The sequence below is a fragment of the Callospermophilus lateralis genome, chromosome 13 (genome assembly GCF_048772815.1).
Source record: "Callospermophilus lateralis isolate mCalLat2 chromosome 13, mCalLat2.hap1, whole genome shotgun sequence".
Taxonomy (NCBI): Eukaryota; Metazoa; Chordata; class Mammalia; order Rodentia; family Sciuridae; genus Callospermophilus; species Callospermophilus lateralis.
The window spans coordinates 23,571,192-23,693,016 of NC_135317.1; the positions used below are offsets into that span (position 1 = coordinate 23,571,192).

At 40.4% G+C, this 121,825-nt stretch overlaps 3 protein-coding genes and 1 non-coding gene across 15 annotated transcripts; 1 reads left to right on the forward strand and 3 right to left on the reverse strand.

The window, feature by feature from the left end:
- Positions 1 to 782: 782 nt before the first annotated feature.
- On the reverse strand, positions 783 to 12,614 carry Ankrd16 (ankyrin repeat domain 16). Of its 6 annotated transcripts, none has more exons than XM_076831823.1 (8): positions 11,496 to 12,614; positions 10,267 to 10,487; positions 9,912 to 10,007; positions 8,218 to 8,260; positions 5,684 to 5,792; positions 3,676 to 3,837; positions 2,386 to 2,464; positions 783 to 981 (listed from the first exon to the last, which is right to left on the reverse strand). In XM_076831823.1, the coding sequence occupies exons 1-8, from the start codon at positions 11,807 to 11,809 to the stop codon at positions 824 to 826; spliced, it is 1,182 nt and encodes a 393-aa protein (XP_076687938.1). In that variant the 5' UTR covers positions 11,810 to 12,614; the 3' UTR covers positions 783 to 823. The 6 variants fall into 6 exon arrangements, with proteins under 6 accessions (XP_076687938.1, XP_076687942.1, XP_076687939.1 ...); XM_076831827.1 differs by having other exon boundaries at positions 10,267 to 10,653; positions 11,496 to 11,583; XM_076831824.1 differs by lacking the exon at positions 9,912 to 10,007.
- Positions 12,615 to 12,835: 221 nt separating this feature from the next.
- Positions 12,836 to 62,503, forward strand: Fbh1 (F-box DNA helicase 1). 5 transcript variants are annotated; one of them, XM_076872810.1, is made up of 23 exons: positions 12,836 to 12,967; positions 21,866 to 21,910; positions 23,001 to 23,123; positions 25,253 to 25,408; positions 27,440 to 28,038; positions 31,874 to 32,004; positions 32,110 to 32,245; positions 33,567 to 33,757; positions 36,246 to 36,338; positions 36,633 to 36,724; positions 38,579 to 38,747; positions 39,401 to 39,623; positions 40,426 to 40,513; positions 40,595 to 40,681; positions 41,538 to 41,674; positions 45,795 to 45,894; positions 45,985 to 46,106; positions 47,846 to 47,921; positions 48,510 to 48,707; positions 49,225 to 49,350; positions 50,938 to 51,044; positions 61,251 to 61,382; positions 61,996 to 62,503. In XM_076872810.1, exons 3-23 carry the CDS (start codon positions 23,102 to 23,104, stop codon positions 62,164 to 62,166), a joined length of 3,156 nt encoding a protein of 1,051 aa, XP_076728925.1. In that variant the 5' UTR covers positions 12,836 to 12,967; positions 21,866 to 21,910; positions 23,001 to 23,101; the 3' UTR covers positions 62,167 to 62,503. The 5 variants fall into 5 exon arrangements, with proteins under 5 accessions (XP_076728925.1, XP_076728928.1, XP_076728926.1 ...); XM_076872813.1 differs by lacking the exon at positions 33,567 to 33,757 and having other exon boundaries at positions 36,283 to 36,338; XM_076872811.1 differs by lacking the exon at positions 21,866 to 21,910.
- Positions 53,393 to 53,468, reverse strand: Trnav-cac (transfer RNA valine (anticodon CAC)). Its single transcript has one exon. It is a non-coding gene; the product is annotated as a tRNA-Val (tRNA).
- Positions 62,504 to 72,543: 10,040 nt separating the features above from the next.
- On the reverse strand, positions 72,544 to 106,005 carry Il15ra (interleukin 15 receptor subunit alpha). 3 transcript variants are annotated; one of them, XM_076831460.1, is made up of 7 exons: positions 105,942 to 106,005; positions 84,649 to 84,843; positions 82,577 to 82,675; positions 80,413 to 80,610; positions 79,856 to 79,888; positions 75,668 to 75,740; positions 72,544 to 73,270 (listed from the first exon to the last, which is right to left on the reverse strand). In XM_076831460.1, exons 2-7 carry the CDS (start codon positions 84,821 to 84,823, stop codon positions 73,033 to 73,035), a joined length of 816 nt encoding a protein of 271 aa, XP_076687575.1. In that variant the 5' UTR covers positions 84,824 to 84,843; positions 105,942 to 106,005; the 3' UTR covers positions 72,544 to 73,032. The 3 variants fall into 3 exon arrangements, with proteins under 3 accessions (XP_076687575.1, XP_076687576.1, XP_076687577.1); XM_076831461.1 differs by lacking the exon at positions 82,577 to 82,675; XM_076831462.1 differs by lacking the exon at positions 80,413 to 80,610.
- Between the last annotated feature and the right edge of the window lie 15,820 nt (positions 106,006 to 121,825).

Consider the following 121,825-nt stretch of genomic DNA (forward strand, 5'->3'; position numbering starts at 1 on the left):
AGCTACAATATTTTTTAAAGTGATACGAGCATATCACTCTTCAACAATCAGAGACTTCACTGGGCTTATGAAAGGGGACACAAAAACCTATATGTTTTAAGAATAAAACCTCATTCTTCAACTCAGGTTAATGGAAATTTTTGGAAACATCTTACTTGTATTTTCTAGGTATATTTATTACTTGAAGGGGACCACGAATTTGTCTATTAAAACAAACAGAAAGTTATAAAAAATGTTATACAGATTAAAACTTTATAACCTAACTAGCAATATTTAGAATATAGATAAGTTTTCATTAATTCTTTGTGTCTGTGTAAACAGATAATAAGCATTTCCTTCCTAAGAAACCAAAGTCGGATCATTGTAATGGCCAAGTAAAAGTTTATGAAGGAAGAAGTTGAATAGGCCAATTATGTTTTATGGTTCAAGCTAATAGCAATTGGTGTTATCATTGCCTTACCATATAGTATTTATCATAATACACTTCATAACAGTGTATATGTTACATTCATGCATGTTATATGCTTCTCTAAGCCTTTCAGAGACTGACTTCATAGACATTAGCAACTTCTACCTTAAGGATAGAAAAACAAGAAATGTGGACTATGGAAAGGTTGTAACTGTGCTGGGGATTGCACAACATGTCAGTCATGGAGTCAGGAACGCAGACTCCTGGCCATCCAGGAAGTCTTCAGCAGGAGAGGAACATGCCGAGGGAAGGCAGGAAGAGAAGAAAACATAGCTACTGAACACTTTCAATGAGTCTGTTAAGATACAGGATATCAATTATCACATACTTTATTGTCTCCTTTTAGAAACATCCTTATGCCATCTCACTGTAGTCAAAGCCCTGAAGGACCCCTGCTGTCTTCATGAGCTGCTGGGCCAGGGTTCCCGTTATGTCGGCAGAATCCTTCAGCCCTGACTGCAAGAGAAACTCCGCACAAACCAAGTGCTGACCCGCACAGGCCAGATGCAGGGCTGAGGGGAGATAAAATAACATGGATTTAGAACTTGACCTCCTATAGCATTGCTGACCTCATAAGTCAACTGTACCCAACAACAATTTTGGTTCATTCAATGATTTGTATTTTATACTTTTTCATCCATCCTCATGACTTTACCTATATTGGACTTGTGGTATTTTTTTTTTAACCTGATTGGGTTAAGAGATATTTTTTTGGAGGCAGAGGGTACCATGGGTTGAACTCAGAGGCACTCAATCACTGTGCCACATCCCAGCCCTTTTTTGAATTTTATTTAGAAACAGGGTCTCACTGAGTTGCTTAGCACCTCGCAATTGATGAGGCTGGCTTTTAACTCCTGATCCTCCTGCCTCAACCTCCCAAGGTGCTGGTATTACAGACATGCGCCACTGTGCCCAGCCAAAAGATTTTTTAAAGATAACAAACCAGTTAGAGAGGATTTAAAGAACCTTTTCTAAAGCAATGGAAAAAAATTAATGAGAAATAGGAGACTGATCTTCCTCATCCTCACTCCTGTGTGCCATTCAAAGGCAGTTTCAGTGGTATGGAAATTTTTCTCAAAGTTTTATTGAATTCTTTTTCTAAGTAAAAATCACCATGAATAAGTACCACATGACAAAAAGAAAACATGTTGACCAATATTCCCTTCTAGATGTGCTGAGAGTCTAAGAGCTTCACTGCTTCTGTGCCTGATCTTGAGGAGCTAGCCTGCATAGCCCTGGAGCCAGAATCTATCATCTGAAAGTCTTTGAAGCATAAAGATCTCAGTAAACCCTTACAGGATGGCCTTTGGCTCAATGGATACTACTTAGAGGGTTTAATTCTAAAGTCCAAGCTTAAACTTAAAGCTCTGAGTGAGGTTGGGGATGTAGCTCATGGTACCCACCATGCACCTCAGCAAGTACCTAGCACATAGAGGACCAATTCCCAGCACCAAAAATAAAAAAGAGAATTAACTTTGAGAATATATTTCTGAGACCTTACTCTTGTCCACCTCAACAGCAGGTGTCCTCATGAATTAGATACAAAGTGCTTTGATGGCACATATATTGCTGTGGTTTAAAATAACAGTAAAAAGGGCAGTGGTAATGAGCAGTGGTCATCATCATTGTCATGACAATAGCAATAGGTTTATAATTTTGCAAACAAAGGAAAATTTAATTTGAGGAAAAGTTGCTGAGCTACTGGAAGAAAAATATTAAAACCAGTGTGTGTGTGTGTGTGTGTGTGTGTGTTGTCTTTTTTTTTTTTTTTTGTATTACCTATGTGGTTATGGGGATCAAACCCAGGGCCTGTATATGTTAGGCAATGTTTTACCACTGAGCTATACTCACACCACCTCCAAACCTCAAACTAATGCTTTTAATATAAAAGTAGGTGGACTGTTTACATTGAATACCTGATCGATTTCTTTCATCTTTAGAGTTGATGTCAGCACCCAAGACCAAGAGAGTCTGAATCGTGCTTGTATGTCCTTCCTGAGTGTTGAAACAAATTCATTACCACTGTGATGAGAACAAAAGAAAACCTTTACACACAAACTCTAGTGCATATTTGGCTCTTTTTAATAGTCAACTCCTAAAAACAAATTTTCATACTTAAGGAAAGAATCAGTATATCACTCTCAATTAATAAAACAAAAAATAAGTATCTTGGCAATATTTAATTATTAGGATCTAGATGATCAAGTTTGTAGGCTAAATTATTGACCTAATACAGTTGGGTTTCTGAAAATGTAAGAATTATAAATCTTATGATTTACATAGAATTCACAATTTCAAAATTTCCCAAGCAAATATATGCTTTGCTATAATCTTTAGGGTAGAGATAAATTAAAAAGATTATAACCTCTTAGAAAAGAGAATTCTATTATGGCTAGTATTATCATTTATAAATTTTTTTTTTTTTTTTTGTACTGGGGATTGAATCTAGGGGTACTTTACCACTGAGTTATATTTCCAGCCCTCCAGCCCTTTTTTACTTTGCTTCAGGGTCTCCCTAAGTCACTCAGGCTGGCCTCAAACTTGTGATCCTCTTGCCTCATCCTCCAGAGTCTCTGGGATTATAGGTGTGTACTATCATGCCCATCCATTTTTAATTTATACATTCTTTGTCTAGCTGATGAGTCTGTTAGTATGTGGAGAGACCAAAATCAAGGATTCAGCTACTATCTTTCTATGGAGGAAACTAGCTTTCTTCCTTTGGTGGTGACCACACAGGAGAGTGTAGTTGATCAGGGGGGGAAAAAAATCCTACTTTTAGAAAAACAAATCAAGGCAGGCAGCCACTGAATAATGTGTATGTAACACACAGAACTCAAGAACACTTAGAACAGCTCCCTTTCTAGTGAAGAAATTTTGCTTATCTTTAGTACTTTATACATTGGAGAGAGAGCAGTAAATATAACTACTTTGCTTTAATTAAAGATCTTAACTTCTGAATTCCAGTGTAAGACTAGGGAGCTATAAACTGTATACAATGAATCTTTATCACATTAACATTATTCCTGAAAACAAAAAAGTTGGAAGGGAGGCATAAAGTCAGTTTTGTATTTAAAAAGATAAAGGATTTGGGAATCAGGTGGGCAATTTCTTTCATAGAGATGGAGCCAAACAAACCAGGACCAATGGAATAAATGGAATAAAGCAAGCCTACACAGGCAGAGACAACATCACGAGAACAAACCTACCTTAGCTGCAAAATGAAGTGCTGTGAGGTGGGTTGTTGTTGCTCTTGTATCTACATCAACACCAAGATCAGACACCAGGAATCGGATGGCTTCGTCTTGTCCAGTGACTGCTGCCCTGTGCAGAGCCTGGGCCCCCAGGCTATCCTCAGCTGAAAAGCAAGCCTAGGAGACAGGAGGGAAGAGCAAAGGTAAGCAGCAGAGAAACCTGGGTCCATATACCTGATAACATCTGGCAGTACTTATTTACTTAGTTGTCTATGTTTCTCTGGGCAGAGGATACAGAGCTTTTGTCTGATTCTCAAAGGACTCATATTAGACAAAGGCACCATAAATATACATTGGAGAAAAAAATAGCCTGTTCAACAAATGTGTGCCGGGAAAACTGGAATCCATATGTAGCAGAATCAAATTGAACCGTATCTCTCACCCTGCACAAAACTCAATTTAAAGTGGATCAAAGACCTAGTTGTTAGACCAGAGAGCTTCACCTATTAGAAGAAAAAGTAGGCTCAATTCTCCACCATATCAGCTCAGGAACTGACTTCCTCAGTGAGACTCCTAAAGATCATGAAGTAAAATCAAGAAATCAATAAATGGGATGGTATCAAACTAAAAACCTTCTTCACAGCAAAGGAAACAAGAATGTGAAGAGAGAGCCCATAGAATGGGAGAAAATCTTTGCCACCTGCATCTCAGGTAGAGCATTAATCTCTAGGATGTATAAAGAAGTAAAAAAAAACTCAACACCCCAAACCCAAATAATCCAATCAATAAATGGACAAAGAAATAGAACAGGTACTTCACAGAAGGAGAAACATGAATGGTCAAAAAAAAATATGAAAAAATGTTTAACATCTCCAGCAATTAGAAAAATGTAAATTAAAACTATACCAAGATTCCATCTCACTCACTCCAATCAGAATGGCAATTATCAAGAATACAATAAATGTTGCAATGAATATTGGTGAGGATGTGGGGGAAAAGGTTCACTTACACATTGATGATAAAATTACAAATTGATGCAACCAGTATGGAAAGCAGTACAGAGTTCCCTTAGAAAACTTAGAATGGAACAATCATTTGACCTAGTTATCCCACTCCTTGGTACTCAAAGGACTTAAAATCTGTATTTTAAATGCAGCCACATCAATGTTTATAGCAGTTCAATTCAAAATAGCCAAGTTATGAAACCAACCTAGGTGCCCTACAACAGATGAATGGATAAGAAAAATGTGGTATATATACACAATGGAATATTACTCAGCCATAAAGAAGAATGAAATTATGGTATTTGCCAGTAAATGGAAGGAACTGGAAAATATCATGCTAAGTGAAGTAAGTTAGTCCCAAAAAAATAAAGGCCAAATGTTCTCTCTGATATGTGGATATGTGGATGCTAACACACAGTAAGGGGGATGAGGGAATAATAGAAGTTCATTGGATTAGACAAAGAGGAATGAAGGAAAGGGAGTGGGGATGGGAATAGGAAAGATAGTAGGATAATAGGACATAACTTTCCTCTGTTCATATCTGAATACATAACAAGTGAAACTCCACATCCCATATGACCACAAGAATGGGGTTTTAATTAGAATACGTTATACTCTGTGTGGGTAAAATGTGTCAAAATATACTCTACACTCATGTATATCTTTTTTAAAAAAAAGCCTACGTTCCATGCTATAGTGTCAAAAGCACTGTAAGAGTCAGTTTGTTACTATTATTACTATCAAAGACCTACTATTTATTGAATACTTAACTTGCTAACTGCTCAGTGTACATGATATTATTTCATCCCTGAAGGAACCTCCTGAATAAATGGAATTTGTTCCCATATTATAGATGGGAACATGATATATTGATGCTTAAAGAGGCCAAGGGGTACCATGAGGGGAACTTGCCAGAGCTGGGATTTGAACCCAGAATCTGAATAATGATTCAGATTCTCATCCTATAATCTAAAATTTGTAGGAAGAACCACAGGAATAAAACAAACCCATTTTTATACCTCATGCTTTTTGAGGAGCAGTCTGGCTATGTCGATGTGTCCACACTGAATTGCATCCATAAAGGGGGTGACACCACAGCTGTCTTTGCAGTCTGGTTCATACTGACACCTAGAGCCAAAACCCCAAATGACAGAGCTGAGAATAGTCACCACTTCAAACACAATGGGCAGTTGGTACTTGATCACCTGCAGGTATGCTATGTGCTTTACAACAACCTGTGATGACCTGGTGTGTTCTCATTCTTCTCCCCATCTCAGTATCTCAACTGAGCTCTGGACCTCCAGGAGCACATGTTGGTCTTCCCCAGAAAACACGCTCATGTCCTAGCCTTCTCTGACCAATTCCATGGCACCATCTCCTCTCTAGTTTGAAGCCTGCATCTTTACTACTGCCTTTCCACTACTGCCATCCTTGTGGCTCCTTATCTCTTGTACCCAGTTACCCACATCTCTTAGTTCTGAAGTCAAACTACTTTAAAAAATCTGTACCCTTCCCTCTGTCTCTGCTTTTACTCCTTAAGACTAAGTCAGTTGGCAAGAGCCTCCCAATGTTCTTGGCACCTTGACACCTGCCTTGCTCTGCCATTCTCCATAGTAACCGTGGTCCTCCCTCCACAATGCAATGGACAAAGTCACTCCTGCTTAAACCATTCAACTGGTGCCTACTGCATAAAAGACAAGATCTCAAACCTCACAGGAACTCCAAGGGCCAGAAGCATGTGGCACCTGCTCATGCTTCCAGCTTCCCCCAACCCTGGGCTTGCCATGCTCCCTTCTGTTTCCTGGTCATCACGTTGTGGAGCCCTCTCCTGCCTCAGCATCCACTGGGCCTTCTGCCTGGAACATTATAGCTCCACTCCTCCCTTGGTCAACTCAAACTCTTCCTTCGAGTCTCATGTGAATGGAACTTCGCCAGAGGCCTTTCTTTACCACCCCCTAATCTACCCAAAGACTTGGGTTCTCTCCTAGTGTCCCATACTTTTCCTTTGGAATATTACACTTTGTAATTCTATGACAATTATTTGTGGGATTATTCATTTATACTTGCTTCCATATTAGCCTACAGGTTCCACTAGAGGAAGGACAGTTTATCATTCAGAACCTAATACATGAAGATGCTTGAAAACATTTCTTAAATGAATAGAAGTAATACTTATAATCTGCAGATAACCAAGTATGTTCCCGTTAGGCAACCCCCCACCTCACCCACCTTTCTGGCAATGTAGGGCCCAGCGTTAAGTGCATTTTAAGTGCTTTTCTCTAATGATATGCTACCTCAGGTCATCTCTTTCACTCTGGCCTCAATTATCATTTCTATATCTAGGAGTCCCACATTTCTATCTCTGCCCTTCTGTTTCTCTACCTCCTGCTTGAAATTTTTGCTTGGATACTCTCAACATGTCTACAGGTGAAATTATCTTTTACCCAAACCCACTTCTCTGGTGTTCAATGTCTAAGAAAGTGGCACATGTACCACTACCCTGAAAGTCATCTAGACTTCCCATGGACACCTGAAAATCATCCTTAAAGCCTCTCCTTCTCCTTCATTCATGTATTTATTGTGGTGCTAGGGATTGGATCCAGGACCTTGCACCTGCTAGGCAAGCAGGTAGTAGGCACTAAGCTAAGTCCCCAAGCCCTCCTTCATCCCCTTTGTTTTTCACCTAAACCTATGTAGTCTATTTCTTAGACATCTCCAGATGTTTTTCTTCATCCCTCATCATCTCCCCAGCCCAGCTACTATCATTTCTTTCTCATTTCACCGCACCAGTCTCCCAAATGGAAAGTGCTTTGGAAAGCACCTTCCTGCCACCCCTTACCCCATTTTGTAAACAGAGGATTGAGGATCTTTGAAAATAGTTAATATCTTATTATCCCTTGACTCCAAACACTTCCATATTATCTCATGTGCTTTGAACAAAATCTAAACTTTCTAACATGGTCCACAGTAAGTATGCTCCCTTTACTGTTTAGGCTTCAGCACATCAGTTTCTCAAATGTCCTACAGTTTTTCCTGGCTCAGAGTATCCACAGATGCTGATACCTCCATCTGGATGTTTCCTTGCCTCCAAGTGGCAGCCAATGTCTATTCCTCCTTCAGGTGAGAAATTCAGTATTTCTGGGTGCTGAGATCCCTACTTCTAGGCAAGTGAGCCTTCCTGTTATTTGCTCCCTTAGGGATCCTGCAACTTCTTGCAATGCTAATCAAACTTACAGAGATTGTCAGTCTGTCTTCTTGCCAGTCTCTGATTCCATGAAGGCAGAATTGTACCTGCCTTATATCTGTTGTAGCCCCTCTATTGATACAGAGCATACTTTATATTGGACACTAAGTGAATATATGTATATTTGTTGAATAGAGAAATAGATGATTTTTCTCTCATCTGTTTGATAGCTATTTTGGTTTTACAGTCTAAGAGTTATCTACTATGTCCTGTGTTCATTTTTTGCAAGCTTAGTTTGTTTCTTAATCTGCTTGAACTTCTTATGTAGAACTAACAAATATTTTCCTCCAATTTACTGTTTGCTCTTACCTCTCAAGAAGCACCTTTACTGCTTCTAAACAGCCATGCATTGCTGGGAGAAGACAGTTGAGAATTAGAGCTTTTTAGTGCATACATAAAATGCTTCTTGACTGGGGATGTAGCTCAGGGGTAGAGCCTTTGCCTAGCATACATGAGGCCCTGGGTTTGATCCCAAGCACTGCAAAATAAATAAATAAATAAATAAATAAATAAATAGAAAGAAATAAATTTCCCCTTCTGGCTCTCCTCTTTGCCCCATTCTTTTTTTTTTTTTGTGTGTGTGTGTGTGTGTGTGTGTTTATGGGGATTGAACCCAGAGCCCTGTGCATGAAAGGAAAGCACTCTACCAACTAAGCTATATCCCCAGCCCTCTGCCTCCATTCTTATCATTATGACTTATAGGAAGGAGCACCTAAATTGATTGTTATTGTCCTAGAAAAATAAAACCAACAGGAAAACCAGTATTTAAGTCAGCTTTTTCACATCTGTGATCAAAAGACCTGACAAGAACTATTTTAGAGGAGGATTAGTTTATCTGATGCTCACACTTGGCTCTGTGGTAGAGCACTTTCCTAGCAGGTAGTAGGCATTGATTCCATCCTCAGTCCACAGATAGTCAACTCTATTGCTCTGTGCCCGAGGTAAGATAGAACATCATAGTGGAAGGGAGTGACTGCAGAATGCAGTCCAGGACATGATAATCAGGAAGCAGAATTCCACTCACCAGGGACAAAACACAAACCACTAAAGTCATGCACTCAATGACCCATCTCCTCCAACCATACCTATCTGCCTATAGTTACCACACAGTTAATCCCCATTAAGGAATTAATGCACTGATTAGGTTAAGGCTCTCATAACCAATCATTTTATCACTGAACTTTCTGGTCTCACACATGAGTTTCTAGTGGACACCTCATATCTAGACCATAACATGAAGTAAAGAAAAATGTTTTCATATTACAGGTATATAACCAACACTTGATTATCATGTCACAGGTATTGATTTTAAAGAAACTAAAAGGTCTATATCCTAATTCAATATATTCTCTGGAAAGCTAAAGGTTATCTTTCAAATTTCTTGTTTTAGACTCTTGAGTCCTTTACTTTTTTTTAAAGACAGAGTCTTGCTAAATTGCTTAGTTGTCACTAAGCTGAGGCTGATCTTGAACTTGCGATCATCCTGCCTCAGCCTCTTGAGACAGTGGGATTAGAGGTGTATGCCACTGTGCCTGGTCCCTTAATATCCTTTTATGTCACAGTAATTTTGCTTTTTCCTAACATTATGGTGTTACTAAGGATCTGAAGACAGTCTTTTTTCCACCTGTCTTAGTAACAATATGAAATGATAAAAGAAAAAATAGCAGCAGCTAGTTATTCTGTGCTCATTACATGTAGAGGATTATACTAAAGGATTTACATAATCATGCTCTTAAACCCTACAACCCTGATACATAGACATAATTAGCATCATTATTTTGCTGATGACGAAACTTGTCCAAAAGACAGACTAAGGTCTCTGCCCTAGGTCAAAGACTCTGTAAGAAACAGAACCAGCTTACTTACCTTACTTACCATCTAACTAACTAGGGAGCATAAGATAGATACACAAGGTAAAGCGAATTAACACAAGAAGGGCTTGCTAGTCAAGTTATATTAGCTTTAGAACCTTTACCCACATCTGGGGGAGTGGTGGCACATACCTGTAATCCCAACAACTTGAGAGGTTGAGGCAGGAGGATCGCAAGTTAAAGGCCACGTTCTGTAACTTAGTGGGCTCCTAAGCAACTTAGTGAGACCTTACCTCAAAAATAAAAAAATAAATAAAAATAAAGTGGGCTGGGGGGATATACGTCCGTTATAAAGTGCCTCTGGGTTCAATCCCCAGTACCAAAACAGAAAGGAAAAACAGAACAAAACTATAATGTTCACATCCTTGACCTCTATTTTCTCAAATCGTCCATTCCTCTGTGGGTGACTTGCACAAGATGTTGGGCAGTGCTGGCTGAAACAGACTGCACACGTGGGCCTGCATGCCTACAGAGCTGTAGACTGTACCTGCAGTGTGCAGAGGAGTTCTTCTAATTTTGCTCTCTGTCTTCCATGCATCCGGGCAAACAGTGAGCAGATACTGAAGGATCAGAGGGTCACCTTCTCTACTGGCAATATGAAAACTGTTCCAACCATCTTTATTCTTCAGGAGTGGATTGGCTCCGTGTTCTACAAGGTCCTGGATCACCTCAAGATTCTTCCTTGTGCAAGCCATCATCAGAGGAGTCCTAAGGCCAACCAGGATAAGCTGTCAAATGAAGGCAGCTGAGACATTAGCAGTAAGGGACCAGGTCTTTGGGAAGGGCACATCCTTGGCACAGATGGAAAACTTTCTTACAGAATTCAGGGGACTGGAAAATAGTTTTGACTGGCAACTTGCCTGCTGTGAGAAGCCTGGGAGAAATAACAAAAGGGAAAAGATGGTGATTAATGGAAACCTACAGCAGGGAGGTACCTGAGAGGCCAAACTGTTTATGAGCCAGGATAGAATCAATTATAACAGAGCTAATAAAAGCCATAGATGATCCTCAAAACATAACTAGGTCTTCTTTTTCACTACAGTGGGGAACACGTAGTTAACTATATGGTTCTCTTCCTGCGGCAGCAGTGGTGGTTTTGCAGTGCTGGGGATGGAATCAGTGCCTACTACCTGCTAGAAAACTGCTCTGCCATAGAGCCACACCCCTAACCCTCTTTTATTTATTTAAATCAGATCAGGAATCACTTGAAGGTAGGAACTTCATCGTGTTGTAAGCCTTAAGTTCTTTGAGTTGAAAAAAATCTGATGCAGCAAGCACTAAAAATAATGTCAAACAAAATGGGATTTATTTATGTGATGGTAGTGTACCTTGACAGTGGTGGTTATACAAAGCTAGACTTGGTAACATCACTGACTATAATGATTGTAATAACGTCAAAACAATGTAACTGGGGTAGTAATCTAGCTAGAGGAAGTGCTAGAACTTCATACCTGGAGCTAGGAGCACTGCACATAATTCACTGTTTGATTATATTTCATACTGTCTCACAAAGAGAAGTTATTGTCCTGCTCTGTTAACCCCAGGAGGGCAGGAAGGTTGTGGCAGGACGACCATGCTGCTGAGCAGGTCTCTAGGATGAGAACTAGCAGCTGAGAAAAGCTATCTTGTCAAGGGGACAGACTTAATAAGTACCCGAAAACCTGATTCTGCCGTAAGTGATAAGGCGAAATGGTTTTCTGGATCCTGGCCACCTACCAGTCGGCTTTCTTCAGGCTATCCACAGCTGCCCCTCGGGCCAGCAGGTAGCGCACGCAGTCCCGGTGGCCCATGGAGGCAGCCTCGTGTAGAGGCCTCTTGTAGTCTCGGTTCGCGGCCTCAATGTCCATGCCCCAGGCTTCGGCCAAATAGGCTAGGATGTCCAGGCGCCCGTGACGGGCTGCACAGTGGAGGAGGGTGTCCCCGGCCGGTCCATGGTAGCCACTAGCCTCCTGAAGCTCCGCCTGCAGGGCAAGCAGCTGGCCCTCTTGCACCAGCCTGCAGAGTCGCCGCGGATCCCCGGGCCCGGCCATCACCGTTGGCCCGGGACGAGTGGGAGGAACCCCGAGCACCAGTCCTCCTCAACTGGGGCCCCACTACCGTAGGCTGGGCGAAACTGAGAAGTGACAAGAGATTCCACTTTCTGATCATAACCTTCCTCCGCGACGATATGCCGGTGCCGAGGCCCAACCCGATTGGGCAACGAGAGAGCAGCCGCCCCCAACACCCTCAAGCCACTAGTTCTGGATGTGGGGAGGAGCGGCGATTTCCAGTATAGGGTGGTGACTCCTCAAGGGGACAGGACTGTCGGCGGTGAGCATGCTTGTGGGCCACTCTACTTGGCGCGTTCCAGACGCGCGCAGTAGTCTAGGCGGAGCCCTTGGCAACAACAACCCAAGCAGCTCTCGGTACGAGGGTGCATCTGTTGTTCTGGAGCGTCCCCTTGCACGGAAGTGATTGCAGGCCGAAAAGGTCAGGGTGTTGGGTGTGGTGCTCTACCGCCTAGCCGTGAAGCGCGACAGAGAATTACGAGCGGCCTGACCCCGACCCTGCACTCTGTCGAGACAGGGGTAGCTCCGGAGGAAGTCGGGCCGGACCGTGACCTGCTTTCACAGGCCGAGCCCATTCGGCTCTTTTTCCCGCAGGCTGTCTGGCTCACGTCTGCTGTAGGGATGACTGCGGGGCTGCGGTGCGCTGGGCCTCCCACTGCCGAGCTCTGACACCTACGGGTGGTGTTCCTGTACTCTGCCCACTCCTCACCCAATCAGCAGCGGTACTTGGCTACCTCCCCGCCGCTACAGCTGTAGCTCCCGCGGGAACCCAGGCAGCTCGAAGGAACTCTGGGAAAGTTTCCTCTAGCCTCTCCGCGCAAGCGGAAGCACGGACAGGGCGTGGCTCGCTGGCTGAGGCCGCGTCCTTTACATTCGTGAGTATCTATTGGTCACTGGGGCCATCCGTCAGCCTGTTCCTCCGGTTGCGAGTCTCTATTGGTTCTTGGGGCAGTCCGTCAGCTCCGGCGGCGGGTGCTTCCCTGGGCTGAGGCGGGGCGGAGCTCGCGGAGGAAGTCGGCGGCCGTCTCAGCTTGCTGTCTGGGACGGAGGAGGAGCTTGCTGCGGGGGACGCTGGGCTGGGCGGCCAGCGGCGCGGGCCCGGAGGCAACATTAGCGAGGGCCCGGGTCCGGAGTGCCATAGTGCGTGAGACCATAGACATGGCAGGGATTCTAGGCGGGGATCCGTCGGGTGGAAACTTAACCTATGGGGCTTTGCCCGGGGGTCCCAGCCTCGGGGGTGGGGCCCTAAGTCAGAGGGCGGCGCGGGGCGGGGTTGGCGGAGGGTAGGTAGGGGCTCCCGACAGGTGCGGGCGTGGAGATGTGCGCACGGGGGAGGCCCGGGCGCCCGGTGAGCTCGGGGCCAGGTCCCCGCCCCCACGCTGCTCCCTGAGGCCCAGGAAGGGGCAGCTCGTCGTTTCTCTGGGGCTGGTGGAGGAGGTACGGGGACGTGGCCTCCGTGCTGGCTCATCTACTCTGATGTTTTGACCTTGGGCAAGTCATTTTCTGCTACTCTGTTGCTTCTCTTTCCCTCCCCCTTACCTGGATATAAGAAGATTAAGGTGATGTGGGCAGGCCTTGGGCTTTGGAAGGATTCGTTGAGATTTGAGTCATCTGTACAAGGGGTGATGGAAGAGCTTAGGTTAGATATGTGTTCCTTACCTGACCTTAGGAAAAACTAGTCATTTAACCTCCTGGTGTTTTCAGTTTCTTTAGGGGGAAAAAAGGGGGTCGCTATTAGGTGTTAGATTTAAGAACAGTTACTCTTTCCGTTTTGGTATTGCACTCTGATTTATAAAAACCTGACATTAGTTTTCTAACCCACGAACATCATTCTGGTTTCACAGGTGGGGAAATTGAGGCCTAATGAAATTAGTGATTTTAACAAGGTATGAATGATAAAGTCTTCTAGAAGGAAGAATAGCACCAACTGTTGCGTGTGCAAGTGCCAGATACTGCTAAAATAAGTGGGAGATAAAATGAAAACTCAACTGTGTGATCATGACAATAACCTCCCTACTAATAAGTGTATTCAACTTGGTCTATTTCCTGAATGGTATGGTTGCTGGAGACAGAACGGGGTCAAGTTTGTCAAAGTTTATTGACGCTTATCCCTTCTCCAAAGTTGGATGGGATTACAAGATGATCATATACCAGTGCTTTTAAGTGCAAAAAGTTTTAAAACATGCCACGAGATGTGTTTACTGTAGCTGTTAGAGTCAGTGCAGATTTGAAGTTGAGGTGTCTGGTAAATTTTTGCTGCTAGTGCTTCTCTCCACCCCATTCTCCTATCCTAATTACAGATAACCCCACCTTCTCTTGCCTTTTGTCTCCAGTTTCCCTGTTTTTCTTCTTCTTTTTTTTTTTTTGAAACAGGGTCTAGCCATGTTGCCCAAGGCTCAAGTGATCTCGCTTCACCCTCCTGAGGAGCCGGGACTACTGATGTGTGCTGTCATGTCTGACTCAGTTTCCCTATTTTTAAATTGAGGCACATGGTTCACAATAAGGTGGAATATTTGAATCCAGGATAATTATTTTTTTTGATACTGGGGATTGAACTCAGGGACATGCAACCACTGAGTCACATCCCCAGCACTTTTTGTATTTATTAGATATAGGATCTCACTGAGTTGCTTAGCACCTCACTTTTACTGAGTCTGCCTTTGAACTTGTGATTCTCCTATGTCAGCTTTCTGAGCTGCTGGCATTACAGGTGTGTGCCACTGGCCTGGCAATAATTAATTATTTAATTGGTATTCCAAATTTGATTCTGTCTATCCTGTCTGCTTTATGAACTTAGCTTTGGTCTCTTGACTCCCTTTGAGTAACTAGATGATGAAGTATGTGAATCTGTGCCATAGTGTGTGATTTTTCTGGAGCAAAAGCCTGATCTGGAGGGTGTGTATGTTTGTGAGGTCTATGCAGTAAACTTTTAAACCCAGTTATTTTCTGGGTTCTAGCTGATTTTTTTTTTTTTTCTTATTAGGTTGCCCATTTCTTTTGTGCAGACTTGGAGTTGGTGGTATGCCCTTTACTGTCTCACTTATGTAATTGTCATTGGGGTTGTGATTAGCTACTTGACTGTTTTTCCTTTTTCTTGTGCTAGTATTGCTTGGATATATAGCACTCAACTGTGGTCACTGGAGTACTGATGATTTGATATGTTGCTGATTTGTAAGTACACCAAACTGTTAGACTTCAAATTCTAATTTCAAGTTTGTTTCATTATCTTTTTTTTTTTTTTCTGCTTATCATTTCTCTCCTTTCTAGGCTGAATTTTATTTGGGAACTGAATATGAATTCTGTCTTTGCTCTTCTGGCAGTGAAGTTACCTAACTCCTGGAAAATTAGCTATCATAACATCACAAGTCTTTTATCTTCATTGACTGTTCACATGCTTTTGAGGACCAGTCTCAGTCAAAGTATCTTTTGGAGCTTAACCTGTATTCTACAGATACTGTTTTTGTTTTTTTTTTTTGTACCAGGGATTGAACCCAGGGGCACTTAACCTCTGAGCAGTATCCCAGCGCTTTTTTTTGTATTTAATTTAGAGTCAGGGCTGAGTTCCTTAGGGTCTTGCTAATAAGTTGCTTGAGGCTGACTTTGAACTTGCCATTCTCCTGCCTCAGCCTCCCAAGCCACTGGGATTATAGGCTTGTGCCATTGCACCCAGCCCACAGATACTTTAAAATAAAACAAAAAAATTATTTGCGAAACTGGAGCTTTAGATCTCCCTTCACTACAGGAAAACACAAAACATAAACCTATTTCTCCTTTTATTCTTTAATATGGTTAATGAATCATTTTTCTTAATGTTCTCTCTCTCTTTTTTTTTTTTAGAAAGAGGGAAAGAGGCAGAGAGAGAGAGAATTTTAATATTTATTTTTTAGTTTTTTTTTTGGCGGACACAACATCTTTGTTTGTATGTAGTGCTGAGGATCGAACCCGGGCCGCATGCATGCCAGGCGAGCACGCTACCGCTTGAGACACATCCCCAGCCCCTTAATGTTCTCTTCATCTTGTTAAAAAAAACCCTTATTGATATTCATCTGTCCTCAGCTTAATTTCTGTTGCTCTTAGGCTTTGCCAACTCTCACATTGGTTGGTTGAGTGACTTTCTGACTAGTTTTCCTGACAGTCTTCATGTCTGTCTAAATTTGATTGTGTAATGATCCTGCTTTAAAATAGCATGACACCCTGAATTGCCTCCATGATAAAGGATAGTTTCTTTAGCAGGGTGTTAACAGACCTTCATAGTCTGGCTCCAGATGCATTTTCCAGTCTTATTTCCCATTAGTGAACCTCTTGTTCTGACAAAACCCACCTTTTCTGTCACAACAGTGCTTTACTGTGCCTCTGTGTTCTTGCATTTTTTTTTTTTTTTTTTTTTGGTGGTGCTGGGGATTGAACCCAGGGCCTTGTGCATGTGAGGTTGAGCTACATCCCTAGCCTGCACATATTATTTCTTCAGCCTAACTGAATCCCATTCATCTTTAAGGCTCAACTCTTTGTAAAACCTTTCCCAACTTTTCTAATTCTGTTTACTACGATAACACTTGTTTATGTAACATATTGCTTTATGTTTAGTAATTTGTGTTTTGGTAGTTGCCTTATGGTCTGACTTATTCATTTTTATATAATTAATGTCTGAAATAACATTTAACATCAAGGGTACCATAAGGAAAGTCTTCATGGAGTTTATAGTGAAACTGGGACATAGTAGATACGTAAAAGTAGTTGAAGAATAAATTGATAGTAGAAAAGGACTTTCAAACATATAAAGATATATTTTAGACAGTAAATAGAGATCTTCTTGTTTTTCCTTTCTTTTGTCATTCCATTCCTTGTGAGGAATGTAGACAGAGAACAACCCAACCCATCCTATTTCAAGGGAGCAGGAAGTATTTCAGAGTGTGAGATGATTCAGGGAAGAGTGAGCCTACTGACTTGGGCCTTTGAGTGTTAAAAGAAGCAGGATGTAGTAGCTGGAAGAGACCTGGCTTTGTGTCAAGAGGAATGTATCAGGCAGTGGAGCTAGGGCTGTATGTTCTCTTTCTGTGTTTGTTTCTTTTAGAACTAGGGGGAGATATTTTGAAGCTTTTCCATTTGAGTATACAGTAGAAGTGATATTTTTCTTGCATAGTGTTTTCTGCATATCTATTTGTTATTAAATTTCTTTGGGACATTTCACAATGATTAAAAGAGTGATATAGAAATTAAATATGAGTGTTTTGAAGCTGCTTTAAAGCTTTCTGGACACAGAAGGGTGAACATTACAGTAGGAGGCACACTATCCTGGAGAGCCACAAGACCTAAGTTCTTGATGATAATCTTCTCTCAGCCCCAGTATAACTGTGGCCCAATCATGGAATTCCTGTGGAGATAAAATAAGAATATAGGAATAATTTGCAGTAGCTATAAGAATATAGGAATAATCTGCAGTAGCTATAGATTATTCCTATAAATAAGAATATAGGAATAATCTGCAGTAGTACTTAAGTAATCTTAGTTACTTAAGATCATTTAAGATTCAAAATCCAGGGAAGACAAACTCAACTTTAAAAGGAAACCCTATAGTTTTGTAGTTGTCCATTTAGACAGCAGTTATTTATGAAAACAGTATGTATTGGGCACTGGTAATGAGTAAGTTCCTTGCTGTTTATGTTAGAACATAGAGCTCTTAGCCTATGAGTAGAAGACATATTAAATATTTTCCTAGATAAGTAATTGCTATTAATATAATAATAATACCATCAATGCAATGAAGATATATTAAAATTATAATTTGTATAAGGCACACATTAAATACTTATGACAAGAATTGTTACAAATGTCTTAGAAGGACAGGGAGGTTTTATTACTGCCAAGTGCTTCTTGGCTTCAGTGAGTACTTTAATTACAGTGCTGGAAATAAGGATAACACACATTTACTTGTGTTTAAGTTTGGTTCATAGTTTTACAGTCTGCACTCAGACCTGTTAAGCACCAGAATCTTACCATTATAATAATGGGCTATGTCGCAGGGCACCTCTTTTATCTCCATAGGAGACACCAGACCAGGTATTGATTTACTCATCTTTGCACACATGTCCATCAGAAGGAAAGGGAGAAACTAGCATGATAAGGTTAGGTTACTTTAAATTATCACTAATTAGCATAAGTAGGTATGGAATTATGAGCAATTTTTCCAGTAAGGGACATTGTAGAAGTTAACTTGATTCTCCCCCCATCCCCCCCCCAACACACTTAGAGTAGTTATTTAATGATTATCAGTCCCTCTAGGAATTCTGGGCAGTTACATCTTGTCCATTTAGGTTTGTAACCTATAAGTTCAAGAGGACTTTTTGGTATGAATTCTAATGAATAAAGGTAGGGAAAGAAAGGAAATTATGATCCTGTAATGATTAGGGTAAGCATTGCTGCAATAACAAATATATCCAAACATGAAATGATCTCACAATAGAAGTTTATTTCTCAATCCCATAATAATCTAAGAAGGTTCTAGATGGTGGGGGTTGTTGGAAGTTTTTTTTCTCTCTCTCTCTCTCTGTGTAGGTGTTTTGGTGGAGAGGAGATTTTTTTAAAGCAGTAATCTAAGGTCTCAGGCTGCTAGAGGCACTTCCATCTTGAACATGTAAGGGTAGCCTGAGGAATCAGCTGCCCAGTTAATTGGCATAGTACAGAGGACAGGTCTGGAAAAGGCACACACTGCTTTTATTCATACTGCATTGGCTAGCACTCAGTCTTAAAATGCCTCCAGTTGTACACAGAACTGGAAAGTGTAGATGGTTTGTGCTAAGGAAGAAGAGGAACAGACGTCTGCCACAAACCCAGAATACTCAGTTTCACTTTCTGCGACTTGTTTTGTAGGTTGTTTTTCAATAAAGCAGATTAAAATAATGAAACCAGGCAAAAGAAAGCATAATTGAGTAATTAAACAGCATGTTTTTCGTTCAGCAAGTATTTAAATATTATCTGCAGTGCTGTGCTAAGCCCTTTGAGGGAAAAGTGCTGGTGAACGTGGCCCTTACTTTTAGTGCAAGTAGTAGAGTGTGAGTAATGAGTATAGTTCAAGGGAGACTGCCGAGAGCTTGATCTGCTCCATCAGGGATACCTAGGGAATGATACAGGGTGGAGCAGGCTAGGATGAAATAGACTGTAATCAAAGTGAAGAGTTTGATATTTGGAAAAGAGCCAAACCTCAGGTAATAACTGCCTTGAAGTCAGCAAAGACCAGGAAGGCAGAGGTGCCAGTGGTCCACTGAGCTGGAGCTGAAAGCTAAGGGTATTAATAGAGGAATATCAGGTTATTAGAAAGGGGGACCCTAGATTAGGGGTCAGAGAAGTCACTCTAAGAGGGCCATCCCATAAAAAGCAATATGAGAATGGGCTTATTTGGGTCTGGGCAGAATTGATTTTGTTTTGTTTTTATTTTGGTACTGGGGTGCTAACCCTGGGGCAGGGTTGAACTACACCCTCATTGAACTACACCCTCAGTCTTTTTTACTTTTTATTTTGAGATAGGGTCTCCTTAAATTGCTTGCTTGGGGCTTCCCTAATTTGCCCAGGCTGGCCTTGAATTTTTTATCCTACTGTCTTCACCTATTACAGGCATGGCCACCTCACCTGTCTGGGCATAGTTGTTTGACAAAATGGTTTTCATACATTGTCAGTTTTTTTTTTTTTTTTTTCTTTTTCTGGTCCTAACACCTGAAGGTTATGACATTAATTTAAGTTTGGTTGGGATACAGGGGTACAGATCCTTTGGTATGGAGAGAACTAATTTGAGCATTTTTGGGGGTCTCACATGGTTTGGAAAGCCTCATGAACAATTCTAGCCCTTTCCATGCACAGGAAACCTGGTTTAGACATGGTTTCCCTTTATCTGTGTATATTTATCATGTAGCATTCTTTAACTTCACTTCTTAGAGTCACAAACAGCTTATAACAGCCCTGTAAAAGAGGTGTTAAGTACATTCACTGTCTAGGAGGGAGGAATAAAATTAGGTTTGTGTGACTCAGGGAAGAAAATTATATGGAAGAGTCAGCATTTGAGAATTTTTATTTTGATAAAGCTGTATTTGAAATGCTTTTTTAAAAGGCATATTAATAAAAATAAAAGAATGATTGAAATTTTAGTGAAGGTTTTAAAAAATAATTTAGCAAGAACACTAATGCTATCAAAATATAACTCATGTACCTTTTAGGAGACACTCAGATTGGTATGGTAGTCACGTAATTCTAAGAGTTTCCTTGCTAGGTTTTGACACAGGTGTAGAGGTAGGTTTTGTTACCCTCACTGTGGGTGTCACAGTGCTCACGTATTATAATAGGGTTTTTTGGATTGTGACAGGTTATTATACTTCTTATTTTCATAAATTTTAGTAATGCATTCACCTGCCTGCAGGAGGTGGTCTTCTAACAGACTACCTGGCCTCTGGGTTGAGGCTTTAAGGAGGTATTAGAGGACTTAACTTCAGAACAGGTAGATTCAGGGCTCATAACTCCCACTTCAGTGTATGACAGCACTTATCTCCAAGGGACCTGAGATGCAGTTTAGTTTTCCTGTTTTTCATATATAAATCTGATGAAAGTGCCAGCTCTACATCCCTGGCAAGTCATGACTCGGGTAGCACCATTTCCAGTGGATAATAGAGGCAATTTGTTAGTACACAGAAGCCATGTCTCCCAGCTGAGGTGCCCTCCTCCTCCAGTTGTTAACCTTAGCTCCTTTTACAATGGCTTCATGTCAGAAGTTCAGTGGAATGTACCAGAACTCTCTGAAAACAAAACGCTGTGTTCTAACGTTCCCATTAGCTCTCTTATTCTTGTGCTTTTATTATATTTCTACAAACATATCACCTTCTCAATAAGCGTTTTGAATTAAAATGTATTTTATGATGTAATACATAAATAAAAATATACCTGTACATATACCTGCATAGACCTCACAAAAATATACCTATTTTCTCCCCAGTTTCTTTTAGGAATGAACACTTTGGATATTCTCTTATCTGTCTGGTGTACCTTTAAGGAGGTCTCCCTGTGGGTCTGCCCTTGCCAAATTCCATTTTAAAAGTCTTGACCCCTTTTACCTGTCCTTCTGGGCCATCTTTCACTCTTTATTTATTTTTATTGTTTAAAAATATTTTTAGTTGTAGATAGACACAATACTTTTGTTTAAATACTTTTGTTTATTTAATTTTATGTGGTGGTGAAGATCGAACCACATGCCCCACACATATGAGGCAAGTGTATTCTACCACTGAGCCACAACACCAGCTCTCATTATTTATTGAACATGTGTTCTTAATCCATTCAGACTGCTATAGTAAAATTTCTGTTATAAACTGGCTAGCTTATAAACAAAATAAGTGTATTCTCACAATACTGGAAACAGGGAAATCCAAGAACAAAGCACTTGCAGATTTGGTATCTTACGAGGGCTCACTTCTTGGTTTGTGGGTAGTATCTTTTCACTGTGTCCTCACATAGCTGAAGGGGCAAGGGAGCTCTGTGGAGTTTGTTTTATAAGCACACCAGTCCAATTCACGAGGGCTTAAGACCTAAGCACCTCTTGTAGGGTCCCAGCTCTTAATATTATCAGGTTGGGAGTTAGGATTTTAACATGAGTTTGTGGGGACCTAAACATTCAGTCCATAGCGGGCATAGTGTGTCTGGCACTGCTGTGTGCTGATGGTATGGCAGTGAAAAAGGCAGACTAGTTCTTATCTTGGAGCAAACTAACTGTATTTTTGACTCTAAAGCACATGATTGAGACATGTCAGTTTGATGATTAGTATACATGCCTGTTTTTCTTACTAGGGCCCATTTGTTGTAGTTTAGATGGCTGGGGAAAGCTGGGATGAGGCCATTCTTCCATACTTTACAGAAAAGGTTCCAAGGTTCATCCTGTATGCATACAGATCTATATTTTCAGTCTCTCTTTTGTATAACAACAGTATATCTTTTTTTAGAGTTTGTTGTTGTTGTTGTTGTTGTTGTTGATGAACCTTTATTTTATTTATTTGTGGTGCTGAGAATCAAACCTAGTGCCTCACACATGCCGTGCCCCACACATGCCAGGTAAGTGCTATACCACTGAGCCACAACTCCAGCCCCTAAATACAGTATTTCTAAAAGTCACATTTAGGAGTGTATCATGGATTTGGACACGCATCAGAATTCTTAATTGAGCCTAATATTGTTATTGGTTATCTGTCTCTTTATTGATTTTCAGAACCCTTTTTATCTGACTTGTATTACCCTACACACACAAGCAGGCCTATGACTGGCCCCATATTTTGATGGTTTTATCTGTGAAAGCTTTTCCTCTTTAGGCCAGTTTGGCAATAGATATTCTTCTGTTTTCATGAGATATCTTCTGTCTATTCGTAACAGTTCTCTAATATCTCCAATTCTAATTGTAGACTATGCTTGTCAGCTCTGAAGCATCTGGAAATATTGAAGAGACCAGAGATCATTTTGATAGATAGCTGGGATCTAAGGGGTTTGATGCATGGAAGCCTGCAGCTGCTCCTCTGGGAGAGCCAAGTTGGAGCACCTCATCTAGGGCCCAGATAGGTCTACTCTGGAAGGCACCTCACAGCTTTTCCTTATTTTTTTTTTTTTCTATTCTGACCATAGAGCCTCTTTCAGATAAAAATAATAATTGGGTTTTATTTTTGATATGAAAGGTTTTAAACAGAGGTGGTAAAATTTCAAGTCTTATTTTAAAAGGGATCAGGCTTTGTTTTTTCTCCCAATGTAGAGAAGTTTAAACGTATCCTTTTCAATATAGAAAACTTTCTTTTTTTTGCTTTTATATGGGTGAATAAGACTTGTTTAGAGAAATTGTTGAAAATCAACAAAAAATTTACAAAATCATTAAAGCAATGAAAATATTTGATTTTTTGTTAATAATGAGTAATTGAGACATTGCATGCTATTTTATAAAGGTATTTCCAACACAGAATTGGCTGTAATTGGGCTGGCTGCTGCTGTACTTCCTGTCGTCCCATTAGGTGGAGTCATCTTAATATTTTAAAGATATTTCCATGTTTTAAGAAAGTTAATCAGATAGGCCTTGTTAAATAGAGGAAGCAGATAGATACATTTGCATAGGGTTTTATATTTGACAAACAATTTTGGGTATATTTTCTCATTTAATCCTAAGTCTCTAAGACTTAGAGAAGCAAAGTGATCTGAAGTCATATAGCAAGCAAGTGGTCAGATGGGCTCAAACCCAGTTCTTTTGTCGGGGCCACCATCTATGCTATGCAGTGCTGCTTTCATCAGAGTAAGTATTTTGTAATTGCTGTTGCGGTGGCAGTACTGCATGTTCTAAATTCAGTGGTTCTATGGTCTTCAGCATCCTTTTAGAGTGGCTCACAGAACTATTTTTGTGTGTATAATTTATTTTTGAGAAGTCTTACAATTCATGAAATTTTTTAAAACTTAATATTATACCTTGAAAGAATTACTGAATTTCTAAAAAAAAAAAAAAATTTATTTTTTTAGTTGTAGTTGGACACAATACCTTTATTTTATTTATATGTGGTGCTGAGGATCGAACTCAGGGCCTTGCATGTGCTAAGTGAGTGCTCTACCGCTAAGCCACAACCCCGGCCTGAATTACTGAAAATTTTAAGGGTGATTTTCTGAAGAGGCTGGTTACTGGGAAGGAATATTGATTTAAAAATATTAATGATACTAGTTATACTTATTAGTGTTTTGATTTTATATGTTTTAAAGTATAAAGGAAATGGCTAGTGAGATTTTGGCATTTGATACCACAATTCACTTTATTTTTAGGACTTGTGAAAATAAAGTACTGGTAGGAACTGCTTTTATCATCTTGACCATCTCCTACAAAAAGTAACTTTAATTCTATATATCTGTACTACTGTTTTTTTTTTAATTTTTTTTTTTTTTTTTTTTTTTGGTACCGAGTATTGAACTCAGGGGCACTTGAACCCTGAGCCACATCCCCAGTCCTATTTTGTATTTCATTTAGAGACAGGGTCTCTTTGAACTTGTGATCCTCCTGCCTCAGACTCCCGAGCCTCTGGGATTACAGGCGTGTGTCACCACATCAGCCTCTGAACTTATCTTAAAACAACAACAAAAAACTATTCTACTTAAAATGTTAATGCCATGAGGAAGGAGAGGTATTTAGATCTTACCTGCAGAAACAGAGAAGCATGAAGAATCTTGGCTAAATATGAAAAAGCATTGCCTGACAGAAAATGAGTAATATAACACTAAGTATTTTGGTACTCTTTTTTTTTTTTTTTTTGCTGGGGATAAAACCCATGGCCTCACACACATACCAAAGCATTATAACACTAAGCCATACCTCCAGCCCCTTTATTTTGGTACTATTGAAACAGAATTTTTGGCTCAGTTGTTGCTGTGATATATTGCTGAGAGAAGATAGGAACTTTCCTCCTCTGAAGGTCCTGAAAAGTGGATTCTCCTTTTGGAGCCTTTCTCTTGTCCTAAGTCTATTCTCCGTACTGAGATGCTCTTGGGCCTGAGAGCTCTCTGCATTATGAGCATTCTCTTGAGTAGTTTACAGTAGTTTTATTATGATTGCTTGCTTCTGAGACTTATAGATACTGGTATATATATGTATATGCTTCTCTGTGTGTGTGTGTGTGTGTGTGTGTGTGTGTGTGTGTATGTGTATGTATGTGTGTTATATATATGGGATGGTAAATTTGTTTTTTAAAAAATCATAGCCAACTCTTTTAAGTTTTTATATATATATATATATATATATATATATATATATATATATATTTAATCACAATTGAAAAAAATAGTGGACAAAGAATAAATTATAAAAGTTCTTAATATTTTTTAAAAAGCTGTAGTTAACTCTTAAATTTATTTGGGTTAATGTAGGAACATATGTGGCCTAGATAGGCAAGGAAAAGCTGCCAAATATCACTTATTCCTTAGTGGCAACTTCGTTTTGAATGTTTTCATGATCAAGCTCTCTAGAAAGTTTAAGTAACAAATACTAAAGAAAAATCATTTTTAGGGTCTTATAATGTCATTGGAAATTCTTAAATTTTAAGAAGAAATGCTGAGACATTGTGAAATGACTAAAAGATGGTTGGCATATAGGGAAGACAGAAGGACTGATTGGGTAATCAACAAAATCACTCATCACAGGCTGGGGTTGTGGCTCAGTGGTGAAGTGCTTGCCTAGAACGTGTGAGGCCCTTGTTTCCATCCTCAGCTCCACATATAAATAAATAAAGGTATTGTGTCCACCTACAACTAAAAAAATAGTTTTTTAAAAAAATCACTCATTAGTCACTATGTTCCTAAAAAATTGAGTATAATTTGCTGACTGCCTTGTAGAATTGGTGATAACTAATGAATATCCCATTTCTTTTGCCTGTTGGTACAAAACAGTGAGACGGTTTAAGCGGAAGCATCTTACAGCCATCGACTGCCAACATTTGGCTCAGAGTCATTTGACTGTGACCCAGCCCTTCAGTCAGAGATGGACAAACAGAGATCCGAATCATGGTCTCTATCCTAGACCCAGAACAAAAAGAGGGAGTAGGGGTATGTCTTCAAGAAAATATCTTACTTTTCAGAATCTGTAATCTGTATGGCCTTTGGATAGCTCCTAGTATGAAAGTAGTTATAAATATTGCTGCTGTGATTTTGTAATCCTGTTGTAATAGTTTGACAATGGTTTCATTATTTTTGAATTTTCTATGAAAATTCTGTCTTCTTAAAATGTTGATTAAAAACCCCAGGGAACCTGTTCATTTGTGTAATTATACCCTGATAAAAGAGATGAACCAATATCACCAGTTTGCCAGTCCAGAAACATTTGTAATTACTTGAGTATTAATCATCTTTGTCCAAACTGTCACTAGGTCCACTATGTTATTATATTTCCTCATTCAATGCTTTCATGGCACACTGTGCCCTATGTCATCTACTATTTGGACAAATCACTGCAGTAACCTTTCTCCTTGACTTTGGGTTTTTTTGAAATCAAGTGGAATATGTGATCATTAATATTCTTGAATGTTGTTATTTTCTATGATGTTACAGCCATTCTTAAGAACTTAATATGTTTTCTTGTTAATATAATGGAATCAAACTTTTGCTTTCATTACCTAATTTTAATTTTTAAAATTGACATATTTGTTGTCATTGACATATTGTACTCATTTGTAGGGTACATATGATAATTTGATGTGTGTTTACAATGTGTAATGATCAGATCTGGATAGTAACATTTCCATCTCCTCATTTTGGTATTAATTGATAAACATGTTGAAGTTCCACTTCTGGGAGTTTGGTTCTCTTATTACTCTTCTCTGTACCAGATGAATTCCTACTTTTGTTCATACCTGTTAGTATAATCTAGATTACCTTAGTTCTCTTTGGTATGTCTAATTTCAGAATCCAATTTAAATATAATCTAGTCATCTTTAAGTATTATAATATGTATCAGTTTTGGGAACTACTGTAACCAATTTTAAGCTACATATTGTCTGATATTTAGTTTTTTTGTGTGTGTACAAGTGAACTTCTCATCTATGTTGTGAGTTCTGTAGCATTTGGAATATGGCACTAAGCATGTATTAGGATCCTAACTATTAGTGTGACTGAATCTGACAATTAGAAAATAGCAGGATTTAACCAGGCCTTATTGTCTTTAAAATTCAGGGTATCTATCAGAGGCAGTTATAATTGTTTTTTCCCCTAATGTGGAGGAAATATTAATTTCATTTCCATAAATTTAATTAAAGGTCAAGACTTCTTTCAGTTTATTCTCTTACTCTCCAAAGTAAGGATTTTGGCCATAGCCATTTAGAAAGGAATGTATATAGTTGTGTATTTAGTTGTATATTTATAAGGTGCTTACTTCATTGGCTTTTAAAAGTAATTTTTTTGAAGTCTGAAAATAGCGTGGGGATATGGGAAATCCCCATTTAGGCTTCATTACATGCCTGAAATGTCTGTGAGATCATGGACTGTCACTTTATATTTGTCTCAGAATTATGAGTACTTAGTAAATGGTGTTTAAATAAAGTATAGAAGAGATTAAATACCACTCTATATGAAAATAATTCTGATTTATTTTTTTAAAAAAATAATGCATCAGCTTCACAGGAGGAAATAAAAAGGGCTTCAGATGAGAAGAGTAGGACTTTCCAAACTTGATAACCTAAAGCATGTTCCTTTTTACTTACATAAAAGTAGACTTGCTGTAGTAGGAGAAAGCCAGGTCATGCCTCATGTGAGCAGATGTGTGAATGGGAGCAGTCGTTTCCTTTCTGTCCATTCAGGTGTCCCTTGTGCAATGTGTGACTTATTGCTTGTGTATATGTTAGCTATAAAGTTGGCCATCACACCACTAGAAGAGTGGTCTCCATCTATTTCCAAATATGTGTTTAGTACTCCTTTGAATTAGCTATTTATATACACGTCTGACCCATAAACATATCCTGGTCTCTTTCCTCTGTTTACATCAATAATGAACATTGTTGTTCAGTTAGGTTGTCTTGTTTGGATCAACTGCAGGTCAGCAGCCATGGATCATTTTTGTCCATTCTGTTTGCATTTTCTCTACAGGTCAAGGATGTCAGAGATACAGTCCTGAGTTCTTCCTAGCTGATCAGCGGCGGTGCACCAATGACATGGCCAAAAGCAGTTCTGTTGGCCAGGACAACTGTCAGGACTTGGAGGGTGACATGATATTTGCTGCAGAGAGCAGTGGTACCCTGCCTCAGGAAGGTGATGGAGAAGAGAGATTGGGTTCGTCAGGGTCTGCTCTGCCCCCCAGAAAGCGCTCTTGGTCCTTTGAGGAAGAGAGTAATAATGCCACAGGGACCAGCCACAGGGATGGAGTTGCTAAGAAAACCCCACGACATTTGTCATCATTATGCACAAGGCCTAGGGAGGTCAGGCAAGAGACAGAGGACTGTTTGTCACAGCGCTTTGCAGAGTTGGGAGAAACTGGCCAAGACATTGAGGACATTGGTCCTGACCCCATTCCTGACTCATATTATGGGCTACTTGGGACTTTGCCCTGCCAAGAAGTGCCAAGCCACATCTGTAGCCTGCCTAGTGAAGTCCTGAGGCACATCTTTGCCTTCCTCCCTGTGGAAGACCTCTATTGTAATCTGAGCTTGGTGTGCCACCTTTGGAAGGAGATAATTAGTGACCCACTGGTAAGTAAAGTACTGAGTTGAGTGAAAGTCCCTCTAAAAGCTTTCATATTAGCTTTATTTAATGATCTCTTCAGAAATGGTGGTTTTTCATTTCCTTTCAGAATAATGTCCATATTCCAAAGGGCATTTAATCTATTTTTGTCCCATCATTCCAGATGTGGAGCATGTTTTAAAAAAAAAAATAAGCTGGGCATGGTGGTACATGCTTATAATGCTAGTATCTTGGGAGATTGAGGCAAGAGGATTGATTACAAGCTTGAGGCCAGCCTCAGCAACTTAGTGAGACCCTGTCTGTAAATTTTAAAAGGGCTGGGTATGTAGTTCAGTGGTAAAGAGCCTATGGGGTAAATCCCCAGTAACATATACACACATACACACAGTAAATAAATAAAAATTAAATTATAATTAATTATAATTGCATAATATGTACTAAAATAATAATACTAATACAATCTCTAGGTTATGATCTCTGTCCCATTTTAATGTACCTGTATCAAATTTGATGAAATATTCACAAAATTGAAAGCTTGGGACTTTCTAGGTTCAGGCCTTCCGGCTTGTCCCCTATGTCATTCTAGTCTCCTTGTTCTGTTCATCTCAGCTCATCTCTCTGTTCTGTCTCAATTGTAAACTGCATGTTCCTGGCCCACCATGCCATGCTCTAAACTCCCCACCCCACTTGAAGGGTCCATTATATCTCTGTTCAAGGCTTAACTCTGTATTCACCATTGTTTCTCATTTCATCCTGTTGAGGTTAATCATTGTCTCCTCTTTGTGTTACTATAGCAATTTATACTTCAGTTAACATAATTTATCACATACTGTATTATAGTTTTAGACAGCTTTCTTCCCTACTTAAGCTTATTTTCTCACTCTTAGAAGCTGATGATTTAAGTTGGTTATTCCATTTGTTGAAAGCTGATTGTCTATTCATTTCTGCATTCTCCATTGTGTCCTACCATTTATATAGAGAGAACAGGTGATCATTGAGTGTTGCATTGGAATCACCTTTGAGTACCTGTTGAGATTGGTAGTGGGAACTTCTACTCTTAGAAAAAATTTCTTGATGCTACAGTTGGTCATATTATTGCTTTGGCTCTCTGTCCTATGTTCATTATCCCCCTTTCTAGTCCAGGTTTGGGTTCTTAGGTAAACCTGAAGACTAGAGAATGTTTTGCTAGCTTACCTATCCCTTAGACTACCTATCAGGGACAAGTCAGAAATACAGAGATTAAATCTCCCTTCAACATACTGATGTTTAAACATTTAGGGATGGAGTGCATATGATATATCAAGATAGAGAAAATTTTTCTTCTGAACAAAAGATTTTGGAGGAAATTTCAGCATCACTCCAGCTTCATTCTTTGCTCATGATCCTAGCTCCTACTTTCTTGAGAGAAATATCTTTCTGCTTTCATATGTGAATTCTGTTTATGTCATTGTATTTCTGTCTACTAGTTGAGCACTTTGGTGTGAACTCAGAAGTTGTAGGTGGAATAAGGGAGAGTTTTTTTTTTTTTTTTTCCATTCTGCTTGAGAAGATTCTTGGAGCAGTGTCCCAGTTTGTATTTACCTATTGAAATGGTAGATAAGGCTGATTTTATCATTATTAACAATGACATGATGTATTTATTTTCAGCAATCTGTCATAGTTCTCAGGCTCTGTTCTTTTAGTGTCTCTGTCTGGCTTTAATATCATGGTAATGCTTGCCTCATAGAATGAGTTTGAAAATGTTCCCTCGATTTGATTTTTGGGAAGAATATGAGGAACATTAATGTTGATTATTCTTTAAATGTTTGGTAGAATTCTCCATTAAAGCCATCTGGTCACAGGCTTTTCTTTGAGAGTTTTTAAATTACTAATCCATTTTTACTCATTGATCTGTTCAGTTTTTCTATTTCTTTATGAATTAGTCTTAATAGGTTGTGTTTCTAGGAATTTGTTTTCTTCTATTACTCAATTTATTGGTATATCATTGTTCATAGTACTCTTTTATAATCCTTTCGTGTAGCATCAGTTTTAATGTCCCTTATTTTATCTCGTATTTTAGTTATTTGAATGGTCTCTTTTAGTCTAGTTAAAGGCTTATTAAAGTTTTTTTGTTGTTGTTGTGGTGCTGGGGATTGAACCCAGGGCCTTGTGCATTCGAGGCAAGTACTCTACCAACTGAGCTATATCTCTAGCCCCCAATTTAATTTTTTAATTTTTCTTGCCTAAAAAAACCAGCACTTTGTGTTTTGTTAAATTTTTTTGTTTTGTTCTTCTACATTTATTTCTGTTTTGATGTTTTTTACACACCTCTCCCCTTCCCCCCAGTGCTGGGATCAAATCTAGGGCATTATACATGCTAGGCATGTCCTCTGCCACCATGCCACACCTCCTCTGATCTTTTTAATTTCCTTTCTTTGGCTAACTTTGGGCTTCTTCTTTTTCTAGTGCCTTGAGTATAGGTACAGTGTTCATTTCAGATCTTTCTTTTTTTTTTTTTTCCCAAGTGTAATTATAACTACAAACTTTCCTATCTAAGTGCTTTCATTGCATACCTCTGTGTTGTGCTTTCATTTTCATTTGTCTCATATATTTTCTAATTTTCTTTGTGACTTATTCTTTGACCCTTTGGTTGTTTTAAGCATGTGTTATTTAAATTCTATATAAAAATACTTATATATTTTCCAGATACGTTAATTTTTAGTTTCATCCCGTTGTTGAGAAGCTATCTTGTATAACTTCAATCATTTAAAAATTTTTTTGGGGGGGCTGGGGATGTGGCTCAGCGGTAGAGTGCTCGCCTTGCAGGTGAGAGACCCTGGGTTCCATCCTCAGCACCACATAAAAATAAATGAGTGAAATAAAGGTATTGTGTCCAACTAAAAAATAAATATTAAAAAAAAAACTTTTTTTAACCCTTTTTTAAAAAAATATTTATTTCCTAGGTGTAGATGGTCATAACACAATGCCTTTATTTTTATGTGGTTCTGAGGATTGAACCCAGGTCCTGCCTGTGCTAGGCGAGCGCTCTGCCGCTGAGCCACAATCCCAGCCCTTTTTTTTTTTTTTTTTTTTTAAGAGATACTTCATAATTCATTATTTTAAACTTTATTTTATTTTATTTTTATGTGGTGCTGAGGATCGAATCCAGGGCCTTGGACGAGCGAGGCGAGTGCTCTACCACTGAGCCACAACCCCAGTCCCATTTAAAACTTTTCAACACTAGTTTTATGTTGGGAACCATATATATTCTGCTGTTGTTGGGTGGAGCATTCTGAATATCTGTTAGATTTATGAGTCTGTAGTGTTGTTTCAGTACTGTTTCCTTATTCATCCTCTGTCTGGTTTCATCCTTTGAAATTAGGTGTTATTTCTTCCTTCAGTTCTGTCAGTATTTGCTTCATTTGTTTGTTTAAGAGCTCTGGTGTTTGATACATATCTATAATTGTATCTTCTTGGTAAATTGACCTTTTTTTTCATTATATAACATCCTTTAAAGTCTCATGTAACAATTTTTGACGTAAAATCTGCTTTGTCTCATATTAGTATAGCAACAGTTGTCATATTATTTTATCCTCATTGAAACTCTATTAGTGACTTGATGTTCCAGATATAGAAACTGAAACACTAGGTTTTCCCAGACTATAACTAGTTAGTGTTAGAAACAAGACCCAGTTCTAGTTTCTAACCAAACTTTGTATAATATTTCTACATGATCTGTTCAGCTTATAATTTGTGCCCTATAACTGCTTTTCAACTGGTAGAAGATTGTGTGGGTTTATGTAATCTACTTTGTACTAATCATTGCCTGCATGTTATTTTTGTTTTTGTATTTTAACTATATAGTTCATTCCTTGGAAAAAGCTGTATCATCGATACCTGATGAATGAAGAGCAGGCGGTTGGCAAGGTGGATGGCATCCTGCTGAGCTGTGGCATAGAGAAGGAGTCAGACCTGTGTGTGCTGAACCTCATACGGTGAGCTTCCTTCTTCTTATGAGGGAAATGGTTTTCCAAGTCCTTCCTCACACATCATTGCTTATGATCATCTTTCTTGTGGACTCTTCTCTGAATGTTTTACAGATACACAGCCACCACTAAGTGCTCCCCAAGCGTAGACCCTGAGAGGGTGCTGTGGAGTCTGAGGGACCATCCCCTTCTTCCTGAGGCAGAGGCGTGCGTGCGTCAGTACCTGCCTGATCTCTTCATGGCTGCTGGGGTGTGTTAAGAGGATCTGGGGGACAGGGGGGGATGGTGGCATCTTTTTTCCACTGGAAGAAAGTACATTGGTGATCAGGTTCAGTTGAAAATTATATTCATTTTCAAAACTTTTATGTATCCCTGAATGCTTGGAAGCATTAATCTTGTCATTGGTCACCTTAGAGAAAAAAGAGGCCATAAAATTGTAGATTCTTGAATTTGGAAGGGATTTTGCAGGAACATTTTCCCAGTCTGTTGAGGAATTCTCTGTGAAATATTCCTAAAAGGGGGTCATCTAACCTCTAAACACTCTCGGTAATAGAATTTCTTTACAAAACAGCTCATTCCATTGTCAGCTTTGGTTATTTGAAAGGGCAAAGAAATTTAAGGAAGGGTCTTGCTACCAACACAGTGAGGTAAGGAGAAACTGGAACTTCTCCTGAATCTCAGTCTGATTGCTTCTCACCCAGCTCAGGGGTTCTCATGCTTTGTCTTGGAAGGTACCTGCACCTTTTCCAGCATTCTGCCAGCCACATAGGACTAGAAGTCCTGGCATCTTTATCCCATTTCTTTCCTGAGTAAAATGATTGCAGATGGTGGTGCAGCACATTTTCTTTCCCAGGATTGTTGTAGCGAGAGGAAGATAGGACTTCTATTTCTTGGAATGCATTCTTTAACAAGGAGATGTTTGGTAATGTCAGAATGATAAAGATGTGTCCATTATTGATTATTCCTGCATTATTGAGCGGTTACTTAGATATTACTAAATGGAGCATTACTGTCTTCATAAATCCATTTTAAGTAATTTATTTACTGTTTAATGTTTAACAATTGTAAAATAATAACAAAAGTAAATTAACATCACAACTCTAGGAAGTTGTCAGTCTTGATGTCCTCCCTAAAGACTACAGTCTTCTTTTATATTTCTAACTTTTGTTCAGTACGGGTAGGAACTCGTTAGCCAATTACCCATTTTGATTCTGCTGAGTACTTGTGTACCTGAGGACTTACACTTACCTGGAGAGATGGGGAGATGAGAGGGAACTTGTGTTTTTAGAGTGTCATCTCTATGCAAGATTCTTTTAGATACGTTATATATGTTATTTAATTAAAGACAACAAAGATCTCAAATCCAAAAGCGAGGAAAAGAAGGAATTCAGGGCAGGAAAAAGTTCTCTTGTTTCCCATAGGTGATTTGAGAAGTACGGGCTCAGTTCTGATGAAGTAGGTAGCACGTGAACCCTAGACTTGGCTTTCCTCACTAGTTCTCTGGTGTGGTTCTTCCTGATTGTGGCCTGTGTCTGGGCCTCTCCTCCTATCTCTTGCACCTTGCCTTGCAGGGTGTTAATGTCTGGGCTTTGGTGGCAGCCATGGTGCTCCTCTCCAGCAGTGTGAATGACATCCAGCAGCTGCTCTTTTGCCTCAGGAGACCTAGCTCTACAGTGACCATGCCAGATATCACCGAGACCTTATACTGCATAGCCGTGCTCCTCTACGCCATGAGGGAAAAGGGGATTAACATCAGCAATAGGTAATGCCCTGGAAGGGATGAGACACTATGATAAGTGAGAAAGTCTCAGACTTGGTAATAGCCCCCATCCTGCCACTCACCAACATTAGTATCCAGCAACCATTAAAACTGGTTAGCTTCATTTTTTTTTTCCTCTGTAGATGAAGAGACTGGGAAGTTTCAGTGTGGAGATGCAGTAAGCATGCTTTATGAATATAAATTGTTACATTACTGTAGAATATCACTGAGGCAGATTTTATGTTCATGGGTATTGAAGCCTTAGGTGAAGTCCACTCATTAACAAGGGCTGTCTTTGTTCACACCTGACTTGTGTTTTCCATTTCTCACTCTTGTGCTGGATGTTACAAATTGTGGAAAAGTCTTATATACTTTATCACTTAGTGTAAGCAGGGTACTAGTATATGGGTTACTAATTCAGAGTGACTTCTGTGGTTTCTCTAGCAGAGTGCTGAAGTGTGCACAGGTCAAGGTTCAGAGGGATATGTGCATCCAGCAAATATTGAGCATTTGCCGCCTATCAGATAGTCATGCAGGCACTAGCAATTCACTGAAAAATATAAGATTCTTGTTCTAGTGATGGAAGACAAGTACATAAGTAAATGTGGAGCATTTTAGTGATAAGTAGTGTAGGGAAGATAGAAGAGAGCAACATGAGAGAGAGGTGGCAACCCTGTTTTATATTGCATGAAAAAAGCATTTCTCTGAGAAATAACATCTGAATGTCAAGGAGAAGCCATCGTTTTGAAGTTTGTAGTAGGAGCCTTTAAGAAAGGAATAGATCATTTAAGGGTCCAAAGGACAGAAATGAATTTGCAACATATAAGGAAGAAAAAAGCCTAGTGTGGCAAAGTGCAGGGAATAAGAGAGAGGCTCATGTAAGATAATGAGAGATGGGTGGGGAGTAGGCAAGGGAAGATCTTGTAGGCCACAGTTAGAATGAAACCCAGAGTGGATTGGCCTGTTCCTCTGTGGTGAAGCCAGGCGGCTCAGTAATGCAGCCGATCCAGAAGAAGCAGGAGAGCTCGCAGAAGATTGCTCTTCTCTGGGGAAGGATAGTGAATCCTGGAATGAGCCCCAAAAGAAACGTGACTGGCTATACCAGATGAACCGGTCATCCTTGGTCATGTATAAGGAGGGAACATTATTTGCCAGAAATGTCCACGTATTTGCTGTTTTTCTGATTTGAGTTTCATTTTGTTAACTGGTTTCTCCATGGCATCAAGGCAAGGGGCAAGAAACTTTATGATAGGACTCAGGTGGACAAATGTTGAATAATGTTCTTATATGCAAGTCTAGACACATGAATCATCTGCCTGTTTACATGGATATAGAAGAGGAGCAGGAGATATGTCTTAGCTCAGGCTGCCATAATGAAGTACCACAGAATAGGTGACTTAATCAATAGACATTTATTTTATGTTCTTGGCTGGAAGTCTAAGAATAAGGTGGCGGTATAGTCCATTCCTGATGAGGAACCAGCTTTCTGGCTTGCAGATAGTCACCTCCTCTCTGTGTCTTAACATGCAAGGAGTTAGAGCCTGGTGAAATCTCCTCTTATAAAGACAATAATCCTTTTGGATGAGGGCCCCAACCTTATAACCTCATTAACCCTGATTGCTTCTTTACACCAAACAGTCACATTTGGGGTTTGAGTTTCAATTTACAAGTTTCAGAGGGACATACAGTTTAGTCTGTAGTAATATGATAGTTGATTTTTGTTTCATTCATGTATGTCTTCCTGCTTTTCTGAAATAATGTGTTTCTTAAAGTATCTGTTGCATTAAAAAGAGTTGATGCCTGGACACTAGCTCCTCTCACTCTGGGTCAGCACAGTGTGCTTGGTTGTGGGAATTGGTGATGCAGGGAGTTTGGGCGTGTACATGTATAGATTTTGGATTAGCTTATGGTAGACTTAGTTTGACTTCTGTTGATTTAGCTTTGTCATCTTGGTGACTTGGAGGCTGCTTTGATTTCTTGTGTCTGTAATCATATTAGTCACAATAGCACCTTTCCTTTAGAAGCTTAAACGCTTCCAAACCAGCATTACTGTACAAAACATGGGCAGCAATGGAACTGTTTAGAAAGATGAGGACATTAGGTTTATCAACAAGGTTGTATAATGAGAAAGGGACTCTCATTGCTGGGAGCAGAGTTTATAGTTGTTTTCCCCTGGTTCTTACTGCTTCTTTGATTGTCTCTTAAGGTCACAGCTAGTGCTCTTGTTGCCTAAAGGGCATGTCCTGGTCTCACTCTCCTTTTGATGTTACACATAGAAGCAACGCACCTTTTTTAGAACTGTGTTTCCCTGAGAGTATGTTTGTCAGCTATAGAGATGATCTAAATTATTTTCTTTCCATCTTTGTCTCAAACGGTAATAGGTATTTTCTTTTTAGAAATGATAAAGAGTTTAAATACATCTGAGAAAAAATAAGATACAAATTATGACTTAAATTTGAAAGTCTCTAAATCTGATTTTGTTCCCCATTAGGATTCATTACAACATTTTCTATTGCCTGTATCTTCAGGAGAATTCCTGTACTCAGGCCACCAAAGTTCAAGAGGAACCATCTGTGTGGCCAGGGTATGTTTATATTATGAATGTTTGTGTGTGGTTTTTCTTCTGTTTGTGACTCTTTCTCATACACACATAAGGAAAGTTGTTTTGCTTTAATAGCTTTATTGAGGCATAATTTACATTATGTAAATTTCTGCCTTTGTAAGAGTGTATTTAGTGATTTTAAAGATTTACTGAGTTGTTTAACCAGCCTCACAATCTAGGGTATTTTTATCCCTCTAAGAGGAGGCCTGAGTCAACTTTCATTTATGCAGTTTGCCTATTTTAGGTTGTCTGATTTCTGTTCTTTAATGATTATAGAAAGAAGACCATCCAGCTTACACATGAGCAACAACTGATTCTAAACCATAAGATGGAGCCTCTACAGGTGGTAAAAATTATGGCATTTGCAGGTAAGGAGCTCATCTTAGTTTCTGGAATAGAGCATCAGGTTCACAATGTCATTGTTTCCTGCCTGTTACCACTACATCTCTATTGCTACCTGCCAGAACATCTGTACCTTGATTTTTTTTTTTTTTTTTTTTTTGGTGGTACTGAGCAAGGAACCCAGGGCCTCATGCTAGGGAAGCCCCCTAGCACTCAGCCACATTCCCAGCTCTGTACCTTTATCTTTTATCAAATTACCTTGATCAGATAATCTCAAAAATGATTGTCCAAGGACTCCTTGTTTTCTCTTATTACTCCAGGGAACATCCACACTGGAATTCCTATTTGGACAAGTAGCACATAGGAATTCGTTTTTGGGGTCTATCACTGGGATTGATTGAGCCAGCCATTTATCATTGCACATGTACAGTCACCATTTGCTTTTGGCAGAGGCAGGACATGTTAATCTGCTCAAAGGGTTTCAGTAGCTCCCTGATTTTGCAGGGTATTGTCTAAAGGGCCCTCCCTCCATGTGGTTCTAGCTATTTTCCTAAATATGTTGTCACTGTGGGTCCCTCAGATCAGCTGAGCTGATCTCCTTACAGTCTCTCAGGTACTTGGTTAGTCTTTTGTTTGAAACTTTGTGCTGTTTTCTTTATCTGTAATCCCTTCCTTCTACTATTCTTCTTGACTGTTCTGTTGACAACAATTTATTAAATGCCTTTAGTGTGCCTGCAGATTGCTTGTCCTAGCAACATTCTAAAAGGTTGTTAGTTATTCTTACTTTATGGATAAAGTAATTAAAGCTCATATTTGCTCCAGGTCAAATAAGCAAGTCAATGATAGAGCCAGAATGCAAAGCTTTAGAGAAGCTTCTCTTTGGAGAAAGATATGTCTTCTTCCCTTTCCTCTCTCGTCCCTGCTTTTTCTCCCCTTCCTCCCTTGCCCCCCACTTCACTTTTCTCCATCTTCTTTGCCATGCTCTGTTAATTTGCACCATCTGTTTCTTCTTGATTAAGCCTTCTTCAAGAGTTTGAGCTCTAAATATACATTTGCTGAACTCTAACTAATCTTCTTTTAATTACTTGGTCCCTGAATATTGAATAGTAACAATAGCCAACTCAGGTGTGTTTATCAGTATTCCACATGACTTCATCAATCTTCAGAACAGTCCTGTTAAGTAGAGTAAGAAGTACCATTTTTGTTCTTTGACAGGTGAGTTTTTTTGTTGTTTCTAACCCATATTCTTTTTCAATATACTGTGTTATCAATATCCTCTGATTTTGTTGTCACTTATTTCACCTTGTATTGGTATGTTATTCCCAACTAGATTGTAGCATATGTTTTTTAATATCTCATATTGCTTAGCATGCAGCTAAATATAGAGTAGACGCTCAATAAATACTTATTAAATTAAAGGTAGATGAAATAACTGAATAATTGAAAGAATCATGGAGAGGTGAAATAGACAAGAGAGTTCAGAATAGATCAGAAGAATCCTTGAGTCCCATTTACATATTCTTCTTTAGAGGTTTAAATGGCAGTTAGGTTGGCCATAGCTGCCCTTTACTGAGTTCCTGCTGCTGGGTAGTTGATGATTAATTTTGCCCTTATAAATGTCACAGTTCAGTGTCCCCACATATTGCTAAGGAGCAAACTGAAGCTCCAGCAAGATCTGCTGGAGACAAAATCCCAGCCCACCTTAATCTGACTTAAAATTTGCTGCTCTCTTCGTGGCACCACTTTTATCAGTATTGAAAACTTGTCCCTGTCTTGGTCTCAAGCCTGAGGTGGGATAAGTCTGAACAAGACCTTATGGGCATCCTTTGGCATGTTTTCCCTGGTCAGAGGGTCACATCCTCTCCTCTTGGCTTCCACAGGCACTGGGAAGACCTCTACCCTGGTCAAGTACGCTGAGAAGTGGTCTGAGAGCAGGTTTCTGTATGTAACGTTCAACAAGAGCATCGCAAAGCAGGCTGAGCTCGTTTTTCCCAGCAATGTCATCTGTAAAACCTTTCATTCCATGGCCTATGGACACGTTGGGCGGAAGTGAGCATTGCCAGGGATGGTGTCATTGTCAGTTCTTTTGCTCTTTTCGCATGATGATTATTGATCACATATGAACTTGCCCCATAACTCTAAGAAAATGTAATGCTGTTATCTCTGTTTGCAGGGAGGAGATAGATAGCTCTACTGATATGTACTTTTATCCTGTAAAATAATTTACATATAGCAGTACCTTATTGAGGGTGCATTCATTTTTCTGAAACTGAAGCATAGGAAGTCAAAATGTCTTGTTTAAAATTCAGGCTATCCTATATCCTGATTAGTTTTTGACTTTCCTTGAAAAGGTGGGTGGAGAGAAGGCTCAGCTGAGGTTTCATGGACATGAAGGTTTCAAGAAGCTTTGAGTCCTTTTGGGAGTCACTTAAGAGTATAGACCATACCTTGTGATGATGGTATCTCTGTGAACTGATCCTCTTCTAGGTTGTGGTATGTGATTTCCTTAAAGCCTGGTGTAAGCCCTTTCAAATCAGACATGGATCTTGCAGAACTCCTATAGCTTTTAAACATTGTGTCTCACCTGTATATAACACCTGGAGTGACTTTGTGGTGTCTCTGGAAATAATGGGGGAGACAGGGAGACACTCAGCACATTTGCAATAAAGCCAATTGCTAATCATTTGGGATGTGCATTACAGGTACCAGCTGAAGAAGAAGTTGAATCTCTTTAAGTTAACACCCTTTATGGTTAATTCCGTCCTTGCTGAAGGGAAAGGTGGATTCATAAGGGCCAAGCTAGTGTGTAAGACTTTAGAAAACTTCTTTGCTTCGGCTGATGAAGAGCTGACAATTGATCATGTGCCTATTTGGTGTAAAAACAGCCAAGGACAGAGAGTCATGGTTGAACAGAGTGAGAAGCTGGTAAGTATCTAAATGTCTTAAACATTAGCAGTCTGGTATGGTTTCTGTTTTTTCACTTCTTTAGAACTGCTCATAGGAAGTTGAAGATAAGCAGGTAAGTCTGTGGGCCTTTCCTGACACCTGTGAATTGTATGGTATTCATAGACATCTCACTTAATCCTTGTAGTAGTCCTCCCTTTTAACAGATGAGAACAGGTATTGTGTGACCTCCCACAGTTTATAAGAGCTGGTTGTGAGATGTTCTGGACCCAGAATCTGATCTTATATATAGATTTACTAGTGGAAAATCTATATCTTCTATGACGCTATCTTGTCTTTTCAATTGTTCGTCATTTAAAAAAAATTTTATTAATTTTTTGGTACTGGGAATTGAACCCAGGGCACTTTATCACTAAGCTGCATCCCTAGACCTTTTTATTTTTTATTTTGAGATAGGGTCTAAATTGCTGAGGTTGGCCTCTTACTGGGCTTATAAGTGTGGACCACTGTGCCCAGCCTTTGCATTCTTTTTTGAATTAAAGTATCAGTCATAAATTTAGAAAAACATTTGGACTATTTTGTTGTGTCAGCTGTTGTGATCTCTAATCTTTTCTCTGCCATGCCTGGATGGCTTTAACTTACCACTCATTTCTGTCCTCTAGACCCTTCCTGAAGTTCAGACATTACTGTGGGATCCTAGGAGTTTAAGGAGGTGCCTCCCCTCTCTGTTTTGTGATGATGCCTTTGCTCCTCTAAGTGAAAATGTAATTTTAGTCTTTTCTGGGCCCTTAAACTTTGGTTTACTATATCACATGCTTTCTAGAATGGTGTCCTTGAAGCAAGCCGACTCTGGGACAACATGCGGAAGCTAGGGGAATGCAAAGAAGAGGCTTACCAAATGACTCATGATGGTAGGCAAGTTTCCAGACATTGGTGTCTTATAAATACAACTGCTTCCCTTGTGAGTTATAACTCTTGCTCCCTTCTTTCAGGCTATTTGAAACTCTGGCAGCTGAGCAAGCCTTTGCTTGCCTCTTTTGACGCCATCTTTGTGGATGAGGCCCAGGACTGTACCCCAGGTGATAAACTATTCAGGACATCAGTAGTCTCAAATACGTAGAAACAGCATCATGATTATGTAAGAGGACATATGTGTGGAATAAGTTGATTATTCTTATATGTGATAAAGAAGAGGAACAAATACTAGTCATTCAGAAATTCCTTTTATTTGACTTAGGAGTTGTCTTGTTTCCCTTACCCAGAGCAGGTTTATCTTTCTCCCTATGTTTTGCTGAAATTGTTCTTAAAATGTTAACTGAGTAGGGCATCAGATGATATGATAGGGACTTAAATTTATGCTAAGTAGGAAAAGGTGGGCAATTTAGAGTGAAATTTGTTTTGTGTTGTATATTTCTCTTTTTTATGTTTTTTTTTAATTGTAGTTGGACACAATGTCTTTGTTTTTATTTATTTATTTTTTTATATGATGCTGAGGATCCAACCCAGGGCCTTGCATGCACTAGGTGAGCACTCTACCGCTGAGCCCCAGCCCCTTGTGTTGTAGATTTCTAAAGTGGCTACCAGAGAATAGACAGTATTATGAACATGATTTTTAGGTAATTTTGGGGTGTTATTAAAGACTGAGGACAATTTATCTCATTTTTTATTTCCCTCTTATATTTCTTAGACTCTATAGTTCACTTAGGACTAAAAGTAATCTGCATTCCAAGGACCAGGAAATATTCTTTTTTCCATTACAGAATTATTTTTTTGATTGAATGCCTGTTCTGCAGGAAAAGACAACTTTGTTGTCCATTGTTGGCTGGCTTAGTTTTGTGAAAGCATTTTTATGCTTTTCTTTCTTACATACAGTTTCTTTTTGCTATGTATGTTGAACTCCTTAAGATTTCTCACTATTTGCTTTATTGGTTTCAGCTATCATGAATATAGTTCTATCTCAGCCATGTGGGAAGATCTTTGTAGGGGACCCACACCAACAGATCTATACCTTCCGTGGTGCAGTCAATGCTCTGTTCACAGTTCCCCACACACACGTCTTCTATCTCACACAGGTAAGAGCTCTGTCTGCTTCTGAGTCCCCAGGAGCATATAAGCAAGCATTGTATTTATCCTCCTAGTTTTTTATGTGCCAGGGACTGTGCAGGTAATATGCTAGGTTCACAGTACATAGCCTGTCCTTACTGCTAAGCAGTAGTTCTCAAAGCGATGTTCTCGGGAGGTCAGCAGAGTCAAAACTTTTCATAATAGTTATTTGCCTTTTCTGCTTTGTTGACACTTTGTGCTAATGAATCAAGGCCTTGGCACCAAACTGGACTAGCAGTTACATTCTTTCAATACATTCAGAGTTAAAGAATATAAAAAAACATTTCACTTAAGAATGACCTTCGTGATGAAGCAAGCCATAATGATTAAATTTCATGACCTGATGACCCTTGAGTACATCTCCTTAATATTCTGTGTGCCAACGTGAGAAGTACATATAAAGCATTTCCACTAAAGATTGAAGCCCATTGGTGTCCTAGGAAAAATACTGTTTTAGTTGAGTTGTGGGCTAATCTTTTTTTCTTGTATGGTTTTTTACTTGAAAGAATAACTGACAGACCATCTGTGGTTATTTGGAATTGAGTGTTGGCATTTTCTCAAAGATGAGTGAGATGAGCAGTGACTTCAGGAAACTAGATAAGTGTGTGTTGCCAAAGATAAAATGCTTACTTTCAAGTAAAATTAAAATTGAGCAAACCATGCATCTGCCACAGTGAATATGACATACTCACAGTGTCTGCAATTATGCAAAAAGGTGATGAAATATTCTTACCTTTCCTATTAAACATTTGTGTGAGGCTGAATTTGCTTCATAAACTTCAGCCAAGATAATGTATCACAACTGACTGAATGCAGATGTAAGTATGAAATGCTGGGTGTTGAAGATTTGTTAAAAAAAAATGCTACTGTGCCCTCTTGTTAATTTTTTTTTGAAAAATATACTTATGATTTTAAAAAGTATTCTTTACACTATCACTCAATGCGTTTTTATGATTTTTAAATGGATTCAAGTGTCTGCTGTGGTATAGCTCACATAAATAAGTTCTTTGGAGGTCTAAGTATTTTGTGAAAATGTGAAGGGTCCTGAGACTAGCTGTTGAGAATCATTGCTTTTAATAAACTCTCTATCCCTAGAGGAGATGTGTGTCGTTTGTATTAAAGTGTAAACTCCACTGTTTTGTTATGTTATTGAGAGGTCTGTGGACTTCTCTGTGACTATTCTGTTGAGTTCCTATCTGCTGTAGTGATTTAGGGTGGCATTAGTTCAGAATAGTTTTGTTTTTAATTGACATTATTTTTTTTGGAACAATTTCAGATTTACAAACAACTTGAGGTGATAGTACAGAAGGTTTTCATATACCCTGTCCTCAATTTCCCCTACTTTTTTAAAAAATATTTTTTTTTAGTTTTAGGTGGACACAATATCTTTATTTTTTTATTTTTATTTTTTATGTGGTGCTGAGGATCAAACTCAGTGCTTCATGTGTGCTAGGCGAGCACTCTACCACTTGAACCACAATTCCAGCCCCTCCCCCTCCCCTACATTTTTTTTAAATTGATTTATTAAATATACGACAGTGGAATGCATTTCAATTCTTATTATGCACACATATCACAATTTTTCATATCTCTGTTGTATATAAATTATGTAGACACCCAATTCGTGTCTTCATACATGTACTTTGGATAATGATGTCCATCACATTCCACCATCCTTGCTAATCCCCTGCCCACTCCCTTTCCCTCCCTCCCCTCTTCCCTATCTAGAGTTAATCTATTCCTCCCATGCTCCCCCTCCCTACCCCACTATGAATCAGCCTCCTTATATCAGAGAAAACATTCGGCATTTTTTTTTTGGGATTGGCTAACTTCACTTAGCATTATCTTCTCCAACGCCATCAGTTTACCTGCAATGCCATGATTTTATTCTCTTTTATTGCTGAGTAAAATTCTATTGTATATATATGCCACATTTTTTTTTTATCCATTCATCCACCTCCCCTACAAATAATGAACATGTATTGATACATCATTACAAAACTAAAGTCCATAGTTTATTCAGATTGTTAGTTTTTGAGTAGTGTCTTTGGCTGGTCCAGGATCCCATCTAGGGTAACACATTACATGTAATCATGTTTTATTTGGCTTTTCTTGGAAAAGACTGTGATAGTTTTTCAGACTTTCTTTGTTTTTGATGACCTTAATAATTTTGAGAAGTACTGGGCAGATATTTTTAACGTGCTCTGTACTGGAATTTGTTTTTAAATTTTTTGTTTTAATTAGTTATACATGACAGTAGAATACATTTATGCACTTTGATATATCATACATAGATAGGATATAATTTCTTATTTTTCTGAGTGTACATGTTGTAGAATCATATTGGTCATGTAGTCACATATATACATAAAGTAATAATGTCTGTTTGGTTTTCTCTCTTATCCCCACATCCCCTCCCCTCCTCTCCCATCACTTCCCTCTATCTAATCGAAGGTAACACTAGTCTTCTCTAGTGCCCCCGCCACCTTATTGTGAATTAGCATCCACATATTAGAGAAAACATTAGGCCTTTGATTTTTTTTGGATTGGCTTATTTCGCTTATTCTCCAACTCCATCTGTTTACTGGCAAATGCCATAATTTTATTATTCTTTAAAGCTGAGAAATATTCCATTGAATATATATGTACCACATTTTCTTTCTTCGTTCTTCTACTGAAGGACACCTAGATTGGTTCCATAGTTTAGCTGTTGTGAATTGAGCTACTATAAACATTGAAGTAGCTGCATTACTGTCGTATGCTAATTTTAAGTCCTTTGGGTATAAACTGAGGCGCGGGACAGGTGGGTCAAATGGTGGTTCCATTTCAGGTTTTCTGAGGAATCTCCATACTGCTTTCCATAGTGGTTGTATCAATTTGCAGTCCCACCAGCAACGTATGAGTGTACCTTTTTCCCCACATTCTTGCCAACATTTATTGTTGCCTGTATTCTCAATGATTGCCATTCTGGCAGGGGTGAGATGAAATCTTAGTTTTGATTTGCATTTCTCTGATTGCTAGAGATGTTGAACACTTTTTCATATATTTGTTGATCGATTGTATTTCTTTTTCTGTGAAGTGTCTGTTCACTTCCTTAGCCCATTTATTGATTGGGTTATTTGTTTTTTGATGTTAAGTGTTTTGAGTTCTTCAGATATCCTAGAGATGAATGCTTTATTGGAGGTGCATGTGGTAAAGATTTTCTTCTGATCCATTGGCTCTTCCTCACATTATTGATTGTTTCCTTTGCTAAGAAGTTTTAAAATTTGAATCCATTTCATTTTTGATTCTTGATTTTATTTCTTGTACTAGAATTTTTGAGGATTTTTTTTTCCTCATGGTTACACTAGGGTTCTAGTTTAGGGAGGAAGGCCACAGAGGTAAAAGTGACATTTTTATCACATGGTATCAAAGGTTCACATTATCATTATGGGGTAGGACTGGATATTGACCTTGATCGTCTGGCCAGGGTTGTGTTTGTCAGGTTTCTCCACTGTAAAGCTGTTCTTCTCCCTGCTGCATGCTGGGGAAGGAAGTCCCTATACTGAACCCACACTTGAGAACCAAGTATTGGAATATCTTTATAAACTATTTGGAATTGTGAAAGTACATCTTTGTTCCACATATATATTGTTATTCTCTTCTGGTAGCAAGGAAATGGTAAAATAAAAGTGTTTGGAAAAGATTAATCTAGCAGAGGGGGAGAGAATCATTTGTCAGGGAGGAGATTGGAGGTAAGAGGCCAAATAGGTGAGACGTGAAGTATGTTAGTCCAGCAAAGCTAGTGGCAGGAATAAGAAAAGATAATATAGATAGGGTGATAAAGCATTGTCAAAATTTGGTTATGGGGGTAAGTGAAGAGAGAAATAGGTCATTTCAGGGTTTCAAGATAGAAAGTGCTATCATTAACACTTAGATAAAAAGTTAGTGATTTTTTGATTGCCAGGCTCCTGTTTGGGTACAGATAGTTTTATTTATTGGGAATTTCCACACCCACTTCCTATGTAGAATGAGTCAGGCCTTGGCAGTGATAGAAGTGAGCCCACATGCATTGAGGTGGGTTGCTAATTCCTTTTATTTTTCCAACAGAGTTTTAGATTTGGTGTGGAAATAGCTTATGTGGGAGCTACTATCTTGGATGTCTGCAAGAGAGTGAGGAAAAAGACTTTGGTTGGAGGAAACCATCAGAGTAAGGTTTTCAGTAGCTCTTCTTTTGTTAACAAAATTAGATATCCTTTTTGTTTTGATTTGTCATTGAGTTTGTGCTCTTTCTTCAAAGGTGGCATTAGGGGTGATGCAAAGGGACAAGTGGCTCTGTTGTCTCGGACCAATGCTAATGTGTTTGATGAAGCTGTACGGGTGACTGAAGGAGAAGTACCTTCAAGGATACATTTGATTGGGGTAAGAGTAAATCTGTGTTGACTGTTTCATTCACAGAAACATTACAGAGAAACATAGCCAATGAAAATGTTCAACCTCATTAGACTGATAATGCAGGAAAGCATTTGGGTTTTTGACTCTTCACCAGGCTGCACTGAGACTCAAGTCTTTACTTCTGGCCACTCTAATTATGCTAGTAAAATATTCCTAATAACTGAAACCCCATAAAGACTGAGGATCTTTTCCTCTACTCTTTGAAAAATGAAGTTCTTCTTTAAATTTGACTGTGCAGTCAGGCTGCTGGCCACCTGTGGTTTTTCTGATTGTGTGTTGTCAATTAGTATGAGAACAGCTGAGCTGACAGCACCAGTTACTCTGCAACACATGGGGTTCAACACCTGGGTTCTAGCTCTGGCTCTGTCACTGACCTGTGTGGCTTGGGGCAAGTCACAACTTCTGTGTGCCTCATTCTCTCCATCTCTAAGGTAAAAACAGTTCCTTTCCTTTACCTGTTTCACAAGGAAGTTAGGATTAAATGACATGTTTACAGCACTCTTAACTCTGAAGCAGAACTATGATTATAAGTTACTTATTTATGAAAAAAAATATTTTTCAGGGCCTACTATGTGCTAGACACTCAGTAAATAGTGAATGAAAATCAAATAGTGTTTTAATTTTTCTTTCTTTTTTAAATAAAAATGATATAATCATGTTATAGAAACTTTGGGACTAAAAGTAAGAATCATAAAATCCAAGTATTTTATATAATAATTATGATTTTTGCGAATTATTATTGTCTTTGTCCTTAATGTGTGTTTTTGCATAAATGGTGTGCGTAAAAATGCATACGATTTTTCACTCAACACATAGACTTATTTTCTTTCATTGCTGTTGTGATGGCTTTATAATATCCTGTAGAAGACACAGTGTAATCTAGCCACTTTCATTATTGTAAGAGAATAATATTTTTTGGAATCTCTATGCCAGGCATGATATAAAGTAAGTTGTTTTCATTCCCTCTCTTACCTCTATTCATTGCCTGTCTCATGTGTTATTGATCACATCTCTAGTTGTGAGGTATAATATACATAATTTTATTTTAGTGTCCTTTTTATGTCAGTGTTTTACATGTCTCTCCTCAAAATATGAAAAGCCCTCGGAATGAGGAGCCCTTGTCTTACGCCTCCTGTGCCAGGCATGGTGTGCCACAAGTGATGGAGCCAGGCCAGTGCTCAGCAGGTCCTCCTCAGGTAGAACAGTGTTAAGCCATGGCATAAGCAGGCCCTTCCTCTAAGAGCCAGCTTTTAGAATCATAGAATTATCTGGACCTTTAGGTATTTTCTGGTTCTTTCTCAAAACAAACAGTGGTGGTAAGAACTCAACCCTTTGGATTCAGTTATCATTTGTATTCTTCCTTGCAACCATTTCACATTCCTGGAGAATAGACTTAAATTGCCCTTTTATTGATGAGGAAACAACGTGCAGCTATATTTTACCTTTGTTAAAAACACATGAAGAATTTGAGGTAGAAGGTACAACTTAAAATTTGATAATTCTGAGTTTCCAGGCCACATTATATCCCAATGCTTTGCAGTTATGAAGTTCCCCACTCACTGTGATGCTTTGGGTGCAATTTGAGATACATTTCCAAGAAACCACCTCATTTCAAAATCCCACACCCACATTTGCTTTATTTTGTTTTGTTAAGAAAACAAAACAAAACAAAATAAAACAAAAATCCCACCAAAAAACTTTTTCAGGGGATTAAATCATTTGGATTGGACAGAATCATTGATATTTGGATCCTTCTTCAGCCAGAGGAAGAACGGAAGAAACGTGAGTACCTACCTGGCTTTGGAGCAATGGAAGGCAGCTTTGGAGAGACAGGGATGGGGAAGGCACAGGTCAGTCTTGGACAGTGTTCTTGTCCTTCCTGAGAAGGGCAGCTAATGTTACTCTTTTCCCTTGAAGAGGGGGATGCTTGAAGCCTCCGGTTTTTAGAGGTACTGACAAACTTTTCCAGGACCACCTCTTGGTGGTCTCATTACTTGCCAGCATTAGTCCCAGAGGCTGTCTTCCCCGACATCGTTCTGTATGCCTGGGCAGCTTTACACATTAATGTTCTGTGTGGGCCCCAGATGATATGTTCTGGTATTTCTATGGTGCTTTCCTTTCCCTTTTCATGACGCTATCCCAGATCCCTGTGAAGTAGGTGAGGATCTAGAGTATAGGGCTCTGGATCCTCAGTTGGAGACGGAGAGGCTGCTGCACTGACTTGCCCAGGGACACACAGTGAGGTAGTGATGCAGTCAGGACTGGAACCTGGGTCTTCCACATCTCAGAGCACCCACTGTTGTGTTGGTTAGGAATGTGCAGCTAGAGTCAGGGGAGCCTGCACCTGCTGACTATGTGTGTTCTCCTCAGAAAACCTCATCATTAAAGACAGATTCATCCGAAGGTGGGTACACAAAGAAGGCTTCAGTGGCTTCAAGAGGTACGTGACTGCTGCTGAGGACAAGGAGCTTGAAGCAAAGATCGCGGTGGTTGAAAAGTATAGCACCAGAATCCCAGAACTGGTGGAAAGGATAGGAAAGTGCCATATAGAAGACTGGGACTTTGCAGGTGAGGAAAGCACTTGGTTCTTGCCTCCCTTCAAGAGGAGGTGGGATGTTCTTCTTACCTGCATGAAATAGCTATGATCTTGGATGGCTGTTTATGAGAAAAGGGACAAGGCCCCAGGTTCAATTCCCATCTCCACATAAAATAAATAAGTACTAAATAAGTAGAAAGGAGAGCCATAGGGCTCTTTATTGCTGTTCCGCTTCCAAGTCAGTAGAATGGGATTTTCTAGTCCTAGCTCCTCCATCTGTGATGTTAGGCAAACCAAGCAGCCTCTTCTGGGCCTCTGCCCTACCTGTGTAACACGCAGGGGTAGGACAGTCACTCTATGCTACAGATGTGATTCCTGAGGTACTTCTGGGACTCATTTTCTACTTTTCTTCTCAATCCCCTCCCCTCCTACTTTTTGGGCCCTAGTTTCCTCCTCCTCTTCCCACAGAGCTGCATGCAGAAAACAAACTTTTCTCTGTTCTTTTCCTTCAAAGTCCCCATCTAACTGAGCACTGTATTTTTGTTCTAGAGTACATTTTGGGCACTGTGCACAAAGCCAAAGGCTTGGAGTTCGATACCGTGCACGTTTTGGATGATTTTGTGAAAGTGCCTTGTGCCAGGCATAATCTTGCCCAGCTTCCTCACTTCAGAGTTGGTAAGGACATTGGTTGCTCTTGGGATACCCTTAGTACTAGTAGTTAGGAGGTGACTGGATGGCTCCTTGTAACTGCCTTGGTTTTGATCAGGTGGTTGTGGCCTCCTGGTAGATTTCTTTTATGAGAAGAGAAACACCTCCTAGTTCTAAACTTTTGACTCTTAACACTATGGTTCTTAGAAAAATCAAACTGTAAACTGTCACAGGGCCTCCCCTCTCAGGGTTATGCTCACAGTGGCCCTGCAACACACATCTCTTCACCTTCACGTTGTCATCAGCAGCTATTAGGTGCCCCCGCTTCAGAAAAGCTTTTAAAGCTTTCCATTCATGTGCTTTCCAAGGTGTTTTTTCTTTCGTTAATTCCCTTTCCTTTTATTTAAAAAAATCATAAAATCATAAGAAGTTGAGCTAGCACTCTATCATTTGTCTACTTTTTAATAAATTTATACTCAAGGCTAGTTGTTAAACTCTAAACATTGGTACTTTGTTTGAATTTGAATCTTAGAATAAAAACATTTGAAGTGATGAAAATAAAAAACTGACATTCCTTCTCTCTAGCGACTAGCCATAAGAGTGGAGAGACAACCATAAATCAGAACATAAATCAGAGTGGAAGAAGGGAGTAGGTACTGTTGAGAGAGATCATCTGGTTTTGCGGGGATGAGGGGGCAGATATTTATTTTGCTGCTACTATTTCTCCCCCTTCTGGTTTATATTTACATACTTTTTTTCTTTCTTTTTTTTTTTTTTTTGTATCAGGAATTGAACTCAAAGGCATTCAACCCCAGAGCCACATCCCCAGCCCTATTTTGTATTTTATTTAGAGACAAGGTCTCACTGAGTTGCCTAGCACTTCACTTTTGCTGAGGCTGACTTCGAACTTGTGAGCCTGCTGTCTCACCCTTCTGAGCCCTTGGGATTACAGGCATGTGCCACCGTGCCTGGCCATACTTTTTTTTTGATGACTGCTTTTTTGAGATACAATCTCCATGCCACATAGTCCACCCATTTAAATTGTACAGTTCAGTGGCTTTCACTCTGTTTAAAGACCAGCTGCTCTGTTGTGCTCGGTATTGAGACTGAGATGAGAGGGATAAGCAGACTTACAAATGTGGTTTTTCTTTCCTGGTTGTCCTGTGCCAATGTAAGTTGTTTCCAGATTGGGCTGTCAGTACAGAGACAGCAAAAGGAAATGGAAAGAGCCCCGGCATTGGAGACTGTAGACTTGAATCTAGTTCTTTTATCACTTAACACCTGTAAAATGCAATTTCTCCATTCGCCTCTCAGGTGTTGTGAGCAGAACTGGAATCAGTATCCATCTGGTTCATTGCAGATATTGAGTAATCAATCAGCATATTCCCAGCATTTACTGTAGCAGGGCTCAAAAAACCAGTATTTTGTACCACTAGTGTGCAAAGTTTCTGTTTGCTTTTGCAATTAATATTTATAGGAAAATTCTGTAGCTGTATATAACAAATCTTGAGTGAATTGACTGGGTGGGTTGTGACTGAGGGGTTGAAAACTCTTAGATGGGAATACAAGTTTTCCTAAGCAAGCTTTTGAGTTGACTTTCCCCCCTTTCTTTAGAGTCATTTTCTGAGGATGAATGGAATTTACTCTATGTTGCAGTAACTCGTGCCAAGAAACGTCTCATAATGACCAAATCACTGGAAAACATTTTGACTTTGGCTGGGGTAAGAGGAATGAGAAACTTTTGGACTTTATTTGGTTTGAATGAGAGTTCCACCTGTAGGCCTTTGCAGGGCTTTGGATCAGGATGTCAGACGAGAAGGAAAGGTTTCTTCAGTGTACAAAGGCCAGTCATTAGAGCAAGAGGTGTTCAAATCATTAACAAAAGTATGTTTCCTTTCCAGATTCTTTCCCAGTTCAATTTTAAAAGGTCCATTTAAAATGTCAACTGTTTTCATGTGTTTCTTAATTTAGTTTTTTGCTCAGTTAGTCGTCAACACTGTTAGGAGAAAAATCAGCAAGAATGTTTTCTGCATCTAAACTTCTGCCTCCCATTCCCTGTTCCTTTTGAAATATCAGCTGCTGCTGCCACCTGTAGAGTTTTCCAGAAGGGATTAGTCCTTCCAGGAGGAATTAAGCATGCAGGTACCTGACCTAAGTCACAGGCTGAGATGCAGAAAATCACACACACACCTCTCTTTACTCCCCATAAACAACTCTGTCCCTACTCTCCTTTCTTGTTTCTATCATTCCTGCCTTTTGCAGTCAGGAGTATAAATGATTGCATCTTTTCAACCTTGTTGGAATAGTCAACAAATCTGAGCTAACGGTAATTACTTAGTCCATCTTTCCCTGAACCAAAGATACTCAAGCCTGAAATCCAAACTTTAGCCACAAAACTTAGTAGAAATACTGTTTTTTTCTTTTTAGTGGTCTTTGTAACATAAGATTTTGTACAACAGGATGCTTTATTCAAAGAGCTATATTGTGCTTTCTCAAGGAGGTGAGACAGGTGGAGCTGTAGTGTCTAAACATTGCTACTAATGACTGGATTATACAGTAAACAGTATAGTGAGTGATGTTCAAAGTCTCAAGAGTTGTCAGTGGTGGTAAAACAACTTTGATAGTCATACTTTGAATATTTTTACTAACATTTCCCTTATTTTATTGGTATGTTATTATTGTGCATAATGGTGGGATCTTGTTACATATATTCATACATGCACGCATTATAACAATATCATCTAGCCAATATCAGCCAATATTCTTTCTCAATATTTCCCCTTTCATTTCTCTCCTCCCTCCCCTGACCCCTTCCCTTTTCTCTACTGATCTCTCTTTGATTTTCATGAGATCCACCCCCAGCTTTCTTCTCCTTTTTCCTGTTAGCTTCCACATATGAGAGAAAACTTTTAGGATCCTTGATCTTTTGAGTCACTTAACAAGATTCTCAGGTTCCATCCATTTTCCTTCAAATAACATTTATTTCATTCAAATAACATTATTTCATTCTTTATGGCAGAATAAAACTCCATTGTGTATATATACCACATTTTATTTATCTATTCTTCCATTGACAGAAACCTAGACTTTTCTATAGTTTGGCTATTATGTGTGTATTCCTGTAGTATGATGACTTTAATTCTTCAGGGTAAATATGAGAAATGGGATAGCTGGGTCATATAGTGGTTCCATACCTAGTCTTTTGAGAAAAATTCATACTGATTTTCTTAGTGGTTGTACTAATTTACAATCCCACCAACAGTGTAAACATGTTTTTTTCTCCACATTCTCTCCAGCATTTATTATTTGTATTCTTGTTGTCCGCCATTCTGAATGTAGTTTTGAGTTGCATTTCCCCAGTTGCTGATGATGTTGAACATCTTTTCATATATTTTTGGATCATTTGTATTTCTTCTTTTGAGAAGTGTCTGTTTAATTCATTTACTTATCCATTGGGTCATTTGTACTTTTGGTGGGTTTTTTTTGAGTTCATTAGATGTTATGAATATAAATCCTCTATCAGAGATAACAGAGCTGAAGAGAACATATTATATCATATTATATTACAGAGTTATAGTAACAAAAACTGCATGGCTAGCAAGGATTTTTTCCCATTTTTTAGGTTCTTTTTTCACATTCTTGTTTCCTTTGTTGTGCAGAAGCTTATTAGTTTGATGCCATCCTAATTATTAACTCTTGGCATTATTTCCTGAGTTTTATAAGGGAATCCTATAGAGAAAGTTGTGACCTGGGCCTATATGTTGGAGTGTTGACCCTATATTTTCTTCTATGAGTTACATAGTTTCTGGTCTAATTCTTAGGTCTTTGATCCATTTTGAGTTGACTTTTGTGCAGGTTGAGAGAAGGATCTAGTCCCATTCTTCTACATATGGATAATCAATTTTTCTAGCACTGTTTGTTAAAAGGCTTTCTTTTTTCCAGTGTATGGTTTTGGCACCCTTGTCAAGGATCCAGTGACTATTTGTGTGGGTTTGTGTCTGTGTCTTCTGTACTCTACCATTGGTTTCTGTTTTTATGCCAGTACCATGTAATTTTTTTTTTTTTTTTTTGGTGGTGCTGGGGACTGAACCCAGGGCCTTCTGCATGTGAGGCAGGTACTCTACCAACTGAGCTACATCCCCACCATGCAGTTTTTGTTACTATAGTTTCTTGTGTTATCTCCAGCATTACTTTTTTAGCTTAGAATTGCTTTGATTATTCTGGGTACTTTTATTCTTCCAAATGAATTTTAGGACTGTTTTTCTAGAGCTGGGGCATGGTAGCTCACTCCAGTAATCCTAGTGGTTCTGGAGTCTGAGGCAGCAGGATCTCAAGTTCATAGCCAGCCTCAGCAACTTAGCCAGACCCTTGCTGTCATAAATCCTGTGTCTACTTTAAGAGATAGAGGACAAATATATACGTAAATAGGCATTCTCTTCACATTTTTGAGGAGGATAGTATCAGTTTGAAAGGGAAAAGTATGCTTAAATGATAAGTCTTTTGCACAGCAAAAGATTAAGCCAGGCATGTGTGTGCCTGTAGCCCCAGCTATTGAGGAGGCTGAGGCAGGAGTATCGCCTGAGCCAGTAGTTTGAAACCAGCCCAGGGAACATAGCAATACCCCATCTCAAAAAAACATCAAATTTATGGTTGCATTTTTATCACTTTTATGTTTCATGACTTCTTTGTCAATTTTCCTTTAAACCTCTATGAGATAGATGTATTTGGTGGTAAGAATGTTTTTGGAATTTGAACTCGGATACATCTTTCTTTAGGTACATTTCCACTTGGGCCTACCCTGACAACCCAAGCATCAGAACTTAGAACTGAAGCCCTTTTGCTTAGTTTGCATCTTTAGAGGCATCTGAGTCACCTGCATACTTTTTCCGAAAAAGGCTAGGAAGTAAATATTTTAGTCTTTGCCACTCATATGGTCTCTATCACAGCTTTTCTGCTCTCCTGTTGTACCTCAAGGACAGCTATGGACATAAGCTACTGAATGAGTGTGTCTGTTCCAATAAAACTTTATTTGTAGAATAATATATAATATATAGTTTGGCCTATTTGTAGTTTGCTGGTTTTAGTTTAGATCCAAGTCTGACTTTTCTTAATCTCTAAACCAGTACCCTAAGGGATTAAGTGGAATAATAATCTTTATGTACAAATAATCTTGCCGATTATAGTCAATATTTATTATATTTTTACAAACTGTTGTACAGTTTTCTCCTAGAATTACTGGTTAGCCGTTTAACAAAACTAAATTGTCTTATTGGTGGGTATTATAGAACAATAGTATCATTTCATAGCATGGGTAAAGTTGAATTTTTTTTAACTTATAAATAATGCTAAAAAGTTGAGAAAACAATACATTAAGCAACCATATACAAGTCACCCTTATAAATATTTAGAGTACTCATTTCTAAAAAACAGACTTTTTTCTCCATAACTACAGTGCCATTTTCACATTTTATGAAATTCATAATGATGTGTGGCTTGTACATGCCAATCTATAGTCATATTTTTATGATTATATAAAAAATGCCATTTTTACAATGGTTGTTCAAATCAGGATCCAAATAAACATTTGGTTGTTAGTCTCTTGCTTGATTCAGAGGAGTCTATCCCCATCCCCCCTTCTAATGCCCCTCTCTTATTGAAGAAACTGGGTCAGTTGTTCTTTGGAATGGTCCATATTCTAGATTTGTTTCTTGTGTGGTTGTGTAACTTGAAAGAATGATCAAGGCTTGCCGTTGGAGAAAATGCCCCTTTATTGAGGAACAGCTCTGCATATTTATAGAGCCGGGGCGGTTTGACAGTTATGACGGTTTAATGGTTGAACGGTTTGATAATTGGCTAGGGTGCTTTCTAATTGGTGGGTAAGGATCATGTGAGCCAGCAGGGCTAGTCTGATTAGTGGGTAAGGATCATGTGAACCAGCAGGACTTACCATTGGACGGCAGAATCATGTGAGCCAGCAGGGCTCACCATTGGACAGCAGGATCATGTGAGCCAGCAGGGCTCACCACTGGATGGCTCTTCTTGGGGGATGGGGAAGTTAGTCTTCGGAGTTCGGTCGACTCCCAACATAACTTGTTCTACCATTGCCTAACCTGGATTTCCTGTAACTGGAGGTTAGCCACAGAAGTTTCCCTAGATTCAGGCTTAACTTTTTTTTTGGCAGGAATGCTCCATGATAGGGATTATATACTGTGTCTCCTCACATCCAGAGGCACATGGTATCAGGGTATCCTTTGCCCTTTCAGTGATGCCGAGATGTCTCTTATATGAAATTTACCACCAATCCATAATCATACTTTTATAGTTGTGTGAAAAATACCTTTTGTTTTTTTAAAAGTAGTTTGTTCAAATCATGATCCAAATAAATATTTGGATAAAATGTTAAAATAAACCTTTATTATTACAGAGCTAATGAATCTTCATTTTTGAAAAGAAAAATATTGTTCATATTGACAGCTCCAATCCCAAATTTTAATTTAAACTTTTTGATGTTAAATACAAGTATGTAAAATAGCATAAATGTTTTAAATAATGTAACTGTTTTAAATGATGCAGTTAAATGATGCAGCTAATGTTTCTAGAGCAGGAGATCTACCACCCATTCCAGATGCCCTTCCAGTCATAGCACCCTTCCTCCCTCCTGAAAGTAACCATAGCCCCAGACCTTACAAAGCTACAGGCTTTGTAGTTGTTCTTTGACCAAGTGTGTACCACCACCCAGCCCTCTGATGGTGATTTCAACACACACTTCTAAGTGGCAAAATGAGGCACACAAAAATAGCATATAGAGAAGGCACATTTTGTGCAAAAGGAGAATATGAAAATATATGGATTTACTAAAATTTACAAAGCGTACTGAAAGATAAATCAATAACTTATTTTTTCCAAGTATCTACTAATGGGAGGGAGAGAGAATAACCTGGGGTAAAATGAGACTTGTTACAAAGTTTGACTTTGAAAACAGCATTCACACATTCGAAAAAGATAATTAAGTCAAAAAGAAACAAAATAGCTCAGTGGTAGAATGTTTGCCTAGCATTCACTAGACCCTGAGTTCAATTCCCAGTATTGAAAAAAAAAAAAAAGAAAAAAGGAAATCACCATTAGTTCATAAAGCTTGCACAGCTGAGCAGTGGTCTGTGTCACTGTACCATGACTTATGCTCTTTGCCTTAGACAAAGGGTTGCTTCCAGTCATTTGCTTTTATGATGACACAATGCATAATCTTATCTATGAGTCATAATTCTGTTTTTGCCAGTATACCTCGAAGGTACATTTGTAATGAAATCTACCAAACTGTTGTATGTTCATGTATTAATATACCATAGTGAATCCCATGTGTATATATATAATTATAATGCACTAATTAAAATAATAATATTAATAATAGAAAAGAGGTCAGTGGAGGATATATTTCTGAAACTGGAGCTGCTGGGTAAAGACAAACCCAAGTGTGACTTTTCCACCTATTGTGAAATTCCTCTGGAGATTGCATCATTTAGAAGCTCACCAGTAATGTGTAAGAATTAAAAAGGATTTTTTTTTTAAAGAGAAAGAGAGAGAGAGGGAGAATTTTTATTTTTTAGTTTTCGGCGGACACATCTTTGTTTGTATGTGGTGCTAAGGATCGAACCCGGGCCGCACGCATGCCAGGCGAGCGCGCTACCGCTTGAGCCACTTCCCCAGCCCTAAAAAGGATTTTTAAAGCTAATTGGAAACTGGTCAGTTAGCTGCTGCATACATATTATGAAGAAAGTGAGTTTTTCCCATAGAAGAAAATAATACAGAACCTAGAAAAATGGTTCCCCCTTATGAGACTGGGTGGGAAAACATATGTCTGCCCACAGAGTTGCTCTCAGGAAGCCCTGGGAAGCTGCCTGTTTGGGTGAACAGATGTTTAAGTCTGAAAGATCTTGCATGAGGTCAAATACTTCTGCTTTTTCTTTATTGCAATCTGTGAGTAAATGTGGGGACATCCTGTTGCAGAAGTGGCTGAGTCCAGCCTGTGGTAAGAAAGGCAGGCCATAGAGGATATTGAAGACTCTGGGATGAGGGTGAGGGAACTAATTGAGAGACTTAAAAAGCCTGTGGAGAATGGTGGAGCCATGGGTGTGACATTTTAGAGACATAAAGACATAAAGTCTGCTACCTGAACTGATAAGCCATTTTGATCTCTTCTATAACCAAAAACAGGTAAGGCAGCCTCCTTGTTCTTGACTCCTGTATTAGTCTACTCTGTGTTGCTACAACAAAATACCTGAGGCAGAGTACTTTAAAAAATTAAGAAGTTTATTTGGCTTGATTTCAATGACTGGAAGAGCCAAATAGCATGTTTGCAGAATCCTGGCCAGGGCCTCCTGGCTGCATCACAACATGGTGGAGGTACAGAAAGGAAACTGGCGATATATAGAAGGGGGCGACTTCACTTTATAATGACCCATTCTCATGAGAATTCACTGGCTACTGGAGGTCAACATGGATCCCCTCTGAGGCAGTGCCCCCATGACCTAACTACCTTGCAGTAGGCCCCATCTCTTAAAGGTACCACCGTCTCAGCACTGCCGCCCCAGGGATCAAAATTCCAACACATGAATCTTTGGGGGACACACCATATTTAAACCATAGCATCCCCTTAGAAAATATAGCTAATGTAATCATAAGTTTTTGTTGTTGTTGTTGTAGTTCATTTGTTTCTTTTTAAGTTTTGAGCAAGTGGTCTTGGGAATATACTTTAGCGATAGAGTGCTTGCCTAGCATGCTCAAGGCCCTGGGTTCAGTCCCTAATACCCTAAAATAAATAAAATAAAAAGGTTTTGAGGAAGTGAAGCAAATCATGAAATCATTACATTTTTGAGGGTATAAAGTGATGTGTGGTTAGGCTAGTTGCACAGAAGACAAATTCTCAGTTGTCAAGATCTTAGATTCTTAACCCAAATTTCATAAGTATATCCTCAGGGCAGTGCCTCGCACATAGTTGGTGCTTAGCAAGTGCTAGTTGAATGAATGAAAGGGAGTACCCTTCCCTTCTGTGGGTTCTTTACCTTCATGGTAAAGTGAAGGTCTGGTTCACATCCCAGTTCTTCCACTCACACCTTTGCAACCAAGGGCACGTTACTTAACCACTTTGCCTCAGTTTCATTATCTGTAAAAATACATTAATAGCAATAACTGTACCTCAAAGGATGTTTTTAACAGGTTAAGGGAACGTTAGCTATGATTTTGTCATATTGAAGTGTATTATTTTTTAGTTGTAATTGGACACATATCTTTATTTCACTTATTTATTTTTATGTGGTGCTGAGGATCGAACCCAGGGTCCTGCAGGTGCAAGGGGAATGCTCTACTGCTGAGCCACAACCCCAGCCCCGACATGTATTATATTTTTAAAAAATTTTTTTAGTTGTACATAATACCTTTATTTTATTTATTTACTTTTTATGTGGTGCTAAGGATCAAACCCAGCGCCTTGCATGTGCTGGGTGAATACTCTACTGCTGAGCCACAACCCCAGCCCTAGTATATTACATTTTGATGCAGATTTACTTCCTGGATTCTACAAAGTCAAACTGGGTTCTTAGTTTATATTGTGTATGTAACACACACTGTTTACAGTATGTGTTATGTTTATATGACACGGATATACTGTTCACAGTACATATACCATGTGTGCAATATGTACTGTGTTTCTTTACATGTATGTTATATATGTAATGCACAGTTAGTAGCACATATTACACATGTAACACTGTTATAATCCATATTGAACATATAACAGTGTTTGCAGATGTTAGGGTGTTATTTGTGCTTTTCACTCTGATGCTTTCATAAGTGGAGTCTCCAGAGGCTACCTGACATGTGATGGCAACACAGATTGATTGCAGAAGCAGAGATGAGAATCCAGTTGCCTTTTATCAAACCTAGGTATTAAAGCAGATTTGTAGAAATGTAAAATAATGCTACTCTTCAAAGTTTATTTATTTATTTTTTAATATGGTTGTTTAAAACCATGATTTTTATATATTTTTATATATATATAAATTTTTTTTTTTTTTTTTTTTTTTTTTGGTACTAGGGATTGAATTCAGGGGCACACGATCCCTGAGCCACATCCCCAGCCCTGTTTTGTATTTTATTTAGAGACGGGGTCTCACTGAGTTGCTTTGTGCCTCGCTTTTGCTGAGGTTGGCTTTGGACTCTCAATCTTCCTGCCTCAGCCTCCCAAGCTAGTGGGATTACAGGTGTGGTGTACACCATTGTGCCCAGTGACTATTGTTATTTTTAAAGAGGATATTTCAAAATTTTTTTAGTTTAAACCTCTAACATGGCAAATATTAACAACTCATATATACATAATCTCCTTGGAGTCCTTAATGTTTAGAAGCATAAAGAGCCCTGAGACCAAACTGCACTGCTGCTCTAGAGCAGTATTTTTCGAAGTGTAGGTTGTAGTTAGTTCATTATGATTTATTAATTGTGAATTATGACAAGCTTTTTTTAAAAAAAGTGAAATGTGATAAAATCTTAAAATGGATACGTTGCATGTAAGGTTCAGTAGCATTTCATGAAATTTTTATTTTAATTTCTTACACATGTGTGCATGTGTAAAATGTCAATGTAAGTGGGTCAAGGAAATTTGAAAACCAGTCCTGGAGAAATTCATACAGTAGAAACGTGTACAAAAATATTAATTGCTATTGCTGGAAATATTTAGAGACAATCTGAAAATCCACGCTAAGGAAAGGGATAGATAAAATGTGAAAGAGTGCAAGGATTGAGTTCTATGAATAGCACTCGAGTAAAATGGCTAGATGAGAGGGAGACAAATTGTGACACCCATAAAATGCTGCCTTGTGTTCTTGGATATGTATGTAAAGGCAAAGAATTATTTTGGAATGGGTCAGAAAGGAGACATGCCAGAGTCATGATGATGGCTGCTTCTGGGAAAGGGAATGGAGATAACAGGCAAAGGGACTTCTGCAAAATCTGTAAAGAAAGATTTCATGCTGTCAATTGTCAGTGAATATTGATTGACGCTTGAGTGTTTATATTTTCTGTTCTTTTCTGTAGCAGGTAAGCAGGTTTTCCAAGAGAGAAAAACAAATAAAACAAAGTGTACAGCATAGTTGTGGGGGAAAAAAAAATCTATAAATAGCCACTTGTAGTTCAGAAAACATGAAATCATCATTTATTGATGGGCAGATACTTCCAGCCCTGCTAGTACAGCAGCACCGTGTGGAGCTCCTTGAGGGCAACAGCATCTGTCAGGTCACCTCGTGGTCAGTTTAGGAGATGATAAGCATTTTATCTGGGTGCCCACTTTTGCCAGACAGAAGCACTCTAAACATACTTTCATGTGTGTTACTCATAGCAACCATTTGAAGTAGGTACCATGTTGTTTTGCATTTTACAGATAAAGAAGCTTGAGGCTTAAGGGGTCATTTGTCCCCTGGTCAGCCAGTGGCCTAGGGGGATGCAAATATGCAGGGTTGATTAGGGAAAGGTTTTTTTTTTTAAGGTTTGCAGTTTCAGCTTCCCTGTGTTGTAAAGTGAACATACAGATAATTTTCTATTGGTGCAGTTAGGGATGGGTTAGTTTAAGATTTAACCCAGAAGTAGTCCTGAAATCCCATTGCAACCATTAGTTTTTTACAAGTTTGTCCTTTAAATCTTTTTTTTTTTAAACTGGTAATTTTACCAGGAAGCCCATCAGACTGTCCTGAGTATTCTCTCTTGGCAATAGCAGCTTTGGCAGCAGAAGAAGTTAGAGAAACTCCAAGGAAAGCAGGAGAGTCAGGAGTTTTCTCATTCTGGATATGTCCAAAGGGAGTTTACAGCTTCATAATTGTTGGAGTTTCCAAGTAGGAGGTAGCAGAGGTATGGCTATTGATCTCTTTCTCTTTTCTTCTCAGGAGTACTTCTTGCAAGCAGAGCTAACAAGTAATGTTTTAAAAACTGGAGTGGTTCGCTGCTGTGTGGGTCAGTGCAACAATGCCATCCCTGTGGACACCGTCCTCACCATGAAGAAGCTGCCCATCACTTATGTATGTTTTTTGTCTATAGAATTTAATTCAGTCATATACATTTTATTGCTTGAGAGCTATGTGTTTGCCTGGATTTTGGGTGAGGGAGATAAAGGAGACATTTGTGTAATCTTTCCTAAGGGCTTTAGACATGAGAAGCATCACAGATGTGAGATCTGCCCTTGGTCACACAGTATAATCTGGAGTCAGGGTGGGCAGTACAGTCTGACTGAGCTGAAGCTTTCCTATCTGGGAGATGAGGCTGTGATCTGACACTTCAGAGGAGGACTGTTTACCTGGAGGGCTCAGTTTGTTTTTTTCTTGGTGTGCTCTCCCCTTCTCCTTCTTTGTGCTGGGGAACAAACCCACTGAGCTACACTCCCAGCCCCCAATTTTTATCTCTTCGCTAGATAAATGGTGGTTACTATCCTAAAAGAATTTGATAGAGTTAAGTCTTTTGTTGATAATGGTGTTGTGGGAGTTGTTACCTCTGAGGGTTTGCACAGGTCTGAAAACATCAGAATCATAATAGTGCCTTGTCCCTGGGCAGCTATGACAGTATTTGATCACTATGTAGCAGAAAAATCCTCATCCTTGGGTTTTTCCCTTACCTCTTTTTCTCATCTATCACCAGAGCAACAGGAAGGAAAACAAGGGTGGCTACCTCTGCCACTCCTGTGCAGAGCAGCGGATTGGGCCTTTGGCATTTTTGACTGCCTCTCCGGAGCAGGTACGCTCCATGGAACGCACTGTGGAAAACATAGTGCTGCCCAGGCACGAAGCCCTGCTCTTCCTTGTCTTCTGAGACCAAGACGAGTGTTCTCTGCACAGAGAGCCTTGCCGAGGGCTCCCAAGTGCTGAAGAAAGCCAGCGTGGGTAGGGTCCTGCTCACCTAAGACTCTGAATTCAATCATAGAGCATTTTCTGGGGAAGAGGAACCCAACCAGAGTTGGACCTGCCATTTCTCTGTTCTCTACAGATAGCCAATTTCCACTTGCCTATCCTCCACATGCATCAGGTCAGGGAAGTGGGGGATGTTCTTTTGATAAAAAACAAAAAACAAAAAACATTTTATGTATTTAAACTTTTATTACAAGGTTTCAATTAAACAGGCATTGCAATGCTGGCATGCCACTGTGACATCTAGCTTCAGCACTGTCATTTTTAAACTTTCACTTTTTACTGTTTTTTCTTTTCAGCAGCTTGTCACTTTTCATATAATATGTCAAGCGGAGAATGAGCTTTTCATGCCATGGGGAGTCACACATATATAAGACATAGTGTGAGTCTTTGTCATTTTGGGGCTCACAGTTTAAACTGGGTAGCGGCATTATACATAAAATACAAGTATAAAGTGACAGTAGCTAGACTTCTTGTTTTTCCAGCAGGTACAGTTAAAGAGATGGGTAATACTTGTAAGGGAAAGTGGAGGTGGATGATACTGTAGAGGGGAAGGGAGCAAAAAGATGTACCTGGTACCCAGTTCACTAGACTTGTGGATCCTGAGTGGATGTTGTAATAAAGTTGTAAATTTTTACAGAAATGACCATTGATGACACATCCCATAGATGTACATGGATTTGGTGTTCAATATTTTGGCATATGGCTATTGTAGGATGCTGATGGCAGGTGAAGGAGAGACATGGCACCATCAAAGAATTCAGCACATTTTTCTCCAAATTAAACCAAATGAATTCAGGATCTTCTGACATCAGATCTTTTTTAGGAAAATCATTCCAGATATAGTTTGGAGGATGTTTTAAGGTGGTCAGATAAATAAAAAAAAATACTTGGGATATTAATAAGATATAACTAAGACTGATGATTAAGGAATGGACACACATATTTGTGTTTCTGAAAGTGTGGCCCCCAGAAAGGCAGCATTGACGTCACTCGGGACCTTGTTGGAACTAAAATCTCTAGTTGCCACTTCAGACTTAGAGGTCACAAACTCTGGGTTTGAGTCCCAGAAGTTGGTATTTAACAAGTCATAAGTAATTCTGATGAACTGTTCTTGATATTAGGAAGGTTGAATCACCCAGGCATGGTGGTGAGTGAGCACCTGTAATTCCAATGACTTAGGAGGCTGAGGCAGAGAAGTTTGAGGCCAGCTTCAGCAACTAAGACTTTAAGCAACTTATTGTGACCCTTTCTCTAAATAAAAAGGGATGGGGATGTGGATTAATGGCTCAGTGGATTGAACCTCTGGGTATAGTCCCGGGTACCAAAAAAAGAAGAAGGTGGTAGAATCCATAGGTCTTAGTGCTTAGGTGGGTGTGGTAACTCAGTAATAGAATCTCAATATGAATCCCCACTGTCTGGCTGATTGACCTTGTAGATGAGGGCACCCTCCATTGAGAAAGGGAAAATGCGAGGTGTAGGTTTGTATAAAAACAATAATGATTTTGATATTCAAAATGTTGAGTTTGTGGGTGCTTATGAGAAATCCAAGTATGGTTGTCTAGCAGGCAACTATGTAAACACATCTGTACTTCATCAAATCATAGGAGAGTGTTAAGAATGAGAAGAGCAGAGGTCTAAGAAGCCTGAGGAACTTGAGACTTGGGGGGGGGTTGTGAAAAAGAGTGACAGCTCAATCAGGAGGATTGGTGGAGTTGTGACTGAGTTCAAGAGAGGCCATGAATTTGAGCATCCAGTGCTTTAAAGAAACCCAGGTGAAATAAAGACAGAAAGATGTTACTGAGACTGATAGTGAAAGTTAGCAGTGATGTTAGCTGATAAATTTTGGTAAGGCTGGAAGCCAGACTGCTGTAGACTCAAATGTGAATAAAGAACTTGTGGTAATTTGATGAATTAATCATGTATTTGCTTTGGACTTTTCTGAAGTCATACTAAAATGACAGTTGAAGGTGGTTTTTCTTTTTTTAAACCATAAGGGCAAAAAAATTAAGAGATGGCCGCCACAAAAATTTTCAAGTTGGAAAGCATATATTTGTCCTCTAGGTAGAAAATGGAGATTTTTCTGTAGGGAATTCAGCCAGCTTCAGTGGAAATGCTGACAATGGCATTGGAATTCCTAAGGAAACAGCTAACCAGATCACCCAAAGAAGTCAGATTGCAACTGTCAAACCCCACCCAGGTGCTTACTGTCCATCATGTCTTCAGTGTTCTGCCCTTAACTAGCAGCAATAAACCAAGGATTGACAGACATCTGAAAACCACCTTGTTTTAGTCAGATTTTTTTGTCACTGACCAAAAGAACTGACAAGAACAATTTTAGAAGAAGAAGAAAAGTGTGTTTGGTGCTCATGGTTCCAGAGATTTCAGTCCATAGATGACTACTCCACAGCTCCTGTCCCAAAGTGAGGCAGAACATCATGATGGAATGGTGTGGTGCAGGATTGCAGAAGGAAACAGAGAAAGACCTCTGCTCAATGAGGACAAAAATCCCAAAGGCATGCCCCTAGTGACCTACTTCCTCCAGCCACACCCCATCCTTCTTCAGTTACCACCCAGTTAATCCATATCATTGGATTAATCCACTGATTAGGTTATAACTTTCAATTCAGTTTTCTTTGAACATTCTTACATTATCTCACACGTGAGCTTTGCAGGGATAATTCATAGTTAAACCATGCCACATCTCCAGGATGAAAGTTGAATATTAAAACCAAAGAATCAACTTGGAGGGAGAAGAAAGCATCTATATATCTTTATGTATTTAAAGAATGAGAGAAGATAGCACATCCATGAAATAACAGAATCACTTTATATACGTGAATGTTTGAGGTCAAAAATGTGAAAGAAATGAAAGCCCAGTAGAATTTTTGGAAGGATCATCACTTGAGAAAATGTCAAAAACAAGAATTTAAGCTGGGTGCACTGGCACATGCCTGTCATCCCAGAGGCAGGAGTGGCAGGAGTTCAAAGCCAGCCTTATAGATTTAGCAAGGCACTAAGCAATTCTGTAAGACCTTGTCTCTAAATTAAATATATATATATAATTTTCTTTTAAGAGCTGGGGATTGGCTCAGTAGTTAAGTACCCCTGGGTTCAACACTCATCAAAAATTTAAAATTAAAAAAAAAAAAACACACAACCAGGAAGTTGAGCTTCTATCATATAAGCTGATATGGAAAGATCACCTAGAGTCATTAAAAAGAAAAGGCAACTTGAGCAGTAGTGTGTATGGTATATATCATTTGTGTAAATGGTGAGAAAAAAATTATGGTACATGTTTTTTTCTTTCCAAATCATAAATAGAAAACAGAGGCCAGAAGATTAAAAATAATAATAATACCAGAACTGATAGGGGTTTCTGGATTGAAATGACTTGCTAAATACCCAGCAAAATGGGTAAAAATAGACCTCCAATGAGTATGTAGTGTCAGGCAAGCATGATAACGCCTCCGCTACAGAAATGAGTAAGTTTGAAATTTTCAGAATATTAGTGACAAAGTTCCAATAAGTCCCCAGAAAGAAAAAAAGTTATATATACATAGAGGAATCAAAATGTCCCCTTATTATATAAGGGCTGTACTGTGGAGCTATCCCTTAAATAATTGGGGGGAATTATTTCCAACCTAGAAATCAAAGGCATTATCATGCCTCCCATTTTTCATTTCTTTCCTTGCCTACCATGCAACTTTTCTCCAGAAGCTACTGGAGGTTATAATTTGAGAAGATAAGGGAATAAGCCAAGATTGGGGAGGTTGTTCCTTGAGAAAACTATTGGGTGTACAAGGGAGAGGATGCCAAGACTTCGTGCACAGTGGGTCCCAGGCGGCTTTGGAGTAGGTGATGGGGCCCTGGGTGCAGTCTCTTCAAGATGAACTTAGTAGAATAATGAATGTTCCCGAACATCTCAATGGGAGGTTTAGATAACTGTCAACGCGTTCAGGCTGGAGTTAATGCTAAGTATAGAAAGCTACGCAAACGGAAAGGACAACTATTTGGAAAAACCTGGTCCCATTATGTGAGAATCAGCTGCCAAAGCAGGTGGAAGGTGCGATGAGACCAAAGAAAAGACTCAGGCTTGCACAAAGTGCAGTTTACTAGGGATTTAAAACAGAAGTGCATCTCGAGCAGCAGCTAGCGATGATGGGTCCTCGCACACTAGGGCAAGAAGAAGGGATTTATATACTAAGCTAGACAAAAGTGGACTGCCACCATCCAGACAATACCTGACCTTTCTCAAGAATTGGTATGTTCATATGCTAGTTAAAAAACTGTTGGTCAGCACAACATGCTCTTCTCTTGAGAACTTGGTTGGTCCTATAGGATTTGGAATGCACATCAGGGTCACCTGGCAGGCAGAATGGCAGTTATAACCAGGATGGTGTCGTCATGCAAGCTGGATCTCTGCAGCAATTATCAGTTCTTTGGGAAGCAAGAGGTGGTAGAAGAGGGGAGAAGCACCTTAGTTCACTCCCCAGCTCAGCTGTTTCTAAGTCTTAATCTGCTTTGCACACACAGCAGAGGGAATGTGTGAACCTGTTGGAAGAGGGGAGTGAGCTAAATCTCCTGCCTCCACAGTGGGAGGTGAGTTTCAGTGCCTGAAACTCAAACTAGAAGCTTCAGGAAGATCAGAAAAGAATGGGAAAAACAAGTTGTTTGGGAATCTAGGCAGCTGCCACTGATCTAGGGCTGTGAGCCAAGGCAGGGCGCCAGGGGAATTTCACCCAGGAAATCCCAGAAAAGTAGCCTTCCTGCCTTGTGATGGCTCATACAAACCCATAATTTATACATGGCTTCCAACACTATCTCTCCCCCTGCCTATGATGCTGGGGATTGAATCCAGGGTTGCTATACTACTAAGCCACATCCCTAGCCCTTTTTATTTTTTATTCTAAGACAGGGTCTCAGTTGCCCAGCTGGCCTCAAACTTTCAATCCTCCAGCTTCAGCTTCCACCTCCTGAGTCACTGAGATTACAGGCATGTACTCACACATACCCTGAACATCTTTTAGAGGACTGTAATGAGACCCCTCAAACAGTGGCCAACATAGCATCAATATCCTGGATTGTTTTTCTGTTGCCTTTTTTTAAATGTATAACTCGGTGGTTCTGGATTTTTTAGCAGTGATTTTCCTAATACGTGTTTTCCTAATCTGGACCCACAGGCAACGCTGTGATCAGTTGTTTCACAGCACATAACCAAGGTCACTGACAGCCTCACACAGTAGGGGCCTTATGACCCTGTCTTGCCAGTTTCACATTTTAGGGTCTGTTACAACATTCATGCTTTTGAACACCAAATTCAGTATTGAAACACATCGTGCTGTGAGTAACCCAAAAGCAAGACTGTTGAGGGCATCACACAGGAAATGTGATGATTTCACACAGGCGTGCTGAGGAGGGCAGGTCGCAGGGCTGCTCATCTCAGCTGCTTGGCCTCTGTTACAGTTCAGATCAGGAATGTGCCACGGGATCGTGTGTTGGAGGCTTGGTCCCCAGTGCTGCAGTGTCCAGAGTTGGGGCTCTGGGGAAGTGATGGGGTCGTGAGGGCTCTGTCCTCCTCAGTGGACTAACCCATTGACAGAATGATTTGATGACATTAGAGAGAGGTGGTTGAAGCTGTAGGGGGTAGAACCTAGTTGGAGGGAGAACTTCAGGGGTGTGTCCTTGGGGACTACATTTTGTCCCCAGCCAATTCTGTCTGCTTCTTAGTTGCCACGAGGAGACCAGCTTTCCTCCCGCACACTCTCCCACCATGAGGTCCAGCTTCACTTCAGGCCCAGAGCAATGACCATAGACTGAAACCTCCAAAACTGAGAGCCCAAACAAGTCTTTCCTCCTCCAAGGTGTTCTTGTCATTTATTTTGGTCACTGCGACAAAAATCTAACACAGCATTATAATTAAGAAGCCAGGAATGTTTTCTTCTTCTTGTCACCTTTAATGTCAGCTTTGACTGGGCCAGCTTCTCCTGTGACCAGCTGTCTACAGCGTCTCAGGCATTGCATTCAGACACCGCAGTATTGGGAGGGTAAGCTTTCTTCTATGTGTTTTAGTAGCAAGAAAACCATTCCCAGAAGCTTCCCTAGCCTACCTTACATCTTGCTGCCAAGAACTAGGTCACCTGTCCATTCCTAAACCAGTCACTAGCAAGGAGGGATAGCTTAAAGTCACTTTGTTTCCTGGAACTTGGGGTGCAGTCAGCCTTCTTTTGATGCTCATGGCTTTGTAAAAAAGAAAACAGCCTAACAAAGTGAGAATTCAGTTTAGAAGGAAGGAGTAGGAAGGTAGCTACTACTGGTCCCTGATTATCCATCCCATACATAAAGAGATCTCATTTAGGAAATGGAATCAGCATTTATGAAGTGCCTCCTACCAGGTAGATACTGTTAGGCCCTTTTGTTCAGTATTCCGCAGAGTCCTTCCCTCCACCTGGTGGGCAGCCTCAGCCTCCTTTTGCAGAGGATGAAACAGGCTTGATGAGGAATTGGGCCAGGACCACTAGGTTTGGTTTTATTCAGTAGATTTTTGATGAAAACTCAAGTTCAGTCCCCAGACCATGGTGCTTCTTCAGAAAAATAGGAAAAGAATGGGGCCATGTTAAGAGCCAGAATTGAAGCTCTTCACAGAAAGGAGACCACAGCTTTTTAAAAGCTGCATTGAAGATTTTTTAGATGTTCCTTGCCATGGAATTCTCCAGACTGAATTTTACTTCCAATTGAAAAGTATAGCTGCTGTGATTATAGAGGACTGAGGGCTCTGTGCCCTTGCTGCCTCTCAGCTGCCTTGCAGCCTCCAAGGGCTTCTGGAATACCTTGAAAATACCAGCAGGCACATGCACCCCAGCTGGCCCAAGACCAGTTTTGTGCTGGAGTACCTTGGGTACCTGTTGGGGTGCATTTGCCTCAGAGGGTTTTGAAGATTACACACTTGTTTTATAATTAGGACATTTGGCTGTTTGCCCAGAGAAAAGAAAAAAACAGCCCTAGAAAAAGCACTACCTACATTTGTAGTGAGGATATCTGCCAAAAGTGGGCAACTGAGTGGAGCCAGAAACATGGTCTTGAGGTCCCAAGATTCTACTTATTGCAGAACCTTTGTTCTTTCAGGGTGCTTTGTTTTGGTTTTGTTTAAAGCAGTTACTAAGCAGTCTTCCCAGAACCCTGCTAATATGGGGGCTTTAAGAAATATGATGCTTCCCATCCTGCCTTGGCCTTCTCATTTTTCTCAGCCATCTGCCCAACACCTTTGCTCTTCCTTTCCTGAATGTGGTGCTTGGGTCCCCTGTTTAAAATGCTGCCTGAGAATTTATTTAAATTCCACCCATCCTCCCACTCATGTCCTGACTCCACAGTATTCCTCAGATCTTGAGGCCTTTCAGCGATGTCTATTTCTACACAACTTGTGTGACAGCGTTCACACTTCACCTGGTATTTACTACCTACAGCTTTGTGGTAGAAGGTTTTTGCTATGGTATGACGATTTTGACATGTCCCTTCTGACCAGGCTATAAGCTTCTTGAAGATAAGAACTAGGTCTTAAATGGGACCTCAGGCCTGTGTCAGAAGGTCGATAACATGTATTGTCATTCACTTCAGAGTGAGGCAGTGCCAGTGCACGTAGCCCAAGTGACAAGGCCAGCAAATGGTAGAGTGAACACTTGGCACTCAGGTTGCCTAGGTTATGTCATTTTCACTGCACCAAGGTAGCGTTTGGCATAACCATATTACAGAGCAGAGAATGAATGTTATAAGAGCTCAGAGACAGATGGTTGGTGTGCCTCAGTAGTTAACATGAGAAGATACAATTTGAGCTGGCTCTTGAAAGGTTGGCTGGATGTGAGGCTGGTGAGCAGTGACTGATGGGCCTGACCCATAAGGAAGCAGGGGTTTGAGCCCCAGGACACAGTGGGAGGTGAGACTGGAGATGTACAGGGAGGGTTCTGTACGGCCTTTGGGGAGCACTTTGCTGCATAGCCTGCTTTATGTGACCCAGAGAATCTAACTGGGATACTTGGGGAACTAACTCCCTTCCTTTGCAGACCAGGAGCTGAGGAGGGGGTCATGTGGAAAACAGGCTTCCTCTTGAAGAAACAGCTCCTCAACCAAGGAAGAAATATTAGGGTGTTATCAGACACTACAGAGCTGCTTTTGAGGACAAGGGTGCGCTTGGAGTACATGTGAGCCCCAAATTTCCCCAAAGTCTTCCTTCTAGTATTGGGGCCTCATCCTTAATCCTGTGAATGTTCAACCCTTCAGCTAGGAAGCCTGGTAGGACTGCAAACTGAGCAGATCAGAAGCTCTAGCTCTTGAGTTGTGTTTTCAGGTATCTTGACCATGCATCTCCAAGGGATAAAATTCAGCAGGGAAATCTCTAGGTTTCAGCCTCTGGCTTGAATTGGGACTTGAGAGGTTTACACTGTTAGAAAATAAGTTTTTCGGTGCCATTAAAAGTAGCCACCCATCCTGGCCCTGGGTCTCCTACAGCCACACCACTTTAGGTCAGCAGCAATGTAGTCTTTCAGAGGTAGGCCTTCAGTGGGTGTACCATCCCAGGTAACTTCTGGTGAACTAATTTTCCACGTGCCTGGGATGCTCAATTGTCACCTAAGAACACCAGTAGAACTTGCACTCTTCTCTCCCCTGCCCAAGGCAGATAACCAATCACAGATCTTTATTTCCCTACTTCTCTGTAATTTGCAATAATCACGCCTGGCACTGAATTCTACATCGGTTAGGAACTTTTCACTGACATGTATTGGAAATGCAGTCTGTTGTAAGTGAAGAAAGTATATTGGAAGAATATCATGGGATCACTGATTCACAGAAAGGTGGAGGATTAGTTTTGGAAGAAGGATTACAGTTAAAGCAATCTGGAAAGCCAAGAGTAGGAAGATAGCAACCACTCTGATGTTTCTGGGTCATTGCTGGGAACTGTTCTGTACATTCATTCAACAGCCCTGGATACTTGGCAGGAGGCAACAGTGGACCCAAGTTCCACGCTCTGGTGGGAGCAGGGAGAGGGGACTTCAGGTCCTCTGCATTCGTGGGCTGCAAAGACCTCCAACACTGTGGGAGATTCCCAAAACTGAAGAAGAGAGGGTGGATAGCTAAGAATAGCAAAAATAGAACAGGTAGATTTATAATCAGGCACCGAGGGAAGGAAACAGGAAAGTGTATTTTCCCATAAATAAAGTGCCTCGTGTGTATAAATTCTTTTTTTTTTTTAATATCAGGGATTGAATTCAGGGGTACCTGGCCACTGAGCCACATCCCCAGCCCTATTTTGTATTTTATTTTAAGACAGGGTCTCACTGAATTGCTTAGCGCCTTGCAGTTGCAATTCTCCTGTCTCAGCCTCCCAAAGCCGCTGGGATTACAGGCGTGTGCCACCGTGCCTGGCTGTATGTATAAATTCTGGAATAATATTCACACATTGGATTCTGAGATGCGCCAGGCAGTGGAAGTGTTGGGGATGGTATGGTCTGAAATGGGCTGCTCCTGCCTCAAGGTTGCACAGATTTGTGGGACAGCAAACGAGTGGAATTCTGAGACTAGGGTGTGCAGGCTCAGCTAACAGTGCGAGGTCCTTGAGGAGAAGTGGGTGGCAGTTGGAATATGGAGTAGTCTTCAAGTGTGTCTTTTTGTCCTCCTCCTACTTTTTAATGTCCAGACATGGATTGTAAAAGAAAAAGAGTAAAAGGGTTTTATTTTTGATCAAGGAAAATCAAGATAAACGGGAAAAGATGAGGAATCACTTTTCTTCATAGCAAATATTGTGCAGAGCAAGAAAAGAAGGGGAAGTGTGAATTTTTTAGGTCTATAGCTAGATAAGGACATCTGGCTGAAAGTTTAATAGCTTAGAACTTCCAAGTCCTGTGAAACTCTATGTCCTTTTTCCATCTAAAAATAAAAAAGTTTTGCTGGGTGTGGTGGTGCACGCCTGTAATCACAGTTGCTCAGGAGGCTGAGGCAGGAGGATTGCAAGTTCAGAGCCAGACTCAGCAACTTACAGAGGCTCTGAGCAACTTAGTGAGAGTCTGTCTTTAAAGGGCTGGGGATATATAGCTGAGATCAATCTCCACTACCAGAATAAATAAATAAACAAAAATAAAATAATACACACGCAGAAAGAAAACTTGAGCTCACTCATTTGGAACTCTGCATTTCCATTCTTTGTCTTCTTCGTTCCTTTGTGGAACATTTCTTGTTGGTGATTCTTTCAGTGCATTTTTTTATATTGAAAATAGATATTTTATTTTGTCTATACAAAGCACACTTTCAAAATACAAATCATATATAATATGTAAGTATAACGTACAAGGAAGTATAAATATAAACACGTATGTGTGTAAAATGTCCCTGGGTTCAGATTTTTCTCTGTTCTGCCTTCCCCTGCTCCCCTTCAGTGCACACAGAGCACTGGAGACAGGGTTGTTAGGAGCACAAATGCTGGAGTCTTCCCTGCAGAAATCTCCCAAGCCAGAAGGGGCCTTAGGATGAACTGAGAGCCTCAGGTTGACTCCTGTCCTCTGTAAACTACAAGTCGGAATAGGGACAGAATAGATGGTCCAGTGGAGAAGCTGTCCTGAGTCAGTGTGAGTGAAACCAGCAGCTTCCTGGAGCCTTTGGCCTCCCAGGAGAGCTTCAGCAGCTTGGAGTTTGGGAAGCAGGCCTCTGGGTCCCTGAGTGGTGTCCACCTGTGTGCTGGAGAACCTACTCACTAAGACAAGAGGCACACAGTCCATATGGGTCATCACATTTGATGATCTTGGTGGGCTTTTTCCTGGTGCCCAGATCCTTGTGAATCTTCCAGGCTCTCTTTAGCTACAGTAGAGCTGGCTCCTTGGCTCCATCCTTTGCTGTGCTGGTTTCCAGGAGTTTCAGAGTTTTGTGGGTAGTTTCCCTGGTCTTCCTCTCTGCTGCTGCTCCCCCTAGTCATTGGCATCACTTCCAAATTCTCCATTTCAACAGCAGTTGGCTGGAAAATTCTCCTGTGAAGCCAATGATTTACAGGTTTTGAAAAGAAGACACAGTCATCCTCCAGTCAGAGATACTTCTTATTGAAAATGTATGTCCAGCACTGGGTGGGTGACATAAGCAGACATAGGTCCTGCCTGCAAGTATCATAAAATACCTAATCCTCTGTGGTCTGTGTTGCTCAAAGACTGGCAAAAACCTAAAGTGCCTAAATGTGCACAGGGTATCTAAATCCTATTTTGGTATTCTCAATTCCTCATCTGCAAAGATTCACCAATGCTGCTGGAGAAATTCTCACCCTTGCTTCCCACTGGACAAATCCTCTGCCTAAACAGCCTTGCAGGTGGAGGGACAAGAAAAGGAAAGAGTAACCAGGGGCCTGGTTGAACTAGGCTTGATCATGCTGGTAAAAATGATTTAATATTCATGAAGCTTTTGAACCAGTTCCTAGAATTTAAGAAATATCCAATAAATGAATAAATAAATCAGTTCCTGGATAATAAGAATAGAGAGACAGAGTCTGATTACATTTGCCTGCCTGTCATGGAGCTATCTCAGTGTTCAGGCCCTGAGTGGCTACCTCAGCACTTTCTTCCATGGCTTATGGAATGTCCCTCCTGAAGATGAACAGCTCCCTAGGCCATGAGAAGAAAAGCAGTTTGAGTTCCTTGGAATGGGAGCTAAACTAAATGAGGATTTTAGGTCAGTTTGCCAAAAATTTGGTAAAAAACAATTTGTTGGATGGCAAATCTACCTATTATCCAGTTTTAAAAAAAAACAGTTTATGTAAAGAATCAATTCACAAAACGACCAAGAAATTACATGTATTTAACAGTTCTTCTTTAAGACATTTATACATTTTTAATATAGTAAATAAATTGATATTTTCCTCTTAAGAGCATATTTATTGGTTGTATATATCAAAGTAACATTATTTTTTAAGAATATATTTTAATGTACTTATTAGAAAGATAGTATGGACATTACTGTTAATATAGTCAATAAATATATTTACTAGATATAAGTTCTTAAGAATAGAACTCCAATTACAGCATTTTATATGAAAATTAATTATAACAATATTTTGAAAGTCCTTTAAAAAGTAACTTTCTATTTTGTCGACATTTAGTATTTTTGAATTGTTTCAACAAATTCTTGAGTAATAAATAAATCATTTATTATGTTTATTGTATTTCTTATCAGTTGGTCTGGAATTATCAGCTTTTGAAGATTTATGGAATGTTTTAGATAACTGCTTTTCATTTTGGCTTGACAGTTTGTCATGGACTGTTATTTTTGTCAAAATCAGGCTCAAAGGGTCATATAATTTTATATTGACATAACATGTACTATCTTATTAGTAGGAACTAAAAATGAGTTTTAACAAATCTGACATCCATACTTCGAATAATGCTGAGGAAAAATTCAGAGCAATTTATCAATATGGAATACTGAAATACTGGTACTGACAGAATTACAAAATGGGGTTTTGTATGTTATTGGGGTTTTGACAAAAGAAAGATAAAATGCCTAAAGATTAGAAAAATGAAAATATAAAAACAAATGTCTGCATGGTGCAGTGGCATATATATCTGTAATCCCAGCAGCTCTGGAGGCTGAGACAGGAGGATTACAAGTTCAAAGATAGCCTCAGCAACTTAGTGAGGCCCTAAGCACTTAGCGAGATCCTGTCTCTAAATACAAAATAAAAAGGATTGGGCATGTGGCTCAGTGTAAGTGCCTCTGGATTCAATCTCTGGTACCAAAAACATACAGACAAAAAAACACAAAAGAACAAATGTTGACAAAAAACAGACTTTTCATAAATGCTGAAATGCAGATTTCAATGATTAGAAATACAGAATTAATTGCTGGTGAATGAATATATTTATAAGAAATCATTTAAAAAATACACATGAGAAGAAAATATTGATGAATATGTCATAAGAAGAACTGATACAAATTGCGTATTCATCCAATTTGGCGTTGGGTGTATTCTTTCTTTTCTTTAGGGGCAGGGGTGGGTGCTGGGCTTGAACCTACAGCCTTGTACCACACAGTCTAAGCACCTGCTCTATCCCTGCGCTGTATGCCCAGCCCCATCCTTTCTTTCTGACTTGGCAGATTGGCCCCTGCATGGTCGACCTGGTTTCTGCTGCCCCCATTTCAGAGCAGTGGTCTGAAAACTGGGAAGTGAAGGGCACTCTAGGGCTCTTTAGGACTCTCTAGGACTGGCTTAGTCCTGCCCCACTCTGAAGCTCCTTTTGGCTGATACAGAAGGGGCTCAGCGTGCGGGTCTGTGGCTGGGAAAGAGATTCTGATTTGTGAGGACATCCCAGAATCATTCTGATGTAGCTCTTTTCTCCTTGGAAGAAAGAATCTGGTCCTGTGGGTTCTCTTGTGCCACTTACCTTAATTTGATGCACGTCACCAGGGCACACACCACAAGCACTACAGAAAGTGTGACAGATGTGGAGATGATCACTGTAAAACAATAAAACTAAGCTTAAACCATATGAGAATCCCAGGATCGTGTTCATTGCTAAGAATTGGTAAACTCTTGGCAATTTACATTCTTACAGAGTGGTCTAAATGCCTTCCCATTAGCTTGCTGTTACTTGAGGGCCAAAATGCAATTTGATTTATTCCACATCTGGGCAAAAATGCAAGCATAGAAAAGGTGTTAGAAAAGAAATAACAGAAAATTAACATTAGTTATCATTATCACTTAAAAAAAGTCATATAATTTTACTTATTTATTTATAGCAGAGATGTTGTACTCAATGGTGAACTATGTCCTCACATTGGCTAATAGGCTTTACATGCATTTACTGTCTGTGGAGAGGTTTATGGGAAAGGGCGAGTGGATAGAAATGATGGTTCTACTTTCACAATGTTTCTTCCTGTTTCGTTTTGAATAAAAATAAAAACTGCAGAATCCAGAGCAAGAGAGAGGAGGGCTCCTGGGTCAATGATAAAACAAAGCCATTGGAATTCAATGACCCAGGTCTTGAGCCTCTCTGTTTTGATTACAGCCAAGCAAAATTAGTAAAGAAATGGAAGCCAGAACCATGGAAACACCTGCCAAGTTCTCTACCCTTTTGCTTCCTGAAGGATGTGGATTGGAGAAAAAGGAAGAGAAGAGGGGAGGAAGGAGAGGGCAGAGAAGCTGGTGCTTATGCGGAAGGCCACTTAGGCCAGGGGCTCTCCCACTGACTTCGGCCCATGGTGCTGATCTAAGCTGGAGAAGGCAGCTGAGACAGCCAGAGCCCAAGTTCAGTAAGGATGGAGAAGTTATTCCCTGGTAGCTCTTCAACAAGCCAGGCCCAGCACAGGGTAGTAGCGCCCACCACACTGAGACCACAGTGCTGTGTGCTTGTGTCAGATGGAGATGATTTTGAAGGAGATCATCAACCATTGCTCCTGGGAAGGTGTTTCTTTTTCTTTCTCACTGCCTAGGCAACTCTGAGTGTCAGGTTCAGGGCTGGGAGAGTAGCTCAGTGGTAGAGTGCTTGCCTAGCACATGTGAGGCCCTGCATACCATCCCTAATACCACCAAAAAAAAAAAAAAAAGTGTTGGGTTTGAACAAGAAAATAAACACTTAATTGTTTGAGTTCAACCTTTAAAATTCCCAAACTGAAGTGACATTTGATTTGTAATGAGAAATCTGCATTTCATAGCAGCATGGGGCCATACCTGGTACAGAGTAGGAACTTAATTTATACTGAGGGTGGATGAGTGACATGACAGGAGCAGCCCCTGTCAAAGGCACAGTAACATTCTGAAAAATAAACCCTTCACTTCTAGTGTACTAAATGGGCATGGCTGTGTGAAGGCCGCTGTATTTTGCTTGCTAACCTCTTACTTTACAACCAGGACTCTTTAAGAATAGCTTCATTAGGGCCAGAGATGTGATATTGGAACAATTGAATAAATTTATTGACAAAAAGGGCTGCCAAGTGAGCCAGTATATGTTTAAGAGAATGGAGCTTTGAATCACATTTCTTAAATATTTATTAAAATGTGCAGCACTCAAATTTATTTATTCATTTGCCTACCCATTCAATATTTATTGAGCATCTGCTGTGGACCATTTTCTACTGAATTAAAAGAGCAATTCTTTAAAGCAATTATAATCATTCATTTAACTTATTTTAAAAAACAAAATTATGACAATGGTAGTATCAAAAGGTAGAGTAAAATGTCAGTTTTTACTAAGCAACAATAATGGCCAAGCATTATTAATATTTTTCTACAGAGATGAGCTCAACTGATTGCTTACTCATGCAGAAATAACAGCAGCCCCAATGTCCAATAAGCATCTTGGCCACACGTAATGACTTCTCACTCACAGGGTGGCTGGGGTGGATGGCATATGACATACTTTGAAAACACTGTTACTTAGAATTTTTAGAAAACTATCACAATTTTTATTTTAGTATCTCTTATTAGCAGATAAATTTAGCTCTCATTTTCATGCCTAGTGACCATGTGCTCTTATGTTTAAGCAGCTTAAAGGAATTAAACCTTATTCATACATGAAAGACATGTCTTTTTTTATCTCTGTATTTTCACAGTTCCTCCCATAGAATTATCTTTGCTCATTGTAGGTGTTCAGTTAATGTTTATTATGTCATGTTTCAGACATTTGAGAGAATTTTTGGTATTTTAACACAGTGAAAGTCCTAAACTGGAAAAAAAATTGATGACAGATTATAACCTATAATCAAGTAGTTTGTTCAAAGATCTACTTAGAAAATTTTGCATGTAGGATTTTATCCTATAGGTACACTCTCACCAAGAGGTTTACAATTGCTGTTTATAATATAACCAAAGTATACAAGTAATCACATGCCCAAAGAGCAAACTGGCTAAATAAGATGTAACAGATCCATAAGATGGAATATTCTATAGTTGCTAAAAGCATGAGGTAGGATTTATGCACTGATAGGGAAGGATCTCTAAGATATGCCATTAAGTGACAACTAGGGGCAGAACAGTAAAAAACAAACAACAAAAACCCAGCTGTCAGCATAATTTACTTTTTATGTACTTGTTTATATACAGCCTGTGTGGGAAGATGCACAGGTATCTGTTTCCTTTCTGCAAGATTTTGAGTCAGAGATAGGATTTGATTTTTTTTTTTTTTTTTTTTTTTTTTTGCTGCAGATCCTATGTAACTTTTCATTTTTAGACCTTTTGCAAAATATTACCAATTTTTTAAAAAGTAAAAAATGTAAAACTATGAACAAAGATTAATGTAGATTGTGATATTAGGAGAAAAATTAGGTTGGCTATTTACTTTTTTTTTTTTTCTTTTTTTGTGGTACCAGAGATTGAACCTAGAGGTGCTTAACTACTGAGTCACATCCCTCTTTTATTTATTCTGAGACAGGGTCCCTCTGAATTGCTTAGTGCCTTACTAAGTTGCTGAGGCTGGCTTTGAAGTTGTGATCCTCCTGCCTCAGACTCCCAAGCCGATGGGATTGCAGGCATGTACCACCATGCCCAGGTACTGTTCTCCTCTTAAATCATGAACATATTTTTGTTTTCAAATCCCTGTCACTAAATGCCACAGTTTTTCTCTGAAAATATTCCCAAAGAGGCCTTCTAAAATGTCTTGCCTTGGCTTATGTCTTGATCCTTAAAAAAAAAAAAAAATTCTAAAAGCAATTAACTGCTAATATGCCCAATGCTTTTTTTTTGTTCCAGATGACACCTGACATAGGTAAAATGGGACCACAAAAAATGTGAACTTATGACTAGAAAATAAAAATAGTTTTTACCCATTTCAAATTACAGTTGTGTTACAGTTGTGTTGTTCTTTTTGTTCCTTTGAAAGCTCACCAGACTCTTAAGTATTAGGCTTTTTCTTGCCATCTGCATCTGTCTCCCAGCCTCTTGGGTTTTTTGTTGTGTTTGCAGTGCTGGGGATGAAACCCGGCCCCTGGCAGGCTAGCGCTCTTCCACCAAGCTGCACACCCTGCTCTCTCTCTGCCCCTGGATCTCCCTTCTTTCTGTTGTTCTCTCCTCTCTTTTCTGAGCTCTCTTCCGTCTTCATCTTTTTCTTTCATTCTCACACTTTTTTTCTATTTTCCTCTTAGACTCACTTGCACATTCTTAAAGAGTCCTAATGCTGTGCGTCTAGGGTAAAAAGCCTTCTTTACTGAGAAATCTTGGTAGTCTCTCCGGATAGGCACCATGCCCACCCTGGGAGACATCAAGGCAGGTTCTGACAAAGAATGACTTCATGTTAGTGGCAGCATCAGACACTTGTGGCTTCCTAACAGGCCCTGGCATGAGTCTAGCCCTGCTGAGAACTAAGTAGCTGATCCACAAAGCCCTTGGTGCATCAGTTTCGTCAACATCTGTAGCTTGACAGTGAGAAACCATCACTATTAAGAAAAACAGTTATATCACATGAGGAATGCCGTGAATGTCCCCATCAGATAATGGAAACATTTCTGAGAGGGAAAGGGGAAGCCTCCAGTGATCATGCTGGGATAGTGGCATGGGCCGTCCAGGACAAGGACTGTTCAACACTCTGTGTCTGCGATCAGGCTGGTCATAAATATGCTGGTCAAAGGACAGTACTTACCAGTGGTCTCTCTGGAGCTGTATGAAGAAGCATCTGCAGAGAAGAGAGGACAGCTCAGTCAGGGCTGAAGTCCTAAAGGTACTAGTGTGTCATGAAGCTGGAGAAATAAGGGACAACTGAGCTACCATCTTAGACCCTTAGGAGACTCCTAGCTGGCATAACCAAATTCTTCTTAGCAAAGAAAAAGCAGGGTAATTGACTGAGGTGCTGGACCATGTCTAAGAGTCGGACATGCCTTCCAGAAGGGCCCTCCCGTGGTGGAGAGTGCATACGGCATTTAGAGTCCTAGTCCAGCTCTGCAGTGCTGGCTAGTAAGGTTAGCATGTCAAATCTTGGAGGGGGATTTCATTTCCAGCTGTCCCAACTGGACCAAGCCAGGTGGAACATCAAAAACAGACCAGGCAAGGGGCCTGTGGGAGACAGAGGGCAGGAGGGTAGCTCCATGAGTCGCAGCTTGAGATTGAAAAAAGCCATGCAGTTATCTTGGGCCAGGTCTCAACCCAAGTCTCAGAAGCAGCACCTGAGGAACTGGCCTCTCATGCAAAGCTAATGCTAACCTGGTGTCTCGTGGGAGTTTGAGGGTGTAAGTTCCAAAGTCTTTGCTGTAGTCTGGGATGGGGCTTGGGAGGACTCATGGCTGCCTACGCTTGTGGTTCCTGAGGAGGTTGGTTGGGGTGGCATCGACTGGGAGCCTGGTACCATAGCTGTCTCTGTGGCCACTGTGGTGTCTGACTTGGGAGATAAAACTGCTGGCTCTGTAGGAAATTCCAAGACAGAACATAAATATTTAGACTAGTGTCTTCTCAGCTCCAGCAGAGGGTGGACCTAAAGACCTACTTTGGTGAACCCACCATGGCAACCCATTCACTCCCAGCAAACTGTCCTTTAAGTGGGCAACATATCCTCCATTTGAGCCATGGGATGTGTGATAACTCTAAAAAATACCGTTATTTACTGTTGTGCATAGAAAGAAAAGATCCCTCAGAGTTGAGTACCTTCACTGTTTCCTAGAAAAGCTCATGAAATACTGATAGACTTGGCTCCAAAACACAAGTAGAGCTGTATTTGCTGAAGGCAGCTGGGATGCTGATTATCTTTTTTCATCATGCTCTACATGCACAGTTGTGGCCTGAGTTCCCATTCTTTTCCAGCCACACACGTTGTGAGAAGTCCTCATACCCTCCAATCTTTTGTCACTACCTCACGTGCACCTAACCCTACCCAAACTGCCCACACTCTAGGTTCCCTGCAGATCGAGACCCAGGAGCATTCATATCCAATCAACCACAGTCACATAATCTGTGTTAAAGGTTTCTCTTACATCTAAGGTTTGTCTCAGCAACAGCTATCTGACCAAGTGTTGGGGGCATGGAGGAAGGACTGGGAAAGGTTACTTGGTCATTCTTATCTCTCTGGTGAACTGTGTGTGATTCAGATCAAAGGAGTTTGGGAATTACCCTCAACATAAATACAGCCAATACTTCAACCCCTTACTTTTGTTTGCAAGCAACCCATTACGAGGAGGAAGTCTCCCTTCAGCTTCTCTGTCCTGCTTGGAGCAGTGTTCCTCAACCTTGACTATCCAAGAACTACATGGTTTTTGTTCTTTAGCCTCTGACTCTAAATCATTCCCTGGACCATGTGGAGTTTCTTTCTTGGTATTCTCACTGTGCCTCCAAGGCTGAGAACCAAAGCTCTGGGAAGGTGTGCCTGAAGAGAACAGAATGAATGAAAAGAAAGATGACCACATTTGGCGTGAAGGAAGGAAGAAGGAGCCAGGAAAAGTCACAGACTGAATGATTTGGCCCTAAAAAAAACAAGAGTTAAATATAAAATAAGGGTGCCATGGGATATGAGGCATATTAGCGAAGATATTTAGCTTCCAATGTTTCCAATTGAGAGAGTGTTGAGGAAATTGGGCTAAAAGATTACCCAAGACTCAGTTAAAATACAGAACATTGGTGGTTTCATGCAGTGCTTCTATAATAGAGCACCATTGTTCATTTGGTGATGCTTAGGAACAAGGGGTGACAACTCTTCCTGGGTCCCTCACATTGCTACACATCTTGCAAACAAGGGCCTGACAGACCTTTCTCTGGACTATCTGCTCAAGGACACATACATTGCAAGTACCTTTGAAAACAGAGACAGTGCCTCTTTCTAGGAAAGGGCAGACATATTTGCTGCCAATTATAAAACATTCAGTTTCCCTGAGCTCAGCCTTCCTCCCAGACAGTGCAGCCTGCTGAACAATGCAGGCATATATTCAGGCCCATTGATGTTGCCCTGTGAGCCTGGGAGTCAAGGGATTGTTGCTAACGTGCTGATGCTCTTGCTACTTGTGCACCATGTGAAAAAGTTATTTATTTACCCTCCAAGAATGTCAGCACCCATGACAAAGTGGCAGACTAACAAACAAGTGAGGTCAAATTTCAAACTGTTTCCAATTCTTGACAATGATAAATGTGTACAACTAAATGTGATTTGGCATATTAATAGTGGATTCTAAATACTATTATTTATGTACATATGAAACCTAGATCTCAAGCCATTTTGACTTAAACAATTAAGCCATTATAAGTCTTATTTTTGATTTTAATAAAATTTTGCTGTATTGCTCAAGTTGTTACTGGAACATCATCGGAGGTCCATGAAGCTGCAGGACTGGTGAAGAAGGAGGGATCTAGATGGTAGTTCTTAAAAATTTCCCTTTATTCCTACCTGTTCCAGAAGGGGAAGGGCTCTCTGGCTGTGGGGTCACCCTTGCCGTCACTACTGTGGAGTGTGGCACTGGCCTTTGGTGAGTCAGGGAGGGGTCTCCTAGAGAGAGGACAACCACATGGCATTTATGATCCTGAGCATAAGCACTAAGGTGGCATCAGAACTGGATATAAATAAAAGATCAATACATAAATTTACAATGGAAATAGCTGGCTTCTTAGGACAGGTTAGAAGCACAGGAAGGAAACAGTGTTTCCCAACCCAAATGCAAAGACAAATTACAAACAATTTTTCTAGCATTTCCAAAAAAAGACTGCACAGGTGAAACATCAAATTTATTTTTGGTTGGAATACATCTGATATCAACTGAGGTTTATAATCCTGGTTTTCCCACAGGAAAATGAATAATTAAAATAGATTCCATTTGCCTAACAGAAAAAAAAAAAAAAAACGAAAAACATCCAAAGCATAAGGGGTTGGGAAACAAAATGAACAGAGTTGCTAGTGGTAAAGGTTTGTGAGGGAGGAATCTATGGTCCAGAGGAAACCTAAAGATGCCTCTAATCTGTGGGCTCTAAAATTCTGGTTCAGGGCTGGGGATGTGGCTCAAGTGGTAGCGCGCTCGCCTGGCATGCGTGCGGCCCGGGTTCAATCCTCAGCACCACATACAAACAAAGATGTTGTGTCTGCCGAAAACTGGAAAATAAATATTAAAATTCTCTCTCTCTCTCTTAAAAAAATAAAAATAAAAAAATAAAATAAAATTCTGGTTCAAAATTCTTTGTTTCCTCTCCCCTCTTGGCCCTGTTCAGAGCCTCAGTTCTTCTCCATCCTACTCATTCACCCAAAGATGTGGAGCTTTGAGTCAGCATAATTTTCCCAACACTGAAAAAGCCCTGATTTTTCCACTTCTGGCTCCACGGACACTGCTTGTCCCTGGCCACCCTGGGTTTTTCCCTTCAGCTGTACCCAGTGCTGTGGAGTGCTGTGTAGTCCAGTCCTGCAGTTCTTGAAACTAGTGGTAGGATTCCCTCCTTCCCTTCTCTTGACATCTGTATAACTCATTCTGAGCAGCTGGAAAGGGAGGGGGGTAACCTAACACTACAAATCCAGCAAGAAAGTATGGCTCTTCTGGGAGTTTCCAACAGAAGGAATTTGCTATAGGACCCCAATTTCCCATCCTTTGTCCCAGAGAGGAGTCAGACTATCTACACAGATGCTCTATGAGAATGTATCTAGCTGCTGCTGGGCAGCAGTGAACATGTCATGAATGTTTGTTAAATCAGAATTCTCTTGGAAGACCCTGGGTTAACTTTTATTTTCCCAGAGGAATAAGGGGAGCAGAACAAGACTCAAGTATTTCTGGAAATAACAATGAATGTCTTAGTTTCCACTCCAAAATTATTTGGCTTCCTCTGGGATGGCAGTTCAGTAGTGGATAGGTAATTTTTATTTTATTTTATTTTTTAATTCTTGCAGCTTCCTCATCTCCTTGCTCTTGAGCATTGGCTGGACACCAAATATGGTGACTAGGCCAAGAAAAACTCTGCCGTGTGGGCCTACTCCAGCCCACTGGGTTGGATACTAACCATCAAGAACTCAAAAAGAGTTCAGCTTCTCAAGAGTTCAGCTTCTCATGAGAAATCCAAAAAGCTCTCCAGGTAGCAAGCACACCCTTGTTAGGGGTGAGATTGAGAATCAGAATCAGCCAATTCTCTTGCTGATTTCACAACGCACATGGATAGTAGTAATAGCTCATATTTACCAGGCTCCTTTTAATCCTACAACCCACAGTGTTGACATCAGGTTCCTTTTCTAGATGACCAACCAGAGTTCCAAGAGGCTAAAGGCCTTGCCAGAGGCCTCAACGTGGTAAGCAGCACAACCAGTATTTGAACCCCAAATTCTGTGACCCCCAACACCGTGTATCTCCACCTCTGGGAGACGTTGCTCAGCCTCGCATAGGCGTATTTAGCCTTAGACCCCAATACGGATGGATCTCTCTGCCCAGAGACCGGCTCGCCCAATTCCCACAATGCCGCTGTGCTCTGGGTTAAGCCTGGGCTACTTACTGATGCACTTGAGACTGGGCGTGGTCCAGTGGGCGGTGTTCGTGGTCTTGTTCAACACACACTCCGTGAGACTGGATGTGCCGGCCTTCCGCTTGAAACCAGAGTTACAAACGTACCGCTCCCTGGAGTTCAAGGTGTAACTCTTGACCCGGATGTCTGCATGTTCAACAGACATGGGGGTAGGGCACGTGGTGCCTGTGAAAGTGCACAAGAAGGGAGAGATGAAGAGACCTGGGCATGTTAGGAGGCATTCTCCAGGGAATTTGCAGGCAGCAGGAAGTGATTGTATAGCCAGGGTCCACTTATCCAGGAGGCCCCTCCAAGCATGTGGAAAGTGATCAGGAAGGTCTCCCCTTGTCCAAGGCCTGCCAGGAACTTGTCTTAAATGTCAGTCATCCAGACAGCCAGAGATAGGGAAGTCATCCCCATGCCCCACCCCTCCATTTTCCACCTGTTTCCAGCCCTCACTTGCTCTCAATCTGGACCAAGCCTCTGAGCTCATTTGGTGACCGTCACATTTTACTGATTTGATGGTCAACAAATAACCTTCACAGACTTTCCCCGTATCTCCTCCCCTGCCCCCTCAACACAAGCAATTGGTCCATTTCCACAGGGCAGCCAGAATAATCTTTAGAGATGAATATTTGATAGCTTCACTCCTCCCTGGCTGTGTAGTGCAACCCCCCCGCCCCACAGAAAATCGTAATTAAGCTTCTCCAGAGTCCCTCACCATAACTGTTCTTAGACTATTAGCAAGAATTTCTGCAAGAGTTGTCAGGTGGGAAGTGTGTTTATAGAAGCAGACTGAGAGAAGGGAGACTAACTCAAGGCCTCTAGCCAAGCCCTGCCTTCACAGGGCTTCAAAGAAAAGCAATCCGATCCCAGGGAAAGTTGTTCACAATCCAGAAGATAAGAGTGAATGGTGCAAATTAGGTTCCTTAGGTTCCTCGAAAACCAGCTGCAGGAGGGGGGAGGGGGGAGGGGCAGAGACTACACAGGATTCTCCTTTTCCCAGGCACAGAATTCACACTGAGTGTGTCCTTGAGTTATTTTTGTATTCAGACCTGGTTTGGGTACCCATTACAGTAGAGAAAACCTACTTTTATGTGGACTTCTGCAGATGGTGAGCCTCTGAGCCCCTCCCCCTACACACTGGGTATAAAGTTCTAAATATTTCTGGACTTGGGGTTCAGAGGGACAAATTAATTTATGCAAAAGCTGCCTCTGGACCTGGTTGCAGTCAACAAACCTGATTCCTGCTAATTCCTCTGTGCCCAGCCTCATCGGTCCTACAACTGCCTGCTGCTCTTAAGAATAAAAACATAAAAATTGTAGGCTTTTCTTCAATGTATGTTTTTGGCACCTTTGTCTAGTATGAGATAACTGTATTTATGTGGGTTTGTCTCTGTGTCTTCTATTCTGTACCATTGGTCTACATGTCTGTTTTGGTGCTAATACCATGTCATTTTCGTGACTGTATTATAGTTTAAGGTCTGGTATTGTGATGCCTCCTGCTTCATTCTTCTTGCTAAGGATTGCTTTGGCTATTCTGGGTCTCTTATTTTTCCAAATGAATTTCATGATTGCTTTTTCTATTTCTATAAGAAATGATGATAGGATTTTAACTGGAATCATGTTGAATCTGTATAGTGCTTTGGGTAGTATGGCCATTTTGACAATATTAATTTTGCTATCTAAGAGCATGGGATATCTTTCCATCTTCTAAAGTCTTCTTCAATTTCTTTCTTTAGTGTTCTGTAGTTTTCATAGTAGAAGTCTTTCACCTCTTTTGTTGATTCCCAAGTTGTTTTTTTTTTTTTTTCCTGAGGTTATTGTGAATGGGGTGGTTTTCCTAATGTCTCTTTCAGAGGATTCATCACTGATGTATAGAAATGCATAGAAACGTATAGAAATGATTTATAGGTATTGATTTTATATCCTTCTACTTTGCTGAAATCATTAATTAATTCTAGAAGTTTTCTGGTGGAGTTTTTTGGATCCTCTAGATATAGATTCATGTCGTCAGCAAATAATGATAGTTTGAGTTCTTCCTTTCCTATTTATATCCCTTTAATTTCTTTCTTCTGTCTAATTGCTCTGGCTGGAGTTTCAAGGACTATGTTGAATAGAATTGGCGAAAGAGGGCTTCCCTGTCTGTTCCAGTTTTTAGAGGGAATGCTTCCAATTTTTCTCCATTTAGAATGATATGGGGTTTAGCATTAAGAATTCTCAAGGCTCTGTTCCTACTATCCCTAGTTTTTCTAGTGCTTTGAACATGAAAAGGTGCTGTATTTTGTCAAATGCTTTTGGAGAAAAGATAGCCTCTTCAACAAATGGTGCTGGGAGAACTGGAAATCCATATGCAGCAAAATGAAACTAAACCCCTATCTCTCACCATGCATAAAACTCAACTCAAATGGATCCAGGACCTAGGAATTAGATAAGAGATCCTGCGCCTAATAGAGGAAAAAGTAGGTCCAAATCTTCATCACATTGGATTAGGCCCCGACTTCCTTAACAAGACTCCTAAAGTGCAGGAAATAAAATCAAGAATAAATGGGATGGACTCAAACTAAAAAGCTCTTCTCAGCAAAAGAAGCAATACTGAGGTAAAGAGAGAGCCTATATTTTGGGGGAGCAAACTTTTACCACATGCACATCAAATAGAGCATTAATCTTCAGTATATATGAAGAACTCAAAAAACTTAACACCAAAAAAAAAAAAAAAACAAACAGCCCAATCAATAAATGGGCTAAGGAGCTGAACAGACATTTCTCAGAAGAAGATATATATTCAATCAACAAATATATGAAAAAATGTTTAACATCTCTAGTAATTAGAGAAATGCAAATCAAAACTACACTAAGATTCCATCTCACTCCTGTCAGAATGGCACTTCCATTTTGGGGGTGCCATATTTGTTGTTGACTTTTGGCTGTTGTACTTTTCTTCCTTCTTTCTTTCTCTCTCTCCCACCAATTTTCCAGGTAGTACCTTGTTGGAATCCCTTAAAAATCAAGAATACAGGCAACAATAAATGTTGGTGAGGATGTGGGGAAAAAGCACACTCATACATTACTGGTGGGACTGCAAATTGGTGCAACCACTGTGGAAAGCAGTATGGAGATTCCTTAGAAAACTTGGAATGGAACCACCATTTGACCCAGCTATACCACTCCTTGGTCTATACCCAAAGGACTTAAAATCAGCATACTATAGTGACACAGTCACAGCAATGTTTATAGCAGTTCAATTCACAAAAGCTAAACTGTGGAAGCAACCTAATGCCCTTCAATAGATGAATGGATAAAAAAATGTGGTATATATACACAATGGGATATTACTCAGCATTAAAAGAGAATAAAATTATGGTATTTACAGGTCAATGGATGGTGTTGGAGAATATCATGCTAAGTGAAGTAAGCCAATCCCCCAAACCAAAAGCCAAATGTTCTATCTGATAAATGGATGCTGATCCATAATTGGGGGGACATGGGAAAAATGGAGGAATTTTAATGGGACAAAGGGGAGGCGGGGTGGGGAGTGGGTATAGGGGTAGGAAGGATGGTGGAATGAGATGGACATCATTACCCTAGGTATATATATGACTGCACATACGGTATGATGCTACATCATGTACAACCATAGAAATGTAAAGTTGTGCTGTAATTGTGTACAAAAAAAAGAAAGAAAGAAAAACTGTAGGCTGAGGATGTGGCTTAGTGGTAAAGTGTTTGCCTAGCATGTGTGAAGCCCTGGGTTCATCCCCAGCACTGCAAATAACAAACAAAACCCTGCAATCCCTTAAGAAGTCCCAAGGCTCTGTCAGATCCAGCCCTGCCTGCCTCTCTAGCTCTCTTTGCCCTGGTCACATCAGCCTTTGCTTTCCCTGTGCCACTCACTCCCCCCACCCCAACCCACCACCTGCTCTTGCCACCTGTCTCTACCATCTTTCCTGGCTGACTGCAACTGCACCTCCTCAGTAAAACCTTCATTCACCTCCTATGCTTCTGTGTTCTTTCCTTCTATAGACTTTTCCACAGTTTATATGTAAGATGTAAAGATTATATAATTAATACACATCTTGCCATCTGCACCACTCTGAGCTATATGAGGGTAGAGGTTCTGTTTGTTTTGCTCAACATTATATTCCTGAGCCTAGTATAGAAGCTGGAAATAGTAGGTACACAAGAAAATTTGCTTAGCAGGGCATGGTGGTGAATACCTGTAATCCTAGCTACTTAGGAGATTGAGGCAGGAGATCGCATATTTGAGGCCGGCCTTGGCAACTTGGGAGAACCTATCTCAAAATAAAAAAATGAAAAATGGCTAGGGGTGCATCTCAGTGATAAAGGGCCCCTGGGTTCAATCTCAGTACTGGGGGGGAAAAAAAATCAAACAAACAAACAACTTGTTTTAAAAATGAATGAATGGGGGTGGGGTTGCAGCTCAGTGGTAGAACACTTTCCTAGCACTTGTGAGGCATTGGATTAAATTCTCAGCACCACATAAAAAAAAAATAAAGATATGTGTCCATCTATAGCTAAAAATATTTTTTAAAAATGAATGGATTTGGGGCTGGGGATGTGGCTCAAGCTGTGCGTGCTAGCCTGGCATGCGTGCGGCCCGGGTTCGATCCTCAGCACCACATACAAAGAAAGATGTTGTGTCCACCGAAAACTAAAAAATAAATATTAAAATTAAAAAAAAAATCTCTCTCTCTCTCTCTCTCTCTCTCTCTCTCTCTCTTTCTCTAAAAAAAAAAAATGGATGCTTTCTCTTCCTTAATAACAGGCTTGAATCTGACCACGAATGCGAGTGAGTTCAATTTATTTTATTCCTACCTGTATAGCCAGCTTATTTGATTACTGCCACATTGTCAGAAGAAACTAGGAGACAAGTGGACTGCCTTGAATGGTCTGCTTTTATGATAGTTGGAGTTAAACTCAGCTCTAAACTCCAGTTTAAAATCCCAGCAGTTGTGCACTAGCTGTGTTCTACAAAAAATGAGTTTTGCACGTTAATACCTAAGGATCTAAAAAGAAAAGGAGGGGCTGTAATGTGGGCCTTTTCCATTTTGGGAGTGCCATATTTGTTGTTGACCTTCTTTCTTTCTCTCTGTCTCCCATCAACTGTCCAGGTAGTACCTTGTTTGGAATCCCTTCAAAAACACCTTCCTGCATAGGCTTCATGTTCAATTTTGCAACAGATTTTAATTTCAAATTACTATTTGGAATCTCCTGCTCTCTCGGGTCACTTTTTTTTCAGTCTTCACTGTTTTCTGGGTTATGCTCAGATTTGGGATTTCTGTCAGGAAATCTTTTCACATCTTCTAAGTCTTGAAATATACCCTTTTGGTGTTTTTCAACCCTAGCACTTGTAGCACACTTGAAACATTTGTGGCTGATTACTCAAGGGGATTTAAAATGTCAATGTATTACAGTTACTGCCCATGAGTCCCATGAGATTCAGTGTCACTGTGTGATTCCTTTGGTCATCTTTCAGTGCTGGAACAATGTATCACGTATCTAAGTAGACTGAAGGTTCTCATGATTTCAATAAACACCCAATCTCCTTAGATGACGTTCAACTTGTTCTTTACTTTCAATTCACTGTGAGTAGTCCTCCTCTGAACTCAGCACCCCTCCTGCTAACATTGCTATTTCTGTATGGGTACTCAGTTATAGCACAACAAATTTTACATAGCTAATAGGAAATGATTCACCATATCTGGGCTATGAAACTCAGTCTGATCCTAGAGAAATAGAGATTTTCCTCCTAAGTGTGACTGGGCTGTTCAGGCTGGGGGTAAAGATCTAAGGTCACAGGCTGGGGTTGTGGCTTTGTGGCAGAGTGCTTGCCTCATGCATGTGAGGCACTAGGTTTGATCCTTAGCACCACATAAAAGATAAATAAACAAAATAAAGATATTGTGTCCATGTATAACTAAAAATATTTTTTACAAAGGATCTAAAGTCATTGTTATCATTCTTTTTCTTCTTGATTATCTAAAGAACTAGTTGTCATCAATGAGTGAAATAAACTAAGTCTAGGTTTCCCACCGTTGAAAGAAGTTTCAACTGTAAAGAGGGAAGGGCCAACTAACATGTACCCTACGGTGCTGGAACATAATTTGGGTTGAAGGAGTCCTGCCTGTGTCATTACAGTGTGTGCACGTACATGTTTATTTGTATGTATGTATGTATGTGTGTGCGTATTTGGGTGCTTGCCTATGTATGTAATGTGTATACACATGTGTTTGTGTGAGTGTACATGTGTATGCTCCTGCGTCATTCTCTGATGGTGCCTAGTAACAATGGCATATTAGCACTAAGTACCTGCTGCCAGATCTTCGTCTGCAATGGAAGGAGTCAGGGCTCCTCAGGGAAAAGGCAGAATCTAGGATAGGTTGGAGAAAGCACAAGATGAGCCTGGAACATCTTGTTGTCCCAGAAAGTGAGGAAGTGCTCAAAGAATGAGGGGAAGATGTCAAAAGGCTGCAATAGCCTTGCTGAACAGACTCTTGCTGGCCAAATCCAGGATGATTTGAGCGTCAAACAATCAAGACAAAAACAGATTATAACTAATGGAACAAAATTAAATGACACTGCTTATGTCTATGCTAATACAAATAAATGAATATATAAATAAGTGAGGGAGAAGAAAAAGCCCTCCTTACAGATGTTAACTAATAAACACAAAAAGAATGATGGGGGCTGGGGTTATAGCTCAGCGGAAGAGCGCTTGCCTCACACTTGTGAGGTTCTGGGTTCGATCTTCAGCACCACATAAAAAATATATAAGTAAAATAAATAAAGATCTTGTGTCCATCTTTAAAAAAACTTTGAAAAAAAATAATAATGGAATAGGAAAAGAGATGATGGATGCTAAAGTTTTATATGGAATAAGGATTTTTAAATGAAAAGGAAACTTATACAAAGTGGGGTTTTTTGTGCACATTTAGCTCAGCCAGACACACATTCTCTCTCGTCCCTCTCTGTACAGTCCAGTCAACTTGGTCAAAAAAAGAGAAAAGGAGTGAAGCAGGCTCCTCCCTGCTGTTGTAGCTCTGAGATCTGCTGGCCACTGGGTGTCCCCATGCTTTGTGGGTAGGACAGCTCCTCTAGTGGGCGGGGTCTTTGCTGCCACTTCTCTCTCTTTGGCCAGGTGCCTATTTAGTTCTATGATGGGGGGCCCAGCAGGGTACCCATCATGAATGCTGGAGTCCTGAAGGTCAAGGTCAAGGACCCACAGGGTAACAACTCAGCCCCACCAGTTCCAGGTGACTCTTGCTTCCTCCACGTCACATCCCTCTTCCCATCCAGACTGGCTTCCCACGGACTTCAAACTCTAGGCCAGGCACACAGAGGACAGTTTGCACAGGCTACGTGATCAGCTCTAACCACTGCATGTGTGGGTTCTGTTGCTCTCTGATTCTTGGATCAAAATTCTGGTAGATCCACACAGCCTCAAAGCATCTTCCCACAAATCAGTGACCAGTGACGATGGGGGAAATGACATCAGCTGGAAAACTCATCTTAAGCAGGAAATCAAAGTTAACAACACCAAAATGGGACAAATGGGTATCATGTAACTCACTGAAAAGGACACATGCATCATTCCTGCGGTATTCCCTTAAAAAACCCCTAACTTGAATCTAAGAGGAAACATCAGAGGTACCTGCCTGAGGGGCTTTCAGCAATTAGCTGACTGTAGTCCAGCTCAAGAGAGAAGGCAGAGGAAGCGTTCCAGCTTGAAGGACACTGGAAAGACAACCAAATGCAACACGTGACCCTGGATTAGGTCCAGATTTGGAAAAAAACGTTACTAAAATGGACAATGTTGGGACAACTGACAGAATTTGAACATGGACTGAGTATTAGATAATGAAACACTGTCAAGGTTATTTCCTGCTTTTCAGAACAGTGCTGTGATACGCGTGACTTTTTGGAAGACGATGCCATTGTTGGGAAAAATACATGAAGAAGTTTGGCAAAGAAAGACACAATGTCAACAGCTTAAAATGGCTTAGAAGGAAAAGCACATGCATAAATATATTTGTGGATAGAGAGGGGGAATGATAAATGAAACAGTACAATGAAAAGAGTTGGTGAAGCTGGGCAAAAGGTATTCAGGAGGTCTTGCAACTTCACTGTAATAATCAGAATTTAAAAGTTTAAAAAGAAGCAAATTGAGTAACCAAATAAAAACCACTTGAAAGGTGTTGTCTGGGGCTTGCCCTGGTTTCAGTGTGGCCCTGAGAACTCCAGTATGAGAAACTCAACCCCCAGAGTCACCTGCCGATGGTATTTGAAGGTGGGGCCTGTGGATGGTAATTAGGATGGTCAACATCATCAGAGTGGGGGGGGGCGTGATGGTTTTAGCGGCTTTATAACAAAAGGGAGATTTAAGCTAGCATCCTTGCCCTGTCTCACCAAGTGATGCCCTCCCCAATGTAGGGGGAGGCCCCCACCAGATGCAAAGACGCCATGCTTTTGGACTTCCTCCTGAACTGCAACCCAAATCAACCTCTCTACTCTTTATAAATCATCCAGTCTCAGGTATTCTGTTATATCAATATAAAATGGGCTAAGACTGGGACCTTTGAAGATCCTTCTTTTAAGAAAATTCTAGGAGTCCTTGACAACTCAGGCCAAGATTGATGAGAAATTTTTCTTAATTTCCTTCAGTAGTTTTCAGAGTGTTGGTTTGTCTTCTTTTTCTCACCACCTTTTCACACATTTTAGACCTCCTTCTTCCATGACCAGGATCTAGTAGTTTTGATTCCACTCGCTTGACATTTGATATTTCAGGGGCAGCTTTGGTTTCCTGATCAAGTTCATCAATGCCTCACGGAGTCTTTGCCCTGCTTCTTATTGCCTCTCTTCACCTCAGTCCTCTGACACCAGTTCTCAGTGTTATCTTGCATCAGACCCACCTGGAGGCCTGGTGAAAACACAGAGTTCTGGGCCTACCACAAAGCTCCTGAGTCAGGAGGTCTGAGGTAGGGCCCAAGAATCTGCATTTGCAAGTTCCCGGTGGTGGTGATATTGCTGATCCAGGAACCACATTCTGGGAACCAGTGCTGGATGGTACTCACAGATGCATCTCAGCAAGTGGCTTTTTAGCACTCATTTCCCAGGCTTGGGATATAGCTCAGTTGGTGGAGTGCTTGCCTTGCATGCACAAGGCCCTGGGTTCAATCCCCAGCACCACACACACACACACACACACACACACACACACACACACATACAATCTATTGAAGTTATGAAGAATGGTTAGCTCATACGCTTTTTCTGGCCATTGATGAGGACTGCGTTTACACATTCCTCTTACTGTGCTCTTCTGAATTTCTGTTCTACTACTTCTAACTGGATCTAACTCCCCTTGTCCATCTCAAAACTACTTAACTCTGTATCTGTGGTGCTTTGTTGTATGTTACACAGCTAGAAAAAAATACTTAGGGGTAGGGGAGGAATGACCATAAAAATCAAATCAAATCAACCCTGGAAATGTTTGGCAGCAAACCAGAACGGAGAGTCCCATAAAAATATGAGGCCTGCTCTGTGATAAATCGTTTCTGGGAAAGCCTGAACTGACCTTGGACCTTCGGACCTTTCTGGGTGCTATTATATCATCTGTGGCTTGACAGTCTCTCTCCAGAGACTAAGAGAGACATTTAAGTCTCCAGGAGGAAAAGCTACACAAAGACTAGGTTTTAGTTCGCAGGACTGTGACTAACTGATATTCCTTACCTGGCCTTTCCCTTGCTTGCTTCAAATCTGGTCTTTCACATTGTTGTCTTGGGCCTGAAAGGATCTGTGAGGTCACAGTCAGCTCCTCACCTCCAGAAGACTGATGGCCCCTACCACAGGTGATTCTGCAACCTCCAAGGTCAAGGGAGCCTACAAACCCCTTCCTCACACCTCACACCTCACACTTTGTTACTCCTTTCACTGGCCACAGAGGTCCCTCACTCCACATGGAGCACCCTTTTTCTGAAGGATGATGTTGCTTTCAGTTCTGGTTGTTCCATCACAAATTTTGCAGTGCTTTCTCTTCCTGGGATGAAGAGTAGAGGGAATAGTGGATAAACCAGGTAGACATAGCCCAGCTCTGCTGGGAGTCATAGACATTGTTACTTAGTTGCAAGGGCTGGCACAAGCCCCTGAAAAAGTACAGGAATGGGCAGGAAAATGGCCAAGTGAATAAGGGAGGAGCAGGAAAGGAGCATTCCAGATAGAGGAATGAGCGGGTACCCAAGGACCCAGGAGAGAAGAAGCTTGATGGGGAAGTGAGGTGGGAGACTACAGCCTATAACGTCAATGCGGGGACCCAACCCAGTGATTTATAGTTTTTCAGGCTGTGCTTCTATACACAGAAGAGTAGACACTTTGATCCCTTCTTATCAACCCAGAACAGGTCTCCAGGGTGGACCCCTGCCCTACCACTCTCTCTCAAGGAGCAGATTAATTAATGAGGACTCAGGGGTGGGTCTGGGGCAGACAGATCCAACACACTTGTTCTTGTTCCATAAAAACTCAGACTCAGTGAATGTGGGGTCCGACCAGTTATCCAGTCCATCTACAAATCAACCAATGACTTCTATTTGCTGAATAAAAGAGTAATAAGAGTCTAGAAGACAATAAGAAAGTTTAGTAGAAAGAGTACTGGATGTGGAATTAGAGGCTGAGTGACTGGGTAAATCTCTTTATCACACTCGACTCCGGTTTCCTTATATGTGAGCTGAGCATGATAATTCACAAGGCCGCTGAGAAGTCCTAGGGCTTCTGAGCATGAAATGCACTTTGTGAACCGTGACTCAAATGTAAGTAATCATCATCTCTCAGCGTACCCCTCTGTCACTCTACATTGGTAATCTTCAACTCTTTCAACAAAATATTGGGAATTCCCATTTACCCTACAGGAATCCCCATGCAGAGCCTGGGGAAGGATACATAAGAAATGGTTCAAGCCTCTAATGAGCCTAGAGTGAGAAGAACACACGGGAGAGTATTTCTCAATTAATAAGGAAGGCTTCCTTGGCACAGTAACCAAGTCAGAAACCTTTAAAGAAAATTATTATGTAAACATTTAAATGAAATAAAAGAACTAAAAGACAATTAAATAAAAAAAATGTTTACGACAAACATCAAAAAGTTAAGATTCTTAGTATGTAAAGGACTTTCACAAAATCCATAAAAAGATAAGTACCCTAATGGAATCTGGGCCAAGGATATAATGGGTGATTTACAAGCCTCTATTCAAAAAAAATTTCCTAAACCTCACTAACACATCTTTGTCAGAATTCTTTGAATTCCCTCTTGCTTCTGAAGTTTGAGGATCCCATATCAAGGTTCCTTGCACAGAGGTGAGATGTGAAAATCCCTTTAATGATCAGGGTGGGCAGGAGTGTCCTTACACTTCAAGTGGCTCTTTCAATTTAACACCTAGGGCTTCTTTCCAGCAAGAGTGGTAGTCCTTGATTTATTTCCAGTTTAGGCATTTGCTGCCCAAGGGTGGTTACCACTGTTCTCCATTGCCATGGGGACCCATCTTCATCTGGTCTGATAGTGTGGGGGATAGGGCCAAGCTAGTCAGTTGTTGAGATGCTTTTGGGTCTTGCAGTTGCTATGGTTACTGTTGGAGCACCTTGACCTCTAATTGCTCTAGTCTTATCTGGAGCTTAGGGTGGGGACTGGAGTATCAGTGTTTTCCCCAATGTTCCTGCTGTGTCCCATCTTTTATCCTATATCATAGAGGGGTTATTTCTACACGCACCCTCAGGAAAAGGCATTTGGAACCAGATTAAGATTTTAGGACTTTCAATACTCTCAAGTGGCCAAAAAAACATATACTAGCCCCATGATCATTTGTTAAGAAAGTCACCAAAACAGTGTATGCTTCCCAGAATCAGGCATTTTTATCAAGTCAGTTTACAGAGTCTAACATGGGCAAGGAGCCCTGGCCTACTCTCATATCCAGAGTTCAAAAATTATCAGGTTAGCATGACCCTCCCATTCTTTAAGCAGAGTCAGAATCCATTCCAACATGTCCTTTTACTTACTCTACCATTCAAATGCCTGCAAGGTGCTAGATTTGGTAGATACAAAGAAGCGTAAGATGTGGTTCCTGCTCTCATGAAGCTCAGTATGCAACTGACATATCATAAAAGTCTGGGCCTCTGGGCTCCCAGTAATCCACTTTCCTTCCTTATTTTCTAGCTGAAATGCCAGCCAGTTCCACACACTTCCTGGAGTACAGTCTGTACTCAGCTCATGGCCCCAAACTCTTTCTCTCTCAGGCTCAATAAACTGGTCTTCCCAACTCATCTTACTGTGTCGGTGAATTTCATTATCATTCAGTCCCTTAAATAATAACTTTTAGAGACTTGGAAGGTTGAACAGTTACCAGTCAAAAGAAAACCAAAGGAAAAGAATAAAATACAATCTGTACCGTAGGCCTGAAGAGAACCCCTGCTCCTCTCAGTGTTGACGCTGCCTTGGTTCAGGATTTCACCAACACTCACTGGAACTATTACAAAACCCTCAGCTTAGATTCCAGCCTCCAGATCCCCTGACTGCAGGTCATCATCCATCCTCTTGGCAGAAGTAGCCTTTCCTCCATGGACTCCAGTACTGTCTCCCCGGCACAGATCCCTCAGGGACTACCTACTTCCCAGAAGGGCATGGAGTCTTCCAAGGAGAGCACTTTCCAATCACATCAACCGTGTGTAATGAGTAACGCGGACACACCTCTAGAATACACACTGAGGAATCCCATACGATTGTTCATTTAGTTTCCTACTATTTTACCAAACCAACTGGGCAAAAGTGACTCAGCCCAAAGGAAGTTAATTTGCAAAATGATTTGATCGAATAAGAGAATTCCCAGAGTTTTATTTCGTAGACCCAAGGGGTTTCCCTTTGCTTCCCCACCACCACCCCCATAGAGTTTATTTTCATCCAGTTATTCCTTCTCTGGGCTGTTTAGAACATCAAACACATTAAAATAAGCTAAATATGCAAGAATCGGGAGGTAACTGAAGCCTACTCCGATAAAGAATTGTTTAAATAACTTGTAAAACTTTATAAAATAGTATGTATAGTATTTACAGATATTAGGTGTAGTGATTTTGTATTAAGCAATCTGCAAAACATGTAAAGTTATTTTGAAAACACTGCCAGAGATCAGGGACTACTAATAAATCAGGGAGTACTAATTAAAGGTGGAGCAAAAAGTCCTAAATTGTAGATTTTTATTATTATTTATTTTATAGTTTTATTTATTTACTTTTTTTTGTTATTACAAAACCAATTCAAGTTATGATAAAGTTTTTACCACCCTTTTGCTATCAATGGTGGCAAAAAAGCAATAATAACTAGATAAAATTGGTTTGGGATAAATAATAGATACTTCAGGCAAAGCCCCCACTGAGCTATGATAAAATGGCTTATAAAAAGCTTAAGGCTCCAGACACTGTGGCACATGCTTGTAATCCCAGCAGCTCAGGAGGCAGAGGCAGGAGGATCGTAAATTCAAAGCCAGCCTCAGCAAGAGTGAGGTGCTGGGCTGGGGTTGTGGCTTAGCAATGGAGCGCTAGCCTAGCATGTGTTGGGCATGGGGTTCAATCCTCAGCACTACATATAAACAAATAAAATAAAGGTATTGTGTCCACCTACAATTAAAATAATATTTAAAAAAAAAAAGCAAGGTGCTAAGCAACTCAGTAAATTCCTGTCTCTAAATAAATTACACAATAGGGGGCTGGGGTTGTGGCTCAGTGGTAGAGTGCTCGCCTAGCACATGTGAGGCACTGGGTTCGATCCTCAGTACCATATAAAAATAAGTAAATAAAATAAAGGTATTGTGTCCATCTACAACTTAAAAAAAAAAAAAAAAAACTACAAAAAGAGCTGGGGATGTGGCTCGTGGTCAAGTGCCCTGAGTTCAATCCCTGGTAACCCTCCCCTGCCAGAAAAAGGAGTTTAAGGAACATAACAAGTTGAGTGAACACCCTCAAGCATTCTAACACCCTATACACTGGAATAAAAAAAAAAAAAACTGGGAATCAGGGACATCAATCAATTATTACTACTCCAGTAGCTCTTGGCTAAATCACCTGTGGTCTTTCAGATGAGGACTGCGTTTAGGAAGTAAATGACCTTCTGCCCAGGATGGTGGATTTCCTTCCAAGTTAGACCTTTTAATGAGATCTTTTAATGACAACTTCCTGCGCCTCCTATGGATGGGAGCGCAAACAGATCAGACACTATGATTTATTCAGTGATAGGAAATGTGCTGTTCTCTATAATTTCTAACCAGAATCATTCCACCAAGTAGCAAATTTAATAACTTGAGTTTTCTTCCCTTGTAAGCTCTTTTAAAACCATCAGGCATCCTCCATTCTGTCCTATGATTTCTTTGTCCATATTTATACCAATAGTATACTGTCTTGACTACTGTAACTTTACATCAATTCTCTCAATCAGAGAGCCTTGTTCCTCCAATGCGGTTCTTTGCCAAGCTATTTAGGCAAAGCTACTTCTTTTTTGCATTTACCTGTGAATTTTAGAATCAGTTTGTCAATTTCTACAAGAAAGCCCTTTAGGACTTTGATTTGGCATCTTAAGGGTATATTATTGATTGGCCCAATCCATGAACATGTCGTATTTTTCTATTGATTTATTTATTCAAGTTCTCTAAGCAATTGTCTGTACTTTCTGTATACAGGTCTTTCACCTCTCTTGTCAGATTTATTGCTGAGAACTTTACACTTTTCGAAGTTATTGCAAATGACATATTTCTGAAGTTTCAATTTCCAACTGTTCATCAGGAATATACAGTAATATAGTTGACTTTTGCATGCTGATGTTTTGTGCACTGCCACCAACTCATACATGTGTGGATAACTGATATTCAAAAGATGTAAGAAAAAAGTCAGTGGAGATAAGCTTTTCAACAAATGGTGCTGGAATAATTAGATATTCATATGCAACAAACATAAACCACCTTCAATCCATACCTCACATTATACACAAAGTTAAATCAAAATGGATCAAAGCCATAAATACAATTCATTCACTTCTACGTGAACACATCAAAGAAAATCTTCATAATCTTGAGCTAGGCAAAGATTTTGTTATATGGTAACATAAACATAAAATATAAAAGAAGAAATCAATAAACTGGAATTCATCAAAATTAAAAACGTCTGTTCTTCATAATGCACTGCTAAGAGAAGGTAAAGACAAACCAGAGACTGAGAGAATATTTGCAAATCATATATCTGATAAAGGCCTTGTGTCCAGAATACACAAAAAAAGCTCTTTTTTAAAAAAAATTTGTAGTTGTAGATGGACTAAGTGCCTTTATTTTATTTGCTTATTTTTTATGTGGTGTTGAGGATCAAACCCAGTGCGGGATTGTAGGAGTGTTTCATGCATGTTAGGCAAGTGCTCTGTCACTGAGCTACAGCCCCAGCCCCCATAAAAAACTCTTAAAACTCAATAAAATTGCAACTCAATTTATAAAAGAGCAAAGGATTTAAACAGACACTTCACCAAAGAAGGCATGTACAAGGCACATGAAAAAGATGCTCAACGTTTCTACATATTAGGAAAATGTAAATTAAAACTAGAACAAGAGACCATTGCATTACCTATTAGATTGGACATAAATAAAAGACTCATCAGGGGCTGGGGTTGGGTTCAGTGGTAGAGCACTCACCTAGCATGTGCGAAGCCCTGGGTTCAATCCTCAGCACCACATAAAAATAAATAAATAAAATAAAGGTATTATTTCCAACTACTTCTAAAAAATAAATGTTTTTTTTTTTTAAAGTTTATTTAAAAAAAAAAAAGACTCATCATATCCAGTGCTGACCTGGACATGGAAGAACCCTAATTCTCACACTACTGGTGGGAATGTGAAATAGTACCACCACTTTGGACACTGGTTCCGCACATTCTTAAAAGTCAAACATCATACCCACCATCCAATCCAGCTACTCTTCTCCTATCCATTCTCTACCCAAGAGAAATGAAGGCACATAGGGCCACAGGAAAACATGTTGCATGAACATTCTTAACAGCTTTATACATAGAAGCCAAAAGAATGGAAACAAGGCAAACATTCATTAACATGTGACAGGACAGCCATGGAATGAAATGCGATTCAACAATAGAAGGGAATAAACTACCGGACACGTAACAATATGGTGAATTTTTTTTTTGAAAGTAGGCCAATAATTCCAATAATTCTATAGAATTTCTCTCATGTCATTTACTCCAATACTCTACAGTAGAACATTCTAAGATAAGCAGGGAAGGGATATGGATAGGAAAAGAAGAACTCAAATTATCACTATTTGCAGACAATAGGATTCTATACCTAGAAGACCAAAACATACCACCAGAAATCTCCCAGAATTAATAAATGAATTCAGCAAAGTAGCTGGATATAAAATCAACACCCATAAATCAAACACCCATAAATCAATTTCTGTACAGCAGTGACAAATCCGCTGAAAGTGAAGCTAGGAAAATCACCCCATTTACAATAGCCTCAAAAAATAAAAATAAATTTTACAAAAGAGGTGAAAGACCTCTACAATGAAAACTACAATATGCTAAAGAAATAAATTAAAGAAGACCTTAGAATTTAGAAAGATTTACCTTGTTCTTGGATAGGCAGAATTAATATTGTCAAAATGACCATACTACCAAAAACACTATACAGATTCAATGCAATCCCAATCAAAATCCCAGTGGCATTCCTTATAGAAATAGAGAAAGCAATCATGAAATTCATCTGGAAAAATAAGAGACCCAGAATAGTCAAAGCAATTCTTAGCAAGAAGAATGAAGCTGATGGAATTACTATCCCAGACCTAAAACTATACTACAGAGCAATAGTAACTAAAATAGCATGGTATTGGCACCAAAACAGACCTGTAGACCAATGGTACAGAATAGAGGACACAGAGTCTAACCCACATAACTTCAGTTATCTTATATTAGACAAAGGTGCCAAAAACATACATTGGAGAAAAGGTAGCCTCTTCAACAAATGATGCTGGGAAAACTGGAAATCCACATGTAACAAAATGAAATTAAACCTCTCTCTCTCTCACCATGCACAAAACTCAACTCAAAGTGGATCAAGGACCTAGGAATTAAAGTAGAGACCTTGCACCTAGTGGGAAAAAAAGTAAGCCCAAATCTCCATCACATTGGTTTAGGCCCCAACTTTCTTAATAAAATCCTATAGCGCAAGAATTATGAAGACACAAACTGGTGTGAATATACTTTGTATACAACCAGAGATATGAAAAATTGTGCTCTATATGTGTAATAAGAATTGCAATGCATTCTGATGTCATATATAAATAAATCAATTAATTAAAAAAACCCCAAGAATCAATAAATGGATGGATTCAAACTAAAAAGCTTCTCCTCAGCAAAAGAAACAATCAGTGAAGTGACTAGAGAGCCTACAGAATGGGAGCAAATCTTTACCACAAGCACATCAGATAGAGCACTAATCTCTGGGATATATAAAGCACTCAAAAACCTTAACACCAATAAATAAATAAATAAATAACCCAATGAATAAATGGGCCAGGGTACTGTTGAGAGCCATTAGCCAAGTAGGTATGACAATTTCCTTGCCAGCGTACCCCATGTTGCTTAGAGGAAGGACTCGTGGTAAAATGGACTTGCCTTGGACATTTTGCAGTGACATTGCATGTAAGGTGACCTTGCTCAAGGACCAGGGCGGATCCAGGTTTAGGTCGGATAAGGGTTTAGGGCTCTCCTTGGGTTTAGGGCGGTTACAGGTTTAAGGTGTACCCTGCTGGGAATAGGGCATATCCTGCTGCCTCAGGCGTGCCCGCTCCTGTAGTTCCCGTTGAGTTTTCCTGGGATCCAGAACGTGGAACTTGGCAGAGAACTTGGCAGAGAACTTTCCCCAGAACGTGTTTGTAGAGTGTCGGTGTGAGTTCGGGAATAAAGATTTGCTGTTTGAATCTACAAAGCTGTGAGTGGCTCATGATTTTGTGCCCAGCCAGACTGCGGCAGGGTACTGAACAGACACTTCTTGGAAGAGGATATACAATCAATCAACAAATATATGAAAAAATGTTCAATATCTCTAGCAATTAGAGAAATACAAATCAAAACTACTCTAAGATTTCATCTCACTCCAGTCAGAATGGCAGCTATTAAGAATACAAACAACAATAAGAATTGGTAAGGATGTGGGAAAGGTATACTCATGCATTGCTGGTGGGACTGCAAATTGGTACAGCCAATATAGAAAGCAGTATGGAGATTCCTTGGAAAACTGGGAATGGAACTACCATTTGACCCAGCTATCCCACTCTTCGGTTTATACCCAAAGGACTTAAAAACAGCATACTACAGGGACACAGCCATATCAACGTTTATAGCAGCACAATTTACAATAGCTAAATCATAGGACCAACCTAGATTCCCTTCAGTAAATGAATGGATAGGGAAACTTTGGAATATATATACAATGGAACATTCAGCATTAAAAGAGAATAAAATCATGGCATTTGCAGGTAAATGGATGAAGTTGGAGAATATAATGCTAAGTGAAGCAAGCCAATTCCAAAAAAAAACAAAAGCCGAATGTTTTCCCTGATATGAGGCCGCAGATGCACATAGGCATAATGGCGATGTAGGGGGGGTGGCGAGCATGGGAGGAAAGGAGGAACTCTAGATAGGGCAAAGAGGAGGGAGGGGAAGGGAGGGGTCAAGGTGGTAGGAAAGATGGTGGAATGAATTAGACACCATTACCCTAAGTATACGTGTAAGAAACGAATGGTGCAAAAATATTCTGTGTACAATCAGTGTCTTGAAAAATTATGCTCTATATGTATAATATAGAATTGCATTCTGCCATCATGTATAACAAATCAGAGTAAATTAAAAAATTGCATTCTGCCACCATGTATAACAAATCAGAGTAAATTAAAAAATAAATTAATTTTAAAAAAGAAAAGCAGGAATATAAAATCTTATTTTGACTTTAACTATCCTTCTGTTAGTTTAATATCTGTGAACTTTCCTTTAAGCCTAATTTCATTTAGGCATCTTACTCAAATGAGCAACAAAATTTTATGGTATGCTACCATGTGACAGGTACTTTATTGTAGGCATCAAGAGTAGTGATTTAAATAAGACTACAGTCCTTGTCCCTGAACATCAAATGACTATATACACAACCATAACAATATCGTGAATTCTCAGAAAAAATACTGAGTGAAAGAAGTCAAACAAGAAAGAGTATCTATTGTATAATTCCATATATTTATATGAAATTCTAGAAAGTGAAACAAAACTATTGACAGTAATTGCCGGAGGCAGGGTGGGGTGGGTGGTAAAGATTATGCAGGGTATGAGGACAGGCAGTAGCAATGGATTACGTGGTTTCATGAGTGTAGCATTTACATCTAACCTTATTGAATTACACAATTTAAATATATGCACTTTATTATCTGTCAGGTATACTTTAATAAGGCTATTTTTTTTAAAGGAACGAACAAAAAAACATCAGGATCCACCCAAAGGCAGCAACACCTTTGCAAGGTCAGAGTGCAAGCCTGTGTGTAGTCCACAAGTTTCAGTGCTCTCCTATTACTTTCAGATGGACAGACACCTGCAGTTCAGCTGGGCGCTGACCAAAGCTGCATTTCACTTTCACATTATGTAATAGAGCAGCTTATTGCTGGTTATTTCTAGCATCTCCTCAGAAATCATCTCAGGACACTGTTTACACAGTGGGGAGGAAATGACCAAGTCTCCAACATAACTCAGCTTCTCATATGTAGGGGAAAATCCAGCATCACTGTCTTACAAAAATGAAACTTCACAAAACCTAGTGGAACTATGGGGTTCAGATCAAGCCAGGCAGCAGCAACTGTGAAAGGGCTGGTTCTGGCCAAATCCCAGCAGGCAGACTGGCTCCGCTGGACTGCATGTAAATTATTGGAGGTCTTGGTTGAAAGCACATGGAGATTTTGGGGTTGCTAACTTTCATGGATATCCTTGGATGACATTCGGTAGGTTCTTGACCCCCAAATCCCATGCACATTTTTCTAAGTGTGTGCATTCATGCATTTTTCAAGAGAGAGAGAATTTATGGCTTTTTATCAGATACTAACAAAGCTCCTTCACTATAAAACGATGAAGAAAAACCTACAAGAACACAATAGATTCATCTATCTTTCCTCTTCCTTTCTATAGGTCCCGGAACAAAACCCCACGATGCACTCAATCGATTCTCAGGATCTACGAGATCCACACACCAAATGATCACCAGCTTCGTTTCTTTACTAGGAGCTGCCGGTACCATACCGGCTCCCGATTTCCCGCCCACTTAAGAACTGGGAGTTGGTTCCAGATCCCCAGGTGTGCAACTTGCCCAACACGTTTTTCCTCCCCAGGGACAGAGTCCTTACCGCGCTCTTCCAGTTGCCCATCCATGTAATTTATTTTTGCCTGAACCGTCGAGAGGAGTCGTGTCCCCGGGCCTCTCGGGGGACGGTGTGCAGTACCAGCCCCGCACCGAGGCGCACTTACACACTTCTGGAACTTGCCCTGCAACACTGACACTCCGCTCCCATTGCCAAACCCGGCTTCTCCTCCCTGCGTGCGCAGCTGGCAGCTCGGCTCGCTCCAGCAGGGCAGAGGCGGCGCTCTTCCCTGCCCTCTCGGCGGCTCCTCCACGTGTGCCTCCCGCCTGGTGTCAGCACACACCGCATTCCTCCGGGGCCCGACTTCTGGCCCGGCCCGGGGAGGTGGGGCGCTCGGCGCCATCCCGCTCGGCTCCCCGGCCCCGCTCGCAGCCCCGCCCGGGCGCAAGCCGCTCCCTACCCGGCGTCACCGGCAGCCGGAGCAGCAGCAGCAGCACCAGTCCACGGAGGGCGTGGACTCCAGAGCTCAGGAACCGCCGCCGGACCATGGCCGCGCGGCCCGCGGTGCTCCGCCAGGACGCCCCGGGACAGCCGCGAGTGCAATGCCCCGGCCCCGGGAAAGTGGCGAGCGCAGCTCCGGGATTGACCGCCCGCCAGACGCATTCGCTTTCGCTTTTGCTTTAGCCCCCGGAGGGCTGAGGAGAGGTGCAAAGTAGTGACAGATCAGTGACTCAGCATCCCCACCCCAACTTTGGAAGAAGCCCCGGCGGCCTCCGTGACCCCGGCGCCATCGCTCCTGTAGCGGGAGAGCCCCGGGCAGTGCGCAGAAAGGACTAGGGACCTCACCTGCCCAAGCCCAGCATCTTCCCCTTCTCGCTCCTGGGGACTCCCAAAGTCTTTTAGGGCTAGTGTCCCATGCCGAGGCAGTGCAAAGCCAACCGAGGGCAAACTCCTCCTGGTACACTCTGCGGCTCCGCGTTCACTCCTGACTTCTTCGGCTCCCCTCGCTCCTGTCCTCTGGCAGCTCCTGCTGCTCCTACTCCCAAGTTTCCCTCAGGTGGCACTGCGTTTGTCAATCTGCGCTCCGCGTGGGGGGAGACTGCGGAGGTGTTGTGGCCGTGTGGCTCCCGCGGGCGGGGGTAGTGGGAACGCGGTACTGGCTACCTGCTCCCTCCAGCGGTGGCCACGACTGACTCCGCCACTTTGCCTAGTTCCTGCTCCTCTTCCCCAAGATAATGTCAAATGTTTGAAGGGGTGGGGGCGGGAAGAACTGGAAGAGAAGAACCCAGAGTTGTTCATCTTTGTGCTTCGTTTTATTTCCTTAGACTGGTTCTCCCAGTCTACCAACCTCTTTTGCAGGTGCCTCCCCCCATCCCTTGAATTCCCAGCAACCTGCTCTGTGCTGGGAAAATTCCGAAGCGCGGTCAGAAATGCCCAAGTCTAGGCGTGGAACTAGTAAGACCAGACATTCCTTCGCTTCCACCTGTGGCTTCCTAAATAAAATCTGCCAGTGTGATTATGAGGCTTTTGTGAAAGAAAACATACAAATTCTCTTTGAAAAGACTCGAGTGATGTGTGGATTGAGGTTATTTCCCACTCCCCAGGCATGGAAGGAGAAGGCTTTGCCTATACTTGCTCCCTTTTCACTAAAAAGTTTATGATTAACATAAGTGTAAAATATGCACAGAGCTGGGGATATAGCTCAGTTGGTAGAGTGTGTGCCTCTCATGCAGAAGGCCCTGGGTTCAATCCCCAGCATCACGTACAATAAAAGAATTCAGAGGATTGGAAATCACCCATGGTCCAATGCCAGCGTTTTGTGTGCTTCAGACTTATAAAGTTCTTTTATTGTGGACAGTTTCTAACATCAAAAGCAGAAAGAGTGGGGCTGGGGATATGGCTCAGTTGGTAGAGTGCTTGACAAGTCCCTGGGCTCAGTCCCCAGCACAAAAAAAAAAAAAAAAAAAAGAAAAAGAAAGAGTGGCATAATGTAACCAGGGTACTCAACACCTGGCAAGGCACTCTCTCATCTAAGCAGAAATAGCTCCCACCTCCAACTGGGGAAAGCTTAGATATCTTTTCATTTTCTCCCTGAATTCTTAAGTATGTACAGATGATGAGGGAAAATAAAAAATTAATATTCCTTGATACCATCAAACATATCCAGGTTTTATTGAATGCATATTAATCACATTATGCATAAAATGACCCTTTCTAAAGTCTTTGAGCCTTTATAAAAATAAGGATTTCCCTATTATTACAAACTCCTTGTAAACATTTTAGTGACAGCAAATTATCATAGTTTAATACTCCCCCTCTTATTTCAACATTAAAATAACACTATACTGAGTATCTTTCTACAAAATTCATCTAGTGAATTTAAGTTTGTCTAAAATAGATTTTCTACTGTGGAATTCTTGATTGGCAGGAAACAGTTTAAAGATTCTCTCTCTCTCTCTCTCAATTTTCTTGTTTAGTTGTAGATGAACACAGTACATTTACTTTATTTTTATTTTTATGTGGTGCTGAGGATGGAACCCATTACCTCACACATGCCAGTCAAGTGCTCTACCACTGAGCCACAATCACAGCCCAGACTTTTTTCTTTTGTACAAATGCTGCCAGCTTATTTTCCCAGTTTTGTGCCTGTCTTAGTCCTTTATCTGTAACTATAACAGAATACCTGAGAATAAAGAACTTTATTAATACCTAATTAATAAAGAACACGGATTTATTTCTTTCAGTTCTGGAGACTGGGAAGTCCAAAGTTTAGGGGCCCCAATTTGGTAAGGGCCTTCTTGCTACATGATTTGATGGTAGAAGGTGGGAGAACAAGAACATTCCAGTGGAGAGCAAGAGCAGTGACACAGACAGAGACATGGCTGAACGTTCCCTGTGTCAGGAACCCACTCTGGAGATAATGGTCCATTGATCCATTCTCCAGGGCAGAGTCCCCATAACACGATGGCATTATAGACTTGAGTTTCCAACACAGGAATGACAAAGTTTCTTTGCTGTTCTTGCTTGGTTTTTTATCCAGATGAACTTTTGAATTTTTCACATTGTTTCCCTATCTCTTAAAAAAAGAGACATAACACATCTTGAATTGCACTTAGATGGAAATAACATTCAATTTCATTCATATTCAATGACAACTACTTTCTTAAGTTACATCGACATAATTTGTAACTACTTTAAAAAATTTTAAAAACATTTGGGAATAATCATAGATTCACATGTAGTTATAAGAAATAATACAAAGAGAACAAGTAGACCCTATATGCATTTTCCCCCCAATGGTTACTTTTTTTTTTTTTTTTTTTTGTACTAAGAATCGGACCCAAAGGCCTTTAACACTAAGCCAAATCCCCCTCCCCTTTTAATTTTTATTTTTAAATTTTGAGACAGAGTCTCGCTAAGTTGCTGAGGCTGGCTTTGAACTTGGGACCCTCCCACCTCAGCTTCCAGAGTCACTGTAACTAGAGGTGTGCCCATTGGAAATAGGGTCTTTACAGAGATGTTTGAGTTAAAATAAGGTCATTATTTAGGAGACACGTAAAGTGTCTCACAAAATCTCCCGTGCCAATGCAGGAATATTCAGAAATGAAATGATCGGATTATGAGAACTGAAACTAAATCAGTTCATCCTAGTTTGAATGGACTGAATGGGTGGTAACTGTAGGCAGGTCGGGAGCCTGGAGGAGGTGGGTCACAGGGTGATGCTCTGGAAAGTTCATCTTCCCTGTGGCCCCTTCCCCTTTCTCTCTCTTCGCTTCCAAGCTGCCGTGAACAGTGTTCTTCTGCCAAGCCCATCTTCCATGAGGTTCCTCCTCCCTAGGGCCCAGTGGGATTGAGCTGGCCAACCATGGACTGAGCCTCTGAGACCATGCGCCATAATAAACTTTTCCTCCTCTCAGTTGTTCTTGTTGGGTATTGCGGTCACTGAGACAAAAAGTTGACTAACAGAAAGTCTAAGGTTCATATTCTCAAAGGAAATAAGCTGACTTCAGAATAAATGACTTCTTCAGGAGTGTCCCCAATTCAGAAGTGACTCAGGTAAGAGTTTCCTCTGGCACTTCTATCAGGGGACCCACAGAGGGGTGGGGTGTTTGCTCAGCAGTCATCACTCAGAGCATAGGTAGAGCTGAGTTCAAGGCTCTGGGGTCAGGAAAAACAAGGCCTGGTCCGAGGTTTCTCAGCCTTCGGCTCATTGCTAGAGTGATGGACCCTCAGAACTGAAGAGAGCAGGCAGAGGGTCTGGGGTTAGATTAGACCACTAAGAAGGGGGAGGAAGGGCTCAAGGCTAACAACTCAAAGCCAATGGGTCCTTCTCCTTCTTTGTGTTTATTAGATTTTCATTGCTAGACAGAATTCCTGAGATAATCAACTTTAAAAGAGAAAAAGATTTATTTTGGCTCCTGGTTTCAAAAGTTTCTGACATGATTACTTGGGCCTCCTATTTGGGGCCCATGATGAGACAGAACATCATGGCCAGGAGTGTGTGGTCAGCAAAGCTGCTGACCTCATGGTTGTTGGGTAGCAGAGAAAGAGGAGGAGAGAGCAAGATCCCAATATCCTCCAACTTCCTTCTACCAGGCCCCACCGCCTAGAGGTTCCACCAGATCCTGATAGCTCTATCAGCTGGTGATCAAGCCCTTAACACACCAGGCTCTGGGGACCCCAAGATCTAAACCATGGCTTCCTCCTTCCTTTCTCTTTTCCCTTCCTCCTGCTTCTCCTCCTTTCTCTTCTTCATCCTGTCATCTTCTTCAGAACCTTAACATTTTAATTTGAATTATAATTTATTTAACCTCTCACCATTTTAAAGTGAACAGCCCAGTGGTTTTGAGCATTTTCATGATACTATGCAACCATTACCACTAATTCCAGAATATTTCTGTCATTCCAGTAAACAAACCCAGTATCTAGAAGCAGTCACTCCAAATCTCCCTTCCCCAGTCCCTGGTAACCTCCATTTTTATATCTCTATGGATTTTCCTATTCTGAATATTTTATGTAGCTAGAGTTACACAATATGTCTTTTTGTGCCTGGCTTTTTTTACTCAGTATATTTTCAAGATTCATCCATGTTGTAGTATGTATCAGGACTTTACACCTTTTTAGAACAAAATAAAATTCCATGAAACATTCCATGATCTGTTTATTTATTCACCGGTTGATGGATATTTGGGTTGTTTCCACTTTGGGCTATGATGCATATGACTACTATGAACATTCATATACAAGTTTCTATGTGAATATACATTTTCAGTTCTCTTGGGTGTATACCAGGTGTGGAACTGATGGGTCCTCAGATCATACTAAGATTCTTGAAGGTGAGCAGGAAGATTCAGGGAGCCCTAGGGGAGCCAGGCACAAGAGGTTCTCAGTGAACAAGTGATGCATTTCCAATGAGAGCAACCTTGGCATTGGAGATATTGATTTAGGAACTAAGGCAATACAGATTCTGTGGCAGCCTGAATAACAGGATCTAGCTGCTGCAGCTAACCTGGGGACCCAAAGGCAGTGAAAACGATGTAAGAAGAATGAAAGGAAACAAGTCCAGTCAGAAGAATTTTGCTCAAGAGTAGAAAAGAATGTTGGGTGTAGAGGATGGAATTCTCCTCAATGCCCAAGAGTCAAAATAAATAAATAAATCATTGCATTTCTTTAGTGTTGTAAATCATCAGATCTGGCTCTGGCTCTCAGCTTCTGCACTTGCCAAGATCAACAACAATCTGAAATCATTCTTTTGCCTTCCCTGTGGCAAATGTTTTTCTTCTCTTTCTCAGGCTTGTGTCAGGACCCAGGGCCCAGGGGGAGACAGGCAGAGGCTATGGCCTGTGTTGTCTTGGTTACTAGTAAGGAGGTCACAGTGAAAACCTGCCTTGTTTCCTGGCCTCAGCAAATCCACCTGAAGCCTTCCCAGGCAGGGGGCTTCAAAACACTTTTGCATATTCCCCAGCCTCAGATAATCCAGGTGGATTTGCTTGTTTCCCTGGGTATTCTTCTAGAAAGGCCGATTTGGGTCAGCCTCCCTGTATCATTCCTGGCAATTAATCCATGTACTGCAATCCCAGAACAAGACAGCCTCAGATTCTAGAACTCAAAAGCTTGCCTGCCTTTGAAGACAATTACTCCTTCATTTTTTCTCAGGATGCATCTTTGGTAGCCCAAATTCCCAAGTGACCAATCCATTTCTTAATAATTCACACAGTTGTGTGAATTTGCAGCCTTTTACCCATAATGTAATCACTGTGGTGGGTGGGAAAAATTAAGCTAGGCAATGTATTCTGGATTTTAAATCTATGAATATATTAGAATAAAATGAGTTCTACAATGGCTTAAGGGTTTCCTTGTTTTTGAACTCAGAGTTGTTTTGGAATTTTACTTTTTAATTGATTTGGAAAGTAAGTTCTTTCCAGTTATGAGTTTTATTGGCCAGAAGTCTCTGTTCCTTGTGGTTGTGCACACTGAGGGGACAACAGTGAACAGACATCATATGGTAAAGAGCAGCAGGGTTGTGCAATTTTCTAACCTCTCCTGAGTTCTCAAGAGCAACTGAATTATACCCAATTCTCACTGGTCGGAAGCCTTTGTCTCTTACCTCCTGCCGTTTCTGTAATGTTTTGTCCCCGTCATGCAGAATTCCTGTATCTGCTTTTAAGCGTGGAATGTTGTAGGTGAGAATTATGGGTTAGAAAGATTATCATATTTATACATACTGAACATGTATAGTCAGCCCTTGAATCTGTATCATAAAATTACTATCATAGATTCAACCAACCTCAAATCCAAAACATTTTTTAAAAAATTGTGTCTATCCTGAACATGTGCAGGCTTTTTTCTTGACCTCATTCCCTAAATAACATACTATAATGACTATTTCATAGAATTTATATTAGTTTAGGTACTTAAGTAATCTAGAGATGATTTAAAGTATGTGGGAGGTTGTGTGTTGGTTTTATGCAAATATTGTGCCATATTATATAACAGACCTTGTTTAGATGAATTGTTCACAGGTTGGGGGTCTTAAAGTCCTAGAATCAATCCCCTGTAGACACCAAGGGAAAACCATGCATGTATTTGTACACATGACTAAGTGGGTTCCCTTGGGAAAGTCGTTAACCTCTCTTTCTGATTTTCTCACTTGTAAAATGGGAATAATAGGACCTACACCATGGGAGGTTGTGAGGATTAAATGAGCTAATAAATGCATTTTGAACTGTGCCTAACATGTAATAAACTCTCAATGAATATACATATATAATACATAATAGTTGATAGACAATATATTGTCCCTTATAAATTCTCCAATAAATATTAGCTGTGCAATACACAATATTTAATAGATAGTATGCTGTCTTTTGGAAGCTACCTAAGGTAATTGTAGAGGATTTTGTCAACCATGCATGTTAGGGATTGAGAAAGTGTTTGGAGAAATATTATCTATGCCACTAAGTCAGAACCATCTGTTGAGGCAGGAGGCCAGAGCATAGAGAAGATGGGTGGAGAGGCCCCAGGAGCAGATGGAGAAGATAAAAACACCCCTCCTGGCAGTTGCAACAGCTGGGACCAATGTTCCAGATCTCTCGATGTCAAGTCCCACAGCAAGACTACACTCAACTCAGATAGTAACATCAAAAAGCAAACTGCCCAAGATGAAGTGTGTCCTGTTACCTCCACCTCGCCCTTCCACCATGACCATCACCCACGTCCTTCATCTATGAAGAACACACCAAGACCCATTGACAAGATCACCAGCCCTTGCTCCTTCACCTCTTCTCTTATCCCCTGGTAAGGAGAACTCGGGAGAGGAGGGAAATTTTCCAAAAACTGGTGGCTTTCACTTTGTTTTTTGTTCATCCCTAAATAATCTGCCAATAAAAGTAACAAAACCTTTAAGTTTTAAACTCAAGACTTATCTGGAAATCTCAAACCCAAATGCCTCTAAGGCCAGACTACAGGATTGAAGAGCAAGAGAAGGGGACTGTGTGCTTCTTAGGCTGTCAGGGAGCAACGGGTGTCCAGTAGCACCAGATTTTTTAATTTTTGAAGAGACTTGGGAAATATCAGACCTTGTGTAAAATCTCCTAGTTTATAAAAAGTGATTGCAATTTTAGAAAAAAAAATCAAGGCACCATGTGAGCCTAACAAAGGTAATGAACCATACGTAGGCTTTAATCCCAACAACTATCAGAAGTGCTTCCATTGTCTTGCCACAGGAGAAATTAGAAATACAGAATTTACTGGAATAAGTGTGGTTCATGAATGTGAAAATCTTAGCTCTATGACCAAGCACAAATGGTAGCCATGACCTGTTGAAACATTTTATGAGAAATTTTTGCACATGTACACTTTTCTGCAGAGGGACTCATAGCATCCATCAGCTTTCCAAAGGTGTCCTTGACCTAAAATGTTAGAATAAAATGTCTACAAGAGGTAAAACTTTATAGCCATTATATATTTTTTTAAAATTGTAATCATTTATGGATTTCAAGTTAAAACTGTCAACTTAAAACCATTTATTTTCCGAGTTTAGAGTTTTTTTCTTCCAAATTATATTTCTCCAGCTGTCTCATAAATAAAATGCTAAAATGAATCTTAATAATTCCCAAGATTAGAAATGACTCAAACACTTAATGATAGAGAAATGTTTGGATAAAGTATGTAACAAGTACAAAATAATGCAGGATTAAAAAATAGTAACATTCCTTTTTAGAAATGTCTCCAAAATATATTGTTTGAAAAGCAATAATGAATGACATGCAATACTTTGTGTTATAGGTTGCCTCTTATGTTAAAAGGGAGAAAGTAAGAATATATTGATATTTGCTTATATTTACACACACATTCAACAACACTGAAAAAACATATAGGAAGCTGGGTGTGGTGGTGCATGTCTGTAATCCCAGTGGCTGGGGAGACTAAGGCAGGTGGATGGCAAGTTCAAAGTCAGCCTCAGCAACTCAGAGAGACCCTGCCTCAAAATAAAATACAAAAAGCGCTGAGCATGTGGCTCAGTGGTTAAGTGCCCCTGGGTTCAATCCCTGGTACCAAAAAAACAAATGAACAAAAAAACCCCAAACACACAGGCAAGCAATTAATGGGCTTCTCTGTGGGGGTAAGAACTGAACAGAAGGGAATGGGGTGAGTATGTTCATCAGCTTTCTGTTGCTATGACAAAATACCTGAGAGAAACCAATCTCAAGAAGGAAAGTTTATTTTAGCTCCTGGTTTCAGAAGTTTCAGCCCATGGGCTTTTGACTCCTTTGTTTCTGAGCTTGTGGTGGGGCAGAACACCATGGCATAGAGAGCATAGCAGAACGAAGCTATTCACCTCATGGTATCTGGGAGCTGGAGAGAGGGAGGGTCCAGGGACAAATCATACCCATCAGAGGCCCACCCTCAGTGCCCCACCTCTTCCAACGAGGCCCCACCTCCTGAAGTTTCCGTCACCTCCCAATAGCAGGCCCCAAGCCTTCAGCACATGAGCCTCTGGAGCACATTCCACGTCCCAGCTTTAACAGTGAAAGAGGGATATTTTTCTGTACTTTTTCTTTTTTATATATTTTAACTGAAGAAAAAAAAGTATGTTATTTATTTTCATCTATGTTAATGTATTATTAAGCTGTATCTACGCATTTTCATTACATTTTAGTGATTTAAAATGAATTTCATTATATTTTATCTATATGGAACACACAAATGTGTGTGGGGGGCATATTGGGGATTGAACCCAATTAGCCGCTTAACCACTGAGCCACATGCTCAGCCCTTTTTGTATTTTGTTTTGAGTCAGGGTCTCACTAAATTGCTCAGGGACTTTCTAATTTAATGAAACTGGCCTCACACTTGGAGCCCTTCTGCCTTAGCCTCCTGAGTTGCTGGGATTACAGGCATATGCCACCATGTCCAGCCACTAATATTGAATTTTAAAAGAGAAGGTGGTTATTGTACATAGACATAATAGACCATTGACTTTATAATACAGTAGAAAGAACATTTATAAGGTTATAAGGCATATAAGATTATTCTCATTCTCTACCTTTAAAAACATTCATACAGGGCTGGGATTGTGGCTCGGCGGTAGAGCGCTCGCCTAGCACGTGTGAGGCCCTGGGTTCGATCCTCAGCACCACATTTAATTTCTGGATCAGAACTTAGAGGCTATTAAAAGCACCATCTTAATGGCTGGGTATATTGGCTCACCCACTCTTAATACTCAATAACTTAAGCAAACTTGTGTATAGAGAACTGACACTTCCATCATTTCTGTGGCACTCTCCTTATCTTCAGATATGCTGAAGCAGGTGCTAAATCATATTTATAAGCAAGACCAGCTCTTTAACTTGCAAAGCCCAGTACAGAAAGAAAATATGAGATCCCCTGTTCAAATTATGAAGAATTTCAACATAAGAGCATTAAACCAAGTTCAAGCCACTTCTTAAGTAATCAGCCCCATGGGACAGCCTGGGTCACATGTCCATAAAACCAGTGGTGGATAGGGCCCAAAGTGAATCAGTTCTCAACTAATCGACTGAGAGAAGATGTATGTCCATTTCTGGGTGGCAGTGTTATTTGCCACCATCTCTACTACTATTTTATTCATGAAGTAACCCAAATTATAAGAGAACACCCCCCCAAATATAAAATGAGCTAAAACAGTCAAAAAGTCAGACACAGATGGTGCAGATGGTGAAATTATCAGAGAATTTTAATTAATATGTAAAAGGATCTAAGGCTGGGGATGTAGCTCAGTGGTAGAGCACTTGTCTGGCATGCACAAGGTCCTGGTTTTGATCTTCAGCACCACAAGGTGGGGGAGAAGGTGAAAGAATCTAATGAAGAAGGTGAACAACATGTCAGATGGAAAAAATTAGAGAACTCTAAAGGAGAAGAGTTAAATGAAATATTAGAAATGAAAACAAGTATTTTTATGGATAGAATTGTGTCCCCCTGGATTTGTTTATTGAAGCCCTAGTTTCCAACGTTACTGTATTTGGGAATAGGATCTATGCTGGCAGACTAATTGTAACCATATTCTTAGATATGAGGGATTATTAGCAGAATGGATGTAGCACAGGAAAGAATTGGTGAGATTGAAGGTGGGTCAATGGAAACACTGAGTGAAAAAGAAAAAACAAAATTCTCTCTCTCTCTCTCTCTCTCTCTCTCTATATATATATATATATATATATATATATATATATATATATATATATAAAATGAACAAACAAACAAAACTCAAAACCCCCCTACAACATTCTAAAAGTTGTGGGACATTATAAACTTATCTAATGGGCATGTAATTGAGTTTTAGAAGAAAAGCAAGAGGAAGACACATGAAAAGATTTCCCTCAAAGAAATGAAGACAACAAACTGCAGATCCCAGAAGCTCACAGAGCCCTGAGGAAGGCAATACAAATAACCACAAGCCTGGGCATACCATCAATGGTCAAATGGCTGAAAATCAGCAATAAGGGAGGAAATTTTGAAAAATATTACATATTTCCTCAGGAAGACACCATGTGAGCCAGAGGCAATAGAGAGGCATCTTTAAAATACTGAAAGAGAAAGAAAATCAGTTTAGAGTCCTCATTGAAATATCTCACAATCAATGAAAATATCTTTCACAAACAGATGATAGACTCTATCAACCGCACACTGTCAGTAGAGAAACTGTTAGATTCTTCCAGTGGAAGGAGTACAAGAGAGAAATTTTGATCTACACATAGAAATGGAAATACATGGGCAAATATGGAAAACATTTTTTTCTCATTTTTAATCTCTTTGAAAGATAGTTGGCTCTCTAAAGTAAAAGAGCTAAATGTCATAAAGATGGGGTTCAGTTCACTGTGAACAGAACAGTTCAGACTGAGGACCTCCTTATCCTCTTTATTAACCAAATAAGCAGTTTTTAACATCTCTAAGTCAGAAGCATCTTGTAGCCTAAGAGGTGTGTCATAATTTTAGAGGAAGTACTCTTTTTTCTCTCTTTCTTAGGTTTACATAAAGTAATGGTGAATTGCTGTGACCTGCATGGGCACTAATTTAGAAACCGGTGAGGGGCTATGGGAAATTAAGAGGGTCAAAAATATATATACAGAGAGAAAGCTTGGACCAGGTGGGACACCATTCTCTGATGGAGGATCAGTGACCCAGAGCTGGCTCAGCACATTTATTACATAAGTTTTATCATTAAAAGGGTTTCTGGGAGAAAGTTTCTCCAAAGCAGGTAGGCTTTGAGGTCTAAGGACCTGCAAGCAATTATAATTTCTACCTGTGCTCATAATTCTCTATCCCCAGCATCTGGTGTCTGAACTCAAGGTCAAGACTGATAGTCCTTGCATAGAACCTACTTAAGCAGGACATCACCTTAGCAATGGGGTAATCTTTTTTTTAATATTTTTTTTTTTAGTTATTGATGGACCTTTATTTTAATTTTTTTAAAAAGAGAGAATTTTCTTAATATTTATTTTTCAGTTTTCGGTGGACACAACATCTTTATTTTATTTTTATGTGGTGCTGAGGATGGAACCCAGCGCCCTGCGCATGCCAGGTAAGCACATTACTGCTTGAGCCACATCCCCAGCTCCACCTTTACTTTATTCATTTATTTATATGTGGTTCTGAGAATCGAACCCAGTGCCTCACACATGCTAGGCAAGTGCTCTACCTCTGAGCCACAACCCCAGCCCAGCAACAAGGCAATCTTGACCTACACCTTTGCACAGGAAGTTCCCAGTACAAGTGCAGCCTCCTGCCTGTGGGGCAGAGACCATGATCCAAGTCACTGCTCTCCACAGTGAATCTTATAATCGATAATGTATTTCATGAAATATAGTAATTGCTTCTGATATTTGAAGTAATATTGAAGTTGTTCTTGGTTTTGTTTTGTTTTGTTTTGCGGTACTGGGGATAGGCCCAGGGCCTCACACATGCTAAGCCAGTGCTTTACCACTGTGCCACACCCCTAGTCCTAAAGTTTTAACTGAGAGATACTCTACTGAGCTAAGTTCTTATAAATGCATACACCTATATCTCTATCAAGTCAGAGAAAATTTCCCAGGAAAGATCCTTGATATTCCTTTTTAGCCGATTTCCATACTATGCCCTGTCCCAGCCAAGCATTGTTCTGATTTCTTTTGTCATGAATTAATTTTGTGGATCCTAAAATCATATATGTAGACTCATACAGTATGTGATCTTTTATCCCTGGTTTCTTTGACTCAGCATTGTTTTTGAGGTTCATCCTGTTACGTATACCAGTAGTTTGTTCCTCTTGGTTGCTGAGTTGTATTCCATTATACAAATATATAATTCATTCATTTTCTCCTGTTGATGGACATTTGGGTTATTTCCAGTTTTGGTAATTATGAAAAAGATGGACATTTTTGTACAAATATATGTGTGTGTGTGTATTTAAATTTCTCTTAAAATTTTTATAAGAGAATTTCTGTGTCATATGGTAAGGTTATATTCAAAATAGTGTCTCTTTTTCCAGTGCTTTGTAGAACCTAGGGCGTCATGTATGCTAGGCAGAGGCTCCACCACTGAGCTACATCCCCAGCTCAAAATAGGATTTTGAAGCAAAATGCTCCATAGACTTTTGGCCAGTCTACTTTCAAAGTATTGTTATTAGTGCTCCTCTAGCATATCAGATGTCAGGTGTGGTGACTAACCCTTTAGAATTTTACTCATGAGGTACAGACAGCAGTAAGAAGGGGGAAGGTCTGTCTGTTTCTTAGCCCAGGAGACGGGGGAGAAGATGGACAGGAGGCAGGTAAGTGATCAGGCCAGTTATAGCCACATGGTCCCAGGACTGCAGAGTATGCTAGAGGGAGGGAAAGAGCTGAGTTGAGCCACACTCTTGGTTCTTCTATATAGTAGGAACCCAGAAAATAACTGCGAGTCTGACTGTGTTGCTTTCTAGAGGGGTTGACTGTTGTGGGGTGAAGTATCCCTCAGGAAGCAGCAAGATAACTCAGCAGGGTTGCCAGCAGCCCAGAACTGTAGGGACTGAGATCAGGATGGGTTAGTGAGGCAGTGCTCAGCCCCAGATAGTCCATGCCACCGTTTACAACAGAGGCAGGCTCTAGCTGAGACTCCCAGCCAGCAATCAGTACCTGGGTCTGAGGAAAGCCAAGGTGTCACCTTTCCCACCACCCCAAGGTCTTACCAGCCGTTCTCCTCTCCACTTGCAGCTTGCCCCTTCATCAACTAGAAACCATCATAGGGCAAGAAGTAGAGGGAGGGGGAGGATATTTGAGTAACTGAGCATTTTTATTAAAAAGAGGATGAAGGATGCCTACGGGGGTTGTTTAAATTGGGTAGGACATTTTGTTTCCCTGCCTACTACTGGGTAAAGGCTGTTTTGTTATCGATTAAATAAAGAAGCTACAATTTCTGTGTGCATCTGAAAGGTTGTGTATCTGTCACCGTCAGGCAGGCTGGGCGTCAATAACAAGCAGCCCCCAAATACTTGTGGCTTACAATGGCACACGTTTGTTTAGTGTTTGAGTTTCATTGTATCAAAATTTAGTTAAGACTGTGATCCATAAGTCTTCCCACTATGACAGGCTTTTGGAGAAACTTAGGTGCAAACTTGCTGGCCACCAAGGCACGGGAAAAGAACAAGAGAGGTTCATGTGCTGTCTCTGAAGCTTCAGCCAGTGGTGGTGCACACACTTGTCACACTTACTGGCCAAAGCAAATCAATGACCATTGCTAAACTCAAGAGAGTGGTGAATAGTATTTTCTCCCCCCAAAGGGCATTGATTATTTGTGAAAACTTGTACCCATTTAGAGGTAAAGTGTCTCTTTCTAGCTAATTTATTCCCTACTATTGTTGTCTTATAGGATTCATTGGAGCTGTAGCAAATGGTTTGTCAGTTAAAAAATAACTCATCCTGAGATATCTGGGGAGGGGAACTATTGAAGAGGAAGAGAAAAGACTGTGAATGCCGAAGAGGTTGTTTGTGGAGAACAAATACCAAGATGATTCTCCAAAGGAGAGTGAGCAAGTGGTGGCCTTGCAGGAACCCAAGGCAGGAAGCATATTTTAAAGTCAAAACTCTCCATCTCTGAGTCGGAAGCCCTGGTTGACCAGGTGCTCTCAACTGAAACTTCCCACCCATGCCTTTTCCTCGGTTCACTTCAGTAGTTTCCAGGTCAATTATTAACTCAGAGTCTGAGTTAAAGTCCCCTCTTCTTTGAGTACCTTCCTGGAGGGATCCTGCAGCTAGCGGCAGCCAGGGACTGTAGGGAAGGACAGTGGAAGTATCCTGACTGGTCATACCCTACAGGTAGGGGTTTCACTTCCGTCTGGCTCCAGTGTGCCTAGATGCTGAGAATTCTCGGTGACAGGCCCCATCAAGTAGGAGCCTGCAAATCTGAGGGTGCTCATTCAATTTCCAGCACTGATGTCCATCTCAAGTTCTTCTGTTCCAACATCCTGTGGGTCTGCAGCAGGGAGCCCAGGATCCTTTCTTGGTGACCCCTGGAAGGAAGGTGTGCCTGTCCATGGTCTCAGTTAACTATCCCTCACCGGTGGGCACCTGCGGATGTGTGGATCCCATTCTCTCACATCTACCCAAGGGAAACTCCGGGGGGCCATCTGAAGCTCTGTCTTGCCTTTCCAATTTCCGTCTGCAGGACTTGTGTTCATTCAGGGACTCCCTTGAGTTCTTGTGCTCCTCAGTTTGATACTGTGTATCCAAACCTAACTTTCCTTTACAAATCACAGAGCAGCCAGAAGATGGAGACTCCTTTTCTCTTCCTCAACAACAGGCGCATTGAGGATGTGGGTGGGAAGGAAACCTGTTTTCCTGGTTGTCTCCTATTTCCTGCCTCTTGGGTCTCACACCTGGTGTGGTGTTTTTGGAATTCAGCAGATCAATATCTATCAACTTTATTCTGTGTATCTGAGTGTAGGCTGTTGCAGGGAGACGGTGCGTACTGTGTGGAGCCTTAGATTCTTACTCTGCCAAAATGGAATAGTTTACATAGAGAGCATCTGATCACACCAGCTACAGAGCTTTTTGCAGGTTTTCCCAAGGGAGTGGTGTTAAATATTTGCCAAATAAATACATGAAGAACATAGAATTTAAAGGTCCTAACAGCATTTTACACATGATGTACATGGACTGGAAGTCCCTCTCACCTAGGTTCACCCCTGACAGGTTTATCTGGGCATGTCTGATACACCTAAGGGGGACTAACTGCATTTTTTTAAGAAGTGAGCCTGGAAGAGAAGAAAAAGGAGGGTGTCTGTCTCAGAGATCATTCCATTGGTCTGACTCCCTGGCCCTATGTCATATACATAGAAAAACTAGAGGCAGAAGCTGAGGCTGCAGGCTTTGGAAGATAGGCTGGTCTTTGAATCAAGCTAACATGACTAGAGACAGAAGAGAGGGGAAAAATATCAATTAGGTTATTCATAAGGTTGATGAGCCAGGAAGGAAATTACCATGTGAGGGATGCACAGTTCCACTATTGGGATTTTCTCTGATTTCCTACTTTAAATCTTAGTGACACATAGGCGAACATAGCGCTTGATAATTTTATTACCTTGTGATCAAAGATTCCTTCTTATCTCCACTGTCACATTAGTAGGATAGATCCAAAGGTACGATCCTCACTACCATAGAAGAAGACATGTGTTTGGCATCTTGTTCCTTGAAGTGGGAGTGGAAATTGCAGTGAGGGTGAACGTCTCAGCAGACTTC

What these genes read in the sequence shown, in the direction of transcription:
- Il15ra (XM_076831460.1), bottom strand. Translation starts at nt 84,823, where the DNA reads ATGTCTGTTGAACATGCAGACATCCGGGTCAAGAGTTACACCTTGAAC. An exon ending in GCCCAGTCTCAAGTGCATCA is followed by an intron (nt 82,676 to 84,648) that starts GTAAGTAGCCCA and finishes TCCTCTCTCTAG; the next exon opens with GAGACCCCTCCCTGACTCAC. An exon ending in AAACTCCCACGAGACACCAG is followed by an intron (nt 79,889 to 80,412) that starts GTTAGCATTAGC and finishes TCTTCTCTGCAG; the next exon opens with ATGCTTCTTCATACAGCTCC.
- Ankrd16 (XM_076831823.1), bottom strand. Translation starts at nt 11,809, where the DNA reads ATGGCCGGGCCCGGGGATCCGCGGCGACTCTGCAGGCTGGTGCAAGAG. An exon ending in AACTCCTCTGCACACTGCAG is followed by an intron (nt 10,008 to 10,266) that starts GTACAGTCTACA and finishes TTTTGAGGTAAG; the next exon opens with GTCTCACTAAGTTGCTTAGG. An exon ending in TCAAGTTGTTGGGATTACAG is followed by an intron (nt 8,261 to 9,911) that starts GTATGTGCCACC and finishes GTCTTCTCCCAG; the next exon opens with CAATGCATGGCTGTTTAGAA.
- Fbh1 (XM_076872810.1), top strand. Translation starts at nt 23,102, where the DNA reads ATGCAGTGCTGCTTTCATCAGA. An exon ending in GGTTGGAGGAAACCATCAGA is followed by an intron (nt 45,895 to 45,984) that starts GTAAGGTTTTCA and finishes CTTTCTTCAAAG; the next exon opens with GTGGCATTAGGGGTGATGCA. An exon ending in ACATTTTGACTTTGGCTGGG is followed by an intron (nt 51,045 to 61,250) that starts GTAAGAGGAATG and finishes TTTTCTTCTCAG; the next exon opens with GAGTACTTCTTGCAAGCAGA.